This window comes from Bidens hawaiensis, unplaced genomic scaffold, assembly GCF_021521415.1.
Source record: "Bidens hawaiensis isolate Kalapana, Puna unplaced genomic scaffold, B.hawaiensis_p1.1 tig00017348_1, whole genome shotgun sequence".
NCBI lineage: Eukaryota > Viridiplantae > Streptophyta > Magnoliopsida > Asterales > Asteraceae > Bidens > Bidens hawaiensis.
This window is the reverse complement of record NW_027492625.1, coordinates 174751-318929: the sequence shown is the minus strand read 5'-3', so window position 1 is coordinate 318929 and position 144179 is coordinate 174751. Positions and strand designations below refer to the sequence as shown.

The 144179-nt window shown below is 38.9% G+C and overlaps 5 protein-coding genes, 1 long non-coding RNA gene and 1 pseudogene across 6 annotated transcripts in view; all 7 read right to left on the bottom strand.

The window, feature by feature from the left end:
* Positions 1–27146: 27146 nt before the first annotated feature.
* LOC143553644 (aspartyl protease AED3-like) lies at positions 27147–29409 on the bottom strand. Its single transcript, XM_077043594.1, has 2 exons — positions 28727–29409; positions 27147–27971 (listed from the first exon to the last, which is right to left on the bottom strand). The coding sequence occupies exons 1-2, from the start codon at positions 29213–29215 to the stop codon at positions 27147–27149; spliced, it is 1314 nt and encodes a 437-aa protein (XP_076899709.1). The 5' UTR covers positions 29216–29409.
* Positions 29410–35436: 6027 nt separating this feature from the next.
* Positions 35437–36592, bottom strand: LOC143553653 (hydroxyproline O-arabinosyltransferase RDN2 pseudogene; annotated as a pseudogene).
* A 7820-nt stretch (positions 36593–44412) lies between these two features.
* LOC143553643 (hydroxyproline O-arabinosyltransferase RDN2-like) lies at positions 44413–60541 on the bottom strand. The gene is made up of 8 exons (XM_077043593.1): positions 60132–60541; positions 59271–59338; positions 58986–59187; positions 58235–58332; positions 46786–46855; positions 46618–46689; positions 44864–44977; positions 44413–44751 (listed from the first exon to the last, which is right to left on the bottom strand). Exons 1-8 carry the CDS (start codon positions 60516–60518, stop codon positions 44689–44691), a joined length of 1074 nt encoding a protein of 357 aa, XP_076899708.1. The 5' UTR covers positions 60519–60541; the 3' UTR covers positions 44413–44688.
* Positions 60542–66279: 5738 nt separating this feature from the next.
* On the bottom strand, positions 66280–69070 carry LOC143553652 (uncharacterized). Its single transcript, XM_077043598.1, has 3 exons — positions 67191–69070; positions 66548–66662; positions 66280–66424 (listed from the first exon to the last, which is right to left on the bottom strand). The coding sequence occupies exons 1-3, from the start codon at positions 69068–69070 to the stop codon at positions 66302–66304; spliced, it is 2118 nt and encodes a 705-aa protein (XP_076899713.1). The 3' UTR covers positions 66280–66301.
* Positions 69071–72910: 3840 nt separating this feature from the next.
* Positions 72911–74634, bottom strand: LOC143553662 (uncharacterized). The gene is made up of 4 exons (XR_013138868.1): positions 74394–74634; positions 74314–74348; positions 73942–74262; positions 72911–73750 (listed from the first exon to the last, which is right to left on the bottom strand). It is a non-coding gene; the product is annotated as an uncharacterized LOC143553662 (long non-coding RNA).
* A 19090-nt stretch (positions 74635–93724) lies between these two features.
* LOC143553651 (DNA-directed RNA polymerase V subunit 1-like) lies at positions 93725–107129 on the bottom strand. The gene is made up of 19 exons (XM_077043597.1): positions 107092–107129; positions 104547–104637; positions 104307–104433; positions 104093–104208; positions 103719–103772; positions 103416–103589; positions 103045–103203; positions 102455–102607; positions 99632–101356; positions 99138–99313; positions 98567–98642; positions 98277–98401; positions 97902–98044; positions 97542–97816; positions 97129–97302; positions 96883–97023; positions 94594–96428; positions 94392–94506; positions 93725–94299 (listed from the first exon to the last, which is right to left on the bottom strand). The coding sequence occupies exons 2-19, from the start codon at positions 104625–104627 to the stop codon at positions 93787–93789; spliced, it is 6162 nt and encodes a 2053-aa protein (XP_076899712.1). The 5' UTR covers positions 104628–104637; positions 107092–107129; the 3' UTR covers positions 93725–93786.
* Positions 107130–137101: 29972 nt separating this feature from the next.
* LOC143553661 (ABC transporter C family member 2-like) overlaps positions 137102–144179 on the bottom strand; it is a 15069-nt gene continuing 7991 nt past the window's right edge. Inside the window, exons 19-28 of the mRNA XM_077043605.1 lie at positions 143791–143889; positions 143563–143715; positions 143107–143477; positions 142350–142530; positions 141932–142255; positions 140405–141161; positions 139421–139542; positions 138696–138941; positions 138164–138578; positions 137102–137429 (exon numbers count right to left, since the gene is read on the bottom strand). Of these exons, the coding sequence (XP_076899720.1) occupies positions 137332–137429; positions 138164–138578; positions 138696–138941; positions 139421–139542; positions 140405–141161; positions 141932–142255; positions 142350–142530; positions 143107–143477; positions 143563–143715; positions 143791–143889 (2766 nt within the window). The 3' untranslated portion in view covers positions 137102–137331. The remainder of the gene's footprint in view (positions 137430–138163; positions 138579–138695; positions 138942–139420; positions 139543–140404; positions 141162–141931; positions 142256–142349; positions 142531–143106; positions 143478–143562; positions 143716–143790; positions 143890–144179) is intronic.

The following is a 144179-nucleotide window of genomic DNA, read 5'->3' as shown; positions in this document are numbered from 1 at the left end:
GGAAAAAGGATTCATTCGTCCAAGTTCTTCGCCTTGGGGAGCTCCGATATTATTCGTTAAAAGAAAGACGAATCCATGAGAATGTGTATTGATTATAGAGCCTTGAACAAAGTAACTATTAAGAATCGATATCTGCTACCTAGAGTTGACGACCTATTCGATCAATTGCAAGGAGCGAGCTACTTTTCTAAAATAGGCTTACGTTTATCATCAATTGAAAGTTCAAGAAGATTACATTCCGAAAACGGCGTTTCGCACAAGATATGGATATTATGAGTTCACCGTGATGTCGTTTGGACTCAGTAATGCCCCAACCACATTCATGGATATGATGAACATAATTTTTCAAACCCTATTTAGATAAATTTGTAATCGTATTCATAGACGATATAATCATTTATTCTAAATCGAAAGAAGATCACCAAGTGCCTCTTAGGATCTTACTTGAAATACTTCGGAACGAGAAATTGTACGCAAAATTTTCAAAGTGCAAATTCTGGCTTCAAGAAGTATAATTTCTTGGTCATGTGGTTAATGCCAAAGGAATTCAAGTAGACCCTACTAAGATTGAAGCAATAGCTAAGTGGGAAAATCCAAAATCGCCAACCGAAGTTCGAAGTCTCTTATGTTTGGCGGGATAGTATTGAAGATTCATTGAAAATTTCTCACGTATAGCCGTTCCTTTAACTTCATTAACTCGAAAGAACATCAAGTATGAATGGGGAACTAAACAACAAGATGCATTTGACTTACTTAAACAAAATCTAACCAACGCACCTATACTAGCCTTGCCAGAAGGTACGGAAGATTTCGTTGTATTTAGTGACGCATCCCATTCAGGTTTAGGATGTGTACTAATGCAAAGAATAAAAGTAATAGCTTATGCTTCTCATGAATTAAAAGTGAACGAAAAGAATTATACAACTCACGATCTAGAGTTAGGTGCCATAATTTTACAGATGCTGAATCTCCTTCTTTACCATTATCTTTCTTCAACAATGCCAGTTCTCGTTCTAACTCTACTATCCGTTCAGATTCGCTCGATGCTTATTTTACTGATCGGGTAGTCGAGCGTTTTCTTCTTCTTCTGCAGCTGCTTCTAACTTAGAATCTTCACACATAAACTCAAGAAAATCTTCGTCGTCTTCTTTAGGTTGGTTTAATAGTTGACCATTACACGAGGCTTTCAATTGCTTTATGTCTTCATATGTTAACCCGTCAACAAAACACTTCACTAATTCCCACAACTCGATCTGATGGTGCGGGCACTTTCTGATCATCTCTTTGAAACGGGTAAACGTCTCGCAAAATAGCTCGCCCAGTAACTGTGAAAAATGACAAATCTCCAATCGGGTATCGTTTGTCTTCGAGTGTGAATAATACTCGTTAAGGAACACCTGCTGCATCTCGGCCCAATTTCTAATACTATACATCGGTAAAGAGTTAAACCAGTATTTTGTTTTGTCTTTCAGTGAAAACTGGAATAACCGTAATCGAACCTCGTCTTGTTCAAACGTATCATCACTAATCGATCCACATATATCCAAAAAATCGGACAAGTGTGAATTCGGGTCCTCATAAGCCATCCCGTGAAAATGTGGCACGATGTTAATGTAAGACAGTCGGGAGTTAAACGATTGTTTTCCCGGCACTCGCACATGTGGGACAACCAGGGAAGCTCCATCTGAAATAGCCGGTCTGAACCGACTGTTAACAGCCTGAACCGGGGATATATTATTTCTCCTTTGCCCCTCTGGATTAACCGAACCACCTCTGTTAACCAGAATTCCCTGACCCCTTTCAACTTTATCAGCTCTGTTAACTATGTTTCTCCCAATACCGTTTATACCCATGTTTCGATTAACAAATCCATGTCGTCTCTGGTTACCGGTTTCTTCTACCTCTTCATCCCAATCATTATTCCTCTCATTTATCGGCTCAAACCCCTCATTCTGTCTAACTCGCCAGTTTGTCCCATTACTACCATCTTCTCCCTGGTCTGTATCATTTCATTCCCCTTCTTTATCCTCTGTATGAATATTTACATAATTCTAATAAAGGTTAATTTGAACTCTGTGTCTAGAGGTATTATGTGGGGTTGATGGTCCGACCTGATCATTGTTTCGTTTTTGGTTTATGGACACGCGAGCTGAATTATTTGGGTTCGGTTGTTGGTTGGAATTTACTGGTGGATTTGGGTCATTCTTGGGTGGGTCTTGGTTGTGGTTTGGGTGGAGTATGTTGTCTTCATTGAGTGGGTTAGGGTTTGGATCTTGATTTTGGTGTTGGTTTTGACCTTCAATTTCTGATTCTCTCAACTGAGCTCGGTTCTACAGGGCTAATCTCTTAATCTAGGGCTCGAAAATAAGGGGTGATTGTCTGCTCGAGTGGAAGGTGTGAATAAACATGTTACCTACACAAACAACACACTCCGCATAAAATTGGAAAATAAAATTTAAATTAAATACTGAAAATTAAAACTAAACTTAAAACAAAAATAAACAAGAAAATTAAATGACACGAAAACACTAAGCACACTAACTCCCCAGAAATGGCACCATTTTGATGCTATATTGTCGCTATCTAGTAAAAAATAGTTAAATCAAGTTCCTAATCACCTAAGCAAGCTAAGGTAAGTAGGGTGTCGAACCACGAGTAGTGCGTTGTCAGTGTAACGTGTAACCAATTTCTAATGTTATGAAGTAACAACTAATAGTGTTGATCACACAAGCAAACAAGTTTTGGTTCTAATATTAAGCAAACAATTAAACAACTTTCAAACAATTAATAAATACAAATCACACCTAGATTTCAAGTAAGCAAATATATAGTAATCTCATGTTCACTTAAAAAATTAATTGTCAAAGATTAAATCAGATTGACTAAATAGGCAAACACTAGGCATCAACAATCGCTAACACACGGCACTGGTTATCAAATAGTCTCTGCTAGTGTGACTCAACTAAAGGCAATTGTATGCTTCATCATATTCAAACTATTCAAAACAACCCTATAAGCAATTATCATAGCAACTGCCAAACTAATCGTTCTAATCAAAATAAACCTAAACCGACTGAGTGCACAGTAGTACCAAACATCAATACTCATAGATTAATCATAAAAAATTACAAATTATTCATTCTTAAGACATGAGAAAAACTGTAAAATAAAATACTCTACATCTCGGGTATGATTCGAGAAGACTAGCGAGCATCGTCATCGAAAAGTCTTCAGTTATGATAAGGAAGGCCATTAGGATTGATTAAGATATGATTGGTAGCCCTGGAATTCACTCAAAATCGCCTAACAGCTCCTGAAAGTCGTCATAATTGATAAAGGTTCGTAAAATAGAAGATATAGGTCAAACTCGATTTTTCACGTTTTTATGCCCATCGCGTATCGGGATGGGCATAGCCTCATGTCGTCACGTACCGCGACCTAACAAAACCTCATATTTGGACTCCTCTTGTCGAGAACCCTAAAATTCATATATTATGGGTCCCGTAACTCATTTTCTAGCCCAGCATATGCTCGCTTTACTTCTTGGTCGCTTTTTGTCAACCCATCTTGTTCAGTTTTAGCATCGGCTTTTGGTTTCTAATCCAAACTCTTCCTGAATCCTTATAACACTTCCCAAGACTTGAATTTTTTCTCCAATCTTCCCGAGATATCATTTCATGCTCGTACAAGTCTCCAATTTAGCATATTTAACGATCAGCTATATGAAATACAAAAGCACGTATAAAGTTCTAGAAATATACTCAATAAAACTACAGAATTAACACACTAATATATATACAAAATGCTCGACCATCAGGTTCGTGTGGGGTTGAACACGCCAACTTGCACACATGACATGTTTAGCACCCCTACTTACTAGATAATAATATTTTTTTTTGCGTTAAACGAGTCATGTTTGGGTTCGTATGTCTGACATGTTTTTTGGGTTTGTGTTATGTTTGATAAGACAACCCGCAAACACGACCTATTTAGCACCCTTACTCAGGGCAGATGTGTGTGTATAATATAATATAATATAATATAATATAATATAATATAATATAATATAATATAATATAATATAATATAATATAATATAATATAATATAAATATTGTGTAATGTTGTTGTGCACATGTACAACTGGAAACTGAAGGACAACTCGTGTAGTCAGAGAACATGGCATGAAAGTAATCAAGTTTTGGGTTGGCATATCTAACTTGTTTATAATAAAGGTTGTGTTCAGGTTGACTCGTTTAGTTAAACATGTTGACTCGCCAAACAGTTTAATTTAAACATGTCGACCCACGAACCGGCATGTTTATGACCCATTTAAGCCATTTTTTACAACCCACCAACCCGAATATGTTTACATAATTACATTAAAACTATTACCCGACAACTCGTTTGGCACGCTTAAATAAATGGGTTATATACTAATACGGGCCGTGTTCAATTACACGGTTTTAAGTGCGTGTGGGTTATGGTTGATGTTTTTGACACACTTAAAAATACGGGTTAATGTCATGTTCAGCAATTCAACTCATGAACCGACACTATCGACCCCCCTAGGAAACGTCAAATGGGCTCAGTTTTTCATATACATTCGAAATAATATATTTTTGTCACCGTATATCGACACACCAGTTATATATTATTATATATAATAATTAGAAAGTTTGGTGCCGCTACCAACCGACACCACCCTATTGATCCACAATTTATTTTATTTTTATCGTCTTTTTAGCTTTAGTATCGTAACGAAGTAACCTAAACCGACCGAATTCGTGTCAAGTTACCGCCCAAAGGCCCTGGACCAACAAAGCTTGGGTTTTACCACCGCCCGAGTTACCGACCAAATAAACATCGAGTATTTTTGGTGCCGCTAGGTGTAGATTGGACCCCTTGGCGGCACCGTATTGGCCATTGCAATTTTTTTTTGTTTCGGTACCGTAACGAAAATAACGGACCAAATTCGCATAGACAAAACGTTACGTCCGAGACTGACAACATTTGGGTTTTACACTTTTACTAACTTCCAAGTTTGCCAACCGACACCACTCTATTGATCCACAATTTATTTTATTTTTACCGTCTTTTTAGCTTTAGTACCGTAACGAAAGTAACCTAAACCAACCGAATTCGTGTCGAATTACCGCCCCAAGGCCCTGGACCAACAACGATTGGGTTTTACCACTGCCCGGGTTTATCGACCAACGGTGTCTATGTAGGTTCCCGTACGGATCTTACACGGGATATCGCTATCTACGTAGGTGCGGAATCCCTGCGTAGGTAGTTACGAGCGTAGAATACGTAAAACAATCACACGCGATACAAACGAACACGTTATATATTATAACTTGAAACACGTCTATTACAGACTCTCGGCACGTTCACTGAACTCAACAACTGACTCCTCTCTCGTCACCTAAACAATCCGTCGGCTACAGTATATATAGACACGACAACTTCGCCCGATATGTTCAGGCGAAGTTGTCCATAACTTCGCTCGTTCAACAAGTTCGCCTAGGCGAACTTGTCGACAACTTCGCTTGTTCAACAAGTTCGCCTAAGCGAACTTGTTGACAACTTCGCTTACATACATAAACATAAACTTAAACATAATTACATTACAGACTCGGTTACAAACGCTAGACTATGAACTACTGACATTTATGTACCAACAGACTCCCCCTTGGCAGTAGCTTCATATCTTGATCTTCAAAGCTTGTGTCTTGTAATCTCTCGTCTTCTCTCTTCATCTCTTCAAGCATGCACTCCCTGTCTGCAAGTCAGCTTGAGACAGATTGACTAAGTTCATAGGATCATACACTCTCATGATCTCTTGCTCATCTTCATCCTCCATGACCGCTTCAGCAGTTTCACAATCCACGTACCACCACTTCAAGTCTTTCAAGACGTTCTTGGGCATCACCTTCATCGGCACTTCTTTTAAATGACGGACTGGTTTATACTTCATAACCATCCATGGTTTGCCGTCTGCCCTCATCCCTCTATCTTTGTCTTCTACTAACTTCCCTTTCTGAGGCTTCAGAAGTTCAAACTTTTTATCTTTAATGGCCTCCTTCCAAACAATTTTCCCAATTACTCTCGCCATGTTATCATCACTTCTGTTTATCAGCCCCAGTCTTGCTAAGTCTTTCACCTCACACTCCGGTAAGGTATTCAGGGATCTTAACATCTTCTTGAAGTACTGAATGCCGTCGTAACGTTTGATCACAAATAGTTTCAACTCTTCATCGTACAACCAGCATATGATTCCCTTCTTTGATTCTGCATATCCCTTTATATTATACGACTTTTTGAACATCGTCGGTACTGCTGGCTTCTTCGTCTTTACAAACCACTGAGCGCAGCCTTCCTTCCAGTTTGGCTGATCTTCCCACTCAGTGTTGTCAACCACAGCATCTTCACATATAGTCGACTGTTCAACCACAGGGATCTCATGCTCTACATTTTCTTCAACAATCTCTCCTTCTTCTATCACATTCTCAACCACAATTTCTGCACCAATCTTTTCGATCTCATCGATTGGCAGAACATCATCTTCATTTATCAACTCATCATCCTCTAACATATCGTCTATCTCTTTCAGCGCATCAATCATATCATCAACTATCTCAACATCTTCAACCACATCCACATCATCACCAACAGCAACCACATCATCACCAGCGGCAGACTCCCCCTCAGCTGTGGAAGCCCTAAGAGCTATAGTAGTTCTTGGCAACTCACCACCTGCACCTTCCGGTGCATTGGGATCATCGTCTTGATCATTTCTTCTTTTCGTCCTCAGCTCGTCGCCTCTACAGCTCATCTCCCCCTGAGATGCCAAGAACACTTTCAAGGCATCTATAAATTTCCCGTGCTCAACCAGGAGGGATGCCTGCAGTTGATTTGCTAACACGATGTACCGATAAACACATACCGTGAAACGATAACTGAAACTGAGAACAAAGAAAGAAATCGAAATCGAACAGATCAAGTTCGCTGATATATCGGAGCACAAGTTCACTGTATATTGTAAATAATGAAAATTTTACTGTTTGAAATCCTTATATAGGGTTAGAGTTGGTCAGGCGAAGTTACGGATAACTTCGCCTAGGTGAAGTTATCCACAAGTTCGCCTGATTCAACAACTTCGCCTATATTTTCATAACCAAACCTTATAATTTTGAACAATTTGAATTAGCTCTTTAAAACTTCCCTTTAAGAAATAAACGACATGATCAATTCTAAGTAACCAGTTAAAAATTAATACAACTACAAAACTAAGAAAAACTTATAAAAATTTAACGAATAAGGGATCAAATTTCAGTCTAGTCAGGGACCACCATGTTTTAGAAAAGATCCTAACAGGAATCATACTAACTCCGTGACTGTCACATAGATCCGTGTTTAGCTGTATTATGACATAGAGAAACAGGTTGTACACATGTAAATAACTTAAAATGGTTTTCATCGTTTCTGTGATACGAGTTAAGTTCAATTAATCTCAAAAAATAAGTGGGCAATAACTCAGAGATTAAGATGCCTCCTATCTATTCTCAAAGCGTATTTGGCTTTCCCCAAGTCACCCCGAATTGACTTCGACCCATAGTGTCTGATTAACTTGTAAGTATTCTTTGTCTGCTTCCCGTACTCTTTCTTACTCCATGATTGAGAAGTCTCGATATCTTGAACTCTCGAAGGTTACAATAACTCATAAGTACTAATTTTTTTTTTTTTTAGCAAACATACTTATAGACTTCAGAGTAATAAACAACTGCAAGTCCCGAATCTGGATCACTGCAGTGTCTTGAAACGCTTTCTTCACGGGAATCAGAACACTTACGGGCTCGTGTATGACTGGGTAAACGCTTTTCTGCCTATCATTCGGAAAGATATGTATGAAGACATACAAAACTCTTAAGGAGTTTCCACGTAAAATTGAGTAGATTAGGTTAGTATCACATCTACTTTTACGCACCATAAAAAGTTACCATGACATACAATGACTGTTCTAAGGCCTTTTAAGCCTAATAACTTCACTAGTTAAGCACACACAATCAGTATATATATATCATTTTCCAAGGTTGGATCAATTTTCTGTGAACATAGCAAAGGTACTTCATACGAAGTAGTAGACTTGAAAAGTAATTTCATTTCCCCTAAAAAAAATTTTGACTTCAATCGCCCCGATCACGTCAAAGTCTTCAGGTAAACGGCAATCCTAAAGATCCAATGGATCAACTGGACCGACCACATACAAGTATGTGTCCTTCTAACTAAGTATGAACGACTAATTTTCAGCGACCGAAAGAAAACACATCATAACCGCCCCGGTCACTTTCAGTTATCTGGTTAATGGCGACCCTCATTCTCTACAAGTAGAAACGAGGACCAAAACATATCCGAGGATATGTCCATCAAACTGAGGTAACCGACTAATTTTAAGCAATAGTGACGTTTTTTATTTTTTTTTTATTTTTTTTTTTTTAAATAAACACAAAAAAAACAAGGTTACTCGGGATTGATCATCCCGTTCAGCTCAATTAGGTTTTGAAATCTGGATTTATCAAACGCTTTTGTAAATAAATCAGCGAAATTTTCTAGCGTATCGACCTTTTCGACCTTAATCAGTTTCTTCTCAGCACAATCTCGTATGACATGATGACGAATGTCAATATGTTTAGTTTTACTATGTTTCACGGGATTGTTAATTACTGAGAAGGCAGCAGTGTTATCAATAAAAATAGGAGTGAGTAAGAAATTCAGACCATAGTCGCGCAATTGTTGCTGAATCCACAAAACCTGAGAGCAGCAGTTGGATGCTGCCATATATTCAGCTTCGCACGTTGAGATTGCGACTGATGTCTGTTTCTTGCACTGCCAGGAAACTAATCTTCCACCGAGAAACTGACATCCTCCTGTTGCGACACACTCAGCAGATTGTGCTTAAGTTCTTCAACAAAGTTCACATTTTCTAACGTCATCTTCCCGTTAGTTACCGTACCCCTTCCTGTTATTTTGCCTCCACTCTCACCGGCAAAACTGACTCTCGCTCCTTGAACAGGTTTTAAATCTTGTAACAAATCCTTGTTACCAGTCATGTGCCGGGAACAGCCGCTGTCCACAACCCAAAGATTATTGGAAGCCCTGTTCAACTGTTCCTGCACAAACAAAAGAGATTATTAAAATTTGGGGACCCAAGACCTCTTGGTCTTGGGTCGATTAACCTTCTTAACAGAACTCACACACCTTGGCTGACCAAAATTAGCATTAGAAAATTTTCCACGAGTCCTAACAGGATACCTCCTTGGAGACTGATAGTGAGGCCAACCAAACCGAAGAACATTAAGAGAATCAAAAGAATTATAGCATTTGGTTTGGTTATTAGTAGTGTAAAAACGAGATGTGTTTCTTTGAAAACCTGTATTATCTCTCAAATTTGAATGGTTTTCATTTTTAACATTTAAACGATTACCAAAAACATTAGTCTCAGTTTTCGAGGGCCTCACCTCTCTGAAACGCTGCTTCAGAGGGCAATCAGCAACAAGGTGCCCTGTTTGATTACATCTAAAACAACACCTATGTTCAGCTTTCTTTTCAGCAGATGTTTTAGATGTGGAGGCAGTATTACCAACCGTACGTCTCACATAAGGTGGGACATATGGGTTGAGTGGAGTACTCCTTTTAGTTGATTTAACTTTTTCTCCACTAGTGGGTAACACTTCCTTCTCTTTTGTCTTACCCGACTCGGATGACTTATTCGAATCAGATGAGACTGGACTTGAAATAGAAATTTTAACTTTTGAGACAGGCGAACTTGTTTCGCCTTTACTAACTTCCGGTACTTTACCAGTTTCCTTAGCAGGACCTGTCTGATCAGTTACAAAATTAACAGATTCATGAACACTAGGATTGAAAGTATAATTATGGTTATAAGGTGGTGGAACCTCATGGTAACCAATTCCTCCCCTCTTAGGTGAGGAACCTTGATCACTAACGAGGTGATCAAGAATAGCAGAGGAATTCCGGAATTGCTCCAGTTTCCTATTTAGTTCCACCACTTTTACCTGGTGATCAGCAATCTGTTTTTCTTTCTCAGCGATTAACTTGGTTTTCTCTTCTAAAACCTCGTAGCTTAGATCGATCACATCAATTTTTTCAGCTAATTTTGTTTTTAAACTTTTAACGTCTTTTTCACAAGCTTTAATTTTTATTTTATAATTATTTTCTCTTGTCTTTGTGAAGTGATGATCTTCTTTCAAGGTTTTAAATTCGGCATCCAACTTAACATACTGATCAGTAATTGTAGCAAGCTGTTCAGACAAGTTCTCACATTTAGTACAGATAGGTTTAGTACATACCTCGGAGTTCTGGTCATCAGCCATGAAAGCTTTTTCATTTTCAGCAGCTTTCATACATTCTTCAGCTGCAACCTTCGCCATGTGTGCCTGCTCAAAGAGTTCTCCAGAGAACATGTTCCAGTTGTATTCACCAGCATCAGACATCATGGCATTATTCCCATTGTTATTTCCACTTTGCTGTGTAATCCTCCCCTGACTACGTTCTACACGTGCATTAGTGCGCTCCTTTGCAAAGTGTCCATTTTGTTGACAATTGTAACACCTCACCCTTGACTTATCAAATCCTGGCTTTCCACCTACGAACTTTCTGCCAGTCTTCTTCATGAAACGCTTCACTCTTCTGACTATCATCGCCATCTGCCACTGCAGATCCATCTCCTCCAGATCATCAGGATCGATCTGGTCATAGTCTTCTTCCAAAGCAGCAGGGTCCACAATCTTCCCTTGTATGTAGTTCTCGTAAGAAGCAATAAAAGATGCATAGAGTGCAAACTGCTCTTCAGCAGATTTGACACTCATTGGCATCTTAGAGTAGTTATTGCTTGAAGCACTGGGAGAGAAACTACTCTTGGATGCTTGAGGTTTCGAAGCACTTGATCCTCCAGCAACAAAGCAAACATCACCGTTCATGTTTACTGACACATTTCCTTCATGAGAAGAGTTAGAACCTGACTCTCCTTTGGAGTAGTAAGCAGCAGATTGAGACTTCGAACTTGAGCCTGAGTTAACTTTGGCACCATACATACCAGGGTCTTGAACCTGATCCGTTGGTGTCTCTTTACGAACCATATTAAGCTCAAAGGTTCTGAGCTTGTTTACTGCTGTCTCCAAGTCATAATCAGGAAAGTCTTTGTCTTCCCTCATTAGAACAGTGTACATTTCCCACTTCGGTGGGAGAGCATCGAGAAGCTTCTCAACTATTTCCTCCTCTCTGTAAGCAATAGAATAGTTGTTCAGCTCTGTCATTAGATGATAATATCGGGTGATAATATCATCGAGCGATTCGTTCTTCAAATACTTGAAGACAGAGAACTGAGTCTTTAACAGCTTAATCTTCGAGGCACGAATACCCACGTTCCCTTCGAATCTATTCTCAAGAGCATCCCAAAGCTCTCGTGCAGAAGTGTACTTCCTGAATGTATGGAGAATCTCTTGAGGAAGAGCCATAGTAATTGCAGCATGGGCCTTGCTCTCGGCCTCATACATCTTTTTCTCTTCTTCCTCCATCTTGCTGTACTTCTTTACCACATCCCGACCTTCGTATTCCATTGTCGGTGGAATATATCCATCCTGGATGCACACCCACATCTTTGCATCCTGGTATTTAATATACTGAATGAACCTATCCTTCCACGCCACAAAGTCGGTTCCTTTCATCAACCTTGGGGCCTTAGTAGCCGACCCCGCTTCAACTTCCATTTTGACTAACTCTGAGATGTTAATCGGCGACATCTTCTCGAAAACAAGAAAAACCCGAAAAAAAAACAAAAATTCTTCCAAACAGTACTATAGGCGAAGTTAAGGATAACTTCGCTTAAGTGTTAACTTCACTGGAAAATCCTTAAATTCGCGTGACTTGGCGAAGTTGAGAATAACTTCGCTTAAGGTAAGCGAACTTAGGAGGTAAGCGAAGTTGAGGTTAACTTCGCTTAGGCGAACTTATGAGGTAGGCGAAGTTGTGGTTAACTTCGCTCAACCTTATATCTTCGCCGAAACCCTACTTCCAGCGTCGGCAACTTCGCCTGAAGAACAACAACTTCGCCCGAAGAACACTGAAAATATTCAGATCTGTTTTCGACGATTTAGCAGTTTCCGGTCGGTGTGACGGCTTGAATATGACTGTATAAGGTGAGTATAACACAATATCAACGAAAACGCGTCCCGCGAATAGGTCAAACGAGACGTTTTCTACACCCGCGTGAAATCCCGAACCACACAATCGAGCCAAAGCTCTGATACCAATTGTAGGTTCCCGTACGGATCTTACACGGGATATCGCTATCTACGTAGGTGCGGAATCCCTGCGTAGGTAGTTACGAGCGTAGAATACGTAAAACAATCACACGCGATACAAACGAACACGTTATATATTATAACTTGAAACACGTCTATTACAGACTCTCGGCACGTTCACTGAACTCAACAACTGACTCCTCTCTCGTCACCTAAACAATCCGTCGGCTACAGTATATATAGACACGACAACTTCGCCCGATATGTTCAGGCGAAGTTGTCCATAACTTCGCTCGTTCAACAAGTTCGCCTAGGCGAACTTGTCGACAACTTCGCTTGTTCAACAAGTTCGCCTAAGCGAACTTGTTGACAACTTCGCTTACATACATAAACATAAACTTAAACATAATTACATTACAGACTCGGTTACAAACGCTAGACTATGAACTACTGACATTTATGTACCAACAGTCTATACCTTAACGAGCGTACCCGATAATATCTGTATTAAGGTCGACTTACAGTCATATAACACGGGTTTTACAACATTCGAGTTTCATCGCTGGGGTTTATCAGGCGGCGCAACGGTCCGGGTAAACACTAGTTAAAAATAAATTATGGATCTGATTGTTGAGGTATAATTTTGTGGGTAAAGTTAAAATATAAAGGGAGACAAAAATGAGAAGTGTGAGAAGGATTTATAACCACACAAAAAACCCCTTAAAATAAATTTAAATAAAATAATAAAAAATCATAACTCAAAATATAAATAAAAAATTTTAAAAACTAAAATGTTTCGGCTATCATTCCCGTTAAAAAAAATAAAAAATACAAAAAAAATTGACGAAAAGAAACAATGACGAAAGTGAACAAAATACATAATAGATCGCAAAATATAACACAATGCCGAACAAAATATAACACAATATTGAGTAATATAACACAATATAAAAAAAACACAATGTAAAGGAAAAAAGAAACAATCAATGACGAAAATAAACACAAAACACAATGATAAACAAAAAGACATTACGACTTTCTTCACTTACCATTGTGTTGTTTTTTTATGAGAACGAGAAAGACGGTGAAAACATTTTTGTGTTTTTAGTTTTTTCGTTTTTTTATTAAATTTTGAGTTGTGATTTTTTTTATCTATTATTTTAAAAAAATTTTAGGGGTTTCTTTGTGTGGCTACAAAGCCTTCTCATTCTTCTAATTTTTGTTCCCCTTTGTATAATAAGTTGACCCTAATTTCATCGACAGGCGAAACGGACCCTGCTAATGAAACATGAAGCTGAAACCAAATCAAATAATTTTTTAGTTGAACCCGTGAATATGTTTAGCTAAGCGAGTCATTCTTAGGTTGATGTGACGGGTTTGCTGGTTAACCTATTTAGTTTATATTTTGTTTTTTGAAATGTGTTTTATGCAAAACAGATTGGATATATTTTGCTAAAATTGAAAATATTAGTTTTAAATGTAGTTATTGTCTATGCATCTGTTTTTCTTTTTTTTTTTTAATGCAATTTTGGAGCATATATATGCAAAAAAGGAAATTTTTGGGTTAAAAATAAAATGGGTCGTGTTGGTGTTAACTTACGAAATATATGGTCATGTTCGGCTCAAAATTTCCGGTTTATTATTTAAAGGTTTATTATTTATTTTTCACCAAGATTACGAGGTCTCAAAAACATTTCCTTATTTACAACTATTTGTCATGCAAGTTCTTTACTATGTGGGAGGTCTACATGGTGTTCTTCCTACGGGTTGTGGGTCTCACACCATGACTATGCCAACAACGTAATCATTTTAGATTTTTGATATTTAACTGGGGCCGCATGAAGACCGACCACGTGGTATGTTTTTAGGAGCTTGAATGAAGAACTAGTGTGTGCAATATATAAACTAATAATTTTCTCATATTATTTTTTAATTAATGCAATTTAGTTTCAAGATTGATGGTTATGATGACAGACTTGATTAAAGTATTAAAAAAATGTTATGCAGGATTGCAGGTACATAGCGGTGATGATTCAAATGGTCTGTTTAGTTATTTAAAAGCTAGAATACTTGATAAAACATTGAAGATGCTTGTTACATACGTGATCAATACTTATTAACTCGTCTTTTAGAAAATTACTGTCTTGTGTATGCAATGAGTTCTCGACGGTTCATGAATTGAGCAATGTACATGTTACGTACGTGATCAATACTTGTTAACTCGTTTGGCTTATTTTTTTAGGTATTTGAATTATTGGTTGATATTTGATAATGTAGATATTCATTTACGTGATCAATGAAGAAACACTAACCGGACCCCGGGCAGATTACTGGTAACCTGGGGGTTAGATAGATGTTTCCCACGAGGGGTTAGACCCTGAGAAGATGGTTCTTCTGATAACCTGCAAAACAGACACCGTGAGCTTGTCACTGAGAAGGGGGGGTTCCTCCTTGTGACCACCCTCCGGCGTGAGAATCAGACTAGATTGCTCTTTAAATATAAGTGTATATTAAGAGATTGCTAGAGCAGATATCAGGTATAATATGATGATACAAGATAAGATGAGATGGTCATACCATTTGTGGTATTTATAGCCGAAGGTAGGTTTCCAAGGAGGTGTGGCCGGCTGCAACAGTGTTCCTGTTTTACCAACAGTGGCCTACGCACGTGCCCTGCTGGTAGTTGGTGGGTAGGCAGCGGCTGATAGTGACCAGGCCTGCTGTGTACTATTCCTTTTCCACCAACTGCCGGCTACGCACGTGGTATGGCAGTAGTTGGTGAGTAGGCAGCGGCTAATAGTGACACAGTACAGGAGCATGCTGCTCGCCATACTGTTGTCAATAAGCTGTCGTATCTTTAGTCAGATCTTTTTCCCATACCTCGTCAGGTACAGTACAGAAGATCTTCCTGTATCGTACGGACTGGCTTATTTGGGCGGGAGTATTCCCCCTCCCGCCCTTGTGCGGGATTGTTCCCGGCTTTGCTCATTCCTTCAGGTGACACTGAGTGATTGAGAGCTAAGTGCCTTGTGCGTGTAGCCTTGCTGCGCGAGTGGCTTTCCCTGATGGCTTGTATCCGAGGCTGCGGGGACAGGCGGAGTCCTTCACCATTGGGAGGCATTTCCTGCGGGAACAGCTTGCGTACTGCGCGTAAGGACGTCACGTCTCTGAGCATGGTTGGTCCTGCGGATCCAGTTGGTTTCTGCGTAGACGTTCCTCTTCAAGGTGAGTCTTGCGGGTCCAACTGGGCTCTGCTGGGACCTACCTCTTCAAGTCCCCCCAGTCCAATGTTCTTCTCATGAGTGTTTAATAAAGTGAGGTGAACTTTTGGACTTAAGCAAAGGGTTTTTGAAAAGGGTTTTTTAAGGTTTTCCATGGGGATTTTTCCCGCGGAAGTCCTTGTCACTTGCAGAAATTCCCGAGTTTCCTGCTTGGTCTTTGGGTATGATGCGGGTAGGTCTGTAACCTCCTTGCAAGTCAGGAGCGTTGAGTCCCACTTGTGTGTATTCTCCATGAGGTTTTGGTAGTTTTGAACATAGTGATCAATTATGTTAAAACCACAAATTCCATCCTGGAGCTTCAAACAACGTAGTTCTCGACGTTCCCGCTATGCGGGGATGTTATTTCCGTTTCCGCAAGCATTGCCCAGAAGATCCTTCTTGGTTTCAATTCCCAGCGGAGCGCTAGGTATGTGAAGGGTTTTGCCTTAACACTGTACCTGCGCTCGTCTTACGGTTACTTTACTTCCAAGGTATTCCTGGCGTCAATTCCCTGCGGGTGCTAGGTATGTGAAGGGTTTTGCCTTTACACTGTACCCGCACCCGTCTTATAGTAACTTGGTTGCCGAGGTATACTTGGCTTCAATTCCCTGCGGGTGCTAGGTGTGTGAAGGGTTTTGCCTTAACACTGTACCCGCATCCGTCTTACGGTTACTTGTTCGCCAAGGTTTTCTTGGCTTCAATTCCCTGCGGGTGCTAGGTATGTGAAGGGTTTTGCCTTAACACTGTACCCGCATCCGTCTTACGGTTACTTGTTTGCCAAGGTTTACTTGGCTTCAATTCCCTGCGGGTGCTAGGTATGTGAAGGGTTTTGCCTTAACACTGTACCCGCATCCGTCTTACGGTTACTTGTTTGCCAAGGTTTTCTTGGCTTCAATTCCCTGCGGGTGCTAGGTATGTGAAGGGTTTTGCCTTAACACTTTACCCGCCTCCGTCTTACGGTTACTTGTTTGCCAAGGTAAGGGGTATTTTCCCGCTTACTTTTTAATCTTTTTAAATTTTGAATTTTGAAATTCGAAGAGTTGGTGGAAGGATAAGAACAGTCCAAACCTCTGAAACGTCGTGCGACGGTTTCTTCTGACTGTGTCAGATCGTGCAGGAAGTTATGGTGACGTGACAGTACATGGTCATTCCAGACGCTTTTTTAGGCGCGTGGGCGCGTGGCCGCGAAATTAATGGTATGCGTCCTGTCAACAGCTGTTGCCAGCTTGCTTTTTGCCACGTGTCATAGTTTCATTGCACCTTCATTTTCTCTCTCTTCCGCATTAATTTCATCGCATTAATTGCGATTAGTATATAAAGGGGGAGAGGGTTCTTTGTAATCCACACTTTCACTCTTCTCTTCATCTTCTTTGCGATTTCCGGCGAATACTCACCTTTTCAGGCAAGCATTCTCCCGAAATCGTTTTCTTCTTCTTTTACAAGATGTCTCGTGATCTCGAATCTACAGTCGATGACAAGAGTACTGCTGGCGAGTGCCAGTGTGCTCTGCCTGGCGATCTGTATCGGTACGTCGTCAGGAAGTTCATGCTCGAGTCTCTCGAGCCTGAGTTTCCTGAACCCCATCAGACGGTGTACGATGCCCCCAGAGGCAAGATCGGGGTTTATGCCGCATTCTTTGTTTATGGGAATCTTAGGTTCCCATTGACAAAGTTTGTTTACCGTGTCCTTGAGAGGCACGGTGTTCATTTGACCGAGTTGCACCCCATGGCGATCGCCAAGATTCGCCACTTCGAGTGGGTGTGCCGGATTTTGGGCATCGAGCCCTATGTCGACCGCCTGATGACCTTCTATACTTGGAGGTGCATCCAGGGGTGGTACACGTTGACAACCCGGATTAAGGGTTTAAAGATCTGCGCGACCGAGCGCAGTCTTCGCTCGTGGAAGCGGGAGTTCTTCTTCATATCCGCTCGCGCCATCCCCATTGCCATGAAATTCAAGAACGGGCAAGCACTTCCCAGCCTTCACGCCTCCAACTACCAGGAGGCGGAATGGTTTGCGAAGATATCTCGGGTCCAATCTCCGGTTTACCGGTTTGCGGAGTCCGGGATGGTGATGCTGGGGATGAGCCGGGTGTGGAAGGCTGCCGATGCGCAAAAGATCCCAATCGTCCTCGAATACGGTTCGAACTCTGTTCCTTACGGTATGCTTTGTTTCTTTTTGTTGATTTTGAAATTTCTTCTAACTTCTTTCCTGTTTATTTCAGAGGGGAACGACTTGCAGTCGCTCCTGAACCCGCGGGAGGCTGACGGTCCCGCTCGGATGGGTACTCGCGCTCTAGACGAGAACGAGTTGCCCATCCTAGAACAAACGGCGGATCGGTTCGTGGAGGTCTATCCGCTAGGCCATGAGATCCTTAGCGCCCGTCGGCCAGGTAAGGCGCTATTCGACCCTCGACCCCTCAATGTTGAAACCTCTGCTGGAATTCCTTTAATCGTATGTTCTGATGAGGAATCCGCAGATGGTCCTCCGTTGATGCGGAAGAAGAAGGCTGCCGGCGGGAAGGGGAAGGAGAAGGTGGCCTCCACTGCCGATCCAGCGCCTCGGTCTGACTCGGAGACCGAGAGCGAAGAGGTGGCGGGGAATCCCGGTGGTGATAAGATCACCATTCCGGAGGCTGTGACAACTGTCACCGAAGAGCCCAGGATGACAACGGTGACCGGCGTGAAGAGGCCGGCTCCATCGGGTTCATCCCCGCCCGTCCGTACTTTCAGGCTCAAGAAAACCCGTAAGTACAAATTTCCTTTAGCTTTTATCTTCATAGCTTAATATCATTTAACACTTTTCTTCTTTACGCAGGCGTGGATGTTAACGCATTCCAGGGTGGAGTGCAGAGTAGTACCTCCCCGCCAATGACGGTAGGCTTGGTCAGCCTACCTGAGGCGTCGACCCAGGCGCCTGCGCCTGCTTCCGATGGTTCAGTTGCTCACTCCTTTGAGCCGACTGTTCCAGCTGAGATGACGTCACCGCCGGCTGTGAGTGCTATTTTTACAGCATCTTTCACCGAGCCGGCGGTTACTTTTGCTGCGGATTCCGCGGCGGCAACCGCGGCGGCTGCTACCATGCCCCCGCCATCGGCAACGACGGCCGATCCATCAGGTACGCATGGGGCTTCTCGCCAATCTCTGCCACCTTCCCATCTGCCTGACCTCTTGGATGGATTTCCGTTGGGTTCAGGTGATGGGTTCGGCGGCTATCGGCCTGTAATTGACCCTACAGGTGCGTAGGGTTCTTTTGGCCCATTTTATATATATATTTTCTTTATCATCTTTTCGTAACTGCTTTATGTTTTTTGCAGTGTCGGATTCCAATGAAGTGTATGTTCCACGATGGAACATTCGCCGAGGAACAACCCTTCGTACCCCTGTGGAGTGCGTGGAATGGGCTCGCCACGCTGCTCCCAGTGGTGCGTTGGGGGAAGCCATGGCTAGCTACCAGGAGGGTAGGCTAACCAATGAGCTTCGGGTTCTCCTGGCCCGGATGCAGCCGCGTGTCGAGCTACTTTGTCGTGAAAAAGACAAGTTAAAAGCAGCTCGCCTTAAAGAAGTGGCTCAGGCGCGGGCTGTCCGGGAGGAGAACCAAAGGCTTTCCGCCGTAGCTGCGGAAAAGGAGAAGGCCTTCAAGGCCCTCGAGGTTGAAGTTCAGGCACGACTCGAGGCCCGTTCCAAGGCTGCCCAAGCTGTTAATGAACAGCTTCGGCAGGCTAAGGAAACTGCAAGGAACGCAACCGAGAGGGCCACCAAGGCTGAAGCTGTTGCTGAGCCTCTACGCGTGGAGAATGAAGAACTTAAAGCCAAATTAGAGGCTCTCCAGCAGGCTCATGATGCCTTGGCGATGGAAGACGCCAAAAAGCTCCAAGAAATCCTGGACCAGAGGGGGGTGCTTGACCATGCTGAGCGTAAGCTGAAGGGCGTCGAAGATGCTGCGGCTAAAGAAGTGTTGCTTGCCAACCTCAACAAGAGTGAAGCCGATCGCGCCCGTAACGAAGCTCAAGCTGCCCTCCAAGAAGCCCTGGTTGCCAAGGAATGGCTTCTTCGAGAAGCGTTGTCTCAGGTAAGCTTTTCTTGTCTTTACGCTTTTCTTTGTAAATAGAAAAGGTTTTGACACTTGTATATTTTCTTTTGTAGGTTGTGCATCGGGTCTTTGCTGAGACCTCTTACGATGATGCTATGAGCGCAGCCCTCAACGCTTCTCACGAGGATGGGGAAAAGGTCGGCTTCCTGCTTGGTCTAGGGTTCGTTGAGAAAGGCATCCCGCCTTCCAACTTCCCTTTGTACAATGTTGATACTGAAGCTGTTTACGACCAAGCAGTGAATCAGTACGCCGCCTTCCCGCATCCGGTGGTGGAGAAGGTGAATGAAGTTGCTGCTGCTGATGATGGGCTAGCTATCCTTAAGGCTTTCCTTGAACTGCCACGCTCTACTGACGGTGCTGGTCCAAGTGGAAGTGGCCCTGAAGCCTGATCCTGAAGATCCCTTCCCACTGCTAGGATAGATTTAGCTTGTATAGATTTATTTTCTTGTAGGCGGGTAGTTACCCGGCCATTCTTGTAATGAATCATTGTGAAATATAAATCTTTGTGCGGGTAAGACCGCTTCTTTTATTGGATTCCTTGCTTTATAAACGTTATATGACTTGCATACTTTAGTTTAAATTAGCAATTTTCCAAGTGTAGAATAAGTTAACCTTTGAACGTGGTAGATAATAGGTGTGAAGTTTTGCTTCCTCTTTTGTGATTGTGCGGGTAAGACCGTCCCTTGCACTTAGTAGGATGGCTAAACTTTACCTGCGTCTAACCTGCGTGTAGGTTTTCCTCATCTTTTCTGAGGATAAGTTAACCTTTGAACGTGGTAGATAATAGGTGTGAAGTTTTGCTTCCTCTTTCGTGATTGTGCGGGTAGGACCGTCACTTGCACTTAGTAGGATGGCTAAACTTTACCTTTATCTGACCTGCGTGTAGTTTTCCTCATCCTTTCTGAGGATAAGTTAACCTTTGAACGTGGTAGATAATAAGTGTGAAGTTTTGCTTCCTCTTTCGTGATTGTGCGGGTAGGACCGTCACTTGCACTTAGTAGGATGGCTAAACTTTACCTGCGTCTAAACTGCGTGTAGGTTTTCCTCATCCTTTTGTTAGAAATTCTGTTTTGAACCGTTCGACGCGCGGTTGTCAATAGGTTAGTGTTCAGTTCCCTTTTTCATGATTCATGCGGATAGACCGGCACTTTCATTTAATGGGACTGAACTTTTCCCCTTCAACTGACCTGCGTGAAGGTTTGTCGTTTTTTGGGTTTATGCGGGTTTTGCCGCCTTCCCCACGCAACGACTTTCCACGTATTTATGCAGTGAAAACCGGCATATCCGTGTTGAATAAATTAACCGTTCGACGCGCGGTTGTCAATAGGTTAGTGTTCAGTTCCCTTTTTCATGATTCATGCGGATAGACCGGCACTTTCATTTAATGGGAGGACTGAACTTTTCCCCTTCAACTGACCTGCGTGAAGGTTTGTCGTTTTTTGGGTTTATGCGGGTTTTGCCGCCTTCCCCACGCAACGACTTTCACACTTATGTATGCGGTGAAACCGGCATTAGTGTTGATAGTTCATAAGAGTATAAATGTAAAATCATCAGCGTCGATGTTTTAAAGAGAATCATTTCTATTAGAAGTGGCTCTTGGCCTTTTCTTTACAAATTTGGAATTGATTTACATGCAAACTGTGTAATTGAGCTCCCTTCCATGTTGGGATGGGAGTGCCATCGAGCCGATACGCACCTAGTTCGGGATCTCGTTCTTTACGCAGCATGTAGTCTCCACATTGAAGCCGGAATTTTATTCGTGTTTTCCCCAGCTGGGGTTCTACACGCATCAGCCTGCTCAGCGTTCATTGCGCCACGAGGTGCGCGAGCGTCCCATCTCTGACAAATGCTTCGACCATGTCCTTTACGTCTATGCATTCTTCGGTGTTGTGGCCTTTTGTCCTGTGAAAGTCACAGTATTTGCTCCGATCAGCATTGTGACGATGTCGGATTATTTGAGGCTTTGGCCATGGGAGATCCTCGGTGGCGAATATCTCGGTGACGCTTTTGGTGAGCGGCGTCCATCTGGAGTTCTTGTTTGACTCTACGTTATCCCTTCCGCCTAACCGATGCTGCAAGCCGGATGAGGTGTCAAAGTTTACCCTTGACTGCCAAATGCCTAGCTTCCGCTTTTTGTTTAATCGGGCGGTAAGGACGTTGTCTTCCCTTGTTTTCTGGGTGTAGAGGTTTGTGCTCTGTGGGAGATCTCTACCCAGTTGCTTCTCCGTTTCCGCAAAGCGTTTAGCTGCTGTCATGATGGCATCCCATGTGGATGGCATGCCATCTTTACCCGTTAAGGTGCGGATAAGCTCTGGGTCGTTCGCGCCCTGGATAAAGGCAGCGCGAACAAGATCTTCGCTAATGTTACCCAGGCTTAGCTTCTTCGAGTTGAAGCGAGTGATGAAGTCTAGCAAAGATTCATCTTTTTCTCGAATGCACTTGAGGATTGTCCATTGCTCCTCGGTATACTTTCGTTGTTGGCTAAAGTGTTGCTAAACTTCTGTTGGAAGTCAGCCCAGTCGTAGATGTGGTTGACCGGTAGACGATCGAACCACGCTCTAGCAGCCCCCACAAGCGTCATTTGGAACATGTAACACCACGTAGGTTCCGTCCAACTACTGACGGTTGCCTCCGCTATGAACCTGTTCAAATGATCGTCTGGATCAGATATACCATCATATGTGCCTATGCTGGACATTTGTTTGGCACTTTTTGGGGCAATTGCTTCTGCAATGTCCCTTGCAAATTTGGACGTTCCCGCATTTGCAACTTTTGGTCTGAATGTTTAGGAGAAGTCTCGCGGACTTCCACCTGTGCTTTTTGGTTTGAAGGCTTGTCCAAAATGCCTTCTCGGTTGGGAATCCGTTTCCTTACGCTTCCCTTTTGCCCTATGGCGAGGGTTCGCGTCGGAGTCGGATTCCTCCGAGTCATCCAAGTAATCTTCGAATTCGTCAGCCTGTTGGACGGAACGCAAGCGTTCGTCCAACTCAGTTTGGAATTCCCTCTGACGTGCCTCCGCCCATGCCTTAACTTCATCGAGTGTTTGGCGGGGGAGTCTTGTTCGTTTCTCTAACTGGGTATCGGTGAATCCCAGTGAGCGATTATTTACTGCACTTGCCCCAGCTTGGGTAGCTGGGGTAGTGTTCGTAAAATTTACTTCACTTGCCCCGGCTTGGGTAGCCGGGGTAGTGTTTGTAAAAACTGTGTTGCCGGTATTCCCCTCAGTAGCTGGGGTTGTGGTTACCGGAATTTCTTTAACCATCTTAAAAGTTTGAAAAAACTGTTGAAAAATGAAGTTCTAGCTTTTATGCACGGATGGCACCAATGAAGAAACACTAACCGGACCCCGGGCAGATTACTGGTAACCTGGGGGTTAGATAGATGTTTCCCACGAGGGGTTAGACCCTGAGAAGATGGTTCTTCTGATAACCTGCAAAACAGACACCGTGAGCTTGTCACTGAGAAGGGGGGGTTCCTCCTTGTGACCACCCTCCGGCGTGAGAATCAGACTAGATTGCTCTTTAAATATAAGTGTATATTAAGAGATTGCTAGAGCAGATATCAGGTATAATATGATGATACAAGATAAGATGAGATGGTCATACCATTTGTGGTATTTATAGCCGAAGGTAGGTTTCCAAGGAGGTGTGGCCGGCTGCAACAGTGTTCCTGTTCTACCAACAGTGGCCTACGCACGTGCCCTGCTGGTAGTTGGTGGGTAGGCAGCGGCTGATAGTGACCAGGCCTGCTGTGTACTATTCCTTTTCCACCAACTGCCGGCTACGCACGTGGTATGGCAGTAGTTGGTGAGTAGGCAGCGGCTAATAGTGACACAGTACAGGAGCATGCTGCTCGCCATACTGTTGTCAATAAGCTGTCGTATCTTTAGTCAGATCTTTTTCCCATACCTCGTCAGGTACAGTACAGAAGATCTTCCTGTATCGTACGGACTGGCTTATTTGGGCGGGAGTATTCCCCCTCCCGCCCTTGTGCGGGATTGTTCCCGGCTTTGCTCATTCCTTCAGGTGACACTGAGTGATTGAGAGCTAAGTGCCTTGTGCGTGTAGCCTTGCTGCGCGGGTGGCCTTCCCTGATGGCTTGTATCCGAGGCTGCGGGGGACAGGCGGAGTCCTTCACCATTGGGAGGCATTTCCTGCGGGAACAGCTTGCGTACTGCGCGTAAGGACGTCACGTCTCTGAGCATGGTTGGTCCTGCGGATCCAGTTGGTTTCTACGCAGACGTTCCTCTTCAAGGTGAGTCTTGCGGGTCCAACTGGGCTCTGCTGGGACCTACCTCTTCAGCAATGTACATGGTAATTTTAGGGATGATCAAGTACTAACTTTAAGTGTTAGCCTTAACAATAATAACTAGTCAGTCTTTAATCATGTTACGCTTCAATCACAAAAAACCGGTTTGGGACCGATTTTAGGCAAACCGAACCAAACCGGTTTGGGTTTAAAACCGGTTTCACCCAAACCGGTTCCAAACCGACCCAAACCGCCAGTTTCAGGACCGGTTCCCTTTAAGATATACAAAATCGGTTTTAAAAAGCCGAACCAGTTTATAAACCGAACTGACGTGACCAAGCCGGCCTATCTTGCTTCTAAACCGGTTTATAAACCGAATCGGTTTGAGTCAAACCGGTTTTGACCAGCGTTGACCAAAACGGTTCGGTTTGAATTAAAAATCAGTTTTGTAGAGGTACATATGACATACCCACTAAACTAGCACATGCACCCATTCATCAATGAGTTGGGCTTACGGGCCCACTTGATAATAAGCACCAGTGCACCACCATATCATCATGTGACTGAAGTTCAAATGAAATGGGCCCACTTGAACTAGTTAGAAAGTGGCTATCCTTTTCGGTTTTTTTAATTTTTTTATATGCCACTTAATCAAATTCTAGATGTTAACATATTTGTTTTTTTTACATTCTTTCTTTATTTTTCTTAAAAAAGTGTTAAAACTTTAAAAATCTAAAATACATGAAAGAGATAATAACATCACTCAATTTTATAAAGAAAAAGCCTAAAAAAATAGTGTTTTCATGTTTATAACAAATTGTTTTTTAAGAACCGGCATTCTTCAAATTTAAAGAGTCCCGATGCCCCACTCTGGTCAGGCTATGTTGTTTTAATCGGGTCCACGCTGGCTTCAGAGTTTGGGTTGGATGTTCAACCGGGAAACCATACTGCCGAATGCAATTTGATACCCGTTGTGTCACCACAAGAGCAAGACTCTCTAGCGTAGTATACGGTGAGATGAACACCCGGGTGGGCTCAGGGTTCGAACTGACAACCTTTAGACAATGCCTAGCTCAAATCCTTCATTGTCAAACTTGGGTCTCCATTGGAGAACCCAAGCCTCCTACCGCTAGGCCACAAATAGTTATTATTATGTTTTTCTTAATATTTTTCATTAATTGAATAATAAAGCTCCTTTAAACATTTTTTTTTGGAAAATTACCAAAATGGCCTTTTTGAAGACAGAGAAATGGCTAAATAGCCTTAAATTCCTACACATTCCTAAAATAGCCCATCAAATTTGAACTGAGAATACGAGATTTGGAAAAATCTTTAGGCCAATAGAATCCTAACAAGTGTCAAACTTTTTCAAAATCCGATGATTTTTTAAAAATGTTGGGGGACCAGTCCATATTTTTCATTAAATGTTCTAAAAAAAGCAGTTCTTTCTGACAGTTTAACAATGTTACCTAATGGATTCCCTCAACTTCCAAAAATGGGAAATCGTGCCTTCAAAACTCAGTCTCTCTAGACGCATTTCGGATGAATTGTACCAAGAAGACCATAGATTTATAAATATTGATGGACCCGTCCATATTTTTGAACTAAAACTTATTTTCAAAAGCTTACTTATCAGACGGATTATTTAGGTTTCTTATCTAACCCCTACAAAATTTAAACACATGGAGAAAATGTGCCATTTAATTTTGTCTTCCAAGACACTTATTTGGTAAATTTGAACTAAGGGGATCATACTTTTGAGAATATTGAGGGACCGGTCCATATTTATTCACTAAATATTAATATTAAAAGTTGTCTTGCCAGACGGTTTAGTAAATATTTTTTATGAACCCTACAAATTTTGAACTCATGGAAAAATATGTCTTACAAATTTGTCTTTCAAGACACAAATCTTTTTAATTTGTACTAAGGAGACGATTATGTAGTTTAATCTTATGTGGACGTCCATATTTACATTATATGTATCATCTTCCTTAATCCTCAATAATTCATTTACATTATATGTATCATCTTCCTCAATCCTCATTATATGTGAATGAATAGAAACTGTGACTTAAGACTTAGTTGATGAAGAGATGTGAATGAATTATTGATGATTGAGGAAGATGATACGTATAATGTAAATATGGACGGCTATGTAAGATTAAACTACATAATCGTCTCCTTAGTATAAATTAAAAAGATTTGTGTCTTGAAAGACAAATTTGTAAGTCACATTTTTCCATGAGTTCAAAATTTGTAGGGTTCATATAAGAATATTTACTAAACCGTCTGGCAAGACAACTTTTAATATTAAGATTTAGTGAATAAATATGGACGGGTCCCTCAATATTTTAAAAATATGATCCCCTTAGTTCAAATTTACCAAATAAGTGTCTTGAAAGAAAAAATTAAATGGCACATTTTTCCATGTGTTTAAAATTTGTAGAGGTTAGATAAGAAACCTAAATAATCCGTCTGACAAGTAATCATTTGAAAATAAGTTTTAGTTAAAAAATACGGACGGGTCCATCAATATTTATAAATATGTGGCCTTCTTGGTACAAATTCACCCAAAATGCGTATAGAAATACTGATTTTGAAGGCATAATTTCCCATGTTTTTGAAAGTTAAGGGGATCCGTTAGGAAACATTATTAAACCGTTAGAAAAAACTGTTTTTATAGAAGAACATTTAATGGAAACTATAGACTGTTCCCCTATTTTTAAGAAATCCGTCGGATTTTGAAAAAGTTTGACACTTGTCAAATATCTATTAGCCTAAAGATTTTTCCAGATCTCGTCTGCTCAGTCCAAATTTGATGAGCTATTTTGGGAATGTGTAGGGATTTAGGGCTATTTAATCATTTCTCTCTCTTCAAAAAAACCATTTTAAGAATTTTCCTTTTTTTCCTAATTTTTATCGTTTTCTTTATTTTTTTTTTCTAGTTTTTATCTTTTTCTTTATTTTATTTTTTTCTAAAAAACAAATACAAAACTAAAATTTTTTTAAAATTTATGTAATCTTTTACAGTTGATTATACTATTATATCTTATATATTTAACAATCTACATACCAAATACATTATTAATCAGAAATATACCCATGATCGATCACATGCATGAGAAGAAACTACTTAAAATAACCAACAACTTAAGCAAACATATTTTATAAAAACAAAAAACAAAAACAAAAAGACAATAAACCAGCTGTCACGTGCCTCACGAACAGCTCTCACGTGAAATTCCCAGCCTATTATTGAAAGCATCAAACACCACCCGGTGATTCTGCTGCTGAAAGCTAGCAATCACATTCACCGCCGGCGATGCTGACATGGCAAGACACGTGGTGGTACCTCCAGCAGAACTATGGATAAATATATTATCCTGCGGCAGCGTCATATTAATCCCAGGAAACATAAACGTGATCGACGGCACTTGTTTCCCGACAATCACATTGTAACACGTGTCAAACCCACCTAGTGATGACACGGCTGCGGGCCCCATCCGTCGCCGGAACTCGTCTCTCACCGCCGTGTAAGCTCCGGTCACCAACCGCGTGAACACCGTGCCGGAATCCACGATTGTCCCGCCGCCGGTGTTGGGGTTGAAGGCTAATGCGGTGGCCGGAATGTTGACCACGGTGGACCCCACCATGATTCCGATTAGGTTGACGTAGTATAACGATGGACGTTTAGGGTTTGAGAGTAAGGGTGTGTAGTTGATGACGTTGGGTTGACCGATTGGACCGAGTCTAAGCGTGCCGGAGAAATTAGGGGACTTGAAACTTGGAAGGCAGTATGAGAATGTGGACGTGTAAAGAGGTTTGGATTGGGATAGGAATGAGAGTGGTCCCCGGCCGAGGCCGAGGACACCTTGGGGTGGGAACGAGCCTCCGGTTACTTGTTTTATGCAACCGAAGGAGTAACCGACGACTGAGTCGGTTGCTAGGGTTAGGTTGTCTCGGGATAGGGTGGCGGTGACGATCGAGCTTCCGTATGTCGTGTTTAAGGAACATGTTGTACCGGGACAACTTGAAGTTTGGACCTGAAAAAATAGTAATGGTGAACTTGGTTACATTACGGTAATGATAATGGGTATTTGCGTCCGTTGAAATTATGTCGTTAAATTTGCAAAATAATTACAACGGACGAGATCTATTGCAGAATTATCAACATAATTTAAATTAGCAAGTCTGTCTTAAAAAATGTTATTGCAAATATGTATCATATTTAGCGTGAGAACTTATGATCATTAATATTTAAGTACAAACCTTTTATATATTCAAAAAATTATACGGTTTTAAACAGTAGCTAAAAGTTTTATATAAAATTACATAATTTGTTATATCATTTTTGAAAAAGTATACGTTATAAATAGAAAACTTATATTATAAGTTTATAACCCTTATTATATATTGTCGCATCAAAATTATTTTTAAACCAAACATTCTTGAAATGGTGTCCTACAACCATCGGTAGGGTAATAATATGAGCAATTATGAACGGAAATTATGGCATCGGTCATTCGGTTGGGTAGGCCCACCAATCAAAACCGGTTCACGGATTTGCTTTGATTTCTCCAACTTTTGTACAAATATTCCTTTTCATAGATATATAATTTAATTAATTAACTATGAGTTTTAAAATTAAAATATTGAATATACAAACATATACAACTACTAGCTTGATATGGTAGCAAATATGATTTAGTTTTAAAATAGTGGTTAGAGGTTCGATCCCCATTAATGATGGTTTGTAAATATATATTTGATTGTTAAAAAGAAGGAAAAGTACACGTACTTGTTTGCATTGGTCCGCACCACAAGTAAGTGACGAAAAGCTAACCGACTTAGTTGAGTCATAGGTGGAAGACGTGCAACCAACACAACCCGCACAAGGAACCAACGCCATATCGGTGCTAGTATCCAAAGCCATGAGCAAGCTCTGAGCTGGTGTCCCAATGCTAGCCTTCACAACGTAGGTCGGACTTTGTATGATTTGCCTACCTGATCCAATAGGGACGAAAGATCGTCCAGCAACAAGGCTCGTCAGATACATGAGCCTTGTCTTATCATCTGCCTGCATTTGGAGGACGCTCTCCTCCCACGAGAGTGAGGTCTTTGACCTAAATGACGAGCATGGGCTCGATACATGGATGACCTTAAGGGTTGGCCCTTGGCTAGTTAAGTCACATTTTGGGCTTAGTGAGTGAACCATGGTCAAGGAGACAAGGAGGAGGATGGTGAGGTGTAAAGCCTCCACTGGTTTGTGTTGGTTTGTGAGTGACATTTTGATGTGTTGTTTGCTTATTAGTTGGTGTGTATATATATTTGGTGTAATTGTATATGCATACCTTTATCTTTGATCTATTTACATTTATAGTCCTTGGATTTCATTGGTTGTCACTAAATTACTCTTCACGTGACAAGTTGAATTAATCAAATTAAACTTCAACCAAATCTTTGTTGATCCATGTATTATTAGGAATAATAATATTTGTTTATTATCAGTTCATTTAAATATTGTAAATTTTAAATTGCTATTGACCTTTGTTTTTTAGATCTAAGATTGATCACAATCATTGCAATCTTTCATCTAACATCTCAAGATCTAAATTGTTATTTTAATGGGAAATTATTACACCATTTTTAGTACACTACGAGACTTGATCATCATTTGAGAGAGACTCCCTTTTGATAAATTAATGGTCGTGTCTTGAAATTTTAAAAAGTAAGTGTTAGGAGATCAGATTCACAAGCCCGATAACTATACTCCAATGCTAAAGTAATTTGTATATCAATAACCTTTGATTATACACCAATGCCGAAGTTATGCATCATATGGAGGTCAAAGTTTTAAGAGAAAGTGACAAGTGATAATTAAGTACCTTTGAGGGACGAAATGCCAAATTATTTATTGGCGGCATTCCATGCTTTTTGGAAGGAAGGAAATCATACCATGCCATCTAAATTGCATTTGATGAGTAAGATCGTACCCACATCTGACCAATAATAGACGTGTAATGAATTTTAACAGGATGTCTACAATGTGGGTTGCAAATGTTGTTTAGTAAGACGCTTGTAGAGCATGTTGTGGACTTTTGGCTCTTCCCAAATGAAGTGTCTTTGTATCTTTGTGTCCTTGGATTGTTGGGCTACGTTTTCATCTATGTCGAAGTTTGCATATTCATGGATTGATCGAGTTTGCATGTTCGTGGACTGATCACAGTATGATTTGTAGTAAAGTGAGCAAAAGGTGCCCATAGATATTATATACAATATATGAGTTATATATATATATATATATATATATATATATTTTGGTATAAAACTCACTTTTCATTATATAGAAACATAGATATTACATCAACATAGCAGGTAGGCGGGCAACACTTATTATTACTATTATATTTGTTATGTTTTGTCAAGAATGTAAGAAAAAAAAAAGGTTGAGAATGAATGTTATCATTGATTGATATATTTACTAATGAAATATAAAGGGTTATTTATATAAGAAACCTAATCATTCCGTAATCTTCAACAACGATGAAGATAATATGATGATCACTAATTCAAATAAAGTCATCTTTATAGTTTGTTGATAACCATAATAATATTTATAACACTCATTTTTTGTTATCAACTAAATACGTTTAGAGTTACCGACTCATTAAAAACCTTGTTAGGAAAACACAATGGGACAAAACTTTAGGTAAGAGAAAAAGAGTGCAATGAGTATTTTCTCTACCCGACGATGATCAGTTAAGCTCCCTAAGTCGACACATCCTGATCCCATGAACCAATTTCCTAAATATTTAAAGTATGACTGATTTGGTAAACATTTATGCTAAATTCCCATCAAAACGAACTTGTTGGACGATAGCATCTCCACTCTTTTGCAAATCATGTGTGAAAAAAAACTTTGGTGGAATATGCTTAGTTCTGTCACATTTGATATGGCTATCCATAAGTTGACATCTGCGTTATCTTCATGTAAAAATTTCGGTCCCTTATCTTCGGAAGAAATACCACAAGATCCACGAATATGTTGTATTGAACTTCTTAACCAAACACATTCTCGACTAGCTTCATGTATTGTTAATATTTCTACATGATTGGATGAAGCAGCTATGATTGTCTGCTATACTGAATGCTATGAAATTGCAATACCTCATTGTGTGAACAAATATTTAGTTTGAGACCAACAAGTATGAGGATTTGACATATAACCTGCTTTTGCAAAACCCACCAATCTTGTTTCTAGTAAAATATAAACTCATATCCTTAGTATCTCGAAGTGTTGAAGGTATCGAAATATTTGCTATATGCCATTCCAATGCCTCCTTGTTGGACAAGAACTATACATTGCCAAAAAATTTGAAAAAAATAAATTATATAGTTGGTCGTGCATGTCTATTAAGAAACGTTAATGAACCAATCACACTTAAATATGGTACTTTTGGACTAAGAGTTTCTTCTCCATCTCCTAAAGGTCGAAACATGTCATATTCAACATCAAGTGACCTTACAATCCTGGGAATACTTGATGGATGTGACTATTTCATGTAGAATCTCTTGAGTAATTTTTCGATATTTACTTAAACATGAATATTATGGACCAGTGTCATCACCACTCAAGAGTCAAGATGAACACACAATACAATCAAAATCTATAGGCAAATGTAGCCTATGCAAATTGTTTATGTTTGTTCTTTTAATTTAACCAAACAAATAAATAGACACGCACACTTAAACAATATACTTTCTTGTCCTTGTTCATTCGTTAAAACAGTGAATGTGTATGTGATCGTGTACGTATGTTTGTTAATATTCTAAATGAACAATTCACACCCTTAACGGACATTAACAAACAAAAATTAAAAGTAAACGTGAATATCCAAATTATGATCTAAATTATCATCACCAAATACAAAAATTTTCAAAATTAAATAAGCATTCCCTTCTGCTTATGCTTACGCTTATGGATTATTGATTTTGTAATGTCATTGACTCATCTGGGGACACACATTCAATTAATTGTAGGACATACATGATTGAGCATAAACCACACAGTTAAACACATTTTTGTATTAGACAAAATAGAGGAAATGTTTGTATTTGTTCCACCCTCTACGACCTTACTAACAACTTTTGTTATAAGTGAAATTTTAGTATTTTACTATGTATGTATGCTCATTCGTTTATTTTTTTATCTATTTAATTAATCCTTAAGTGTCACCAATGAAATTATTTTGTGGCCAGTGACAAAAAATAAATAATTTTTTTTTGTTACTCATCTAAGATATAAACAACCAAATAAAACCCACTAAAACTGAGTCTATATTACAATTAAATAAATTTACAAACCGGTGCTTCGAGCCACACCCCGTAACGGTTTTTTTTTTCTTCTTATTTTTAATGAGTATGATAAACCGGTTATTTTAATGTTTATTATTATTTTTTTATATATATAAGTCTAAGCAATGCAGAGATGAAACTCAGTGGATTGTGACATCAGTTAACTCTATTAGTTGTGGTAGTTTCGTGGTTTGTGTTGCTTCTCCTAACTCTTTTAGTTGCGCTAGTTTCGTGGGTTGTAATGCTTCTCCGCTCCGTTTGTGATTGGGGGTGGTTGTTGTTTGTTGTTAGTAAACTTTAATTTAAAAAAAGGAAATATCCTAAATAACTTATATTAAATGTATTATTCAAAATTAAGTTCAAAATGCAAGATTTAATTACTTCGACTAAGTTACGTAGTTGGTTGTGGCAATGATGATTAAAATTAGGCTTTCTTAAGAAGGTTATCAGTTTGAATCCGAGTCAAAACGGAGGTTGTATTCTGTCTGTGTTACGTCAAAGGGTTTCGACTCCTGTGAAGGTGCAATTGGTGTCAAGTGGCACCAGTGGAGAAGGTTCCTACAAGGACGCAAGGAGGACCTGAGAACTAAGGGTTATGCCTTTCTGGAAAAACTCTATGGGGTTTCCAAACCGGGGTCGGCCGTAAGCCGATTTGCTACCACCCAGCCATACTGGAGATTGCCGCCGTTCTTAGAAAGAAAATGTTAAACGCGTAGTTTTTAAACTTTTTTTTTGTTGGTTCAGAAACACAAATAATTGGGGGTGATGGGTGCAGTGGTGTGAACTGCTACTTCACATGTGCTCTAACACTGGCTAAGTCCGTATGGATCCAATTTACTTTGTCTCAATGCCACTTCACTCCTTTTGACCTATCAGTGTGAACATTAGTTTATTTAAAAATATTTTCTAATTTTAGCAAACAATTTGCTAGTTTTTCCTAGTCACAATAATTAGTTACTAAATAACACATGAGATTTCGTTAATACCCTGCTAGCCAACGCGATTACTAAATCGTTGCACGTGTATTTCTAAAACCAAACAGTTAACTATTTTTTATTTACATTTTTCTTATTTTTTGGTTCATTCATGCTTACCAACATTGACCATCATCAACCATCCATGTTAATCATAAATTCCAACCAGACACAAATCTGGATCAAATACTACAAACACACAAAGTCAAGATCTGAAAAAACATATGATAATTAGACTAATAGAAATAGAAATTGTTAATAAATTTATAGAAACTATCCATGTAATATGGTATTGTGGTGGCTATAAAATCCACCTATGATGTAACCGTAAACCATTAGCACAATCTTATACACTCACAATTACAAGCAGCTCGTGACATACTCAACTTCCGATCGATAACATCATAAAAGCACGAATTGTGTCGATGTTAGACGAGTTCGAGCCTAAGCTCAAGCCTAAAAATTAGTTCGCTTCATATACGAGCATGAGACTCCGCCTAAGCTTCACTTATTAGGCTCAAGCTAGCCCATGAGCCTAAACAACCCTATTATTTATATATATTTTTATGTAGTATGTTTATATATTATAATTATTATCTAAGTAAAATGTACGTACAAAATAAGAATAAATGTAGATAACTAACTAATAAATATTAAACTAGTTGAGATCGATCTTAAAAAAACTACACACAGGCTTAAGCTCGAGCTTCATAAATGTAGCTTGTAACGAGACAAGCTCGATCTTCCACTCTCATATGTTAACTGAACCGAACTCGAACACGGATTTGCTTGGCTCATTTACGCCCTTACGGAAAACCCTGGGTCGTAACCTTTAAAATTTCAAGAATGAAATTTTTTCTAAGTTTAAACTTAGATATGTTACAACTGACAACACCATGTTATAAAGTTGTCAATTAAATATCACATTTGTTCGTCATCTCTTTTTTTGTTTTTGTTTTAACAGTCAAATATATTATTTGCAAACCATCTAAAATGGGGATCGACCCCCTATAATTTAAAACTAAACCGTCTTTGTCACCACACCAAATGGTATGGGGTATTTTGTTCGTCATCTTAAATCACATTCCTACATTCTTCGCATAAAGTTTAAAAAAAATGATCTTTCTTCAATATCATTCCTACATTCTAAACAACTGAATGTTATAGTCTATCTCATTTCTCATGTTAACTTTTGAATACCCTTATTATTCTGTATCCCAATTTGGAAGATTAGCGGTTGCTTCATTTAGCATCTTTACAAGAGTTACCTGCATATATATCATACATTGATTCAGAGTAACATGTCAAAATATTGTTAGTCAAACAACACAAAACCGATTTATGCAAAGTATATATATACTTACCACAGTTTCGGGAACTCCAGTTGGCGGCATAGGCATATTTCTTGGTATAGGTCCGTCTAGATGTGATCTCTTGTCGAATCGCCATTCTCCAATCTTTCCAACTGTTAACTCACCCTACATAAATTAATACATGTGCTAACTGTGAGAACCAACAGTATTATACTATTATTGAGCCCAAAACTGACACGTGCACCTTCTAAATATATGAATAAAAAGACTTTGGGGTTCCCATTTTACTTGTTCTCTTTATAGCTAAACAATATTCGACTTGTTTGATATAAAAAACGACTAGATCGACCCAAGCAAAAATATAAGAAATCAACTTACCTTCATATTGTAGTCACATCCATAAGTGTAATGAATGATAAACGCTTTGCCAATTTCAGGTGCAAAGGGGGGCTGAAAAATTGAAGTCAAAAGGTTTTTAAAGACATTAAACATTGCTATAGATTTGTTAATTTAGGAATCGACTGCTAAATAAATATAGGAAAAATAGATTCAAACACCTCGACCATAAAATCCTCCAGAAGAATATGCTTAACGCCATGCAAAGCGGATGCCACAGCATATCCATACCTGCCACAAAGGTAAAGTGTGTTGACCAAGTGAGCGATATGTAAACGGGTCAAATGTTCAATCATAAAATTCTATGATCTTTAACTCACATTTCTAGTACCCATCCAAAAGATTTATCAGTCTCTGGATCATACTTCATTCTTAAAGAAACATTCATCCATGTAGGAGCAATTTTTTCAAGTACATCCTGCGTAAAGTCACTCAATTGCGTTACTTCACTTATGTTATACACATAGTTATTAAATCACATAATTCTTTAATATCCATACCTTCCTTATAATAACAGGAGAGTTACCAATCGGGTCAATATTAGTTACTGGCCCATACTCCTGGGGGAAATATTTTCGAATTATTTTTTCGTTTTCTTCGGGCTCTATGTAATTAAACGGAAATGCAACAGGAACTATTCCTTGGGCCAAATTCGGGAGCGGGTTTACAAATAGGTGGTCAGGCTCTGCCATAAATATATATCTGCAAAAGGTTAAAAAAAATTATTAACTTGTTGAGAAGAATGTTACTGAGAATGTAAGATTGGAATAAAGATGCTTGCTTACTCCTCCTCAATAGTAGCCATCTTCAGCCATTGCAAAAAGGCCCAAGGTCTATTTAAAACTACATAACCCTGCATGCCAAATAATAGTATCCATGATGTCGTAAATCGTTATATTTTGAAAGTTGTATTACTGTTGAAAACACACGTTTTATATAAAAGTAAAAAAAATGGAAATAAAGTGGTCGGGTCAACTGACCCGACTCAAACATCATTTGACACATACCCAAATGTTACATGGTTGATTATACCAAAAGTTTGCCCGTGAACCACCTGACTCAGACATCTTTTGACCTATACCAAAAAGTCACTAGTTTGACCCATAACAAAAAAGTACATGTTTGACCCACCTGACTTAGACGTCTTTTGACCCGTACACAAAAGTTACTTGTTTAACCATGCTAAAAAGTTACCCGTTTGACACATGACCGCTCATTTTACCACCTATAGTATTGACTATACTATGATTATGTTGCATGAAATTTCTAACACATATACAAAAATCCAGAAAAATGGAGTGAAAAATAAAGAAAGATTCGGTCTCTTACTTTATCCAAACCATATGGAAGCTCATCAACAACAAAAGTTGGAATCTCATCCATCAGATTATCGGGTTGGTCCGCATGCAGGATCCGGGTAAACTTTCCCATCTCGCATCCCTCCACATTTCTCATTCTCTTATAGTAATAATACATAATTCGGCTTTGCCATTTGCTATAAGGAGTATCTGAAGTTGTCATCGCCACATGGAACGCCTTTGGTCTTTCCAAATTATCGGGCATCATTATATCATTAGGTTCATCCAATAACCCTCCATAATTCAACATTTTGTTGTGAATTACCATTGTTATTAAATTGTATGTTGTGACGAACGAGCCAACGATCATAAGAACAATCAACAGTGTTGATGAATAGCTAATATTATTCCTTGCCATTGTAGCTTCTGTTATGGAATTTGCAAGTAAAGTCAATGGTGTGTAAGTCAGCTAGTTGACTTTGACTTTAACCACATAGATACATCAACAAGCTAAAAACTGAAATGTGATACTTAACATGAGGATAATGTCTACCAAATACAAGACCAGTTTGATACTAGCAACATTTAAAAGCTTGGATCCCAAGTTAAATGCCAAATTATATTTTGCAAAAGATAAATTTCAAAAGTTGGTGTCGTAAGTGACCTGATTGGTCCACTTGGCGGCACGTGGTTGGCTCAATTTATTTTTGTTTTTCTAAATATACTTTTATTTGTTTTTTATTTAAAACAATGTTCTTGGTTAGAGCATTTTGTTTTCTATTTATCGTCGACACAACTGATTCCGGCCAAATTTGTGGCAGGTCACCGCCTTACATACATACACGTACACATACACATACACATACACATACACATACACATACACATACACATACACATACACATACACATACACATACACATACACATACACATACACATACACATACACATACACATACATATACATAACAATCATTTTACTGGTTATTAACCAATAACATAATTAATTGGTTTCGATTTTGGCTGCATACATCATCACCATTCTTCAGTTCAATAATATTGTTTGTTTTCATAATTATCATATCTATAGGTTACGAACTATTTGCTGCCATAGAAACCGAATTACCTTATTTGACACCGAAAAAGCAAGAGAAGACTACGATCAGACGACGAGAAACGAAGCACACAAATGAAACAGTGAAACCACCTTGTAACTATGAAAGCTGTTGCATCTTTATCCTTCTTCTTGGTGAAAATAATATAAACAAGTGTCTTTTAAACACCTTAAATGTTATTATAGGGTGTCCTAATATTAAAAAATGAAATGAAATTAATGAATGCAATCATTATTTAATGAATTAGATTCACATTAATTAATTTTTATACTTATATGTTTAATATTGGCGTATAACATTAAATTAAAATACATAAAAAATAAAGTAAAGCAAACATCCCTAAATGCACATAATTATAAATTCCAATACTTAACTTAAATGTAGTGAAAATATCATATATTATTAACCAAGTTTCAAAAGTGTTTTTATTAGGCCACTTATATAAATATTTTCCAAATTGGGTCACTAAATCTTCAAATCGGGTCGCTAAACATGTTAAAATCTTTAATTTAATAAAATATGAAAATTGAGTGACTTAATTAGAAAACCTTTTAAATTTAAGTGACCTTATTTTAAATACTTTTAAAACTTATTTACTATTCTATAAAATTGTCTCTTAAATGTATTATGTAATATATTTATGAAAATAAAAAATTAATTTGATCTAAATCAAGTTATTATGAAAAAATAAACGTGTGGACTTGGTTTCTATAGTTGATATGCTATAAGGTGTGTTAAAACTTAAAAGTGCATATAAATATATACATATACTTAATGTGGTGAAACAACATTTTATTAATAATCGATATATAAACATATCAAAGAAGGTTGTTGAGTTGATGAACATGAAGACAAAGAGAAACCGAATAATAATAATAATAATAATAATAATAATAATAATAATAATAAATTGAATATAAACCATAATAAATAATATGGGCAAACTTTTAATATTATATTTTCTTTTTTCTTTTATCAACATGCATCGCGATCTTTAATGCATACCAACTCTACTTTAAAACCTTTATTCAAATAACAAAGTTGCAATACCCCTATAATTAGTCACAAAGCTAAGTAGCTAACCCAAGACATTCTAATAAGAGACAACAACTTCAATCAAGGGAAGGGATTACCTTCATATTAAGCTACTTTAAAACTATTAAAAGATTATATTTTTATTATAGTAAAAAATAAATGATGAAAAAAAATTATGATTATATTGCCAACAAAAATATAAAAAACAGTTCATCATTATCCAATCATATTATTATTTATTAGTACAAGTTTTTTATAAATTATTTGGTTGAAGTAAATAGTATTAACATCTTTGAATTTATTGCCGTTTAAATAATCTTTAACTTATTACCTTTAAGATGTAGAGAGACAATAAAACTTTTTTAAAGAGAGAATAAAGTAATTATTAAATGACTTTTAAGAATAAACGCTCAATTTGTTGGACTTTATAGTCAAACAATTAATACTACAAAGTCGTATGTAATTAGAAGTTAGAGTTGTGTACAACTAGAGAAACATGTTATTAAATAAATATTAATATTTATAGAAAAATAATAAAGTTTCAGGTTCATTAAAGTGATGCAAAGGTTTTTTTTTTTCAAGGTAAATTTCATTAAAAACAATCACGAGTGTCCTCAAAGAAAGAACCCCCGGGCCACAAACCAAAAATTACACCACGTCTAACGGATATTATTATCACTTTAACAATTTTTGTTTAGTCAATTTTTTTTTATTATTATCACTTTAACAATCAACAGGAATTTTATTAATCACCAAACGGAATATGTTTTATTCACTATTACCCCGTAATTACAAATATTAATTTTACATACTTTTTTTTATAAATATAATATACTTTAAGTAAGTAATCTAAATAAAACATATATGAAACTTGATTATCTATTATTGAATACTAGCTTTTATCCCTCGTATTACGGGGTTGCTTTACATTATATATTTTCTAATATTTATATAACTTATCGTAAGATATTTTAATAATAGGGTAAAGTTAAAATACAAAGTACAACAAAAATGAGAAGGGTGAGAAGGAATCCAGTCCATTGATCTTATATTTGAATGGCTGAGATTAATTTAATAAATAAAAATTGATGGAAATGGCATGAAAATAATAACCCACATTTGTTGACGTTCTCTCTCCACATGCAAGATGTCCATAACTTTTTCATACGACATTTTTTTTTTAAAAATTCACCATAATAATAAGCGTTTTTTATGTTTAATATGAGTATCATATTGTTATATAAAAATAAAAAAAAAAAACTAATGGGTTTTTTTAATTGTGTTTTTTTTTTGTTCATTGTGTCTTTTAGTTGAGTTTTCATATGAATTGTATTATAGATTTTGATCATTATATTTTTCAATTGGTTGTTTCCATTGTTATATTACGTTCAAGTTATTGTGTAATATGTTGTTTCCATTGTGTTTTATGTTTTATATATATTCACCATTGTGTCTTACGTTTTAGGTTATTGTATTATACGTATTCACCATTGTGTCTTACGTTTTAGGTCATTGTGTTATACGTATTCATCATTGTGTTTTACGTTTCAAGTTATTGTGTAACATGTATTAATCATTGTATTTTATGTATTAGATAATTTTTTGTATTGTATCGAACCCCCCCACATGGTAGCGATCCAACTAAAGATTTTGATTCCAGTGGGGACAGCTATGATCATGGTAGCTGCGGTGAAGTAGGCACGGGTATCAACGTCTAAGCCCACAGTAAACATATGATCAGCCCAAACAAGAGATCCAGGAACACCTATACTGATCATGGCATAAACCATGCCTAGATACCCGAAGACCGGTTTTCCCGAAAAAAGTAGAAACAATATGACTTATGATACCGGATCCAGGCAGAATGGGAATATACACCTCTGGATGACCGAAGAACCGAAAGAGATGCTGGTATAATATGGGGTCTCCCCCTCCAGCGGGATCAGAAAAGGTTGTATTAAAGTTTCGATCGGTTAATAACATGGTAATTGCCCCTGCTAGTACCGGAACAATGTTATCATTATTTTTACATATTATTATTACACAACGGTGTTATTAGTATTTAAAAAAACATAATGATGAGTTGAAAGACACAATGACGAAAAAACACAATGACGAAAAAAACACAATGATAAGCGAAAAGACACAATGGTGTGAGAAAAGATACAATGACGAAAAAAGACACAATGATAAGCGAAAAGACACAATGGTGTGCGAAAAGGCACAATGACGAAAAAAGACACAATGATAAGCGAAAAGACACAATGGTGTGCGAAAAGGCACAATGACGAAAAAAGACACAATGATAAGCGAAAAGACACAATGACGAAAAAAGACACAATGATAAGCGAAAAGACACAATGGTGTGCCAAAAGACACAATGACGAAAAAAGACACAATGATAAGCGAAAAGACACAATAGTGTGCGAAAAGACACAATGACGAAAAAAGACACAATGATAAGCGAAAAAACACAATGGTGTGCGAAAAGACACAATGACGAAAAATGACACAATAATAAGCGAAAAGACACAATGACGAAAAAGACACAATGACGAAAAAAAGACACAATGACGAAAAAAAGACAATGATAAGCGAAAAGACACAATGGTGGGCGAAACGACACAATACGTAATTTCTTGTTTTAAATTTTATATAACAAATATCATACTCATATTAAAGATAAAAAACGCTTGTTATTATGGTGAAATTTTTTTTTAAAAAAATATCATACGAAAAAATTATAGACGTTTTAAAATGATGTGGGTAACATGTGCCTTGCATGTGAAGAGAGAAAATGCGTACAATTACCTCTATACCCTTATTCTTTTGGTCCATATTTGACACATGTCAGTTATTTATAGCTTCTCACACTTCTCATTTTTGTTACCCTTTGTAGAATAACTTGACTCTTTAATATTATACTTTGGATTTGATGATAAAGGGTTTTACAAATAAATGAGATGTTATAACCCGGTTTAAAATACGATAAAATTGTTTCTTAATTATAAATACTATTTTTTTTTAAAACAAATATTAATTTTTGGTATATCACTGTTTTATAGAAATTTCATATCAAATATTTGGTGTTATTAATTTTTAATTTAACGAGATGTTATAACACGTTTAAAAGTTATCTGGGTTTGATGAGACCCATACTTTTGAGTTCAGATCAAATATATGAGAATCCTTCATTTACAAATAAAGCAATTGTGACTTAAGAGAATTCAGGGAGCAGCCATGGAGCTTTTAAAAGTTAAGTTTATATATATTATAGATGTTTTCTTCACTGTTACCCGTACTTAAAAATATTAACTTTACATACAATTTTTTATATATAAATATATAATTGTTTTTTTATTTAAGTAAACTGAATATAACATATATGAACTTTAATTATTATTGAACTAGTTTTAGAGCCCGTGAATTACACGGGATAGGTCAATGTGTGAATTAATCAATAAATAAATCGATACAAATAAATGCAAAAATTTATAGTAAAACATAAGAACATAATTATATAAAAAAATGTATTACAACCAGTGGCGGACCCAGAATTTTTTGACAACGGGGTCCCGTTATTTTCGGCGTTCAAATTTTTGGGTCGGTCCTTGTTTGGGTCGGGTCAGGTCGGGTCGGGTCAAGTGGAGAAACATAATAGAAAACAATATCATTATAATAAAACACACACAATACGATATCATTCGAAACGATAAGAGAAAACATTACAATCATGATATGAACAAGTTACATGCTTCCATCTGCAAAATCAAAGCTTTGCCATTACGAAATAGAAAGTAAACATTTTAGCTAAGTTATACCAAAACAACGCCTTGAGAGCAGCAAAAGTCAAAATGTCAATATATGAAACGGTCCACAGGGCATGCCATTCCACATCAGCTTTTATGTTTTTGATAACTTCTTACCCACAAACCAAATTATGATCCGGGCTTGCATTCTTTCCACCATTGAAGGTTTCGGTATCATCCAAAAGCACAGAACCGTCACAACCCTAAAACCAAAATAGAAAACAATATACTTATAACATTTTTATACAATAATAAGTTGTTTCGAGGATGTTTAAGACAACCCACTGAAATAAACTATTTTCAACAAACAACATAATGGGTTTGTTCCAAAAACGCAGTATCCAAATACACTTTTAATTTTACAAAGTTCATGAATGCAAATAGTGTACCTTTATCAAAAGTCACCTTACTCTAATATGTGATTAAAACATGAATTGGTAGGAGTTCAATTTTATCTCCAAAACTCTCAAATGGTTCAGCTTCTAGAAAACGATTAGGCAATCTTTAATCCTCTATCGACAAATATATTTTATTCTATCTGTTGGCCTGTCTGAAGTCAGGAAGTCAGAAACTTTTATATTCATACATAGTGTGGCATATAACTATGAACCGGGAAAGATACATTAAATATGACCTACATTAATTCAAAAATGTCCAATGATAAACGGCCAAATAAAATGGATTGCATGAAATCACTTCACCTAATACTCCTCGACACACCTCAGCGTATCCAAAGGGAAAAAAATGCCTCACGTGTGGGCATATGGAAATAAAAGCAACATAATGGCAAAATAAACAGTAAAACAAAGCAATACACTTGAATTAACATTTAATCTGGCATATATTTTTATTTAGTGATGAACATGTATTGAGTTAGAAATAGAGTCAAAATAATTGATTGTATAAGTCATGGTAAAACAACAATACAACCTTTGGCTTGCAAAACTTTATTAATCCACACAAATATTATACAATTAAGCTATAGAGTTGCATCAACCATTAAACCTCTTATTCTATTTCGTGACCAATGACAGCAACAAAGAACTCACAAGCTGCCATTTTCTTCTCTAACTTTCCACACTAACTTAAGTTTGTAGTCAATAAACAGAGTTTTAAAGTATTTCGGATGGATTGAGGGGTTAGCTATTTAACCAACAAAGCTAGTGTTGAAAGAGTAATTATTTCACCAATAACAACAATGTGATGGAAATATACAAATCTGACATGTATCGTGTAATAAAATCATGCCAATACTAATTCACTGCTAATAGCTATGCTATTAATGGTATTTTTACCGGGTATGATTGATTGATTGATATATCTATGTCAGAGACGAAGATGAATCTTGAAAACCTAGGATTATAAATTGTAATATAAGATGATGATATTAAGAATCAATCAGCTAAGATATCGATTAATTAGCTCTTATGAATCGTTACCTGAATAAAGGGGAGAATGCACATACGAAGGAGAACGTTAAAAGGCCAGAGATAACCCCTAGAATGCAATGTTTTAATTAATCAGGAACTTTATATATGACCCGAAATAAATGGGTTTGGACCCAAATAGGGCTTTGCATCGCCAGATTATTAGGCTCGAGCGGGATTTTGATGCGACTGTGAGGATGACACGTGTCTCAGATATTTTACTTTATTAGAATAGGTAGGTATGTTTTCTTCATCATTACTACGTACTTAAAAAAATATTAATAATGCAAGTAATAATAAAATTAAGTCAAAGGTTATTTTTACTTTATTTTTCTATAAAGCTCCTTATTGTGTCCATGAGTTATGACACATAGGTTGGTTTTGAAAAAGTAATTTGTGGTAACACGTTATATTCAAGAACAAACACAAATATAAGTTGAGTACAAACTAATTAGATTAATTTGTGTAGTTTTTATATATATACTTTAATCTAAGTAAATTATATTAATAGATTAGAACCATGTCAAGCGCGTGAATGGAAGCAATCAAATCATTTTTAAACAGAGGTTTAAAAAAAAACCTAAAAGTCTCTTGATAAAATATAATTTAATTATAGTCAACTAAAATATATGACATATATTTGTCAAGAAACAATATTTACACTAACAAAAAGGTAAAAGTAAAAAACTTGGAGATAAATCTGCATTAGGATCAATCTTATAATAGGTGTTAATTTAGAACATGTTGAAATAGATTAAAAACACTAACCTATTTTTGGAGGATGGGGTGCAGCCTTAACCCTTTATTTGTTTATTTATTTTAGTATTATTTTAGTATGCAAGTCAAATTTAAGCTATATTATTTATAAAACTATTAAGATTGACTATCAAATGTCACATTGTCACTTAAGCTTAAATTACCATCTCAAACATTCAAGTTACCACGATTAGTATAATAAAAAGTTCCCTATAAATAATTAAAAACATTGAACTTTTAAAAAAAAATGGTCGTTTCACTTTTGTATACCCTTGTTATTTATTCTGTATCCCAATTTGGAATATTAGCTGTTGCTTCATTCACCATCTTTACAAGAGTCACCTGCATCATATATGGATTGAGAACTTAAGTTCGGGTCAGATTGACTAACTGTTAAAAATTGTGTTGATCAAACACACAAGACCGATTCGTCCTAACTCCTAAGTATACTTACCACACTTTCAGGAACCCCGGGTGGGGGCATAGGTAAATTTCTTGGTATGGGTCCGTCTAGATGCGATCTTTTGTCAAATTGCCATTCACCAATCGTTCCATACGTTAACTCACCCTGCAATATCAACGGTTATAACAAAAAAAGGTAACTGATATGATAATTGTGAGAACAAACAATATTGTTGAAATTTTTAAGTAGTAATCTAAAATAGAGGTGTGCACGAGCCGAAATAACCGGATTCAAACACGACAAGTTCAGTTATATGTTTGTTTACAAAATAGTTTTTTTAGTTCGGTTTTAGTTTTGCTATCAACCAACAACCAAACTGATTGGAACCGATTTTATGTATTTTATAAGAAATTAATAAATTTTGTAACTAATGTACACTTAATTATACATAATTTCTACATCATTTGCATTCCATTTTATATTGTTTTTTAACACGTCCGCACCATCATGCCTCTTCAACACGCCCCTCCATGACATGGGTCACGCCCCACCTAGCACGTCCTCGTGCCTAACCATTTTTGCAGTATGTACATGACCAAGTTAGTGGAATAAGACCTTGTCTCAGCATGAGGCTATGCCCCATCAGACACAGGTTGTGCATTTGTGCCTCACCTCACATACACATTATAAATTGGATACTTAGCCTATTTCTTAGGAATTTGGTCATTTTGAGAGAAACCCACTGTTTACTCACATGAACCAGAGACTATAAGCTACTTCAAACTCTTTGGAGGTCCATCCATCATTAAGAAGAAGCTCTAGCATCACCATATTTATCTAGCTTGGACTTTTGGTCAGATCATCTTGTTTCTACCATGAGATCCATGTTTTCTTGTAGTTTACGAATGTTTAATGTCTTGTTATGTTGAAAAGCTTTATACCTTATCATTGATTTATGAAGTTGTATGATGTTTATACAGACTAGTAAAAAATGGTTGAAGGAAATTTTGATTGCTTATGATAATTGCTTGAACATATATATATCCTAATATTTTTATTTGAAAAGATTGGACATTTGTTATGGTTTTGCTTAGCTATGGTGTTCCATTGGATTTATTAACACATATACTTAGGATGTCATGCGTAGCATGAGACCATAATTGAAGGAATGCATGAATATTGTCAGAATTAATCAATCTTAGATGGATTAGATGTTGTTCATGTAATATTTCCAAAAGGTTGTTAGATTTGATGCTCTTGATTGAATTATAATCTATGTTTTATGTTTTTACATGATTCTTCACATGTGCTTATTTGTATGATTTTATGTGATTAATTTGTATCATTCATGCTAGTTTTCCAAAAAGTTATTAGGAAAGTTATAGTTAGTTAAAAATCATTCTACTTGTTGAATAGTGAATTTACCACATGTATATGAATAACATTATTAAGATTCAAGTAAAAATCATTCTACTTGTATTTTACTATTCGTTGCATGATAATTCAGTTTTAAAAACAAACAACTACTTTGCTTGATTGGTTATTTATTTACATAGATTTAATATCGAAAGTCACCGTGTTTATGGATTAATACTTGGTTCTTACCATTATCTATATTACTATTCCAGACGTGGCTTAGCCCTTAGGTGAAAACCCATTTTAAAACTCGATAACATGTGAATATACATACACACACAATTTTCACACATCAGTAACCCAAATATTTTAAGTCCAAAGGTGTAATAATTAATTGAGATAAAATATAACCAGATCGACCCTGTATAAAATACAATGAGTCAAATTACCTTCACGTTGTAGTCACATCCATAAGTGTAATGAATGATAAACTTTTTGCCAACTTCCGTTGCGAATGGGGGCTATAAAATTGAAGTCAAAAGTTATTTTAAAAACACATTTAAGTTTACAATGCATTTGTTAATATCCGTAAATATAAAGAAAATAGATTTAAACACCTCAAGCATAAAATCCTCCCTAAGAATGTGTTTCACTCCATGCAAAGCAGATGCCACAGCATATCCATACCTGCCATAAGGGTAAAATGTTTTTACAAAGTAAGCGATATGCAAACGGGTTATATGGTCAATCGTCTTTATGATTAGGTTTGGGATGTTGAAGAAAACCTAGTTATGGACCTTAGGTTATTTGAATAATAAAAAGACATTTGGTTACTTTCTTTTGGTTGATGTAACGATACATGTTTTGTTCTTTCATATGAATGCTTGTGTACTTTGATTTGAAATTAAATAATTATAGGCGTGCCTCCCACATATTCCGTCGTAAGTTGGGGTGTGACAATGAATAATCATCAATTAGAAAAAATGCACTCATTGACTGCTATTGTTAGAGTGGTAATCAATCCACACAGAACATGGTGCACTAGTTTCAGGGTCCGAGTTACCTTAAACATCATCAATTGAGGAAATGATTGCCTCGTTTGCTTACCGGAAAAATAAAATTCACACAACTTGTTTTCATATGTAATCCTACACATCCTTTCAACCATTTCCCTCCTAGACATTAGCTTTATTGACTTAAAGTTCAAGTGGCCAAGCCTGGCTGACCACGTCCAATTTGTTTATTCAATTCGGCTAAGAAAACTAACTGGTTTACCAATCTTCGATTATATCCAGTATAGATGTGACATCCTAAAAATTTTAAGCCCAAAATAAACAAAACGCCAAAATGTAGAGATTAACCCTGCAAATTGTGCAAGTCGAATCTCGACGGACCACCCCGAAATTAGCGACGGTCTGTCGTGTAATCTCGAAGTTAGCAGCTTACGATCGACCACATGTCTACACGTGGTGCCTAGTTTACAAGCCGGCGGACCGTCGGCTACATTGAAATGGTCCGTCGTTATCGATGACATATCCGTTTCTGACAAATCTCAAAACGTGGCGAGTGATGCGTCAATTGGCGAGCCAACAGACTATTGCGATTTCCCAACGTTCCGCCAACGGTACAATGGTTCAGCTATAAATAGTGACCATCTCCCGACCAGTTCATTCAACGTCACATTCCAACCACACTCCCACAATCCTTGAAGCTTTCCTCGTGCCTCGTAAAGCATGCCACAATCTCGTTGAGCGTGTTTCGACGTTCCAAGCCTTTGTTCCAATCCATTGAAGTTTGTGCCATCCCAAGGCCACTTCGAAGTTCCAACGTTTCATTCCCTTTATATCCGACGTGTAGTAGAAGTGTTGCCCATTTTGTTATTAAGCTTTATCCTCCAGTTACCCGTGTTAAGGTATGGCTTCCGATTAAGTCATTTCAATACATAATTACACCCTAGTGGGAGATATAGCCTAAGCCTTAGAAAAGTTATTTTATATATTTAAGATTTTAATAAATAAAGTTTTACAAATTAAACATTTCTTCACGACTAAGAAATGCAAATGTTTTTATAAAAAGGTTATTGTCAAAGAACTTTACTTCATACATTTCTTCATCGTGAAGAACCGTAGTATATAAAATGGAAAATAAACAGAAAGACTACATGTTTGACTGTTATATCAATACAAAGGTTTGCATAAATGTATAAAACAGACTAAGGTCTGAAGCTAGATCATTTTATCTAGATAAATTTATTAAACTGTTGTTATCGAGTTATAAGTCTGAGATAATCATTCATACAAACGGTTGTTATCTAGAAAAGCTCATCAAAAGGTGAATGTGTTCAACCCTTATAAATATTTAAACAAGTCATTTAAACAAAGTTTACATGGGATTACGGATCCCTAAAACTTTAGTATATGCTGGCTCTCGGGCTGGTAATACGTGTGTCTCGATTCAAACATATGTGGCAGAGGGTAGACATACCATACCACGCTTAGCATCATGTCCTTGCTCATTGAGCCCACCTATAGGGACTTAGGGCTTGGCTATTTGATATAATTGGTACGTTGGTCACCGGGACCGATGATTGTTTCAAGTATGAACTAAAGGTTTACATAAATAGTTTAAAATCAACATGTTCACCAGCATTTGTCGTTGATGTATTTTATAAAAAGCGTTGTACAGGTAATAAGCTAGACACATGTTAGAATATGATTGAATTAGTCATTAGATGATCTGATGGCTCAGATGCATTTTGAATATGTGAAGGATGTAAATTAACGTTTTATTAGTTTAAACGTTTTGTAAGACTATCATGTATTTAATTCCTGTGATTTTTAAGACTTCTGCTACACAACAATACTTTGATATACTTATAAAGTAGGTATGTAACATCACGTAAATTTCGGGCCAAAAATGTCAAGTTTCTAAATTATAGGGATCAAATTTGCCAAAATCCAAACCCCATGGACTAAATTGCAAAATCTGAAATTTCTGATCCATTGCGCTACGCGATGGATCAGAGGAGCACCCCATCGCGTACCGCGATGGGGTTGTCTGACAAATGTGACACGTGGCACACGGTGGCAACGTCTGCCGCCACGTGTCGCCACGTGGCAAGCCTAGTGGGTGACTGGCTAGGCCTACATCGTGGTACGCGATGGGCCAGCCAAGGAACCCATCGCGTACCGCGATGGGGTCCCAAATCAACCCTATAAATAGCGGCCATGGGATCTTCCCCAACTCACACCAAATTTCAATTTACTCTCTCTCACTACTCACTCTCTACACCTCGAAATACGTGCCAACGATCCGTCTCGAAATCTGTGCCCCGAAACCCCGTTTTCCATGCCTAGTACCTCGTTATTCGTGCTACGTCTCGACGACGTTCCAAACTAGAAGAAGGTGTTGCCATACATCCTGACTACTACCTCGAAGTACGTGCCAAGAAGTATTGGTGCCTCGAGAAACGTGCCAAGTGTGGAAGGAAGTGTTGATCAAGTGAAAGTTGAAAAGCGAGTAGCGTCGGAGTGCTGCCTAAGTGTCTAGGGTATTTCTAAGCCGACAAAGGTAGGCATAATGCCCGACCAAAATAATAATAAAATATTATAACGGCTTAATACCCGCGTGTAACGATTCCGACGAAACCAGATATACCCTAACCGGTAGACAATAGTTACGTCATATTTAATGTCGGGTACATGAATTACCATAGTAATTATACGAGAATACATGGTTTACTGTATTGATTGTACGTGAATATATAATTCATCGTATTGAATATGCGATTAATCGATCAATAGTTATTGAAACCCGAACGAATCGAGGGTTCAATTATAGACGATATCAATGATATTTAGTGATGTTTACGAAGTATTAAAGCTTCGGGATAAGTGAATTAAAGCACAGAAAAAGAATTTCGATTTAATGGTACGACGGTACGTTAAACGAAACCTTTAATACCAAACCGAGCAAGAGACGATCGATCAAGCCGAAAAAGATGCACAATAATTAGTAATATGATGTTTTAAGTTAATAAATGTCATGGTTTAAGTTTTTAAAGTTTTTAAATCGGTTTTATATAAATTTCATTTTTTAAGCCGAAAACGACCGTTTTAACCTCGTTTTAAGCCGAATTAAACGTTTAACCGAAAAATGAACTGAACCAGATTATCCAAAATGTTATCCAGATTACAGGAATCCAAATATGTGGCTAGAAATGGAGAGGTGGGTCCCACCCCACCCCCCATGGATTCCGATCGGCATAAGGGGTGTAACCCCATTGCCTTGTTATTTTTTTTAAAACAAACCTCCAAGATCTTACTCTCCTCTCCTCTTCATGATCTAAAAACCGAGAGATTTAGCAAGAAAACCGAGGTAAAAATCGAGTTATGTACGTGTTCATCTTCTTTTCTTGAGTTTATTTGCAAGAAAATGAGGTTTCAAAGATGAAAACCGATTCTTGCATGATCAAGTGATGTATACGGGTTATACAAGGGATCTTGGTCCAAGAAAGGAGTTAAACGAACCAAAAACGAATTTTTACGGTTTAAATCTTTGTTTTTAAATCATAACCGAAACTATAGTGTAAGAGGCTTGATCGTGAGTGTAACTTGCTTGGTATTGTGGTATGTTGGTTGTAGGTTCTGTATTTAGTGGTAGATAAGGCGGAAAGACGAGTTTGTAGCTTGTAGTGGCGGAAAACGAAAGGTATATTTGGTTTATGTTCGGTTATGGATTTTTGGACAGATTGTGTATGGTTTAGAGTTAGGTCATGAAATTTTACAGAGGTGTTAGATATATGAAAATATGAGTTCTGTGAAATTTTGGTAATTTTTGGGCAAAGGATGAATATTTGGTGAATTTAATGCTCGGTTTTGGCTAAAAATGGTGAAAAATAGTTAAATATCATGAAAAATTCTGGAAAATTTCAGATAAGCTTTTTATATCATGTAAAAGTCACACAAAAAATTTTAGGTCAGTTGGAGAAGTCTAAGTAGGCTTTTCGGTTAAACGAGTTCTAGGGTTTTCTAGCTCGGTTTTAGTAAAAATGGCATGTAAAAAGAGATTTTGGTTCTGGAAAAATTACAGGGGACTATGTGAATGGCAGGGGTCATCCAGGAAAAATTTGGGATTTTTCTAAGGTCGTTTGGTATTTACGACATATTTAGTGTTTAAATGATGTTTAAAAATAGATAAATAAATTTTAAATATAAAATTAATTCTGGAAATATTTTTATAAAATTCCCCGCTGTCAAAAAGTGATTTGTGCAAAATTTCAAGATCCGAGATTAAACGGATAATTATTTATGCTAATTATCAAACTTTTAAAGTTTAAAACGCGTAAACCGGTAAAGTTCGCCTAAACGAGCTGACCGATGTATAATAACCCTAAAAAGGGACTATTTTCATATAACTGAGTTAAACAAGTAAAAATAAACCATCCGAAAATAATTCGGATAATTTGTTTAATTTTAAACGATTTAACAGTTTCCGGTGCACTAATGACGGAAACGGATCCCGTGGCCAATCAGGGCGTCTAAACCGAGCTCTAATTTCACAAATTTAATTAAATTATCAGTCAACAACTATTTTCGGGTTGTGTGTGACCAAACTCATTTTGAAACGTAAAAAAACGGATAACCGTGCTAGGCACGCAAAACGGGGAAACGAACTAATAGTAGTTTTGACTACTGAACTCTAAACGATAGCACAATCTGAGTCCGTAGAAGTGTTTCTGGGTTAACATTGCCCCCGGAATGGGTACAGTACTGGGTTAACAGTGTCCCCAGATGTCCCTAGAAGTGTTTCTGGGTTAACATTGCCCCCGGAATGGGTACAGTACTGGGTTAATAGTGTCCCCAGATGCCCCTAGAAGTGTTTCTGGGTTAACATTGCCCCCGAAACGGGTACAGTACTGGGTTAACAGTGTCCCCAGATGTACCGGTTAACACGGTTAAAGTTATATTAATAGTGAGTGTATAGTAACGATCGTAGGGATCATATTACAGATTGGACGTGTTAACTGATAATGACTGTTGTTACCTGCTTGCATGTGCTAAGGTGAGTTTCACGAGCCCCTTTTTCTGAATTGTTTTTAAATATTTTCCCGGGGCGGAAGCATGTTACTCCTGAAATGTTTAAGTACATACTGAACGCATGGATTTACGTGGATTTATATATATTTTATTGTACGGGAATCGTACGGAAATGTACTAAGATGGTAATTGTCTGAGTTGCTAACATTCTAAGGCCCCGGAACAGGAGTGATTAACTGAAAGCCCGTAGAGTGTGGATAGTACTACTGGTCTGACAAACCCAACTGGTCCGGCATGGATTTGCTGATGTTTCCCAGCCAGTTGCACATGTCTATTTTGTTGTTATTTATTTTGCTATGTAATGTTAGACATAGCGGTTCGGGGCAGGTCCGTGGGCGGGGGATATGCCACGGGGGTTGTGTGTGATAGTCAGAGGTTTCACTTGTGGGCTCAGCATAATTACATCGATAATATTATATTATGATATGGATTTATCATGGTTTACTCAAATTGTGAAACTCACCAACTATTCGTAGTTGACCCGTTTTCTCACATGCTTTTCAGGTACAATTAAGATGAAGTGATTGCTTACATGCTAAGTGCTTGATGTGTGTAAGATTTGCGTGCGGGATGTTAGGATACATTATAATAACTAGAATTATGTATCTAATGCATGATGTGTGTATCACCTAGACGGTAATGAAATATGAGATAATGTAATTTGAAGTATATTAATGTATGCAGTTTTCTTTATAAACAATGTGGTTGATATCAGAGGTGTCTGTTGCATCCCGTTTACGTTTCTGCTGCGGTTACGGGGTGTTACACCGAGTCGATATAATTCTCGATAAACAAAGAAATGAATAAAAAAGAAAATATAGAAAGAGAAATAAGAAATATATATGAGTATATATAGATATAAATATTCTTTGTTAGAAATATATTATTTAAGTATAATGAGTGTACTTAAATAATAAAGAAAAGAATACGTTTCTTAATGAAGAAGAAACGTCGGGTTTTATAAACTAAAAGTTTATTAAAAACTTTTCAACTAAAGGTTTTAAAGTAAAATGGGATAATGAACTAAAGGTTCATCGAGATAATTAAGACTAGAGGTCTTAAAGCCGGATCGTGTATCTGACTAATGAATGTTATACTCGTACTATTGGTGCGAGATAACAAGAAGAAATCTACGTACGGTGTTGGAAGCCGATCCTATTGAAAAGGTGAATACGCCTCACTTTTACAAACTTGTTTTCAAACAAACAAACGTGTTATGTGTAAAACTTTACATAAGGCTTCGTGTCTCTAAAAACATTATAAATAAGGGTATAAGCCAGCCCTCAGGCTATGGTATACGTTTTTCTGGATCCTTACATATGTGGAATGCGGTGGGCACATCGCACCACGCTTGGTCACGACCTCCAGCCACGATGGGCCAGACCTAAGTTACGTCTAAGTGGGGAATGGCCATGTGTATATTTATGGTACCTAAGTTATGTCATAAACGCTACGGTGTTTCGCTGAGGTGACCTAGTGCAGAGACTCAAGTTTATGATGATTGTTTTAACTTGATTATTCCTAAGCCAAGATGGGCTGAGACTTACGTGGTCTCAAGGGGTAGTTAAGTAAAGAAAATATTTTTTAGCGTCAGCATATTCACCAACATTCGTTGCTGACATATTTTATTAACATTTTGCAGGTAACCAAGGTTAGAGCTTGCAAGACGAAGAAGCTCAAGAATCCGATGGCTCGGATAATTTTGTGTAAATATTAAAATATGATGGTTTTGTAAAATATATAAACAAGTAAATACTAAACGAGACTTTTGTCTCGTCTTTTGTAATATAAATATTTATAATACCGATCCTTATGTTTTTATAAAGACTTTCGCTATAACCCGCTACTCTGATTTATTTACAAACATGGTAACAACTATGGATCATACCCCTAGGCCTAGAATGGGGGTGTGACAAGGTAACTATGATTACACACCTAGGCCCATGGAGACAGGTGTAACAATAGCCAATTATGGGATTGAGTCAGGTCTATATTTTCAGGCCTGACCTAGACTAACCATGTTGCTTCTAAGACTCAATATGAAATAGACATCTGTAAGCTAGCGATGTTCTCTAGTTTTAGCTTCAAATAAAATCAACCCCTTCTCGCATATATCAATACAGGATCCGTCCATGAACTTAACCTTTCCCATGACCCGTTTGTTAAGTTCATAAACAAAGGACTAGTAACGTGTCATGTGGTTAATCGCGCCATTGTCCATGTACCGCACATCACCATCCTTGGATTTGTGTTTTTCATGTATAACCTTCTTTTCATTCAAGAACACCGTTTATTTAACACACTTCGTCATAAAAAAGAATGATCCTTCATCTTGGATGCTTTCACCAACTTTACTTCGCCTTGAACATTCTGCTTTTTGGTCAGGATACTTGTAAACAAAGTGTCCAAACTTATCACATTAGTAACATTGAAAAATTGAGTGGTCCTAGTCTTTTTTGTTCACGATTTTGGATTCGTGGCGTGTTCTTGATGATTGTGGTTCTGAAACGACCTACGACCACTTTGTCCCTACCCACATCGACGTCCATGACCTCCACGAGTGGAGTCATGATCATTTAAACGACTACATGATGATCCGAAATCGGTGAAACGTAAGCTTACCTTGGGTCACAATATGCATGTCTTATTCCCTGACCGTTATTGTAACATCCCGAAATTTCCAAGAATAATATTTAATGTATTATTCGTTAATGATGGAAAAGTTTACTAGAATTGGTAGAGAAATGATGACGTAATAATAAGATGGTTCAAGTAGGCTAAGTAGATGGAATTAATTATGGACCAAAAAGGAAAGATGGGCCTTAAGCCCATGGGCATAAGGGAGTATAAATACCCCTTAAACCCTAATCCTTTCCATTATTATCTATCACTACATCATAGCTTACACCTTGAGAAACACACACACCATCCTTTAACCCGAGCCTAGATTCAAAGTTGAAAACCCGAGCTTGTTGGTGCTAGATCGTCGTGTCAAACCTAAACAAGATCAGGACCAGCTCGTGTTCGTATAACGACTCGTTTAAGGTACGTTTATATTTATAAATCTTTCATATAGGTTGGGTTTGGTTTGGGAAATCATAGATCTGTGTTAGTATGGTAAAAACGAATCCAACGAAGCTAAACTTACTGAAATTGATTTCAGTTTGATAGGCTAATTGTTAGTATGAAGACCCATAACATATACGCATAAATCGCACCCCGTAAACCGGATGTTTTGAAAGATTGAATGGTTAGGGTTTGTAGGCGCTGCTTAGACAATTCCAATGATACCTAAATCATGATTTTTGGTTAAGAAATGAAGGTTTAATCGCAGATCTAATATAGTTTGATTGTTGGGTGTTCTTGACGATTTTGACTTTGACCCTAAGTCAAAGTCTGGATAAGAACAGTGATGATTCGTTATGATTGACCAGTTCGTTACGCGTTCATAACGAATGAGACCCAATTCGTGAGACTTGATAACGAATGAACTCTTAAGTTCGTTATCTATTCATTCGTTAGATAAGATAACGAATCTGGTAATTCGTTATATGCTCATTCGCTATGCTAAGGTAATGAATCAGATGATGTTCCGACAACGAATTAGCATAACGAATCAAGTAACGAACCAGGTGATTCGTTACTTGCCAATTTGTTATGTGAGGATAACGTACCAGACGGCGAATCAAGTTATGATGAGATAACGAACCAGAATAGCGAATTAGACCACGAATCAGGCTTAATTCGTTATAAAGATTTAGTTAGCAAATTAAATAATAATTTAATTTTCTAATGGAAAATGTGTTAAGATAGCTCGACCCCAGCCAGGGGCTCCGCCCCTTGGACCCTGCTAGGGGCTGCCGCCCCTAGAACCCCGCTGTCAGGGGCGCTGCCCCCGAACCCCCGTTCGTTGAGGGTTATAATTAGACCAGGAACGCGTTATGGGTAGTGATAGTTAATTGATATGTGTAATTGTTATACAGTTAGTCGTGCACAGCTAAAAAAGGGAATAACTATTAACGGAGAACGTAACCGCATCCAGGTGAGTTTCTAGCCCCATTTCCTTGTTATGTTTTCGGGGATGTGTGCGTACTCGATGTGACAGTTAATACACTTACCTTAAATGGTAAGTGTATGCCAGGTATGATATATGTGATAGATACGATTGATTGCTTGTCGATACGTGAACGATCTTCGGATATTGCATGTATTGCCAAGAATAGTGATGATTATCTCCTTATATGGATATTAAATGATAACTTATATATAGAGTTCCCTCTACGGATAATATATAAAGTGTTCCTTTAATGGAAAGCATAGTGTTCCTTTAATAGAGAGCCCAATGTTCCTTTGATGGAAAGCATATTGTTCCTTTAATGGAAAGACCAGTGCTCCTTTGATGGAAAACATAGTGTTCCTTTAATGGAAAACATAGTGTTCCTTCTATGGAAGTATATAGGATGTTCCTTCTATGGAGAATATATATATATATATATATAGAGAGAGAGAGAGTCATTCTATGGAGAATATAAATAGTAGGGGTAATAGTAATAGTTCTTTTAATAGATATTATGTGACGTTCCTCTTATGGACATTTATACAAGGTTAAGATATGTATGTATGTAAGATATGTGTATGTATTGTATGTCGCCTAACTAACTAGAACTCATTCAGCTTAGCTGACTTTTAGTATGCACGCAGGTGATTATGATTAAAGAGCTAGCATGAGGTTGGCACATGGCATGGATCGAACGGATGGCATTTGAAGATGGAAAAAATGATGTTTTAATACGATGATTTATGTTATGGTTTTAAAGGAAAGATTAAATGTTTTGTAATAAACGGCTAAAGTTTTGTATTCCGCGAAAGTTTTAATAAACTCTTATTTGTAGAACTGTGTTTATGAGTAAATCCGACGTTAAAGTGAGGCACCGGGAACGGGGCCTTACAGTTATTCATATGCTTTTAAACGTTCTACCACGTCTTCACACCCAACAGTTATGAGATCCAAAGTTTGTACAAAGGAGACAACAATCTAAATGAACTTACTCTGTGGTAGACTTTTAAGGAACTTCATAACCAACTTAGTTTCCCTAATCACCTCCCCTAAAGTTGCCGACATTGATATCGTACTAGAGAATTTCACCACAAATTAGTCAATGGTCTCAATCTCTTCATCTCTAAACCATCAAACTCAGTCGTGAGGGCTTGCAATCTTGCCTCCTTAACCCGATCAACCCCCATTATGTGTCTTAATCGCGCTGGCCGACGCCATATTACCCACTTACAAGATTGTGACTTTCGAGATTGATTGGAACATCAAAGCAATCGCAATGCTCCAGGATCCATTGCACATCAACCATGTTATATCTACGGTATCCCAAACCTTATGCACGTTCAAGAGTACTTTCCTTCAAATTGTCCATATTATGTAATCGGAAATTGTAAGCATAGGAATTTGGAACGCATCCGAGGTCCAACTACCATCGCTCGTCTTCGGTGTTTCTTTATCAGTCATCGTTCTTAGTTAAACCCTAATCGTGAATACAAGTCAATCTTAGACGATTGTCTTCACCGTTACTACCATCGATCTTATCTCGATACAAATGGATGGGAAGATCTTCGGTTTAGGTCTGATACCAACTACAAACTGATAATCAGAAACACATATTAACACACAATTTTAGGATAAACTCCTGTATTGTTATAATCAAGAAACTAACTCAATACTCGATTATAATATACTACTTACAATAACCAAATCGTGGATATGTATTTATAAAGGGAGACTTGACTTGGCCAACAAGTAATATCAAATATAATGAAACCCTAATTGTAACCCTATAAACTCGTTATATCATTAATGAATCACGCAATCTCAAATAGATCTAACCCAACCACCTATACATTATGGGCTTATGAGATGGAAATTACCAATACCCATACCCAATTATGATATTTAACTCACATTTCTAATACCCATCCAAAAGATTTATCTGTCTCCGGATCATTCTTCATTCTTAAAGAAACATTCATCCATGTGGGAGCAATTTTTTCAAGCACGTCCTGCATAAAGTCACTCAATTGCATTACTTCACTTATTTTACACATGTAAAAAGTTTGGCCCGTTTTATCTCCAAAAGGTCAAGGGTAAAAAATCGCCCAAAGTGTAGTGCATAAACGTCTTAAATTATTTTACTTTTAAAAATTAATACTATTAAAAGGTTAAAAAAATTTGATATGACTTTTTAATATTTTTATGAAAAATTCCCACAACCTGATTTTCGTTTATTCAAATCCCTAAACATCTCAAAACGAATGTTAAATTCTCTAACTTATCTAGGATGCATGTACGTGTGAAATTATATTTAAAATAATAACTTATTAGCCCAAATTAGTCAAATTTGATGAAATGACACTCAATTGCACAAAAATAAATCAATAAAAAAAAAAGTTATACCATCTTACTTTGTCATACCTAGGGGTAACAAAGTATTATTTTAAATAATTTGTCACAATTAAGTAAATTATAAATACGTTCAGATACTTTAATATAGCAAAACTAGGCTGAGTTATTGTTCATGTTTAAGGACCTTAACATACAAAAATTGTGTAGGGTGTTTTTTTATGCCGAATAAGAAAAATATGTTGATTTTTAATGTTATTGACCCTATTCGAAAAACTTAATTTAAAATTATATATATCTGTTATACACGTACCTTTCTTATAATAACAGGAGAATTACCAATTGGGTCAACATTAGTTATTGGCCCATTCTCGTTAGGAAAATATTTTCGAATTATTTTTTCGTTTTCTACAGGAGCCATGTAATCAAACGGAAAGGCAGCCGGAACTATTCCATGGGCCAAATTTAGGAGTGGGTTTACATATATGTGATCAGGTTCTGCCATGAGTATGTATCTGCAAAGGGCAAAAGAGTCATTTATTTGTTGAGAATAATATTACTTATTAAAATGTGTGTTTAGAATTAATAAGATGCTTACTCCTCTTCAATAGTTGCCCTCCTTAGCCATTGCACAAAGGCCCAAGGTCTATTTAAAACTATGTAACCCTGCATGCCAAATAATAATAACAAATAATAATAATAGTAATAATAATATCCATGATGTCATAAATCATTTTTTCTAAAGTTGTATTATTTGACTCATACCCAAACGTTACTTGTATGACACATAGCAAAAGGTTGCCCATTTGACATGTGACCTATCTTATCAAGACATCTTTGTCCCATACCTAAATATTTGTTTGACCATACCAAAAGGTAACTCTTTCGTATTTCAATAAACTCCGTAATAATAAAAAAAATAATGTTTTTTTTATCTATGGCCTAATAAAAGGTTACCTGTAACCCACCCGACTCAAATGTCTTTTGGCCCATAACCAAAAGTTACTTTTTTGACCCATTGCAAAAAATTATATGCTGTACTTGTGACACCCAAATCAGACATCTTTTGACCCATGACCAATACCGAAAGGATACATCATACATGTTTGACCCGTGATCCACCCGACTTAAAGCAACTTTTGGCCCATATCCAATGGTTACTTGTTTGACCCACATCAAAAGGTTATCTATTTACCCATAGTCCCATACCCAAAAGTTACCTGTTTGACCCGTGAGACACCTAAGTCAGGCTTCCTTTGACCCATGCGCAAAAGTTACTTTTTTTGCCCATATGCAAAAGTTACTTATTTGATCCATACAAAAAAGTTGCTTGTTTGATCCATACCAAAAGGTTATCCATTTAACCTATGACACGCCCATTTTACCACCTCAAGTATTGACCGTGTACAAGAATAAAAATAAATGATAAGAAAAAGTAAACAAAGATTCAGTCTCTTACTTTATCCATACCAGGTGGAAGCGGGTCAACAACAAAAGTCGGAATCTCATCCATCAGATTATCGGGTTGGCCCGAATGCAGGATCCGGGTATATTTTCCCATCTCGGATCCTGCCACATTTCTCATTCTTTTATACCAAAAATACATAATTCGGCTTTGCCATTTGCTATACTCACTATCTGTAGCTGTCATTGCCACATGAAATAACGCCTTTGATCTTTCCAAATTATCAGGCATCATATTATTAGCTTCACTCCATAACCCTCCATAATTCAGCATATGGCTGTGAATCACCATTGTTATTAAATTATACGTTGCGAAGAACGAACCACCGATCAAAAGAACAATTAACAGTGTTGATGAAGAGCTACAATTTTTCCTTGCCATTGTAATTTCTGTTCTAGAAATATTAACCTTCAGAGGAGCTTTCAAACCTCACTGTAATAAATACAATCAAAGTCAAAGTTGTGTAAGTCAATGCGTTGACTTTGACTGTGTTAACCACCCAACAAGCTAAATATTGAAATGTGATACTTAGCAACATTAATTAGTAAGTATAAAACATTTAGTCACTATTCTTGATTTTAGCCTTAAAAAAACATTATGGTATCAAAGGAAGAATTATGAAATTATGTCTTTAATGTAAATATGTTTAATGTTTTATTGGTAGAATAGTTATTTTGAGATTAATAAAGCATAGATAATTTGAATTAAAAGGTTGGGTGAGGCCCAATGGGCCAAATCTCATCTGAGCCCAATCCCAAATATGGAAGTAGACATGCATAAATCGGTTAACCGGTTATTCGAAAACCAGTTAATTTAATAACTAGTTATTGGTCAAAGACCAAGTAACTGGTAACCAACCGTTGGTTTTTTCGGGTAGAAACTGGTAAGGGAGGGATCGGTTACTAACCGGTTAGAGAATCAGTTAGAAATCAGTTAGTGACCGGTTAACCGATTTGGATGTGCTCCTCTATATGTAAGCCTATATTGACGTGCAATGATGCAAATACTATTTACCAACGGTGAATAAATGAACCAGTTATTGGTCAATGTGATCAAGAACCGGTTAGGTTAATAACCGGTTTCACCATCTCTAAAAACCTAACCTATATAGTAATATAATTGATTAGGTTCATAACCGGCTTATAACCGGTATTCTTTTATTAACTCAATTAAATACTAAATATATAAAATCAACTCAATAAAGTTTTTTTTTATTGATTTTTGAAATTTTCAAATTTGCAAAAGTTACAAAAAATATTTAAAATCACATATAAACTTTACACATATACGTATATTATACATACATGCACACACACACAAACATTTACCATATGTACACACATATCCTAACCGGTTATTATATAAATCATGATTTCGGTTAGCCGGTTAATAACCGATTCCTCTTTCAAAATGCCAAACCAAATTCTCAAATTACCATCATCATCAGCATCATGTATATACATATTACAAGTATTGCTATTATAGAAACCAAATTACAAGCGATGATATTGGTTGCGTTTACCTTAGTTGACGCCAAAAAGGCAACACGAGACTTTGATCAGATGGCGGAAACGAAACGTAGAGATGAAAAGTAGTGAAACCACCTTTGTAACTATGAAGGTTGTTGCACCTTCATTCTTGTCAGTGAATATAGCATAAACAAGTCTTGTTGCATACACGTATGTTATTAAAGGGTGTCCTAATGAGGAAACAAACAAACAAATACTACAAATCATTCTTTACTTAAATTCATATTAAGTTTTATATTTTATAAGTATTGTATAACATTAGATTAAAACACACTATATTAAATTAAAGCAAACAACCTCAAATGCAAATACATATAGATATGATGACTTATAATCTAACTATCTATATAATTGCCTATCATGAAATCCTACGTGTCGCTCTCAGGTTGCCCCTCCCCCCATCAATTCTCTAGAGCCACCAGATTGCTTGATTTCTAAATGGAGGCTTCTCATGCATTTGACCCGAAATCGTGGGTATGGGTCTTACCAAACCAAGATAGTCTTTAAATGGGTTATAACATCTCATTTATTTGTGAAACTCTTTCATAATCAAACAATAATTTTCGAGGATCATGGGTCTCACCAAACCCGGATAACTCTTAAACGGGTTATAACATCTCATTTATTTGTGAAATAACCCCTTAATCATCAAAGAATAATTTTCGCGGGTAATAGGTCTTACCAAACCCCTATTAGCTCTCAAATGGGTTATAATATCTTATTTATTGGTAAATGCTTTCATCGTCAAACCTTAATTTAATTTATCTTCTTTACATGTTCTCCATTGCTGGTCTATCATCTCCATTGCCGGATAACTTCCAATACTACCCGTCATCGTCAACTACATCAACGTCCCCTTTTTTATTAGAAAAATATTTGTGTTCATGTTTGTTCATTTAAAAAAATCAACATGTTCGTGTTCGTGTATTTTTGTTCGTTAAAAATCTAAAAAACCTACACATCTCAATTGAAAATACCCAAACGTAAAAAATATAATAACTAAGGGGGTGTTTGGTAGAGGGATTTGATTGGGGAGAAATGGAATTAGAAATATTTCTTTTGTTTGTTTTCCACTTTTCATTTCTATTTCTCTTTCTATTTCTCTAAAACTAGAGAATTCCATTTCTCTTTAAAACAAAGAGAAATCCATTTCTCAGCAGCCTCCTCATAGCATGTCACCACCTCGTCTCCGGCCACCACCTCGTCTCCGGCCACCACCCCGTCTCCGGCCGCCACCTCGTCTCCAAGTCTGCAACCGCCACCCTCGTCTCCAAGTCTGCAACCACCACCCCGTCTCCGCCGTTCGCAGTGGTGAACACAGAGATGGTAACCGGTTGTAGGTTGCAGGTGGTACGGGTGAACGGAGATTAGGGTTTCAAGTGGTGGTTCGTGGTAGGTTAGGGTTTTCAGATGGTCGGGTGATTGTGGTCGCAGGTGGGTGACAGTGGTGGTGGAAATCGGCGGTGGTCGCAGGTGGCTTCTGATTATCATCATCATCATCGCCACCACAACCACCACCACAAAATCTCCAAAGAGGCAGTGATGACAGATCTGAGCCTCCTTTTTCTATATCTTATGTTCCAAAAATTTGAATCTTTTTAATTTCTTGTGTACTGTGGTTGAAGAAGGGGATTTGGTGGCGGCAGCCGGTGGTGGTGGGCTGTGGTTGAAGAAAGGGCTGTGGTGGTGGTGCTGGTGGTGTGGGGCTGTGGTGGTGGGGCTGTGGTGGTGGTGCTGTGGTGGTAGGGCTGTGGTGGTGGGGCTGCGGTGGTGAGTGGTGTCAGGTTGGGTGGAGGTGGGGTTGGGTATGGTAGAGTTCTCTGTTTATTTTCTCGTGTACCAAACAAGAGAAATGATTCTCGTTCTCCATACCAATTCTCTTTCTCTACAATTCCATTTCCATTTCTATTTTCTCTCCTTTTCCATTCTCTGTACCAAACACCCCCTAATATATATGTATTAAATTACAACAAACTACGTTAAAAAAGATCATCATAAAATCGCAAGACGATTAAAAATAAAAACTTAAATAAACTCCCGTAACACGAGAGGATCTAACTAGTTACTAATATACAAATAAGATTATTAATAATAGTTAGTTGTTATATTATTATTATATATTTAACCATTTCCGTCCCTCGACAAAATGACTGAAATGCTTTTCAATTTAAAAAATCCAACTTAGTCAGAAGAACACAAATGATTAAACCTCATAAAAATTAAATAGTTAAAAATCGGGTTTGTACTCAACTAGTTACACTGGTGTACCTTAGGGACTAAAAACGAATTTAACTATTTTCTTTATCGAAATTTAATTTTTATTATTTCTATTTGTGTTATTATTGAAAATTAAAGTGTTCTCAAGGATCTATGTCGTGTTCCTAAATGATCTCCTCATATTTGCTTCATGGCTAATGCTATTCGATTCAAGATGTTCTGTTGTCATGAGCACGTAAAACGATTCTATAAAAAACTTTAATTTTATGGTATTCGTGTGCATATTGCTTATTTTAATTTTAATACGATTATTACATATTTGTGATATATCATTGTTTTCATGTGATTGTCAAAACCGGAAAGTAATATGACGAAAATGATGCGTAACAAGAGGCATATGGGTAGTTAGTTGTATATGCTAGCTTGGACGCATTTTTATTTATTTATTTATAGAAGGTCCATATTATGTCCATGAGTTACCTAACGTAATTGTTGGTTTTGCAACTACGTACTATCGATGAAAAAGTAACTTTGTGGTAACAAACTATATTCAAGAACTTAAAACACATATATAAGTTGGGTACAAAATAATTAGACATTTAGATAATCAAAATTTCAAGTTGGGTTTTTATAAGATAAGCAGAGAATAAATATTTTAAGTTTTCTTGTTGGTCTTAATATATTTCAATAATTGTGAACCTTGATCATATATTGATTTTTAGACTTCTATTTAAGTAAATATAATGAAAATACATTTTACTTTTATTTATTTCGAACAAGATTTTATCTTCATAGTCAACCCAATATAATTACGAACATATTACACATTTCTAATTCTATATTCGTGTATAATAAAAAAAAATCTTCAAACCTGTAAACCTGTCCGGCAAGGCAGCCCGAAAGGTTGGGCGTGATGGGTGACCGCCCAATGCCTGCTCTCATCCAGTGGCCCAAATTGTTTCGAAAAGGTTTGTAAATTTATATCAAAACAACAGCTTACAAAAATGGTTTTTTTTAATGAAAAGGCGTTGCTATATAGAAACAGAAGGTTTTTGGTTCAAATCCTAGGATTGACATGATTTGTTAATTTTAGTAACACGTATCATTTTAGTTGCTCAGAAGACTAGAATTTTTTTCTTGAAAAGTTTGTTAGGGAGATTAAAATTAATGTGAATTTTGTTTGCAATATCAAATAAACACCCTTCAATTGGCAATGTGATTGGAGACATAAAGTCGTCTTCCTTCCTTTGGTTTAAGAACTGAGGAAAACAAAAGTCACTCGACTGGGAGAATTGGAGTCGTTTTAATCTTTTGAACTTTCTTTGGTAATTGCAATGTAGTGTTTTTTCTCCTTTTGTCTTACTCTTACATGACCTTAGCTCCTTGCTAGTTTTAATATACAATCGTCTTTCAAAAAATATATATAAATACACTCTTTAACAATAATAATAATAATAATAATAATTTTTATTTTCTGTTAATTCTTCGCCCATAATATTGGGCTTTATTTTTTCTAATTAAATAGTGGTGTTCATTGTATATTAGTTATTCAGGTAGTTATCATCTGTTTGTTCGGATTTTTTTGGCTATCCATTGTCCGAACCGAATCCGAATTCATAATTATCTAACCAAACCGAATTCAACCAAATTTAATTCTATTGGGTGTCGGTTAAAATCGAATTACACCGAATTCAATTTGCTTCTCTCTTTTCAGTAGAACTAGACTTACCCGTGCATACAAATGGAAAGATACTATAACATGCAATCTTAGTAGAAAAATTACAAATGCTTGTAAAAGAAGGTTTATGAAGTGAAAAAGATCTTTAATACATTCTCCGTTGCATACTGTATTTGTAAATGAATTCAAACTTAATCGTATAGAATGGTAAAATTAGGTTAATTCGGTTATACAAACAAACTGAATTCAAAATTTTAAATATCTGTTATCCGATCCGAAAACCAAATTCCCAATTCAGATTCGGTTATTAACCGAAGCGAAACCAAATTTGCTATTCAGATTGGTTATTTAGGTTACGGATACGGTTTGGTTTTTGGTTTTTTGAACACCCCTAGTTCTAATTCATGGAACTTTTGGGTTCGTGTACGGCTATTCGCCTAATACATATATAAATTTATTTTTCGTATTAGTGGACTTAAAATAGTTCACATGTATACACTAGTTACTTTCACTATGTACAGTCGAAGACGTTTACCTTCGTTCGTCACTTTCTTCCAAAGCTAAAATATATTACCGGGCTTAAAAGCAGCTTGACACGATATAACTCTAATACTAAACAATCTAGAAATTTGTTTGACTTATGTAAATCAGTTTTACAAACCCGTATAGTAAATCAGTTTGACTTATGTAAATCAGTTTAACAAACTGGTCATCATATCGAGTTGTATAAAACTAAAAATTCAATCAGTCAAATCTTTTTTATATATAAAATTCTTCAAACATTTAAAGTAGGAAAAGTCTTCTTTACGACCATCGATAGATACAATGTAGAAACACCGACTTCCTTTCATATGCTTGTCGACCTGCATGTTGACAGTTAACTATATGTAAAAATAAACAAAATACATACAACTGTGTTACATAAGCACAGAACCGCATAATCCATTTGCAATTTAGTATATGTACATTGATGAAAAAAAATGTACCGTGATGTAATCGACTCCAGCACCCATTTTCTGAGCTTTTTCTGGATGGTGATTGAAGACGTTTTCAAGAATATAAGTTTGATCATCAGCAGACAAAGGATCACCATCGTTGTACCTTGACAAAGTTAGTTAGAATTCATAAAACCTCTTATGTCATTTTATATCATAAATAGATTACTGTTATTATAATGGGAAACTTCTGTAACCTTATCTGGGGTGTAAGCGAGCCGAGCCGAGCTCGACTCGTTCAGCATATGAGAGCTCGAGCTCGGCTCATTAGTAGTTTTTCAAGCTCGGGATCAACTCGCTTATTATTTTTCAATTATTTAATTTTTAAGCATTTATAGTTAATTTTTATATATTTATATAGTTATGTTAAAGATAACTTGATATATAATTACTTATGAAAATGTATATTTACTATATTAAATAAAAATTACAAATATAAGGCCTTGTTAGGCTCGCAAGCTCCTCAACGAGCAGCTTGACTCGTTTACAGCCCTAGTGTCTAATGCATGCAACAACAAAAAAATCTTTTGGACATGAAGTATCCGGTTCAACCCAACCCGGCCCGTTTTAACCATTACCCAACCCATCTAACAAGCCCACTTTGCCACATTTAGCAATGGGTTATAGATATTACCCTTTCTGATGCATGATTCTGTGGATTGATTGCATAATAGGCTCAATCTCATTAAATTGCTCATCAGTTGTGAATGTATCCGTGCGTCGTTCTGATGCAGTGAACGGCCCGCTTGATATTGGGCCATCGTTTGAGCTCCCAAGTGAGCTATCAGGATGTTTTCTTTTAAGACCCCAAACATGTCGGGAATCAGTTTTTGCTTCCACTAATTTACTCCAATCAAGACCTTTATCACATTCAGCCGAGCCCGATTCGCAATTTGTTTCGGTTTCTATCTCTCTACCAAACAGACCAGAATCTTTCTTAGGCCATGGGTCAGGTTTTGAAGAATCTTTACTCCATTTATTCCATGAACCCATCCTAGATGTCTTTGTACCCCACTGATCAGACTTGAAAGAAGTTTTGAAAATACCATCTTGGCCCGTTTTGACAAATTTTTCATCTGATAAACCCGTCCAAGAATCCTTTGTTCCCAAATGATTAGACATTGTAGAATCTTTAAAAATGACGTCTTGATTGGTTCTTTTGACACCCTTTTCAGTGTAGTTTTCAGATATATTTCCAATGCACCCAGTTACGTCAGCTTTCTTCACCTTCTGTCTACGTCTTCGGGTTTTGGGCCCACATTCATTTGACCCTTCGGGTTTTGAGCCCACCTTCATTTGTTCACCATGTTCCGGATCAGTTTTTGCTTCCACTAATGTACTCCGACCAAGATCTTTATCACATTCAACTGAGCCCGATTCATTATTAGTTTCATCTTGTAAAGCTTTACCCAACAGGCCAGAATCTTTCTCGGCCCACTGGTAGGGTGTAAAAGAATTTTGTAATAAAACTTCAGATCCTTTAAAAATGCCATCTTGACCCCCAAAATTAAATCCCTTTTCTGTTAAATCAGCGTTGGCCATCTTTGACGCAAACCCCTCCAGGCCCGTTTCTATTTGGGTTTTGGGACAACCTTCAACAAAACTATTTACAAACTGATCTTTAAATGTAAACTCGTGAGACCCAAAAGAAGGTCCGTTTTTCTTACCAAAATCTGTTTCCTGCAGACCCGCCCAAGCAGGCCCACAAAAACCTTTTCCAAAACTATAATTAGACCCATGTGGATTATATGTGCGATAGTGTTGAGTATATAGGCCGACCCACCCACACGACCCGCCAGCCTCCCACGGTGGCCCATATCTACCTTGGTGATTAAAACTAGGCCCTCCTGGTGGGCCCCGGATCTGATCACGAGTTTCTTGGTCAACATCATTTGATGAAATCTCGGCCCGCAATGGTTTCTTAGGCCCAAATTCATCACCTCCCCCTATTTCCACCTTCTTTCCATCATTTTTACTGCACTCAGTTCCTTCTTCTCCCGTGTTTTTATCTGTCAAATTAAACCTTTTCTCTGGCAGGTATCCAGTTTGTTGGTCTTCACCAATAGATGAAATCTCGGCCTGCAATGGTTTCTTGGGCCCTGCCTCACATGATCGCCCGTTATCACCTCCCTCTATTTTTACCTTCTTTCTGTCTTGGTTTTTACCGAGCTCATTTCCTTCTTCTCCCATGCTTTTATCTGCCAAATAACACCTTTCCTCGTTCGGGTCTCCAGTTTCTTGGTTTTCACCATCCAATTCAATCTGGGCCTGCAATGGTTTATTGGGCCCAGATGCATGCAATGGCCTGCCATCACCTCCCTCTATTACCACCTTCATTCCTTCGTCTTGGTTTTTACCGAGCTCGGTTCCTCCCGTTTGGTTTTGCAGGTCGATTAGCTTTTTCAGAAGTTGTTCAATGGCGGTCAATTTCTGATCAACCCCAGAAAACCTGTCTAACATCATGTCTGTTACCGTCTGGATTCTGATCTCCATCTTGTTTTCCAACTGTTCCATATTTGTATCCATCGATCTCAAATTCAAGCTACATGTTAGTAAATATTACTTATAAGCATTCGTACGGATGTTAAATACATACATATATCAGATTATCAGTAATGCATAATTAGGGTTTATCCACAGGCCCGCCCGAGTTAGGTTTGTTTCGGATTAGTTTCCATTGTAATTACAGAACTGAATTGAGTTTAAAATTTAGTTCATTACTTATTAAACACAGGGTAAAATGGGAATGCATATAATAATAATAAGTAACATAAACCCTAGCACAATCCATGAAACGTAAATAATTAATTTATGATGCCAATAAACATGTATGCTGATTGATTCAAATGATAAGACAGAACTCACATTTATATATTTATTTATTTATCTCTGAAATCAATCAATCAATCAATCGTTCCATTGAATTGAATCGTCGAAGGTCAAAGGATTTGAGGAGGAGATGGATTACCAACCAATACGCTTGCTTAAACCCTTCCTTGTATATAATATAGTGTGGGTTTAACCATGCCTACACATCTGCTGTATTTGTTGTTTATATATAGAGGGGGACAAATTAACGGGTTAATTGAACTGACCTGAAAACCGAACCAGTTTAAAACTGATTATGTAAAAATTGATTTGGAACCGATTAAAACCGTCGGTTTAGAACTGGTTTGTAATTTTCTTCACAAAACCGGTTAACCGAACCGAAACCGGCCAAAAATCGGTCAAAACCCGAAACCGAAATCGATCAAACCCAAACCGAAACCGATTATAACCTGGTCAAGAAACCGGTTTCAACCTGAACCGAAACCGATCTTAAACCGGTTTTGACTTTTATTGACCAAACCAAACCAAACCGGTTTTCACTTTTGTTAATCAAACCGAACCGGTTTCAAAACAAACCGGTTTTGAGTTTTAAACCGATATGTACACCTCTATCTATATAAACTATACATGTGCTGTACGTTTGATGTTTACAAGGAAAAAACAAGAAGAAAAATAGCCCTAAACAAAGTATCTTACTTTAATCTTGTCTTAAATCTTAAATATATATAAACAAAACATTCAAAAACTATGTTCTCAAGCCACCGTATTGTTTTATTTGTAAACAGAGGTTTCTCATGCATTTGACCCTAATTCACGGGTATGGATTTCATCAAAAACCCAGATATTCCTTAAACGGGTTATAACATCTCATTAAGTTAAAAATTAATCTTGCAAAATATTTTATATGAAAATCGTGATATACAAAAATTAATATCCGACTTTTTAAAATAATGATATTATTTAAAATTAAGAAACAATTTTATAGTAAAAAAATAAGCGGGTCATGAGTATCACCAAACCTAAATAGCTTTTAAACGGGTTATAACATTTATTGGTGAAATCTTCTCATTATCAAACCCTAAGATTATTATTATTCCTTACCATAAATAAAATTAAAAACCAAAGGAATATATAAATATTATAAACTATAAATAAATAATATAAAACAACCCTATAATACGGGGATAAAAACTAGTATAACATATATAATGCAAAAAAGTTTAATGTTATTATTATAATACACTAAAACTATAAAATACTTCTAGTGACCGAATGTAAACCAACAAAGGAAAGTTAATGAATGCAAATGAGCGTACACGTTACTAAATGCTCAAGAACAAAGTTGAACGAACGTGACCTTTCATCATATTCCTTCATTTATTAAACTACGTGAACGAACTTTCTATAGTTGAACACTTGGTTCATTTATACTTCTAGTTTTACCTTATAAACGTTGGTGAATTTCAATTTGATCATTTAAACATCTACAATTGATGCAAATATGAAAGAGCTGGGAAAGATGATGGGGGGGATCGGTTGAAAATTGATATAGAAGGCATTCGGTTAAATACATATATTGGTAGGCAGGCATTCGTTTTGCCTCAAGACCGGCCCTGGTTAGAATATATTATTTACAAGGCATTCGATTAAATAAAGATGGTATTAGATTATTAGTGTTTCATTTATCTTTCTTTAACCCACGGGTTCGATTTAGGTTTCTCAAGAGTTTGCTTCTTATTTATTTCCTACATATATGTCCATTGTAATTTGGGGTGTTCAGCATTCGAATCCGGCCATGAAATTGGAATCAAACTAGGTTGTCCAAAATTCGAATATTATTTGATTTCAGTAATCGAATTTTGAGTCGAATACAAATTTATGATTTTTTATTCTAAAGTCGAATTAAAATAATTTGTTTTACTTCAGATTAGTCTATCATACTGTAGCTTGCATTTTGTATATTGCAGTTGACTGGACCTTTTTTTGTTATGTCACAAGTTATAATTACTTGGTAACATGTCACATTGCATATAGTAGGATTATATTAACTGGTCTGTATACCAACTACAATACAACAAACATATTAGTATCAAAATTTCCTAGAAACCCATTTGAGGGTTAGTTTGTGCTCGGATCAAAATTTTCTAGATACCCGTTGATTCTTGCGGTTTCAAGCTCCGGTTGGCTGGAGTTTATGCCATGTCATAAGTCATATTTACTTGGTAACATGCCACATTGCATAGAGTGGGATCAGATTATAATTGGGCACATTGATGCTTGGATATCATTGATAACGGGTGAAATTGCAGACTGTACTTTCTTCATAACGGACCAAATTAAAACTATATCGTGGTGGTGCGTTTGACTTGGGATATGGACAAGAGACTAGCCGAAAGTAAGTCAGCTTTCGAGTATAAGAGGATATATTTAAAATTGTAATGGGGTAATAATACCATATGAATATACTTAGAAACTTGTTACGTCTTATCTTCTGTTAATTCATTGTCCTAATCGTGTTCGAGTTCATCAATTTCAACCACATGTTATCTGATCATAGTCAGAGCGCAGGCAACACACCATCGTCTGCCGTCACACATCCGCCACAAGAACGAGGGGACCAGCTTCTACAGGACCCGAGCCACAGTCCTTATTCTCGGGCTGACGAGGCTCAGAATGTTTTAAACATTTGGGAATGAATTCCACTTTGTCACGATATTTTCCACTAACGAAATTCTTCAAGCATTCCGGACAGGAAAAGTCTTCTTTATGACCATCGGCGTATACAATGCAGAAACACCAACTTCCTTGGAATTTCATATGCTCGTCGACCTACAATGTTGACAATTAACTACATGTAAAAATAACCAAAATTCATATACCTGTGTAACATAAGTACAGAACCGCATAATCTGTTTGTAATTTAGTAAATTTAACTTGGTAAAAAAACAAAATGTACCATAATGTAATCAACTCTAGCACCCGTTTTCTGAGCCTTTTCTGGATGGTGATTGAAGACAATCTCAAGCATATGAGTTTGATCATCTCCCGACAAAGGATCACCAACGTCGTACCTTCACGAAGTTAGTTAGATTCAGTATCCAAAACTTAAGTTTGACCAAGAAACTTTTATTCAACAAAGTTATGCTAAATGGCAAGGCTGTTGATTATCTCAAAAGTCAACCAAAGTTCATTCTAAATGCACAGAACCTACTACATTTTATATAGAAAAATAAATAAAAAGATTCTTATTATTAAAGCAAGTAGGGGCGTGATCGACCCAAGCCGCTCGTGAGTTGCTGGAGAACGACTCGTTATAACCTCGAATCGAGCTGATCTTAAATGAGCTCGATCCCGAGCTCAAGCCTAAAGATAAGTTTGTTTAATAAATGAGTCCAAACTCAACCTTCACTTATCAAGCTCAAGCGGGCTCGCGGGCCTATTATTTATTTATTTATATAATACTAATATATATTATTTATAATAATAACTATTATGTAAAAAATTACGACAAAGTAACTAAATAATATATACTATGTTATATATAAAAATTATAATTAAAACATATATAATAAATAAGTATAAATGTATATAAATCAATTAATAAAATAATAAAAGGGCCGAGCCTGAGCTTGAAAAATTAGCTACGAGCCGAGCTCGAGCTCGGTTCGTTTGCACCACTAAATTAACTTTAGCAATGGGTTAACAGAAATTACCCTTTCTGATGCATGATTCTTTGCATAATAGGCTTAATCTCCCTCAGAATTTCTTGCTCACCAGTTGTGACCACACCCAAATGTGGATTAAATGTAGTATACGGCCCAATCGCTATCGGGCCGTCATTTGGGCTATCAGGGTGTTTTCGTTTGAGACCCCAACCATGTTTCAAATCAGTTTTTACTTCCACTAATTTACTCCAATCAAGACCTTTATTACATTCAACCGAGCCCGGTTCACAAACTGTTTCAATTTGTACTCCTTTACCCAACGGGCCGGAATTGGTCCATGGGTCGGGTTTTGAAGAATCTTGTAGTAAAACATCCGTTCTATCTGCCTCAGTACTACTCCATCCATTCCAAAAACCCGTCCAAGAATTTTTAAAAATATCATCTTGGCCCGTTTTGACAACCTTTTTACCTGATGAACCTGTCCAAGAATTATATGTTCCCAGACGATTAAACTTTGAAAAATCTATAAAAGAGTAGTCTTGACTGGTTCTTTTGGCACCCTTTTCAGTGTCATTTTCAGATTTCTTCCCAACACATCCAGCTACATCAGCTTTTTTCACCGTCGGGCTACATCTTGGGGCTTTGGGCCCACCTTCAGTTGACCCATTAGTGAGTACTTGTTCTTGAGGTTTATTGTCACCTGTATAACCCCATGGAGCACCCCTAGAGTCAGTTGATGCTTTTACTAATGTAGTCCAATCAAGACCTTTAACAGATTCAACAGACCCACCAGGCCAAAATCTTTCTTAGCCCACTGAACGAGTTTTGAAGAATCTTGTAGTAAAACATCCGTTTTTTCATCATTTTTCTTCCCCCAACAGGCCAATGAACACGCCAACCCCGATTCAGTCACATCAGCATTGACCACATTTGATCCAAAATGAGGCCCGTTTTCTTACTAAAACCTGTTTCCTGCAGACCAACCCAAGTGGGCCCACAAAAACCTTTTCCAAAACTATAATTAGGCCTATGTGGGCTATATGTGCCACAGTGCTTAGTATGTAACTCGGCCCACCCACACGACCTGCCAGCCTCCCGTGGTGGCCCATATCTACTTCTGTCACTAACATTAAGCACTCCTGGTGGACCCTGCATCTGATCATCAGTTTCTTGGTCATCATCATCCGATGAAACCTTGACCCGAAATGGTTTCTTGGGCCCAGATTCATGCGATGGCTCATCATCACCTCCTTCTATTGCCACCTTAGGCCCAGATTCATGCGATGGCCCGTCATCACCTCCCACCTTATTGGACCCACATTCATGTGATGTCCCGCCATCACCTCCCTCTATTGCCACCTTCTTTCCTTCGTCTTGGTATTTACTGCACTCGGTTCCTTTGCCCGTGTTTTGTTCTGTCAAAATACACCTTTTCTCTGGTGAGTTTCCCGTTTTGTTTTGCGGGTTGATTAGCTGTTTCAAAAGTTGTTCAATGGCGGTCAATTTCTGGTCAACCCCAGAAAACCGGTGTAACATCATGTCTCTTACTGCCTCGATTTTGATCCCCATCTTCATTTCCAAATCTTCCATATTTGTATCCTTGATCTTAAATTCAAGCTAAACTCTCTACATGAATGCAAAGGCTGGATTCATCTAACTCTAGAAGAACTAGTTGAGCAGCAATAGTATTAACTAATGCCATGAAGATTCTTAATCAGAATTCATGAATGCAGTCAAAGCACAAATAAACAAGATCCATACATTATGTGTTAAAATATATTACTTAGGTGGCAGTTTATTCAATACAGGTAACATTTGGGTCACAATGAACAGGGGTGTATACGAGCCAAGCCGCTCGTGAGCTAGTCAAGATCAGCTCGCTATAAGCTTGAATCAAGTCGAACTTAAACTATCTCAACGTAAGATTGTTTGATGAACAAGCCCACGGTTCACTGTCACTAACAGAGCTCAAGCTGGCTCACACACCTAAAGGAGCCTAATATTTATATAGTCTTTGTTTAATACAATAGCCATTGGTGTATACAAATTAATGATAAAATAATCAAATAATATATAGTATGTTATATACTTATATATGCAACTTTTAAATATATCAAATAATAAACAAGTTGAGCGCCAGAGCTAGAGCTTTTAAAATAAAGCTCAAAATGAGCCGAACTCGCCACATCAACATACCGATATATTGACTGCATAAACATATAGCAGAAGAGAATGTGTGGTAAATGAATAGCATACACACATTATTATTATTCAATTAATCAAATCCCGTGGTTTATATTATATATACATCCATGGGAGTTGAGCTGTAGTTAAATTGCATAAACCCTAGCTAGTAATTTATGTGCCGTAATCATCGTTCTGTTGATAACATCTAAGCTGACGGAAAACACCGCAAAACGATGAGGGTTTAGGGTTTATTATATATTTTGTTTGATTGCAGATAATAATAAATAAAAGACAACTCACATTTATTTGAAATCGATGCATGGAATCCAAGACCAAATAATTGAGGAGCATGAAATGAAACAGCATATCTTTTATTTAACCACGCTTCTATTCTAACGGTTCGTTTAATAAACCAAGTTCAATAGTATTCGGGGACGGTTGATAACGTGTTTGTTTATATTAGTTATACTAGCTTTTGAACCCGTATATTATACGGGATTTGTCAAATAACAGAAATTTATGTATTTAATCATACATAATTTAGGGGTTTTTTTTTGAATTTATAGATTCGTTTTAATATTATCACACACACTTTAAATATTACATATTTAAATTATACATTTTCTTAATATTGAAATAATGTTTTAAGATGACATAAGATTAACTATTGGTACCTAAATATATTAAAGATGTTTTATATGATCAATACGCATGTAAGTTAAATAGTGTTTTACAAATTGTAAGATTATAAATATTATATTTATTCAACGAAATTTGATGTACACGCATAACTAAATATCTATTATAAACATAGGTCACTAGTTGCTATTCAAGCAGGTACCAAGAACATACAATCAAGAACAAGATTATGAATTGAACAAATCAGAGATGAAAAGAGTTTTATTGATTAAAAGAACTTGAAAAGTGAATGAATACAAATCTGAACGATTAGGACTTTTATAGAACAAGCCCTAACTGTCATTAACAAACAATATGAAATATACACATTAAGTCCCTGAAACTTTGGAATTAACCAAATCAGTCCCTGAACTTCTAACAAACTCCCCCTTAATTCCAAATCTTTCCCTGCAGATTCTCTACACCTAACAAGTACCTCATTTCCAAGAACTTTACTCTAGGCAATGCTTTAGTTAGCACATCAGCCTTCTGCAAATCTCCACATACAAAGTCAACTTTAATTTGACCATTCTCAATGTTCTCTCTAATGAAATGATACCTGGTGTTTATGTGTTTACTTCTGCCATGAAAAACTGGATTTTTCATTAAGGCTATTGCAGACTTGTTATCCACTAACAAAACCACAATTTCTTGTCTCTTGCCACTAATTTCTTCTAGCAGACCCTGTAACCAGATAGCTTGACATGCAGCCGAAGCCGCAGCCATAAATTCAGCCTCACAAGAAGATAAGGCCACTGTTTGTTGCTTTTGTGAATGCCATTAAATGATTGAACCATTGTAGTAAAAAGCATTTCTTGAAGTACTTTTACCATCATCACTATCTGACAAGTGATTACTATCACTATATCCGATCAGACTTCCACCTTCACTTCTGTTGTACCTTATGCCATAATGCAATGTACCTTACCAAATGCTTCACAGCTTTTAAATGAGCTTCTTTAGGAACTTGCATAAATCTGCTAAGATATCCTAGTGCATAGCATATGTTTGGTCTTGTTTGTGTTAGATATCTTAAGGAGCCCACTAATTTTCTATAATCCGTTGGATTAATGTCTTCACCTCCTTCTGTCTTATACAACTTTAATCCGGGCTCCATTGGTACTTTGCACTCATTACATTCTTCTAATCCAGCCATTTGCACTATCTTCTTAGCATAAGCAGATTGTTTAATCAAGATTCCATCTTTACTTTGGGCCACTTCAATTCCCAGATAATAGCATAAGAGACCCAAGTCTGTCATCTCAAACCTAGACTTCATTTGGCTTTTAAAACTTTCAACCTCTAACTGATTAACTGCAGTCACAAGCAAGTTATCCACATACACCCCTATAATCAGAAGTGAATTTTCCTTGGATTTACATATACCGCTTGCTCATGTTGACACCTTTTAAAGCCTAATTCCTTTAATACAGTGTCTAACTTGAGATTCCATGCTCTAGGTGCCTGTCTCAGCCCATAAAGAGCTTTTGACAATTTGTACACCTTGAACTCGGCTCCCTTTTGCTCATATCCCTCAGGCTGCTTTACATAGACATTTTCCCTAACTCCCCATGTAAAAAAGCTTATTTAACATCCATATGAAACACTTTCCAGCCATCTTAGCTGACATAGCCAGAATCAATCTAATTGTTTCTATTCTGGCCACCGGAGCAAAAGCCTCCTCAAAATCAACCCCTACCTGTTGCACATATCCTTTTGCAACAACTCTGGCTTTATGTTTAGTCACTTTACCAGTTGCGTCTCTTTTCAGCTTGTATACCCATTTTAACCCTATGGGATTACACTTGAGTGGAGGATCAGTCAATACCCAGGTCTTGTTTTTAATGATAGCTAGAATCTCCTCATTCATAGCCTCCCTCTAAACCTTTTCTTTAACAGCTTCCTTAAAGGAAATTGGCTCTCCTTCCTGAGCTAGTAACAACTCAATTGTGTTAATTTCTTCAACACTACCAGCCAAGTTCACTCCACCACTCAAAACATAATCATTAAATCTTAATGGCAAAGTGTGAACTCTGTTTGATCTCCTTACCACAGGTTCAGAATTATTGACGATTGAAGATTGACCCTCCCCATTTATATGATCTGGAATCAACTCCAAATTATTCTGGCCTGTTGTTGTATTTGACATGAATCGTCCTGATCATTAGCACCATTTCCTTCTCCCTCCTGATAAGGACTTACTATTTGACCAAAATCAGTAGGCACATAGAACTCTACCCAACATGGATCACTAGTACTAACTACATTTTTCTCCAGTTTTTTCAAACTTCTACAAAGATGGTTAAAGAAATTCCGGTAACCACAACCCCAGCTACTGGGGGGAATACCGGTAACACAGTTTTTACAAACACTACCCCGGTTACCCAAGCCGGGGCAAGTGAAGTAAATTTTACGAACACTACCCCAGTTACTCATGCTGGGGCAAGTGCAGTAAATGATCGCCTACTGGGATCCACTGATACCCAGGTTGAGAAACGAACAACACTCCCCCGCCAAACTCTCGATGAAGTCAAGGCATGGGCGGAGGCACGACAAAAGGAATTCCAGGCCGAGTTGAACGAACGCTTGCGTTCCGTACAACAGGCCGAAGAATTCGAATACTGGGAGGATGACTCGGAGGAATCCGACTCCGACGCGAACCCTCGCCATAGGGCAAAAGGGAAGCGTAAGGAAATGGAATCCCAACCGAAAAGGCATTTTGGACAAGCCTTCAAACCAAAAACCACAGATGGAAGTCCACGAGACTTCTCCAAAACGTTCAGACCAAACGTTGCAAATGCAGGAACGTCCAAGTTTGCAAGGGACATTGCGGAAGCAATCGCCCCAAAGAGTGCCAAACAAATGCCTAACATAGGCACATATGACGGTATATCTGATCCAGACGATCATTTGAACAGGTTCATAGCAGGGGCAACCGTCAGCAATTGGACGGAACCCACGTGGTGCTACATGTTCCAAATGACGCTTGTTGGGGCTGCTAGAGCTTGGTTTGATCGTCTACCGGTCAACCACATCTACGACTGGGCAGACTTCCAGCAGAAGTTTAGTCAACACTTCAGCCAGCAAGGGAAGTATACCGAGGAGCAATGGACAATCCTCAAATGCATACGAGAAGAAGATGAATCTCTGCCAAACTTCATCACTCGCTTCAACTCAAAGAAGCTAAGTTTGGGCAATATCAGCGAAGATCTTGTTCGCGCAGCCTTCATCCAGGGCGCGCATGACCCAGAGCTCATCCGCACCCTAACGGGTAAAGATGGTATGCCATCCACATGGGATGCCATCATGACAGCAGCAAAACGCTATGCGGAAACAGAGAAGCAACTGGGTAGAGATCTCCCACAGAGCACAAACATCTACACTCAGAAGACGAGAGAAGACAATGTCCTCACCGCCCGATTAAACAAAAAGCGGAAGCTAGGCATTTGGCAGTCAAGGGTAAACTTTGACACCTCATCCGGCTTGCAACATCGATTGGGCGGAAGGGATAATGTACAGCCGCACCGAAACTCCAGATGGACGCCACTCACCAAAAGCGTCACTGAGATATTCGCCACTGAAGAGCTCCCGTGGCCAAAGCCTCCAATAATCCGACATCGTCACGATGCTGATCGGAGCAAATACTGTGACTTTCACAAGACAAAAGGCCACAACACTGAAGAATGCATAGACGTAAAAGACATGGTCGAAGCATTTGTCAGAGATGGGACGCTCGCGCACCTCGTGGCGCAATAAAGGCTGAGTAGGCGGGTGCGTGTAGAACCCCAGTTGGGGAAAACACGAATAAAAATTCCAGCTTCAATATCGAGACCACATGCTGCGTAAAGAACGAGATCCCGAACCAGGTGCGTATCGGCTCGATGGCACTCCCATCCCAACATGGAAGGGAGCTCATTTACACAGTTTACATGTAAATCAATTCCAATTTGTAAAGAAGGCCAAGAGCCACTTCTAATGGAAATGATTCTCTTTAGAACATCGAAGCTGATGATTTTACTTTTCTGCACTAATATGACGATATTCACTAAACGTGAAGTCGTTGCGTGGGAAGGCGGTCCTACCCGCACAAACCCAATAATAGGAAAAAAACTTCACGCAGGTCAGTCAAAGGGGAAGAGTTCAATGATCCCATTAAATGAAAGTGCCGGTCTATCCGCATGAGTCATGAAAGGAAACTGAACACTAACCTATTGACAACCGCGCGTCGAACGGTTCAAAACAAATTTCTCAAAAGGATGAGGAAAACCTACACGCAGGTCAGATAAAGGTAAAGTTTCGCCATCCTACTAAGTGCAAGTGACGGTTCTACCCGCACAATCACGAAAGAGGAAGCAAAACTTCACACCTATTATCAACCACGTTCAACAGGTTAACTTATCCTCAAAAGATGAGGAAAACCTACACGCAGGTCAGATAAAGGTAAAGTTTCGCCATCCTACTAAGTGCAAGTGACGGTTCTACCCGCACAATCACGAAAGAGGAAGCAAAACTTCACACCTATTATCAACCACGTTCAACAGGTTAACTTATTCTACACTTGGAAAATTGCTAATTTAAACTAAGTATGCAAGTCATAAGTTTATAAAGCAAGAAACCCAAAGAAGGAAATAACAATCTTATACGCAAAAAGATTAATATTTCACAAATGAATTATTACAAGAATGGCCGGGTAACTACCCGCCTACGAAAAGAAAAAAAAAAATCAATACAAGCTAAAACTATCCTAGCAGTGGGAAGGGATCTTCAGGATCAGGCTTCAGGGCCACTTCCACTTGGACCAGCCCCATCGGTAGAGCGTGGCAGTTCAAGGAAAGCTTTGAGGATAGCTAGCCCATCATCAGCAGCAGCTACTTGGTTCACCTTCTCCACCACTGGATGCGGGAAGGCGGCGTATTGATTTACTGCTTGGTCGTATACGGCTTCAGTATCAACATTGTACAAAGGGAAGTTGGAAGGCGGGAAGCCTTTCTCAACGAACCCTAGACCAAGCAGGAAGCCGGCCCGTTCCCCATCCTCGTGAGAAGCGTTGAGGGTTGCGCTCATGACATCATCATAAGTAGTCTCTGAGAAGACCCGATGCACAACCTACAAAGAAAATATACAAGTGTCAAAACACCTTTTCTATGTACAAAGGAAAGCGTGAAGACGTAAAGCTAAAATACCTGAGGCAACGCTTCTCGAAGAAGCCATTCCTTGGCAACCAGAGCTTGGGTGCAGGCGCGTTCGGCTTCGCTCTTAGCAAGATTGGCAAGAAGCACTTCCTTTGCAGCAGCCTCTTCAACGCCCTTAAGCTTCCGCTCGGTGTGGTCAAGCACACCCCTCTGGTCCAGGATCTCTTGGAGCTTCTTGGCATCTTCCATGGCCAAGGCATCATGAGCACGTTGGAGGGCCTCTAATTGGGCCTTGAGCTCCTCGTTCTCCATGCGTAAAGGCTCAGCAACGGCTTCAGCCTTGGTAGCCCTCTCAGTCGCGTTCCTCGCAGTCTCCTTAGCCAGCCGAAGCTGTTCGTTAACAGCCTGGGCAGCCTTGGAGCGGGCCTCGAGTCGCGCTTGAACGTCAACCTCGAGGGCCTTGAAGGCCTTCTCCTTCTCCGCAGCAGCTGCGGTCAATCGTTGGTTCTCCTCCCGAAGAGCACGCGCCTGAGATACGTCCTTGGTGCGAGCTGCTTTCAACTTGTCGTTTTCACGACAAAGCAGCTCGACGCGCGGCTGCATCCGGGCCTGGAGAACCCGAAGCTCATTGGTTAGCCTACCCTCCTGGTAGCTAGCCATGGCTTCCCCCAACGCACCATGAGGAGCAGCGTGGCGAGCCCAGTCCACGCACTCCACAGGGGTACGAAGGGTTGTTCCTCGGCGTATGTTCCATCGCGGAACATACACTTCATTGGAATCCGACACTGCAAAAAACAAAAAAGCAGTTAGGAAAAAGATGATAAAAATAGTAAAAAAAAAAAAAAAAAGGGGGCCAAAGGAACCCTACGCACCTGTAGGGTCTATAACAGGCCGATAACCACCGAACCCATCACCTGAACCCAAAGGAAACCCATCCAAAAGGTCAGGCAGATGGGAAGGTGGCAAAGACTGGCGAGTACTCCCATGCGTACCTGATGGGCCGGCCATCGGTGCCGGTGGCGGGGGCATGGTGGCAGCCGCCGCAGTCGCTGCCGCAGAATCCGCAGCAATCGTAACCGCCGGCTCGGTGAAGGACGCCGTAAAAATCGCACTCACGGCCGGCGGTGGCATAAACTCGGCTGGAACAGTCGGCTCAGAGTGAGCAACTGAACCAGCGGGACCAGGCGCAGGCGCCTGGGTCGACGCCTCAGGTAGGCTGACCAAGCCTACCGTCATCGGCGGAGAGGTACTACTAGGCACTCCACCCGGGAATGCGTCAACATCCACGCCTGCACAAGAAGATAAGTGTTAAAACAATAAATTTATGAAGTATGTTAAATCTACAAAAACAAGGATGTTTGTACTTACGGGTTTTCTTGAGCCTGAACGTACGGACAGGCGGGGACAAACCCGATGGAGCCGGTCTCTTGATGCCGGTCACCGTCGTCGTCGTTGGTTCTCCGGAGGTAACAGTCGTAGCCTCCGGAGCAGTGGTCTTCTCACCACCGGGGTGCCCCGCCACCTCTTCATTATCTGACTCACTGTCAGATAGGAGCACCGGATCAGCTGTGGAGGCCACCTCCTTCCCTTTCCCACCGGCAGCCTTCCTCTTCCGCACCAGCGGAGGACCATCTGCGGATTCCTCAGAAGAAGACAGGATGTCAGGAATTCCAGCAGCGGGTACAGCATTGAGGGGTTGAGGATAGAGTATCGCCTTACCTGGCCGCCGTTGGCTCAGGATCTCGTGGCCCAGCGGATAGACCTCCACAAACCGATCCGCCGTTTGCTCCAGGATGGGCAACTCGTTCTCGTCAAGAGCACGAGTACCCACCCGCACGGGACCGTCAGCTTCCCGCTGGTACAGGAGCGACTCCAAATTGTTCCCCTCTGAAAGAAAAGCAGTTAGAAGACAAACTCATATCAGCAAAAAAGACAAGACATACCATAAGGAATAGAGTTCAAACCGTATTCGAGAAGGATGGGAAACCGGGACGCATCCTTCCATACCCGGCTCATCCCCAGCATCACCATCCCGGACTCTGCAAACCGGTAAACCGGAGATTGGACCCGGGATATCTTCGCGAACCATTCCGCCTCCTGGTAGCTGGAAGCGTGAAGGCTCGGAAGCGCTTGACCCTTCTTGAACTTCATAGCAATGGGGATGGCGCGGGCAGAGATGTAGAAGAACTCCCGCTTCCACGATCGTAGACTGCGCTCGGTCACGCAGATCTTCAAACCCTTAATACGGGTTGTCAGGGTGTACCACCCCTGGACGCACCTCCAAGTATAGAAGGTCATCAGGCGGTCCACGTAGGGCTCAATACCCAGAATCCGGCACACCCACTCGAAGTGCCGGACCTTGGCAATCGCCATCGGATGCACCTCGGTCAGGTGCACACCGTGCCTCTCCAGGACACGGTACACAAACTTTGTCAATGGGAACCTAAGGTTCCCATAAACAAAAAATGCAGCATATACCCCGATCTTGCCACTGGGGGCATCGTACACAGTCTGGTGGGATTCAGGAAACTCAGGCTCGAGAGACTCAAGCATGAACTTCCTGACGATGTACTGGTACTGATCGACAGGTAGAGCACACTGGCACTCGCCAGCAGTACTCCTATCGTCGGCTACAGCTTCAGCATCATGAGAAGACATTTTGCAGAAAGAAGAAAGTGATTTCGGGAAAATGCTTGCCTGAAAAGGGGAGTATTTGCCGGAAATCACTAAGAAGAAGAGAGGTGAAAGTGTGGATTACAAAGAGGCCTCTCCCCCTTTATATACTAATCGCAATTAATGCGGTGAATTTAATGCGGAGGAGAGAGAAATCGAAGGTGCAATGAAACTATGACACGTGGCAAAAAGCAGGCTGGCAACAGCTGTTGACAGGACGTGTGCCAGTAATTTCGCGGCCACGCGCCCGAAAAATCGCGCCCACGCGCCTTAAAAAGCGTCTGGAATGACCATATAATGTCACGTCACCATAACTTCCTGCACGTCCTGACACAGTCAGAAGAAACTGTCGCACGACGTTTCAGAGGTTTGGACTGTTCCTATCTTTCCACCAACCCTTCGAATTTCAAAATTCAAATTTTGAAAATATTAAAAAGTAAGCGGGAAAATCCCCCTTACCTTGGCAAACAAGTAACCGTAAGACGGATGCGGGTACAGTGTTAAGGAAAAACCCTTCACATACCTAGCACCCGCAGGGAATTGAAGCCAAGAAAACCTTGGCGAACAAGTAACCGTAAGACGGATGCGGGTACAGTGTTAAGGCAAAACCCTTCACATACCTAGCACCCGTAGGGAATTGAAGCCAAGAAAACCTTGGCGAACAAGTAACCGTAAGACGAATGCGGGTACAGTGTTAAGGCAAAACCCTTCACATACCTAGCACCCGCAGGGAATTGAAGCCAAGTACCTCGGCAACCAAGTAACTATAAGACGGGCGCGGGTACAGTGTAAAGGCAAAACCCTTCACATACCTAGCACCCGCAGGAAATTGACGCCAGGAATACCTTGGAAGTAAAGTAACCGTAAGACGAGCGCTGGTACAGTGTTAAGGCAAAACCCTCCACATACCTAGCGCTCCGCTGGGAATTGAAACCAAGAAGGATCTTCTGGGCAATGCTTGCGGAAGCGGAAATAACATCCCCGCATAGCGGGAGCATCGAGAACTACGTTGTTTGAAGCTCCAGGATGGAATTAGTGGTTTTAGCATAATTGATCACTATGTTCAAAACTACCAAAACCTTATGGAAAGTCCACACAAGTGGGACTCAACGCTCCTGACTTGCGAGGAGGTTACAGACCTACCCGCATCATACCCAAAGACCAAGCAGGAAACTCGGGAATTTCTGCAAGTGACAAGGACTTCCGCGGGAAGAATCCCCATGGAAAACCTTAAAAAACCCTTTTCAAAACCCTTTGCTTAAGTCCAAAAGTTCACCTCACTTTATTAAACACGCATGAGAAGAACATTGGACTGGGGGGACTTGAAGAGGTAGGTCCCAGCAGAGCCCAGTTGGACCCGCAAGACTCACCTTAAACAGGGACGTCTGCGCAGAAACCAACTGGATCCGCAGGACCAACCATGCTCAGAGACGTGACGTCCTTACGCGCAGTACGCAAGCTGGTCCCGCAGGAAATGCCTCCCAATGGTGAAGGACTCCGCCTGTCCCCGCAGCCTCGGATACAAGCCATTAGGGAAGGCCACCCGCGCAGCAAGGCTACACGCACAAGGCACTTAGCTCTCAATCGTTCAGTGTCACCTGAAGGAATGAGCGAAGCCGGGAACAATCCCGCACAAGGGCGGGAGGGGGAATACTCCCGCCCAAATAAGCCAGTCCGTACGATACAGGAAGATCTTCTGTACTGTACCTGACGAGGTATGGGAAAAAGATCTGACTAAAGATACGACAGCTTATAGACAACAGTATGGCGAGCAGCATGCTCCTACACTGTATGTCACTATTAGCCGCTGCCTACTCACCAACTCTTGTCATACCACGTGCGTAGCTGACAGTTGGTGGAAAAGGAATAGTATACAGCAGGCCTGGTCGCTGTCAGCCGCTACCTACCCACCAACTACCAGCAGGGCACGTGCGTAGGCTACTGTTGGTGGAACAGTAACACTGTTGCAGCCGGCCATACCTCCTTGGAAACCTACCTTCGGCTATAAATATCACAAATGGTATGACCATCTGATCTTATCTTGTATTATCATATCATATCTTATCGGATTATCATCATATTATACCTGATATCTGCTCTAGCAATCTCTTAATATACTTTTATATTTAAAGAGCAATCTAGTCTGATTCTCACGCCGGAGGGTGGTCACAAGGAGGAACCCCCCCCCCCTCTCAGTGACGAGCTCACGGTGTCTGTTTTGCAGGTTATCAGAAGAACCATCTTCTCAGGGTCTAACCCCTCGTGGGAAACATCTATCTAACCCCCAGGTTACCAGTAATCTGTCCGGGGTCTGGTTAGTGTTTCTTCAGACTTACTATTTGACCAAAATCAGTAGGCACATAGAACTCTACCCAACATGGATCACTAGTACTAACTCCCTGCAAATACTTTGACCAATCCCATTTTCTTGTTTCTTCAAAATAAACATCTCTACTCACCACAATCTTATTCCTTTCAACATCATACATTCTGTTAGCTTTTGAACCAGCCTCTACACCTAGATAAACCATTGGACTACTTCTGTCATCCAATTTGTTTAATCCAGGTTGATTAACTTTTACATGACCAACACAACCAAAAATTCTTATATGTTGCAGATTTGGTTTTCTTCTCTTTAAAGCTTCATAGGGAGTACAAGTTTCCAAAGCTTTAGTTTGCAATCTGTTAAGTACGTAGACTGAATGCCTTACCCCTTCGGCCCAAAAATCTTGTGGCGTATTCATTACCTTTAACATACTTCTGGTCATATTAAGAATCGACCTATTTCTCCTCTTTACAGCTCCATTTTGTTGAGGAGAATAAGGTGCTGTCAACTGCCTTAAAACACCTTCTTTGGCACAAAATTCATTAAACGCATAGGAAGTAAACTCCCCCCCACGATCAGATCTCACTTGTTTGATCTTAAAGCCATATTCATTTTCAACTTGGGCCTTAAACTTTTTAAGAGTATCAAATGCCTGATCCTTTCTCTTAAGAATGTAAACCCACATGAATCTAGTGCAATCATCAAGTAACAATATAAAGTACTTATTACCTGCTTGAGTTGTTGGCATTATGGGACCACACAAATCAACAGATATAAGCTTCATAGGTACCTCTGATCTGTACTGAGACCGAACCGGGAATGCTTTCCTCGCATGCTTTCCAGCCAAACAAGCCTCACACACTTATGCTGGACGTTTGATTAGGGGAACTCCTTTCACCATCTGTTTACTTGTCATTACCCTCAACGATTCAAAATTGACATGGCCCAGTCTCCCATGCCACAACCATGGTGAACTGTCCAGTCTTCCAAGTAAACACCTAGGTGAACCTATTCTCAAGTTTATTTTGTATAATCTGTTTGAGAACCTTGGGACTTTCATAAGCAGTTTACCACTACCCTCATAGATCCATAGAAAATCATTCATTCTAATCTCACAACCCTCTTCAGTTGCTTGCCCAAGACTTAATATATTGCTTCTCAAATGTGGTATACAATACACATCTGTGAGCAATCTTTGGTCACTATCCTTACCATCTAAAACTATTGTGCCTCTCCCTTCTATCTTAACACAAGAACCATCCCCAAACTTTACATTTCCACTCACATTTTTATCAAGATATGAAAACATAGAAATGCTACCTGTCATATGGTTGGAAGCCCCATTATCAAGATACCACTCAGTTTCTGCATCATCTCTTGACTCATATCTTGAAGGTACCACCTGTTTTTCATTCAGGAAGACAATTTCCTTTTTGTCTTCAATCTGAACCAACTTCACCATTAACAAGGCTGGTCCTTCATTCTCTTGTTTTTGAGTCTCTTGAGCCTAAGTTAAATTTGCCTCTTGATTGGTTTGCACACCAGTGCAATCACTTGCATAGTGTCCAAGATTGTCACACTTGAAACACTTTACTTTGGATTTGTCAACTCTTTTTCAACTTCCAAATTTCTGAGTCTTCGATTTCTCTTCCTTCCTTTTTAAATCAAACTTCATACTTTGATCACCCTTCCCCCAGTTCTTGTTCTTACCCTTTAACTCTTTCTTTCTATCTTGCCATTCATAATAGGTCAGCAACAATTGATCTTCCTTCACATTAGAAGAACTTGCAGAAAAACTTGCAGATGATAGTCTCTTCTTTAAATCGGTATGCCATTGATTCCGGCATGGCTTGAAACAGGTATGCAATTGCCGCACTATTCTTCTTGACGTCTAAAACCGCTCATTCAGTCGGTTCAATCACTTCCCAGAGACCATGAACATTGAAGATCGCCTTCAATTTCACAACCCATATCGTGTAGTTTGACGGAGTAAGAATCGTACATTGAAGGGGAATCAATGTGTAATTCTCTCTGGATGGAGGAGCAGGTGTTCCCATCTTCGATCTTCGATTGTATTTCTTCGCGAATCGTGTATCAATATCCAGTCCGTCGGATAAAACTGATTGAGCAATCTCCTATGCTCTGATACCAAATCAAGCAGGTACCAAGAACATACAATCAAGAACAAGATTATGAATTGACCAAATCAGAGATGAAAAGAGTTTTATTGATTAACATAACTTGAAAAGTGAATGAATACAAATCTAAACGATTAGGACTTTTATAGAACAAGCTCTAACTGTCATTAACAAACAATATGAAATATACACATTAAGTCAAATCAGTCCCTGAACTTCTAACAGCTATACGATAATGGTTCGTAAATCATTATTTTACTCATTTAATAATTCACTAATTGATTTTAAACTTATTATATATATTTAATGGTTTATATGTTTTTAATAAATTATGGTAACTTTCTATATCTAGTAGTAAAATTAAATGTAATGGGTTAGGAAAAGTTACTGTGATATAAATTACATTAAATACTTTTTTTCATATGGGTTACAACTAATTACCAAATAAACACATGACCAATGGATAGCTTGGAGTAAGGACTAAGGAGAATGAAGATCAGAAAAGATTAAATGTGGTTATGACACATCATCATCATTATTTTTGTTTATTAGTATAGGTAGATGAATACCTTGGAGTAAGGAGAATGAAGATTAAAAAAGATTAAATGTGGTTAGGACACATCATCATCATTATTTTTGTTTATTAGTATAGGTAGATTAGATGTGGCAATGTGAGTAGATTGGGTTAGATTTGGGTGATGGGTCAGGATTAAGTGTGGTAAACCCAACCAAAATAGATTGTTTTGGGTTAAGATGGATAAACTTTAAAAGTTAAATGGGTTATGATAGATCTTAAAATTTTTTCAAGTGGGTTAGGATGGGTTGGAAATCTGCAAGTGAATTTCATTTATAGGTTAAAATGAGTCAAAACAAAATATCCAAGTTATCCAAAATTTATCTAATTTAAAATACCCAAACTATCACGTGCGAAACAAAACGCACCCGAAACCCAAAAAACGATCAAAACAAAACAAAAATCCCGAGCTGACTAAAACGAAACAGATAAACAAAAACGTAATTGAACCGAAATAGAAAAACGACCAAAACGAAACAAAAAAAACCGGAATGAAACCGAAAAATTGACCAAAGCGAAACAAAAAAAAAAGCGAAATGCAACCGAAAAGCTGACCAAAACTAAACAAAAACACCGAATCGACCAAACCGAAACAAAACTGAATCCAAATAGAAAAACGACCAAAATGAAATAAAAAAACCGATATGAAACCGAAAAGTTAACCAAAACGAAACAAAAAATAAGCGAAATGCAACTGAAAAGCTGACCAAAACAAAACAAAAACACCGAACAGACCAAAACGAAACAAAAAAAGCAAAACGAAATAGAATTGAAATTGAAAAACGACCAAAACGAAACAAAAAACCGATACGAAACCGAAAAGCTGACCAAAGCGAAACAAAAAAAAAGTGAAGTGCAGCAGATTAGCTGATCAATACAAAACAAAAACACCAAATCGGGCTAAACGAAACAAAAAAGCCGAAACGAAACTGAACCGAAATAGAAAAACGACCAAAACGAAACAAAAAAAAACGAAATGCAACTGAAAAGCTGACCACAACAAAACAAAAACACTGAACCGACCAAAACGAAACAAAAAAACCGAAACGAAACGAAACTGAACTGAAATAAATAAACGACCGAAACGAAACAAAAAAACTGAATTGAAACTGAAAAACTAACCAAAATGAAACATAAAATAACTAAATGCAATTTAAAAACCGTACCAAAACGAATCAAAAACACCGAAACGAAATTGAACCGAAATTAATAAACGACCGAAACGAAACAAAAAAAACTGAATTGAAACTGAAAAACTGACCAAAACGAAACATAAAAAAACTAAAAGCAATTTAAAAACCGGACCAAAACGAATCAAAAACACCGAACCGACCAAAACGAAACAAAAAAACTGAAACGAAACTGAACCGAAATAGAAAAACGACCAAAACGATACAAAAAAACCGATATGACACCGAAAACTGACCAAAACCAAACAATAAAACGAAATGTAATCAAAAAGCTTACCAAAACGAAAAAAATGAAATGTAGCCGACCAAAATAAAACAAAACGAATCGAAAACGAAACAAAAAAACTAATTAAAACAAAACAACACTGAAACCTAAAAAACCGAGAAATCGAAACCGAGCAGATACCGAAACCGACCGAAATGAAAATAAAAAACAAAAACGAACCGACAAAAAACACCTGAAAACTCGAATCTGAACCGGTACAAACGGTTTTTTTTTTTTAACGAGGATGACGTGAGAAACTTTTTTAGTTATTTTATATTTAATAGTTTTTTTGAATATTTTTTTGAGGGAAACCCTTTGTATGTCAAGTTTCACTTGAGTCAAGATGAGTTAGCTTTACCCATCTTGACTCATATTCATCCTAACCCTTTATTATAAAAATCCATTCTAACCCCATAACCATCCTGACCATCACCCAAATCCAACTCAACCCACTTGCATTTACACCTCTAAATGTGTTAATTGTGATAATAAAGTGAAATTTATCTTAATTATATACCATATATAATTAAGAAGTTTGGTGCCATAAAGATTTTTTTTAGAATATTTTATTAGTTTTGTTTTGTTTTATTAAAAATCATTTTAACACTTAACCAATTATAATATCTTGGTGTGTTGGTGTTGCAAAGTTTCTTAATGCTTTGGAATTTAGAAAAGCTATGCAAGCCACACATCATGCCAATTTTTTTGGTATTTATTGTTGTTGTTGTGTAGAACTCCATGCTTCATACATATATTTTTGGTTTCTTTTTTGTGTTTTTTGTTATTTTATGTGTTTTTTTTTTAAATTTATTGATATAAGAGTTTTTGGTGCCGTAAATACGTCTTTGAGCATCTTCACGAAACTTTATTGGTGCAACACCTTTTTTTGTTTTAGTTTTGGCAAGTAACAAACGTAAAAAAACCGATCGAATGCCAATTTTGTTTTTGTTTTGTATTTTTTTCTGCTTTGTTTTATTTCCAGTACTTTAAAAAATGTGTCGGAAACTGACCGATTTCGTGTAGTCTCACCGCGTTTGTTTTATTTCCAATATCGTAAAGAAAGTAACGAAAAACCAATTGAATGTTGTTTTGTATTTTTAGTTCCGATATTGTAACGAAAGTGATGGAAACCGGACGAATTTGCGTAGACTGAACGCCTCAACGTTTGGGATCGACAAACTCTTAAGTTTTACTAACGGACGTTACCCCATTGGCCCGCCTCAATTTTTCTAATTTTTTGTTTTATTTTTTATTTTAGTTCCGGTACAATAACGCACGTAACTGAAGCAGACCGAATTCGTGTCAACTTACCGCTTCAATGCTAGGATATAACCACCACCCGGTTTTACTGACCTGCCCGGCGCAACGCGCCGGGTTAAACTCTAGTTACATATATACAATATAGTGTAATTGCATCATAGTGTAATTACACTACGATGTAATTACATAATTACACTATTTGATTCTTACAGTTAGCACGTTAAATTAATTTGTATGTTAATTTTAGGGTAAAGTTAAAATACAAAGGGAGACAAAAACGAGAAGTGTGAGAAAGATTTGTGGTCACACAAAAAATCCTTCAACAAAAAATTCAAAAAAAATAATTAAAAAATTATAACTCAAAAGATGAATAAAAACGAAAAAAAACTAAAAACCCAAAATGTTTTTTTCGTCATTCCCGTTCCAAAAAAAACCGACGAAAGACACAATGTAAAGAAAAAAAAAACACAATGCCGAAAATGAACAAACAAAATGATAAATAAAAAAAGACACAATAGGTCGCAAAATTTAACACAATGTTGAACAAAATATAACACAATGTTGAGTAATATAACACGATATTAAGAAAAAAAAGACACAATGTCATCGAAAAAAACACATTTAATGACGAAAATAAACACATAACATAATAATAAATAAAAAGACACAATGATGTTTTTACCTCAACATTGTGTGTGTGTGTGTGTGTTTTGAGGTCGAGGAAGACGGTGGAAACATTTTTGCGTTTTCACATTTTTCATTTTTTTATTAAATTTTGAGTTATGATTTTATTAATGGAATATTGGATTTTAATAATCCCTATTAAATGGTATTGGCCGATAATAATCCCTATTCGTTTTATCGCCACTGGTGGTCCCAAATTCAAAAAAGTTGCCCCCCAATGGTCCCCCGTTAAATTTGACTTAACGGCGTTATAGTTTTTTCTGAATTTCAAACCAATTTTTTAGGGCTTTTGATCGTTAGGAGGATACGAGTCGATTGGTGTAAAATTTAGTTTGAAATAGTGCTTCAAAATGACAAAACAATACTTCAATTCGGGTGTTTGAACTTATAATTATCCAAAATCAAGTCGTTTGGATCATTGTTTCGAGCTAAGTTTTACATCAATCGACTCGTATCCTCCTAACGATCAAAAGCCCTAAAACATTGGTTTGAAATTCTGGAAAAACTGTAACGCCGTTAAGTCATTTTTAACAGCGGACCATTGGGGGCCAACTTTTTTGAATTTGGGACCGCCAGCGGCGATAAAACGAATAGAGATTATTATCGGTCAATACCATATAATAGGGATTATTAAAATCAAATATTCCTTTTATTAACTAATTTTTCATTATTTTTTGAAAGGTTTTTTTTAGCTAGCAATCTTTCTCATCCTTCTTATTTTTGTCTCCTTTGTAGAATAACTTGACCCACTAAACATATAAACCTTTGCAGAATAACTTGACCCACTAAACATATAAAATACAGTTTTAATGACTGAATGTAAACCAATGGACGGAAATTAACAAACGTAAATGAGTAAATACATTGTCACAACACTAAATGAGTAAATACATTGTCACCACACTGACACAACTAAATGAATTCGGTCTCTGTTCATGTTATGGTTGGCCCATGGGAGGGGCTAATTCTTGTAGGTAAAAGACTATTGACTAATGACAAATTTTTGTAGGTGAAATACTAATGAACAAATTTGTTTTATAAACCAAATATCGAATTAACATTCATTTTAGTTTAGGCCCATTAAAATGCAAGTTCACGTAAACTCAGTCGGCCATTTACACAACCACAATCATTACCGTTAGCTCATACAAATCATAACTTTACCCATACCATTTGCCTAATTACAGCATTATTACTATTGCCTTTAGTCAACAAATTAACTGAGCATAAACATAGACGCTAAAACACACATTCTCCAACTGTGGTTAATGCTGGGTTTTGAAAACATACATATACTCTACAACATAAAATGCTAAAAACATAACTTAGGGATGATTTCATAAAGTTTTATGCACTGTTTTTACGGATCGATTGGCAATCAAATAGGTGGATATGTATCCGAGAATTGGGCCAGCCAACCGGTCCAATTTCAAGAAGAATGCATTCAAGCAAAACAACTTTTATACATAACCATTCCTTGATCATCAACCATTCATCATGCATGCATTGCATACCATACCATGCATGCATCAACATCCACATGTACCTGATCCTACGCAACACTACATTCATCAGTTATATCTACCATATCCCAAAATCATTAACCAACCTACTGTTTCAAACAATTATTCAAGAACCCCAATCCGACTTATTCGCATTACCACCGTCTCCTGCCTGGTCCCACCCGCTTCCAGATGCACCGCCTGACTCTGGTGCTGGGCTGGCCTCCTTTTTCCACCCACTTGCAGCCACCCCACCTTCCTCTGGTCCTGTGTTAGCCTCCTTTTTCCATCCGGTTATTGCAGCAGGCGTCCCACCCTCCTCGGGTGCTGTGCTGGCATCCTTCTTCCACCCGGAGGCAGGTGTTGCTGAGTCATCACCTGCCACGTTAGAGTCACGACCCCATCCTGGCCGAGAACCAGGGGTACGTGGAGTCCGCGGGGTCCCAGCTTCATCTCTGTTCATGGGAGGACGTGGCTGGTTCTTTCTGAAATACTTGGGAATAAACTCATCAACTTTGTCAGGAAACTTACTCCTCACGAAATTCTCGAGACATTTACGGTATGAGAAGTCTTCTTTCTTCCCATCGGTTGATACCACGAAAAAACACCTGCTGTCTTGAAACTGTGTGTGCTTGGTGACCTACAAATTTATTAATAAAATCAAATATATTGAGATAATTCTATGCAATTGATTAAATGAAAAAAAACAAAATGTAGCGGGCTTAAGTTTACCATGATGTAATCAACACCCGCACCCGCCTTTTGAGCTTTATCTGGATGATGAGCGAAGATATTATCAAGAATGTACTTTTGATCATCGGCAGACAAAGGTTCACCATCATTGGACCTTCAAAAAGTCAAAAAGTTAGTAATATCATGTTACATGTTTTTTTGAAAAATGTAAGCATTAAATGAAAAAGAAAATTAATATTACCCGACTGGATTCATGATTCTTCTGATAGATTGCATTATAGGCTCAATCACACTAAGGATCTCTTGTTCATCAGAAGTGAATAAATCAATGCGTTGTCTTGTCACGGTTAACGGTACGTTTGGTCTTGGAGCATCATTTGGTCCGCCAACTGGTCGAGCCGGCCGGTCTCGTTTTGGACCCCAGTTTTCCTTCTTTTTCCAACCCCCACCTTGGTCCGGTTTTTGCTCAGCCTTACGGTTCCAGCCCCACGAACCATGTTTCTGTTCGCCATCTTCTTGACCCTTTTCTGCAGACACTGGGTCCTTTTTCTGACCCCAACCAGACCCTGACTCCTCAGGTTCATTTTGAATTTTCTTTTCACCCCAAGCGGGTGCATCACTGGTCACCACCTTTTGACCCCAAGCACTTGAATCCTTCTCATTTTCAACCTCATTCTTCTTTTTTCCCCAGCCTGGTCCATCATCCGCTTTAACCACCTTTTGACCCCATGCACTTGATCCTGCACCCGTTGCAGTCTCGTCTTGACTTGTCTTTGAACCCCATGCACCAGAATCTTTTTCAGGTTCCGTTTCACTCTTTGCACCCCGTCCAGATGGCTCAACATCTTTCTGGGCCTTAGTTGGCCCCCAGCCACCGGAAGATCCGGTCTGTCGACTTTGATCAGACTTTGGAACTCCCCAACCACCACTGATTTCCGGTGTAGTCTTAGTAGCACCCCATCCACCAGAAGATCCAATCTGTTGACTTTGATCAGACTTTGGAGCTCCCCAACCACCACCGGTTTCCGGCGCAGCAGTCTTGGCTGCACCCCATCCACCAGAAGATTCATTCGGGTGACTTTGCTTATCTTTTGCAGCTCCCCAGGCACCCCCAGTTTCCGGTGCAGCAGTCTTGGCCGCACCCCATCCACCAGAAGATTCATTCGGTTGACCTTGCTTATCTTTTGCAGCTCCCCAGCCACCCGCAGTTTCTGGTGCAGCAGTCTTGGCAGCACCCCAGCCACCAGAAGATTCATTCGGTTGACCTTGCTTATCTTTTGTAGCTCCCCAACTACCACCAGCTGCAGGTGTAGTAGTCTTGACAGCACCCCAGCCACTAGAAGATTCATTCTGTTGACCTTGGTCCGCTTTCGCTGCTCCCCAACTGCCACCAGTTGTTGGTGTGGTAGTCTTGGCAGCACCCCAGCCACCAGAAGATTCACTCGGTTGACCTAGGTCCGCTTTCGCTGCTCCCCAACTACTACCTGCCGCTGGTGTAGTAGTTTTGGCAGCACCCCAGCCACCAGAAGATTCACTCTGTTGACCTTGGTCCGCTTTCCCTGCTCCCCAACTACTACCTGCTGCTGGTGTAGTAGTTTGGGCAGCACCCCATCCACCAGAAGATTCACTCGGTTGACCTAGGTCCGCTTTCGCGGCTCCCCAACTACTACCTGCTGCTGGTGTAGTAGTAGTTTGGGCAGCACCCCATCCACCAGAAGATTCACTCGGTTGACCTAGGTCCGCTTTCGCGGCTCCCCATCCACCATTATCTGCTGGTGTAGTCTTGACAGCGGCTCCCCAGCCGCCACTTGATGTACCATTTTCTGGAGCGGGGCCCGTTCCCCAGCCTGATTGATCAACATCCATTCCTCCAAAACTTAAATCTAAACCATCTTCAAAAGATGGTTTAGCAAGCCCCGAATCAATCTCAGGTGACCCTGCTTCCATAAAGTTATCATCCATGTCAAAGCTGTCAACTTCACCAGCAAGACATCCGCTGTCGGCTTCCTCTGAACCGCCCCCTACCAAATGGAGGAAGTTGTAGACATCAATCCCGTCTGTTTGGTCCAGCTTCATCTAAAAAACAGGATTATATTATTGAAAGTCGTTACATGATAATTCAATAAATCATAATCAAATAATTAGTTGGTGTTAAAGTGTGGCGTTGGAGTGTTTGGATACTTTTGCTACTTGAAGTTGTATCAATTACAATTAAGCAATTATTAATTAAAGTAGTATACATGACTTGGGGTAAGACGTTAAAAACCCATAGGCGATAACTTCAACCCATTTACTACGAACACACGCCAATTCAGATTGTCTACATCTTGAATGGGTTAAAAGTTGGCAAAAACTTTACTATTTTTGTTATAAAAGATAAAGAACAGTTTCAAGTCAACCAGTTTGACTCGTAGCAAATATCCACACATTTTGCCACTGCTACTCAAAATGTGCATCCAAATTTCAAACACCTCATAAACCATGCAATATTCTAAACAAAAACATATAACCCATGAAACCAAATACAAACCTCTCTTGTGTCCCAAAGAATATCAAACCGAGAACCTGTGCCCACCGCTACAGGCTTGCCCCACGAACAGGAACCCACAATACTAGTCAAACTATCAGAATGGCACTTCTCAGCTGCCTTTTCAAAACATCTTTTCGGCGTCTGAAAAAACAAATCAAAAGGAAAATGAATGAAGATTGTCAAGGTTATATACGAAGTCAAACATAAAAGACTTCTTAGAGAGTATGTATAAACTCAACGCCTTACATATACTGTGGCTTCAGAAAAGGGTACTTGGAAGTTGAGTGTTTTATTTAGTGCCTTTATTCCTGATATATTGAAGCCAACTAAAAATCCAGCACAGGTCATGCTACTTGCCAACAGAAGTAGGTGCTCTTTCAACATGCCTTTGGTAACCATCGATACTGAAGTAGATAAACGCTAGAAAATAATAAAAGAAAAGTTATGTTAGATATCAGTGTACGCATAAGAAATGAAATCATACAAAGCCCAAAACAATGTAACAAAACTTTTAGCCTTACAGAGTTACAGGGCAAATTGCATTAAATAGCAAAAATGTGTCTGTTTCTAATTTTATCACAAGAAATTTAGCTGTGTTTCAAACACCGACCCCACCCCAAATTGACATGAAAATTCAAATAAAATAAGTAGATAGAAACCTGAACGGCTTGCTCAAAAGCACAAGCAATTCCAAGAAGATTTTCGACTTCTTTGATTGCATAGGGAATAGAGCGTGTCGTGTCAATCAAATGGATTACTGGAAGACAGGCATCCATAACCGTCCTCCATGCATCGCCACTTTTTTTAACTGATTCTTTCTCAAGAACGACATCCACTGCTAAATCACCTTTCTGATCCTTTGAAGGATTCTTTATCCACACTGTTGTTTCAGAATTTATCCAGGTAATATTGGCTTCTTTAACCCGTGGATCACCTAAACAGTAACAACTTATTCATAAACCAATCCAACTTTTAAATAGAAATGTTTCGAAATAAGCAGGCATCATTAAAATAAATACCTTTAATAACCGAGTTTAAAAGAACGGGGCAAACTTGATTAGCAAACGCGCGTGTGGTTTTCTCTAAAGGGATACCAGGACTTTCTTCCAAAAAAAATTTCAAGCATGGGGTCCACGTAGATGACTGCTGGAACGAACACTCGCTGAAAATAGTAACCATAGCCATTATTACAGTGTGTAATCAAGTATAAGTTTGGTATTAGTTTTATATTTCTAGAAGGCGTACAAATATAAGCAGTTCAATTCTAGTAATCTTAATTTACTAAAGTGTGAGCAGAAATCAAACCACATTAACTTTTTTTCAGTTTTTTTTCTCAAATCCCTTTGTTATTTACAGTTTAAATAAGTTAAATGAAATTATGACATATTACATACCTGCAAAATATAGCAATTTTCTGGAATAGTTGGCCAGCTTTTTTCATCTTACGGAATGAGTTCACGGTGTCTTCACATTTCTTTAGAATTGTTTCCATGCTAAGATTGGATTCCTCCAACAGTACCTGCTCAAATATCATAGACAAGATAATGAGAAAACTAATGCAGACTAAACATGCTCAAAAGTAATTTTTGAAACCAATAAATTAAATTCAGTAACGCCTTTGCAATGTTAATCATTATTATTATTAATATTATTGTTATTATACACACACACACACACAGAGAACCTTGTTTAGATGGATATGACCAACAAGTCCAACTTCAGTTTCAGCATTATCTAATGTTGCTTGCTTTTTTGTATGCCTGTAGTTAGAAATCATCAAGAATAGAAGTGTTATCAACCATAAACAATTTCTAACCTGGTTAAAAATTATAGATTATATAACTACAATGGGAGAGTAAAAAACGAAAGACAAACTATATCTGGAAAACTTTACAAGGTTAGGTAACACATCAAAACAGGTAACGCTTTACTTTTGTCAAAAAGGGTCAGGTTGGCTTTAATTAACCAAAAAAAATACTTTTTATTCATTTACTTTTTTGTAGAGAAATATTGTGTTAAACTTGATTAGAGACTGTATTATTAACAAAATTTCTTCAAATAAAGCAATTTGCAAGGCTGTATGCATTTCAATGCACATTATGCAACCTTGGAGCAGTTAGACCTATTGAGACTGAATTTAGCCCAAACTGAGGTGTATAACTACTGGCTGTTACCTCTAATATATACAGCATTAAGTTCAGAAAGAATCAAGTGCAGAAAAACTAATAGGTAACAGTAGAAAATAAGAGAAATACTCTATCAGGAACTCCTTAGCCACGTCTTTGAGGCTGACTTTTCGCAAATGATTTTTAACCTTCAAAGCTGCATTCTCGAGACAATGCTTCTCTCCGCAATCACAATCATTCAAATACAATACAACCCGACGATCGTTATGAGCGTTCTTAAAATTCACCCCACATTGCAGGATTTCCTAAACAAGAACCAGAGAAAGATTCATTAACATTAGCCGTGCAATTAAGAACTGGAGGCGGCAAGATGGGTTTATGTGCCGAGTTGGATAACATTTGATAAAAAATAATGTAATAATTGTGATTTCAAAAAGGGCACCATATAACGTTTATCGAAATATCTTGATAAAAACTACTTAAAGGGTGTATGCATTAAAAGAAAGTTATGGCGATTCAAACAGTTTGCACAAAAAAAAAAACAAATCAACGCACTCGAAAACAAATGGGTGAAAATCCCCACCTCTAAGAAAACATTAAATTAGTTAGAAGTAAAAAACTACCTTCATCATATTCCATGAATTGTTACTGCTTGGAGAAGAATCAAGAACCGCCTTGTATGCGGGGTTTGACATGGCTGTTGCAGCCAATACTCCCACCGGTTCACCAGCAGCAAACAGATCTTTTGTCAGCGTCCCGTACTCAAATTGTATAATCGAATTGCTGCAGACATTTCTGACAGTTCCATCATAGCAAATCACCACATCCCTGAGTATAGCCATTGAGTTTTTGAAAAGAATACCGGGCTCGGTCAATCCTCTAGATGACCTAATCATCACCTCTCTGCTTGCGATTGAGTGCACAAGCTCTTGGTATGGATCAAGCCCATTAAACAGGCCACTCCTAATTAATCCAAATTCTTCAAACGGGTATTTTTCAGGAAATGGATAGTTTCCAACAAAATGAGATGACAAATCTTCCGTCAAAGTTCTAGAATATAATCTTCCTCTTTCATATATTTGCAAGCCCAAAAATCCTACTTGCTGAACAATTCTTGTAAGAGCTGAGTCACTCTTTGGATCTATCAAATTGCCCATCGACGAATATCTTGTTATAAAATCTGAAATAGGAGCTTTACAGGCCCGAAGATGTTTCTCTAACTGCAAATCAATCACTTCGTTGTAGTTGGATCTCAAATGGAATAACAAAGATGACAACTCTTCAAGTTGTTCTTCAGTACTTTTCAAAACGTCCTTCGGGATAATAAAGTCCTCCAAACTCAAATCAAAGCCTTCATCACATAAGTTTTCCATCAACATGGGCTGTAAAGAGTTAAAAAGCTTCAAGACTTCCTTAGGGCCTTTCGTGAAAAAGATCGAGCTGATTATTTCATTGATAATCGACTGCATCGTGTCCCTACTGTAATCCAACTTCAAAATTTTGCTATCCCGTGTCACGAACTTATCACTCAAACAATCAAACCCACTTGGTAGAGAAGTCTCAAGCAGCTCCAAAACCGTCCATAACGGGCCAGAATCACGCACCTTTAACATTGACGGTTTCGGTAACGGATTTGAAGTAAACAACGCCAGCTGTTGGACTTGAGCCTTCGTAAAAAAATACTTCTTGAACAGTGTTTTAAGTGATAACAAAGAATCACTGCCAAGTTGGAGATTCACATTACCACTGTGAGAGCTAAGAAGTTGTTTATCAACAGCAAACAGCTCTAACACCTCTGCCTTAGCTTCAGTAGATTGTGGGTAAAAGATGTGAATACAATCACCATCAAAGTCAGCACTCAAGGGCCCACAAATAAGAGGGTTGATTTTGAAAGTGTGGTCTTCATGAATATAGACAGACAATGCTTGTAAAGAATGTTTGTGGGTCGTTGGTGGCCTGTTGATAAAGATGACATCACCATCCATGATTTTCCGGTGTACAATTTGGCCTGGTTTCAAAAAGGTATGACCTTTGGACCCTTCTCTGAGTGAGTAAGTGTTTTGGCCATCTATATAAGTTAAGCACAGTTTCTCATCAACTAACTTTTGCAGAAACTTCATGTTGTGCTCAGTAACCCGTTCTTCAAAAGTTATCCTTTGAGCTATCTCAAAGGGTATCCCAATCTCATCCACACCTTTATACGGATCCCCGGTGATGACACTACGTGACGAAAACCCAGACCCTTTACTGATGAAAAGAGTTTTCATCTTCTCAAGCCATGCTTTTGTTGATGACGAATCGCTTGCTGTCCGTGCAATCGCATAACGTGTATTTCTGTCAGGGGAGGCCTGAAAATTACAAGTATCATATAAGAAAACATAATACAAAGAGCTTGAGCATACTGAAATATAAAAGAAAACAGAAAAAAAAATTAAAAAAAGGAAAAAACAATACTAATAGTGGGTATACCTCCTATCTTTAACTACGTAAGTGCATATAGAACTCAACAGAATCAGCAAATGTGAATGTTATCATATCAAGAAATCAATATTTGACAACACAAAAAATAGCTACAAAAGGACAGATCAAAATGGGTCAAACCATTTGATGAATTGGTAAATTCTGGTTATTTTTATTTCTTACAAATTAATCAGTTAAAATAGCTAGAAAGTAACATATCAGGATGGGTCACCAGACATGTACTTTCAATGCCTAAAACCTACCAAATCACTTTCTAAAACATCAGGTTAGTGTTGAGATACTATAATTTCTGCTATCATATGAATATCAAACACACTAGCTGTTTACTAAATAAAAGAACAAAAAATGTTTTGAGCTGCCGAACCATACACATTTTGACACATTACATAATGAGAAAGTATAAATAGTGTGAACAAAATAGCTCATTAACAAGAGACAATAGTAGAAATATATATATACACGCACACGCACACACATAAATATGCACACATATTTATTATATATATACACACATATAACATCAACAGATAGTCATCATCATCATCGTACTCAGTATATCCCACCAATAGCAATGCTATGGTAGGGTCTGAGGAGGGTAAGATGTAGACAACCTTACCTCTACCCCATAGGGATAGAGAGGCTGCTTCCGATGAGACCCCCGGCTCGATAGTAGTTTTGCATCAAGCCTTGGACATAAGGCACATAGCACTCAATCATCGGGACACCGGCTGATTGGTGCATGTGCCCTTGTCTTTCGGCTATCAACGCCACCACATGATGCCTGAATAACCTTCCCCCACTTTTAACGTTATTTTCACGAGATTAGTAAAATAACGTCAAAATTAGTGCAATTTTACTTTTGCCCACCCGAGAGTTCACACATATATACATTATATGCGTGCACCGCCAGCAGGGCAACATCAACAGATAGTAGATTAATAAAAAAACATCTTAAAGAGAAGCACCTTAGCACCGCGCGATAGAAGATATTGCGAGACGGCTAACTGCAAATCATTAACCTCCACCTCAAGTGACTCAAAGTTTGGTGTTCCGGACCTCGAGCTCTTGATGATCTCAACTTGTCTCAGAACTTTCTTAAGCATTGGCATTGAAATATCCTAAAAAAATATTACAAAACAAAGCTGCATATTAGATTGAGTATAAAACTATTATAGTTTTAGCAATTTATACGAAGAACGATGTTTCAGAAACAGATATTCCTCAACTTTTTAGATTTGCGTGTGAACTTCAATTTATATCCAGTACGACTTTTGACAGGATATGAAGAATTTACTTCCTGATTTCATTTAAATAGATGATATTTAGCATTCGTCGAACTAAATTTAAATTAAGTATTAAACTATAAACCTTTTTTGTCTGAAATTAAATGACATGTTACTATGTTAGAAGTGATATTCTGTTACTGATTTAATTTCTTTCCTTGACTCAATGGACAATTTTACCCCTCAGAAAATGATCATATTATAGAAAATGATCCAATTTGGTAAAGAAAACCCTTCAAAACGTTGAGAGATTAAAAAAAAGGTCAACTAACCGAAGATGTAACAGTTATGCCGTCAGAGACATCTGGAGTAGACAAACAATTTGGAGGGACTGGAAGATGTTGCATAATATACCCTTCCTGGAAAAAACACCCTTTTGCAGCTAGCTTCTTTTTGGTCGCCTCGGGAATTTTCTTCAGAATTTTAAGCACCTGACATTAAGTTTTAAAAAGGATATAAGATCTTAAATAAACTACACATCAGCTAATACATATAGAGCAGATGTGCGTTTGAAGTTATTAACTTGATGCGATAATCACTTTTGAGGGTTCACCAAAAACTCTTTTGATTCTTTTATCATGCAAGGTCAAAATGATCAAATAATTTTATTTATTTTTTCAGGTCAACTAGTTTTAATTACTACCTCAGTCGGAAGTAATGGTCGAGTAGTTGCGCCACCACCATAACGGTATCCATACTTATCAAGAAAGCCCCAGGCACGTTCATTTATTCCTATTCTTTTGCGCGGAAGCTTTAGTTCCAAAAAACATGCACCGTCTTTTTTTTGGTTTTCACAGACAGTAACCTCAGCAGTTTCCTATATAAACATGTGACAAAGATAAGCAAAGAAATCAGCATTCACCAAGATCATTACTAATTATTAAGAGAGAATGTAACCAAAAATTTCATATATTAAAACTTTATAAAGTTTGGTATAGGATTTTACATCGCAGCAAACGGAAAAAGCTCTTTCAAGCACGCCAACGTTCTTTGCCTGCAACTGAAAGTACAAAACAAAAATAAGAAAATGGAAATTAAGATATTGATGCATGTCTTTGTATGCAGATTTTCTAATCTTCTTTTAGAAAGACATAGCTAAAACAAGAACAATAATGATTATAATTTGTAAAAGCGTTTCCGTTCATCAGTAGTAGGTCAGTGCTATTACATGTTTATCTTAAAAGAGGCGAAAACATCATGAGAAAACAAGATAACTCACTTATTTTAGAAAATATTGTAATTTATGATTGAATACCCGATTCATGAATATTATTATGCCATCTGAGAACAAAAACACTAAAGAAGATAGATAACAAATACCCTTTTGCTCTTAAACTTCAAGCACTTGAGGCATATTGAACTCAGTATGCGCTTCAACTCACTGATATGAGATGGATGATATATTGGAATGGGCAACTCAATGTACCCAAAATGGCCTGAAATACAGAAGCCAAATAGAACTTGAGAATAAATTATTGGCAAATGACTACTTCACAAAAGTGTCATAAAGAAATTATGATAACACTTTGCACACCTTCACATTTCCCTGTTTCAGCTGTACCACAAGCTTCACATTTTCCAACTTCAAGTGGAAGTCCAAGAAATGGATTGGACAGCTGGCTCGCATGGCTGATGGGGCAGTCACTAATGGAGGCCAAGCACTACTCGAGTTTCATGTGCACGCCATCAAACACAAAAGGTTGTTAGACCGAAAGAAAAAACAGTTTTTAAACAGTATTTGATACATAAAAGTGAAATAAAATGAAAAGCTTACAATTTCTTGACGAGTGGCCAAAGAAAAACTAATTCCAGTAATCTTCCCCTCTAAAGTGGGGGGTGGTGAATTTTCTTCCATCGATCAAAACCTGTCTCATTATAACAAAAAATTGCATCAGTGTCTAAAATTGTAACTACTGATAATTACAAACAAAACAACTAAGAGTGAAGGAACTTTAATCAGCACTTTAATTTATAAATATCCAGGCTATATGTAGTGTTTCTCATGTTAAGATCTTGAACTTATTTAAGGCATACAAGAAGGTTAAAAAAAGGAAAAACAAATGTCAAAAATCCTATAACTACACAAATAACAGCCTTAGCAAGCAAGAATGCTACAGAAACAGTGATAAAAAGCTTTCAGAAGCATCAGAACTAATATCTAAAAACATAATTGAAGTACTCTATGAGTTGATGGTAGTTATTTTTTGGTATAGCAAAATATGATGTTTATCAAATAACAGAAGGCAAAACAGGCACACTTCCGCATATTCACTATTTACTTTCCAACAAAAGAATTCAACATGTTATAACAAAGCCCATTTCATTCCAAATTCTCACACACGATTACATCTGCATGAACCTTCTCATTGGAGATTTAAAAACAAAAACAGAATAAAGCAGAACTATAACACCAAACATTTCATCGTAATAAAGACGCCATCATTTCCAGAAACAACTCTAGTACCCTTATCAAGATACCTCACGTATACTTTCTAATCAAGCACATTATGGTAAACACAAAATAAATATGAAAGAAGTATGATCCCAAGCACGTAGAATAAAATCAAACGAGTGCAGAGTAACAGAAACAAAGCAATCCATAAGATGCACAAAAATTCCACTTGACAACATAAAAATTAGTGCAAACAGCAATTATAGCAACGCACTTTCACTTCATCGCTAATTAGGTCACCAAATCATAGTATCATACTACTAAAACCATCTTAAGTTACAAAATTTCAACATCAAAGAAAAATCAGACTCTAAACAACCATCACCACAGCTTAACAAAGCAAGAATTAAACAACATTTAACTTATTATATGCAAATACGCCCAAAAACCACAAATGCGGCTGTATATTGACCTAGAAAACAATAATAACCACTTAACACTCCATAAACAGCAACATAACCCCAAACAAACCAGAACATGTAAACAATCGTTCCCCACAACGATTCTAACAAGTAGACTAACAAAATCATACGGTTTCAGCTATCAAAATCAACAAAAACTTTAATTGTATGCTTCTAACAAGTAGACTAACAAAATCGTACACACAAATATACTATATACACACGCATACACATATGTATACAAAATTTCAAAAGCTAGATATAGCAAAACTAAAAACAAAGTTAAATCACACACTAAACAACAATTAACACGGCTTAACAAAGCAAGAATTAAACAATATTTCACTTATTATCTGCAGAAACCACAAATGTAGCTGTATTTTGACCTAAAAAAAACAATAATAACCACGTAACACTCCATTAACAACAACAAAACCGCAAAACAAACCACAATATCAAAACAATTGTTCACCGCAACGAAAACAATTGTTCACCGCAACGATTCTAACAAATAGTTTTAACAAAACCGTACACACGCCTATTATATGCACACACACACACACATATATATATACAAAATTTCAAAAGCTAGATATAGCAAAACTAGAAACAAAATAAAAATCACACTCTAAACAAGCATCAAAACATTAACAAAGCAAGAGTTAAACAATATTTTACTTATTATCTGCATACACGCCCAAAAACCACAAATGTAGCTGTATTTTGACCTAAAAACAATAACCACTTAACACTCCATAAACAACAACATAACCGCAAAACAAACAAATATATGTTAACAATCGTTCACCACAACATCTTTCACCAGCTTATCAAAGCAAGCATTAAACAATATTTCACTTATTATCTGCAAAAACCACAAATGCAGCTGTATTTTGACCTAAAAATACAATAATAACCACTTAACACTCCATAAACAACAACACAACCGCTAAACAAACAAGTATACGTAAACGATCGTTCACCACAACATCTTTCACCAGCTTATCAAAGCAAGAATTAAACAATATTTCACTTATTATCTGCTAATACACCCAAAAACCACAAATGCAGCTGTATTTTGACCTACAAAAACAATAATAACCACTTAACACTCAATAAACACCAACACAACGGCATAACAAACCATAACATGTAAACGATCGTTCACCACAACGATTCTAACAAGTAAACTACAAAAACCGTACGGTCTCAGACTGTCAGCTACCAAAATCAACAAATAACTTGAATCGAAAGAGTATTAACAGTCGGCTAACACATTTAGCCTAAAATAATCAACCGATTTCACACATGCATTCATGTAGAAGCAAAAACCTGCAAACCGAACGAACAAATTGAAACGAAATAAAGGAAAAAGAACAGAAAGAGGTTGTTGTGGAAGATAAAAGAGTAATTAGAGTGAAATGCGAGTGAATAGGTGGTTGGATAAACCCTAATTGAGGCTCAACCTGTTACGATCGATGGTGAATTTGATGAGAGAGAATAAGTAAGGGTTTTGCAGAGAGTGTGTGTGTGTGTTAGTGAGAATATGAGAAATGATGTTTTTTTTTTGGAGTTTTTAATTATTTACCAAAATGGTGTACTTACAAACTTAATTATTAAAATGGGTATTTTTAGTGGGACCCACCACCAACCCACCCATTTTATCTTCTTCATCTTCACTCAAAACCCAATTTTCATCTCTCAACCTAGACCACCATCAACTCCGATCAAATAATCCGGCGACCACCAACAATCTTCCACCGATTACCATGCCCCAACATAGTTAGTCGCCGTCAGTCCGTCACCGGAGTTCGCCTAACATGTAACTATCACGATCTACATCAATATCGATCTACGGCAATGTTCTTATACAAATTGAACAAACCTATCTTAAAATTAAAGCTGCAACGATCTGCTTAATCTTGATTCTTGACCATTGAAGGGGTATGCACCCGCCTTAACATCGAGCGGGGCGGGTCAACCCACAAGATATAGACAAGAGGCTTGAAATCAGGATGTCATGAAGACACAAAGCCAAAACCTATGCGCGTGGCGCATATCACATATGCTCACGCATATCACATATGCTCACGCATCACATATGCTCACGCATATCACATATGCTCACGCATCACACATCTGCGTGTGGCACATATCACATATGCTCACGCATATTACATATGCTTACGCATATCACATGCTCACGCATATCACATCTGCGCGTGAGAATAAAGAGAAGACCTTGCGCATCCCCGGGATAGGCGCATAAAGGACAACACAACAAATGAGACAATAGTCTAATCCAAATCAGGATAAGGACAACCATGATTGTACTCATCAGACAACCTTCCAGAATGTATCTTTTAAGGAATAAAGAATGTGCTGATGTTGACAGCTGCCAATGAAGGGTGGACAACTCAGCAAAACCCATGTGCCACCACGTGATGGCACATGGGTCAGGTAAAATACCTTGGTCAGAGAATAATCAATGAAAAAGCACCAGGTGTCCTAAGTACACGTGACGCGAAGAAATATGAGGAGGCCAAAAAGGCCCTAATTGGGTCTGAGCCCAATCATTGGAAACCCTAATACTATAAATACCACACCACCTCCACAGTTGGGGTCAAGCAAGAAATATATTCTGAATCCTTTACTCATTTTCACATTCTTATCTTCTTCTGCGATATCTTATTCTCACACCGGAGGGTTACCCCAAAGAGGACCCCTCTGTCCCTTTCTGAGGGGTAAGCTCACGGTGCTGTTCGTTTTGTAGGTGGAAGAACTCGTATCTCGGAAAACCATCGGTGATATAGCACACTCATACCCGAGGAACGTAAATCGAATACAAGTAAGTCGATACACGTTTCTTCATTGGCGCCATCACCTGTTACAACGGCAACAAAACCACTATTTCATCAGTTTTCTCTCTGAAAATCTTCACCATGGTTTCCGGTGTTCGAAACAATGATCAAGTTCTGGAGGATAATGAGCTTGAGGATGTTAATGAGGGACATCAGGTTCTGAGGGCGCCGCGTGACACTGCGCGCACCACCAGTAACCATCCCTTCAACACAACACCTCATAGCCAGACTGGAACTCCCCCAGACGATCTCATGTTCCAAAATCTGACTGGTACAAAACAAAAAGGACCAACGGGTCCGGAAGTTGAAACCAATGACCCTAAAGAATGGCTCATAAACGAACAACGGCGTTTAATGGACAAATACAATGAGCTGGTAAAACACAAAAAGTTAGCCGACTTAACACAAAGGCTCGCATTTGATAAACAAATCATTCAGGGAACAACAAAAAAGGCGCGCGCGCCGGAAGACGGTCATTCTGTTCACACCGAACACGCTGATATTAGTGATGAGGAAGAGGTGCACAGCATGAGGAAGACGCGAGATACTCATGCAGGAGGTTCACAGCTTCGCGCACACATGAACATAGCACCTGGAGCCAAAGCTGAGATGGATCTATACACACCATACAACCCACAAGCGAAAGAGCAAGTGGACGTAACCACACCGTATAGGCCAGCCATCTTGGTAAAACATTCAAAATTCACTGAGCGCATTGCGAAGGCTCCCATTCAACACAAAACTAAGATGCCAAGTGGTTTAGGAAAGTACGATGGTACAACAGATCCAGATGATTTCTTACAAGGTTTGTACAACACTGGAAACCTAGAAAGCTGGACGATGCCAACATGGTGTCACATGTTTGCTCGCTGCCTCACGGGCGCAGCGCGTGTCTGGTTCGAAAGCTTGCCGACAGGACAAATCGATGGATTCGAAGAGCTATTGGAAAAGTTCCAGGCTCACTTTGTACAGCAGCGCAGACACACGCGCGACCCCGATGACATCATGCACTGCGTGCGCAGGAATGATGAAACCATTGAGGACTACATAACTCGTTTCAATCAGGAATCTCTTGCAATTGGAGGCATCACTGAACAACTCTCGCGCGTTCCCTTTATACAAGGTGCGCGCAGTGATCAACTCCGCAGAGCTCTCGTGAACAGAGAAGGCATGCCAACCACTTGGGCTAAGCTTATGGAAGCATCGCGAGTCTTCGCGCGAAATGAAAAACAAATTGCCCAAGACAGAACAAGAGATAGAGGGCATCAAACAGAAGCACCACGCAACAATGAAAGGAGGGGCAAACAAAACTCCGTATGGTCCAGGTTGCAACAAACCAATTATTCTCCCGTAGAAAAGCAAGCGCAACAAAGTTCAGCCCAGCCCCAAAAAGACATTCTTAATCGCGGAGAGGGTGACAAGAAGGAAGGCGGCAGAGAGCCTAATAGACCTCTACCAAGAATATGGACTCCCCTCACCAAAACGCCTTCGCAAGTGTTAAGCACAGAGAATGTCCAGTTTAAAAGCCCCAGGCCATTACTCCATAAGGGACCACCAAACAGTGGAAAATATTGTGAGTTTCACAAATCCACAGGGCACAACACCGATGCATGCCACCATTTGAAGGATGCGATCGAAAAAGATGTGAAATCAGGCAAGTTGGCTCACCTAGTAAAAAACCCAAGACCAGAGAACGAACAACCAGACGGAGCCTCAGCCAGTAAAAAATTCAAAAGAATCTGTGTAGCTGAAGGAGGAAGGCAAGGGCAAAGATCGAGGAAGAGAAGCGCGCAAATCCAAGGGGATTGGCGCGAGCAACAAGTAATCTTTCCAAGAATCAGAGGAGGTCCGTCTATCAGCAGTCCTCTAGTCATCACTGCACACATCGCTCATTATGAGGTGTCAAGAGTCCTGGCGGACACCGGTAGTGAGTCAGACATCATGTATGAGCAATGTTTCGGGAAGTTGGATCCAGAGGACCAAGCAAGGCTCGAAGTTGTGAATGCACCAATCTCAGGTGTCTCAAACGAAATTATTCACCCCCTAGGTCAGATACAATTCGAACTAACTATGGGGAATGAGAAGCACAAGCGAGCTGAAATTGTCAACTTTCTGGTCTTGCCCACCACTTCATGCCATAGTATGATCTTGGGTAGAGGAACGATTGCCCAATTCAACGCCATACCGTCACCAGCGCATGGCGCGTTGGGGTTCCCAACACCAACAGGAGTAACATTTGTGTATCGAGATCATTTATGCGCAGTAACAAGTATACCTCGAGAAGGGAGAATGAAGCTTCCAGTGGCAAACAACGCGCCAGAGGAATGGATTCTCAACCCAAAATTCCCAGAACAAACAATCACAATCGGAGCTACTATATCAGATGACACAAGGGTGAGAATGAAAAGATTGCTCACAACGTATACGTCAGTCTTCGCGTGGCAACATTCTGATATGACTGGGGTTCCACGAGACCTGGCGCAGCACTCTCTCAACACATTCAAGTCTGTAGAGCCAATTGCTCAAAAGAAAAGAGTCATGGGAGACGAGAAGACAAAGGCCATGAATGAGCAAGTAGAAGATCTACTGCAAGCGAATATCGTTCGCCCAATACGATACCAAACATGGGTAACCAATCCTGTGATGGTAAAGAAGAGCAATGGGTAATAGAGAATGTGCATTGATTTCAAAGACCTCAACAAAGCGTGTCCAAAAGATTGTTACCCCCTCCCAAACATTGACGCGAAGGTGGACTCTGTGGCACCATTTAAGCTCAAATGTTTCCTGGATGCCTATAAGGGCTATCACCAAATTCAAATGGCACCACATGATGAAGACAAGACTGCTTTCAGAACTGACAAGGGTGTTTTCTGTTACACAAAAATGCCCTTTGGTTTGAAGAATGCAGGAGCCACTTACCAAAGACTCATGGATGCAATTTTCAACGAGCAGATTGAAAAAAACTTAGAAGTCTACGTGGATGATTTGGTGATTAAAAGCAGGGAGGAAAAACAAATGCTCAAAGACATCGAAGAAACCCTTCGGCGCCTAAAGGAAGTAAACATGAAGCTCAACCCGAGCAAATGCACATTCGGCGTGGAAGAAGGGAAATTTCTTGGCATAATGGTCACCAAGGATGGTTTCAAGGTGAACCCAGAGAAGGTGGAGGCTATCCTCATCATGCCCTCACCATCCACCATGAAGGAAGTTCAAAAGTTGAATGGTAGATTGGTATCAATTAACAGGTTCCTAGCAAACCATGCAAGCAAATCTACCCCATTCATTAACACATTGAGAAATTGCTTAAAGAAAAGCCAATTCAAGTGGACGCCTGAGGCCGAGCAAGTTTCAGTGAGATAAAAGAATGTCTGATAAATCTGCATGCGCTCACAGCTCCACTACCTGGTGAAACTTTAACGTTATACCTATCAGCAGGAGAACGCGCCATTGGCGCAGTATTGTTGGTGGATCGCAAGGGAATCCAAACACCAATTTATTATGTAAGTCGGGTGCTGACAGATCCGGAGACGCGCTACACCATCATAGAAAAGTTAGTTTTATCACTAACGCATGCGTCGCGCAAGCTTCACAGATATTTCAATGGTCATCCTATTGAAGTCCTGACTGGTTACAACATCCAGCAAGTCTTGCGGCGTCCCGCGCTCTCAGGAAGGCTGACAAAATGGACGCTGGAATTAGGGGAGCACACGATCACCTATAAGCCTCGTCCAGCAATCAAGGGACAAGTCTTAGCTGATTTCATCGCAGAAATCCCTGAAGGAAAAGTCGAAGAGGCTCAGCGCGAAGTAGACCCTCCGCAAGCCAATAATGAAGAAAACGTTTGGAGATTATTCACTGATGGAGCTTCAAACAACGAAGGGTCCGGCGCAGGCCTCAAACTGGTGGATCCAGAAAATCATGAGTATACCTACGCAATCAGGTTGGATTTCAAGAGCACCAACAATGAAGCTGAGAATGAAGCCCTGCTGGCTGGTTTGCGCATCGCGCACAAGTTCGGAGTTAAAAAGCTAGAGGCTCATGTAGATTCATACCTGGTAGCAGCACAAGTCAATGGCCTTTATGATGCCAAGGAGAACACCATGCCTCTGTATCTAGAGCAGGCGAAAAAACTCACCGAACAATTTGACTTTTTCAGAATCATACACATACCGCGCAGTGAAAATAAGTCCACCGACGTACTAAGCAAAATGGCATCAACCAGCTTCGATCATTTTGGCAAAGATGTCAGGGTGGAAGTAATGAGCAACCCGTCAGTGGGAGCGAAGTCTGTTCTTGTAATTCATACAACACCTTCATCATGGATAACTCCAATAATGGAATTCTTGAAGGAGGGAAAGGTACCAGACGATCGCGCACAGGCGAGGAAGATAAGACACAAGTCGCAGAACTACGAACTGCTCGATGGTACGTTATATCGACGCTCTTATCTTGGACCACTCATGAAATGCCTAGATCCTGAGGAAGCAAGCTATGTGATCAGAGAGATACATGAAGGAATCTGCGGAATACATGCTGGCCCGCGCATGGTGGTCGCCAAGGCAATGAACGCAGGTTACTATTGGCCAGGCATGTACTTGGACGCGTTAAAAGAGATCCAAAAATGCAAAGCGTGTCAGAGCTATGCGCCAAATACCATGCGACCAAAGAACAACTTGATTCCGGTGACCTCTGCATGGCCTTTCCACAAGTGGGCAATCGATATTGTGGGTCCCTTGCCGCAAGCGCCAGGGCGAGTAAAGTTTTTGGTAGTGGCAGTAGACTATTTCACAAAATGGGTTGAAGCCAAGCCACTGGCAAAAATCACAGCCGAGGCAATGAAGCAATTTATTTGGAGCCACATCGTATGCCGTTTTGGCCTGCCCATGGAAATCGTGAGCGACAATGGCAAACAATTCACTGACAAGAAGATATCCAGTTGGCTCAAGGAATTGCGCATCAACCAGGTCTTCACTTCAGTATACCACCCTCAAGGGAATGGCCAAGTGGAACGCGCGAACCAGAGCTTGCTGAATGGGCTGAAGAAAAGGTTGGAGGGAGAGTCCCATGCATGGGTCGAGGATTTACCTAATGTCCTGTGGGCGCACAGGACATTAAGCAAAACCAGCAATGGCGAGTCCCCGTTCAGCCTAACCTATGGAACGGAGGCTATGATTCCAGCAGAAATTGGATGCCCATCCTATAGAGTGCTCATGATGAGTAAGACAGATAATGAGCAAGAAAGGAGGTTGGATCTCAATTTACTTGAAGGGCGCAGAGAGGCGGCTATCATCAGTGAAGCCAAATACAAGAAAAAACTAGAAAAATATTACAATCAGTGCGTGAAAGAATGCCACTTCAAGAAGAATGATTTTGTCCTTCGAAACAATGAAGCTAGTCGCGCAATACCCTCGGGAAAGATGTCTCCCAACTGGGAGGGACCTTATCAAGTCACGGAAGAATTGGGAAAAGGCGCATACGCTTTAAAAGATTTAAATGGAAAGAAGATCCCGCGCACATGGAACGCAGCACAACTTAGAAAATGTTTCATGTAAAAGTTGTCAAGTTTGTAATCAAGGCTTTTTAAGCCATTATGAATAATGATACGCGCTATTTTCTCTTAATATGCGTTTTATTACCTTTTGCATACATGTTTCACACTTCCCTTTATTAATTTTGAGCAATATGACAACATTGTATTGACATCAAACTAAAATTAAAACGAAGTAAAACATACATGCGCGAGCTTCAAGCTCAAACGCGTTAACGAGTTTTAACTCTAAAACGTCAGGGCCTTAGCCCAATAATATGAGCCTTAGCTCAGGGCCTTAGCCCGATAATATGAGCCTTAGCTCAAATTACTCATAGCATCCATCCTACGTATTGCGTAGCTGGACCATAAAAATACCTAAGCACAACTAAGGCAAAGCACATGCCAAAGCATAGTTGTTAAGGTCTCAGGTCGGGGCCGCGCATGGGATTATAATGGATATAAGCAGAGTAACACATACTGACACGTAAAGGCTAAAAAACTCATTCATAATTCCCTATAATAAATGCACGATAACGTCGCGCAAAAGAGGAACAATGAAATGCTAAGGCACGTGTCAGCATATTCAGAATATTGCAAAATAACTTGAAATATGACAACTGTTACGGATTAAATAAAATAATTTCCTTACAGCCTTGTCCAAGTTTCAATGTGTAAGCATACCTTATATTCAACGAGCACAAACATGCAATATAAAGAGACGAATTGGGAATGCGCAAGATGCGAATAAGGGAAAAACAAAATTTCATTCCACAAACATAGAAGTTTACAAATTTACAAATGATGAGGTAAAAACTACAAATACAAAAAAAAAAAAAAAAAAAAAAAAAACAAGAAGGGCTTTTCAAGTCTCTATATCAATATCAGCCTCTTCATCGTCCTCATCATTACTTCATCCCTCAGCATCTAGCGCAGCCCGCTCCTCGTTATCTCCAAACTTTCCATAATCAAGCTGTTCGTCTTGAATATAGTCGTCTTCTATTATGATAGCGTCAAGAGTAGGTCCTTTGGCCACGCTAGAGCCGCTGGCAGAGGTAGCGTTGCCCGCGCCATCATCATTGCCACCAGTCCCTTCACATTCATCAAGTAATTTCTTTAAAGCGCCAAGATCGCGGCTATCTGCAAGTCACAAGGAACAGTATGAGTACAAAAGATTATGAAAATAAGTCAAGTAAACTCATTAAGGTTAAAATACCTGCTCAAGGATGGGAATTGGAGTATTCAGGTACTTCTCCCCCACCTCAGCCATGTCAGCGCAGACAACGTCGAGCTGATAAGGGTAGTCGGATGGATTCTTCTTTAGCATGCCATATTCATAACCATCCTTAAACCCTTCATCTCGACCCACCAAGCGCGACGCCGCATTACAATCCATCACAAGGGTCTGAAACTCGTCTGAGTATTTCATCGCATAAGCGCAACGAGTCACACCCTGTGAAATCAGCCATTGACGGTCCTGCGCGAGGGAAGAAACAGACGTCTCAAGAGCAGGGATCTGAGAGTTTAACAACTCAACAGTTTCCTTGGCTTGTTTTAGCCTCATGTTAAGTTCCTTTTGATCAAAGATATGCTGAAGGCTTTTATGGTCAGTGTAGAGGATACACTTAGTACCATAAAGGTAGTGTCTCCAGATCTTCAAGGCAAAAACAACTGCACCAAGTTCGAGGTCGTGAGTTGTATAATTCTTTTCATGAACCTTAAGTTGCCTTGATGCGTAAGCGATAACCTTGCCTCGTTGCATAAGAACACAACCGAGACCTTGGTTGGAGGCATCGCAGTACACGACAAAATCATCATTACCCTCAGGTAGCGCAAGAACAGGAGCTTCACACAACAAACGCTTGAGCGTTAGAAAGGCTTCTTCTTGCTTCGAGCCCCAAATATATGGTTTACCTTTGTGCGTTAGAGCTGTTAAAGGCAAAGCGATCTTTGAGAAGTTCGAAATAAATCGCCGGTAGAAACCAGCTAAGCCCAGAAAGGAACGGATCTCAGAAGGAGTGGATGGCGTAATCCAGTTCTTGATTGCTTCAATCTTGGATGGGTCGACATGAATACCCATCTTGTTAACAACATGACCAAGAAACTGTACTTCATCAGACCAGAATTCACACTTGGAAAGCTTAGCATAGAGTTGCTCAGCTCTAAGCTTTTGCAATACCAATCGGAGATGTTGCTCATGCTCGGCCTTGGTCTTAGAATACACCAGAACATCATCGATAAACACGATCACGAATTTATCCAAGAAAGGCCTACACACCCGATTCATTAGATCCATGAAAACGGCGGGTGCGTTGGTTAAACCGAAGGACATGACCAAGAATTCAAAATGGCCATAACGAGTTCGAAAAGCAGTCTTCGGAACATCTTCATCGCGGATGCGCAACTGGTGATAGCCAGAGCGGAGATCAATCTTGGAGAAACAAGAGGCACCTTGGAGTTGATCAAAGAGGTCGTCAGTACGCGGTAAGGGATACCGGTTCTTAATAGTGAGTTTGTTCAACTCGCGGTAATCAATACACATGCGAAACGATCCATCTTTCTTTTTAACGAACAACACCGGAGCACCCCAGGGCGAAGAGCTAGGGCGAATGAATCCTTTAGCAGTCAACTCTTGAAGTTGGCTTGCCAATTCTTGCATCTCAGCGGGCGCAAGACGGTAAGGAGATTTAGCTACGGGGGAAGCACCAGGGACAAGATCAATACGGAACTCGACTTCACGAGCGGGAGGGATACCAGGAAGATCATCAGGAAAAACTTCAGGGAAATCACGCACAACGGGGATATCGCGAAGCTTCTTCTTTTCTTCAGCAGGTTTAACCACATGGGCTAAGAATGCAATACACCTTTTCCGCATGAGCCTTCGGGCTTCGGCGCAAGACGTAAGTTTAAGACCGCGGGAGGGTTTTTCGCCGTAGATATGAAGATCACCATTTTCTCGAGGTATGCGAATCATCTTCTTGGCGCAAATAACTTCGGCGTGATTCTTCGAGAGCCAGTCCATACCAATGATAACATCAAAGCTTCCAAGAGGCATGGGGATGAGGTCGATCAGAAAATCGTTTTCGTTAAGGTTAAGCGTGCAATCTTTAATCACCGAGTTAATTAAAACAGTTTCACCGTTAGCCAATTCAACTGAAAAATCTTCTTTTAAGTTATCGCGCGGTCGCGCAAGCTTCTGCTCAAACGCGCGAGAAATAAAACTTCGATCGGCGCCAGTATCAAAAAGTACAGAAGCATAAAATCCGTTAAGCAAAAATGTACCATTAACTACGTCATTATTCGCTTGCGCTTGGTGCGCGGTTATGTTAAAAGCTCGTCCGCGTGTCACTTGGTTCGAAATCTGGTTCACCGGATTCGCTTGTGTGATTTGCACTTGTAGTCTCGGGCACGCGTTCCGGAAATGACTGGGATCACCGCAGTTGTAGCACGACCTGGGTCGTGGGTTTTGGTAGGTTGGTTGTGGGTTCTGCGGGTAGACTGGTGGTGTTGGCGCAGTTGTGTTGGCGAGAGGGACTCTACAGTATTCGGCAGAGTGACCAACGCGGCCACATCGGTTACATTGTCGACACGGGGTTTGGGTTGGGTGGTGAAGTCTACAGGTTGGGCAAAAGGGTTGATTTCCTGTGTAAGGTTTCTTAGGTGGCGGGGCAGGGAGTGCGGGATTGGTTAAGGCATAGTTATGGACTACAGGAGGTGTTGGGTAGGCTGACAGAGGGTTAGGCGTGTAAACTGGAGGTTGGTAGATGGGTTGCTGGACAATGGGCGGGTTGGTAAGCGCATAGGCCTTGCGCCTGCGCTTGAGGTTGTTACGGTTTGAGGGTTCTGATTTGGTTTCTGTTGGTTCAGGGGCAGTCTTGGTGAGTTTGGTCTTTTCAGCTCCCCGCAGGAACAGGGTTCCTGCTCTGACATGGTTGTCGCTGAGCACAGCGGCCAACTCAATGGCGTCAGAGAGGGTTACTGGGTTTCTGGCCCATACAGAATCTTGAATTTCCATGGGGAGACCCCCAAGGAATTTCTCTATGGCTCGGCGGGAAGGGGTAACAAGGTGAGGGACCAGCAAACTTAGTTCATGGAAGCGCGTCGCGTACTCGCGCGCTTCGCCACTGTATTGCTTAAGATTCCAAAATTCTTCCTCCAGGCGCTTAACTTCGTTGGGAGGGCAGAATTCTCGTGTCAGAATTTCCTTAAATTCCTCCCAGAGCATGTTGGAAGCAGTTTCTGCGCCACGCGCATGAGCTACTCCATTCCACCATGTAAGCGCTCTAGATTCCAGGACACTGGAAGCATATAGGGTTCGTCTGTCAGGAGGGCATTGGGTGTGGAGGAAAGTGTTTTCTATTTTCTCAAGCCACTGGAGCATCACGGTGGCTCCTTCAAGACCTGTGAACTTTGGAGGGTTACCCGCGTTAAAGGACTTAATGTTGTAACCAGAGGTGTTAGCATTGTTTTGGCTTAAGGCTTGGGCTATTGCGGCGGCCATTTCCTGGGAACGTTGCTGCGAACGTCTGCGCGCGGCTTCTTTCTTCTTAAGATGGCGAGCTGATAGTGGAGGCATTCTAAAAAAATTTTAATTTTAGTTAATATCTTGGTTTTAGCGCAAAGTATGACCTTAAAAAGCTTGGTTTCGCGGAGTCAGTTACTGTCAAAAGTTAAAGTAAAATAAATGACCCTAAATGCAGACTTAATAAAGGTAACAAATTTGAATCAAGAATCGACAATTCATGTATCACCATGACTTTTCGGATTTTCAAATCCAACAAACGAATATGTAAGAAAATCAATAAAAATCGAAATTCAATTAAAAATCGAAATATCGCGAAATAAAACATAAGATCACATACTGCGCAAGCGCGAGCATATTCATAAATAACGAGTAATTAACAATAAGCGTGCAAACATGAGATTTCTCTCATGCGCGAGAGGGGACTCTTAGGTATTCTAGGCCGTTACGTCTAACCACCTATCCTAAAGTCAACGAGCTCTGATACCAATCTGTAACACCCCGACCAAAGGCGGATTATACATCGGGGCGCCACATATTGTTTCATTACTCGTGACACTATTGGGTGTCAATATTTAATAAATACATTCATTCGCGCACGCGCAAAGTAAACAAGATAACATAAAACATCATAAATCAATATATTATAAATCATAATATTCGAACAGCAAAAACTTGTCTTGATACATTTTAATCTAGGTCCAAAATAAAGAAAACTTCCTACGTGTCCACAAGCTCCAAAACAGCTACTGCAAACCTGAACATGTGTTAAAATAAACGTCAAACACTTGCGTGTTGGTGAGAAATCAAGTTTAATACAATACATAGATAACAATAAATCTGCGCGCAACACGTGTATGTCTGGTGTTTAACAAGGGTGCAATCAGATTGTGATCAAGCCTAAATAGATCATAGCTCATAGTTCATAGTTCAATCCGTGCTCCCAATTGAGCACAAAAACGAGAAAACATCTGTGCAAGTGTAAACAAAGAAAACCGTAAACGATAGGTCTCCCGTGTTCATCTAATGGATCCATGAAAACTGCGGAATAGGCCGAACAAAGCGGTTAATGATACACACATACAAATAACAGCCAAGTAAACGTCCTCAACACATGGGATACTGCGCGACTAAAGTTCATAAACAAGTTTAAGACTCTAAGTTTGTACGAACACATGAACATCCCAAAACAGTAAAAATAAAAAGGGATTAGGTACGAGATTACTCACTTGATAAACGATGCGGTGTAAGATAAAGCAAGAACCAACTTTAAACAAGCACAAGTTAACCTAGAATTAAAGATTATCGTTTTAATGATTTGTTTTAAGTCTTGATTATAAGTTAGCATAATTAATAAGTAAATTATTATATATAATATATATTACCGGAAAAGCAGGGTAGAACAGGGAGGAAGACGGAGGCAGAGAGGAGGCGGCAGAGAGAGCAAGGAGCAAGAGAACAGGAGAGATTAAGTGTTTTGTGTGTGTAGTGTTATGAAAATATTATTATTATTATTTATAGAGAAACCCTAGGGAACACAATCCCTAGAAAAGGGGAAAAAGATCTCAAAAAGCAAAAGATTCCAAAAGCAAAAGATATCAAAAGATATGGCAGCAGGGAAGAAGAGAAAAAGGCTGACAGGGAACAGTAAAAAGCATGGGCGGATCAGAAAAAGGTACTGGTCAAGCATGGAAAAAGCAGATCTCAAAAGATAATGTCAGTCACTTTTTCTGCCAGCCAATGGGGTTGGTGCGCATGCTGCGCCGAAAGTAACTTTTCAGACATAAAGCAGATTAGGTCAACAGCACAAAAGATAAGACAACACAAAAGCAAATGGCTAGATTAAACAGAAGAAAACTCAAAGGGTTTAGCGCGAGAAGGCTTGAGCGCGAAGGCAGACACAGAAGGTCAAGAGAGCGCGAGCGCGAAGGCAGACGGAACCAACCTTAACGCGTCGCGGAAAGAACTACATTTCTAAGCGCGCCGCGGGAAGAATCACATTTCTTAGCGCGCCGCGGGAGGAACTAAAATTCCTAGCGCGCCGCGGGAAGAACTATAATTCTTCGCGCGTCGAGGGATGAACTACGATTCTTAGCGCGCTGCGAGAAGAACTACAAATCCTTAGCGCGTCGCGGGAAGAACTACCGTTCTTCGCGCGTTGCGAGAAGAATTACAATCCTTAGCGCGCTGCGAGAAGAGTTCGTCTCGCGTATCGCTGGAACAGATGGTCTTCACGCAGGCTTTCTTGTACGGGGTCTGGCGCGTGGAGCTGCGCAGACAACCTTAGGCGGGAAGGAACAAAGGACAAGCAAAGAGTTAGAAGAAAAAGAGGGAAACAAGGCGTAAGGGCGGGACGGCGACAAGAGGGAAAAGAAGGCGGAAAGAGAGAAGAAGAGGGACGGGACGGCGGAAAGAAAGAGAGAAAGAGGCGGGAAGGAAAATATATTATTATTATTAAAAGTAAAATATAAGTATAAATAAATATTAAATCATAAAAGAAAGAGATCGGGTCAGAGAAACGGGTACCTGGGTCGGGTCGGATCGGGGCAGATGTCACAGTCTCCCCTACTTTAAGAAATTTCGTCCCGAAATTTATCTCGAAGTAGGTTGCGCAGAGAACAGGTGCGGGTACTTGATCTTCATTTGATCTTCCATTTCCCATGTAAACTCGGCTCTGCGCTTGGACTCCCAGCGAACTTTCACGATAGGGATACGACTGCGCTTGGTTTGCTTTACCTCGCGATCCATAATCTCAACAGGCTTCTCCACGAAATGCATAGTTTCATCAACTTGAACTTCATCAAGTGAAATGTGAAGGTTCTCGTCAGCTAAACACTTCTTGAGATTGGATACATGGAACGTTGGATGCACATTACTGAGCGCGGGCGGTAGGTCAAGTCTGTAGGCAACTTTTCCTACACGCGCGAGAATCTTGAATGGACCAACATAACGAGGAGCAAGCTTACCTTTCTTCCCAAAGCGGACAACACCCTTCCAGGGCGACACTTTGAGGAGAACAAGATCACCAACTTGAAATTCGAGAGGCTTCCGCCTACGATCTGCGTAACTCTTCTGTCGGCTTCTGGCAGTCAGCAGATGATCACGGATCTTGGCGATTTTATCGGTTGTCTCTTGAACAAGTTCGGGTCCTGTGATTTGAGTTTCACCCACTTCGCTCCAACAGATCGGGGAGCGGCACTTACGACCGTAAAGTGCTTCAAATGGGGCCATACCAATACTGGAATGATAGCTGTTATTATAAGAAAACTCAATCAAAGGCAGGTGTGAATCCCAATTACCTCCAAAATCAAGAACACAAGATCGGAGCATATCCTCAAGAGTTTGAATAGTTCGCTCAGACTGACCGTCAGTCTGGGGATGATATGCCGTACTCATGTCCAAGCGAGTTCCTAGCGCAGATTGGAGAGATTTCCAAAAGCGAGATATAAAACGGCCATCGCGATCGGATATGATGCTCAAAGGAGTACCATGGCGGCAGACAATTTCCTTGACATAAAGCTGCGCGAGTTGCTCAACACGGTAGTTTTCACGAATGGGCAGAAAGTGAGCAGACTTAGTCAAACGATCCACTATTACCCAAATGCTATCATGCTTGCTTGCTGTCAAAGGTAACTTGGTAATAAAGTCCATCGCTATACCTTCCCATTTCCACGTAGGAATTTCTGGTTGTTCGAGCAAACCAGATGGGCGTTGGTGTTCAGCTTTTACTTAGAACAAGTCAGGCATTTAGCTACGAACACAGCAATATCCTTCTTCATACCGGGCCACCAATAAGTAATGCGCAAATCCTTGTACATCTTATCAGCGCCAGGATGAATAGAATACCGAGATTTGTGCGCTTCACACAGGATATCAGCGCGAAGATTCTCATCACAGGGAATCCAGATGCGATTGAGATAGCAGAGAATTCCACTTAGATTAGGGACAAAATGCGCTTCCGCGCCACACGCTAACTCGGCGCGAAGGTTACCATTACTGATGGATGCGCGCTGCGCGTCACGAATGCGCGATTCAAGGTTGCTTTGGATCGGCGCGAAGTGAAGCTGCGTGCGCGGCAAGATACAGTTAAGATGGCAGGGTTTTCGGCTGAGCGCATCGGCTACCACATTAGCCTTACCAGGATGATACCGGATCTCACAATCGTAATCGCTGATGAGTTCGTTCCATCGGCTTTGCCTCATGTTAAGTTCCTTTTGATCAAAGATATGCTGAAGGCTTTTATGGTCAGTGTAGAGGATACACTTAGTACCATAAAGGTAGTGTCTCCAGATCTTCAAGGCAAAAACAACTGCACCAAGTTCGAGGTCGTGAGTTGTATAATTCTTTTCATGAACCTTAAGTTGCCTTGATGCGTAAGCGATAACCTTGCCTCGTTGCATAAGAACACAACCGAGACCTTGGTTGGAGGCATCGCAGTACACGACAAAATCATCATTACCCTCAGGTAGCGCAAGAACAGGAGCTTCACACAACAAACGCTTGAGCGTTAGAAAGGCTTCTTCTTGCTTCGAGCCCCAAATATATGGTTTACCTTTGTGCGTTAGAGCTGTTAAAGGCAAAGCGATCTTTGAGAAGTTCGAAATAAATCGCCGGTAGAAACCAGCTAAGCCCAGAAAGGAACGGATCTCAGAAGGAGTGGATGGCGTAATCCAGTTCTTGATTGCTTCAATCTTGGATGGGTCGACATGAATACCCATCTTGTTAACAACATGACCAAGAAACTGTACTTCATCAGACCAGAATTCACACTTGGAAAGCTTAGCATAGAGTTACTCAGCTCTAAGCTTTTGCAATACCAATCGGAGATGTTGCTCATGCTCGGCCTTGGTCTTAGAATACACCAGAACATCATCGATAAACACGATCACGAATTTATCCAAGAAAGGCCTACACACCCGATTCATTAGATCCATGAAAACGGCGGGTGCGTTGGTTAAACCGAAGGACATGACCAAGAATTCAAAATGGCCATAACGAGTTCGAAAAGCAGTCTTCGGAACATCTTCATCGCGGATGCGCAACTGGTGATAGCCAGAGCGGAGATCAATCTTGGATAAACAAGAGGCACCTTGGAGTTGATCAAAGAGGTCGTCAGTACGCGGTAAGGGATACCGGTTCTTAATAGTGAGTTTGTTCAACTCGCGGTAATCAATACACATGCGAAACGATCCATCTTTCTTTTTAACGAACAACACCGGAGCACCCCAGGGCGAAGAGCTAGGGCGAATGAATCCTTTAGCAGTCAACTCTTGAAGTTGGCTTGCCAATTCTTGCATCTCAGCGGGCGCAAGACGGTAAGGAGATTTAGCTACGGGGGAAGCACCAGGGACAAGATCAATACGGAACTCGACTTCACGAGCGGGAGGGATACCAGGAAGATCATCAGGAAAAACTTCAGGGAAATCACGCACAACGGGGATATCGCGAAGCTTCTTCTTTTCTTCAGCAGGTTTAACCACATGGGCTAAGAATGCAATACACCTTTTCCGCATGAGCCTTCGGGCTTCGGCGCAAGACGTAAGTTTAAGACCGCGGGAGGGTTTTTCGCCGTAGATATGAAGATCACCATTTTCTCGAGGTATGCGAATCATCTTCTTGGCGCAAATAACTTCGGCGCGATTCTTCGAGAGCCAGTCCATACCAATGATAACATCAAAGCTTCCAAGAGGCATGGGGATGAGGTCGATCAGAAAATCGTTTTCGTTAAGGTTAAGCGTGCAATCTTTAATCACCGAGTTAATTAAAACAGTTTCACCGTTAGCCAATTCAACTGAAAAATCTTCTTTTAAGTTATCGCGCGGTCGCGCAAGCTTCTGCTCAAACGCGCGAGAAATAAAACTTCGATCGGCGCCAGTATCAAAAAGTACAGAAGCATAAAATCCGTTAAGCAAAAATGTACCATTAACTACGTCATTATTCGCTTGCGCTTGGTGCGCGGTTATGTTAAAAGCTCGTCCGCGTGTCACTTGGTTCGAAATCTGGTTCACCGGATTCGCTTGTGTGATTTGCACTTGTAGTCTCGGGCACGCGTTCCGGAAATGACTGGGATCACCGCAGTTGTAGCACGACCTGGGTCGTGGGTTTTGGTAGGTTGGTTGTGGGTTCTGCGGGTAGACTGGTGGTGTTGGCGCAGTTGTGTTGGCGAGAGGGACTCTACAGTATTCGGCAGAGTGACCAACGCGGCCACATCGGTTACATTGTCGACACGGGGTTTGGGTTGGGTGGTGAAGTCTACAGGTTGGGCAAAAGGGTTGATTTCCTGTGTAAGGTTTCTTAGGTGGCGGGGCAGGGAGTGCGGGATTGGTTAAGGCATAGTTATGGACTACAGGAGGTGTTGGGTAGGCTGACAGAGGGTTAGGCGTGTAAACTGGAGGTTGGTAGATGGGTTGCTGGACAATGGGCGGGTTGGTAAGCGCATAGGCCTTGCGCCTGCGCTTGAGGTTGTTACGGTTTGAGGGTTCTGATTTGGTTTCTGTTGGTTCAGGGGCAGTCTTGGTGAGTTTGGTCTTTTCAGCTCCCCGCAGGAACAGGGTTCCTGCTCTGACATGGTTGTCGCTGAGCACAGCGGCCAACTCAATGGCGTCAGAGAGGGTTACTGGGTTTCTGGCCCATACAGAATCTTGAATTTCCATGGGGAGACCCCCAAGGAATTTCTCTATGGCTCGGCGGGAAGGGGTAACAAGGTGAGGGACCAGCAAACTTAGTTCATGGAAGCGCGTCGCGTACTCGCGCGCTTCGCCACTGTATTGCTTAAGATTCCAAAATTCTTCCTCCAGGCGCTTAACTTCGTTGGGAGGGCAGAATTCTCGTGTCAGAATTTCCTTAAATTCCTCCCAGAGCATGTTGGAAGCAGTTTCTGCGCCACGCGCATGAGCTACTCCATTCCACCATGTAAGCGCTCTAGATTCCAGGACACTGGAAGCATATAGGGTTCGTCTGTCAGGAGGGCATTGGGTGTGGAGGAAAGTGTTTTCTATTTTCTCAAGCCACTGGAGCATCACGGTGGCTCCTTCAAGACCTGTGAACTTTGGAGGGTTACCCGCGTTAAAGGACTTAATGTTGTAACCAGAGGTGTTAGCATTGTTTTGGCTTAAGGCTTGGGCTATTGCGGCGGCCATTTCCTGGGAACGTTGCTGCGAACGTCTGCGCGCGGCTTCTTTCTTCTTAAGATGGCGAGCTGATAGTGGAGGCATTCTAAAAAAATTTTAATTTTAGTTAATATCTTGGTTTTAGCGCAAAGTATGACCTTAAAAAGCTTGGTTTCGCGGAGTCAGTTACTGTCAAAAGTTAAAGTAAAATAAATGACCCTAAATGCAGACTTAATAAAGGTAACAAATTTGAATCAAGAATCGACAATTCATGTATCACCATGACTTTTCGGATTTTCAAATCCAACAAACGAATATGTAAGAAAATCAATAAAAATCGAAATTCAATTAAAAATCGAAATATCGCGAAATAAAACATAAGATCACATACTGCGCAAGCGCGAGCATATTCATAAATAACGAGTAATTAACAATAAGCGTGCAAACATGAGATTTCTCTCATGCGCGAGAGGGGACTCTTAGGTATTCTAGGCCGTTACGTCTAACCACCTATCCTAAAGTCAACGAGCTCTGATACCAATCTGTAACACCCCGACCAAAGGCGGATTATACATCGGGGCGCCACATATTGTTTCATTACTCGTGACACTATTGGGTGTCAATATTTAATAAATACATTCATTCGCGCACGCGCAAAGTAAACAAGATAACATAAAACATCATAAATCAATATATTATAAATCATAATATTCGAACAGCAAAAACTTGTCTTGATACATTTTAATCTAGGTCCAAAATAAAGAAAACTTCCTACGTGTCCACAAGCTCCAAAACAGCTACTGCAAACCTGAACATGTGTTAAAATAAACGTCAAACACTTGCGTGTTGGTGAGAAATCAAGTTTAATACAATACATAGATAACAATAAATCTGCGCGCAACACGTGTATGTCTGGTGTTTAACAAGGGTGCAATCAGATTGTGATCAAGCCTAAATAGATCATAGCTCATAGTTCATAGTTCAATCCGTGCTCCCAATTGAGCACAAAAACGAGAAAACATCTGTGCAAGTGTAAACAAAGAAAACCGTAAACGATAGGTCTCCCGTGTTCATCTAATGGATCCATGAAAACTGCGGAATAGGCCGAACAAAGCGGTTAATGATACACACATACAAATAACAGCCAAGTAAACGTCCTCAACACATGGGATACTGCGCGACTAAAGTTCATAAACAAGTTTAAGACTCTAAGTTTGTACGAACACATGAACATCCCAAAACAGTAAAAATAAAAAGGGATTAGGTACGAGATTACTCACTTGATAAACGATGCGGTGTAAGATAAAGCAAGAACCAACTTTAAACAAGCACAAGTTAACCTAGAATTAAAGATTATCGTTTTAATGATTTGTTTTAAGTCTTGATTATAAGTTAGCATAATTAATAAGTAAATTATTATATATAATATATATTACCGGAAAAGCAGGGTAGAACAGGGAGGAAGACGGAGGCAGAGAGGAGGCGGCAGAGAGAGCAAGGAGCAAGAGAACAGGAGAGATTAAGTGTTTTGTGTGTGTAGTGTTATGAAAATATTATTATTATTTATAGAGAAACCCTAGGGAACACAATCCCTAGAAAAGGGGAAAAAGATCTCAAAAAGCAAAAGATTCCAAAAGCAAAAGATATCAAAAGATATGGCAGCAGGGAATAAGAGAAAAAGGCTGACAGGGAACAGTAAAAAGCATGGGCGGATCAGAAAAAGGTACTGGTCAAGCATGGAAAAAGCAGATCTCAAAAGATAATGTCAGTCACTTTTTCTGCCAGCCAATGGGGTTGGTGCGCATGCTGCGCCGAAAGTAACTTTTCAGACATAAAGCAGATTAGGTAACAGCACAAAAGATAAGACAACACAAAAGCAAATGGCTAGATTAAACAGAAGAAAACTCAAAGGGTTTAGCGCGAGAAGGCTTGAGCGCGAAGGCAGACACAGAAGGTCAAGAGAGCGCGAGCGCGAAGGCAGACGGAACCAACCTTAACGCGTCGCGGAAAGAACTACATTTCTAAGCGCGCCGCGGGAAGAATCACATTTCTTAGCGCGCCGCGGGAGGAACTAAAATTCCTAGCGCGCCGCGGGAAGAACTATAATTCTTCGCGCGTCGAGGGATGAACTACGATTCTTAGCGCGCTGCGAGAAGAACTACAAATCCTTAGCGCGTCGCGGGAAGAACTACCGTTCTTCGCGCGTTGCGAGAAGAATTACAATCCTTAGCGCGCTGCGAGAAGAGTTCGTCTCGCGTATCGCTGGAACAGATGGTCTTCACGCAGGCTTTCTTGTAAGGGGTCTGGCGCGTGGAGCTGCGCAGACAACCTTAGGCGGGAAGGAACAAAGGACAAGCAAAGAGTTAGAAGAAAAAGAGGGAAACAAGGCGTAAGGGCGGGACGGCGACAAGAGGGAAAAGAAGGCGGAAAGAGAGAAGAAGAGGGACGGGACGGCGGAAAGAAAGAGAGAAAGAGGCGGGAAGGAAAATATATTATTATTATTAAAAGTAAAATATAAGTATAAATAAATATTAAATCATAAAAGAAAGAGATCGGGTCAGAGAAACGGGTACCTGGGTCGGGTCGGATCGGGGCAGATGTCACAGGAATGAGCTCTCTTCAGTGATATTCCAGCTCGGGCGGTATATGTGATCGGCTCCCTACAAACACAAAGCAACCCAAAGAAAGGTTTTAGTTATCTAAACACTAATTTGGAAGTCTGCACAGCAGAGCAAAATAAACTTATACCTGCGGAGAACCGGCAGAAAGGTTAGCGCCAGCTGGCGAGCTCCTGCCCGCCCCATGAGAAAAAGGCTGAGCCACGAAATCTCGTGGCGCTATAGGGCTTACGCGGCCACCATCAGAATCTTCAAAATTAACCTCCTCATCATCCTCTATAACAGGTCTCTTCTCCTGCGACTTGGAAAAATAAAAAATAGTCTCACGAGGAGGGCTGCGCACAGGAGGAGGTGAGGGAGGTCTTGACGCTGTTAGATCAGTGCGTAAAATAGTCTCCTGCTCCTTAGTGATCCCAATGAGAGGAGATTCAGTACTTGTTGGAGCAGGAGCAGAACTAACGGCGCCAGCGCTAGCAGTGCCACCAGCAGCTTGTGTGCCAGCTATAATTCCTATTAAAAAACCAACAAGGAGAAATGATTCATCACTTGAACTAAAGGAAAAAATCAGACAATTAAAGCGCAATAAATACCTTGGCGCACCGCAGTCCGCGAATTAAACATCGCCATGAAGTCCATTTTCCCCTTTTCGAGGGTAAAACAGGGGACTTCAAAACAACCTTCGGCGTAGCCTCGGCACCTTGCTGCGCCTGAGGTTGAGCCACCAACGTTGCCGGCTCTACAAACATTTGAGTGAACAAAGCTTCATTAATGACTATCAGAATCACGCTCATAAAACCACAAAAAATAAACAAAGTATACCTGTTGGAGAAGACGAAACAGTATGCACAGCACCGCTTCCCTTGTCCGCCGCGCGCAGAGACGAGGTGGCGGCACCATACCTCGTGTGGACGGGAAGACTGCCCACACCTTGAGGTAAAGAAGACGAGGAAAACTTGGAAGTAAAACCCTTGGTTTTCTCAAGTCCCTTCGCCTGAGTAGGAGGAAGATTCTGGGCAACAGAGGCATCATCTTTTTTCTGTTTTTTACTGGCCCCTGCGCCAGTTTTGCCTTTAGCCTTGCGCTTGAGTTTTTGCGCTTCAGCTTCTTCCTCCTTCACTTCCTCTTCCACAAGCTCCAACTCATAATTAGCGAGCGCATCTACAATACGCGCAACAGAAATGTTAAAACCAAATTTGGTACTCTAAAGGCCTAAGCACAAATACAAAGGCTTACCAGGCGCATCGCTGTAAAAACAAAATTCTAAATCAACAGGGATGGACATATCATCGAAGCGATCAGGGAAAGCAACTTCCCCAGCGCTCAGCACGACAGAGCCACCTTCCGTATGCTCGTTATAGGCGGCGTGGATGTATTCCTTGCTTTCTGCATAAAACAAGACAAGTGATATCAGCAAAACGAATTATACTCGCGCAAAATTAATGCAATGAACAAACAACCCACCTGAGCCATCAACATGGATGACAGGCTCAGTCCCGCTTTCAATCCACCTCTTGCTCATACCAACCCCCACCAACGCTTCCTCGCAAATTTTCCTGGCGGGGGATGGTTCAGCAGATAACTTCTTAACCCACGCGCCAGATGGATTCTTAAGAACGTCATCATCCGCGGGCGCGGAAGTAATCGCGCGTATAGTCATGCGGATGGGAATCACACCAGCCTTGATATAAAAGAATTTTTCAGCCCAGTCATGAAGACTTTGAAGGAAACAGTGCAGCACTTAACCTTCTGACTGCTCGGTGTGAATGAGAACCAAGAATCTTGAATTTTCGGCTTATAAAAATATTGAAAGCGCCGAGGGGTGGGCTCCTCGCGCTGAGCTTTGCACATGAACTCAAAATGAGTCATGCGCACTAGTCCACAGGGATGAACCTGAGATATATGAATCCCGTAAAACTGAAGGAGCGCACCTATAAACCTCGTCATTGGAAGATGAAGATTACAGTGGGTGAAAAAATGAGAGTATAAAGAGATATAGCCGGCGGGAGGATCCGCCGCCGTTTGCCCGGTCGCCGGGAGCAGACAGCCATACTCAGGGAGAAAACCCTGAGGGGCGACGAGATTATCAAAGTCAGATTGTTTCAACTTGCAGGGAATCTCATCCCATCTCTTCACCGCCTTGTTCTTCCCTCCCTCCTCCGACGAGGCCTCGGCAACCCGTTTACCCTTGCCGGTCTTCTTCAAAGTAGACATAACCACTGATTTTACACGGCCTTTACTAGGGGAAATTGTGGTGTCTGGGTTATCAGACATACAATTGCGAATCGAACAATATGGTTACTTTAAGCACGGAAATCTGGAAGCAAAAATAATGGCTCTTAATCGGAATGTAAATTGAAGAAGCAAAAGCTCTGAAAATGACAATGGAGATGAAGAAAAAACCGTTCAAAAGGTTTGGTTTTATAGGCCCAGGGGGGAGAAAGAGAAACAAGTAATAATCAGATCTACGCTCACGCGCCCCCACGCGCAGGCGTAGGCCAACATAAGCGCGACACGTGTTCCTGACACTGTATGAGGAGACGTGAAAGGCAACTGTAGCACCTCGAGCACGCGAAAGGTCTGACACATAACGTCTCCATCTCTGATGCATGTCAGCATCAACCAACCACGTGCATTGACGATTCGTTTTAACCAAAGGGATAGAATTTCGCGCAACGTACATATGAGAAATGAAAAAGAAAAGACAAACCCTGTTAAAAGAGCAAACTATTAAGTCTAATATCTATCTTACCTCGCTCGCGTTAGACAAGACACACATTAGACTGGGGGGGCTTGAAGGGTATGCACCCGCCTTAACATCGAGCGGGGCGGGTCAACCCACAAGATATAGACAAGAGGCTTGGAATCAGGATGTCATGAAGACACAAAGCCAAAACCTATGCGCGTGGCGCATATCACATATGCTCACGCATCACATATGCTCACGCATATCACATATGCTCACGCATCACATATGCTCACGCATATCACATGCTCACGCATATCACATCTGCGCGTGAGAATAAAGAGAAGACCTTGCGCATCCCCGGGATAGGCGCATAAAGGACAACACAACAAATGAGACAATAGTCTAATCCAAATCAGGATAAGGACAACCATGATTGTACTCATCAGACAACCTTCCAGAAGGTATCTTTTAAGGAATAAAGAATGTGCTGATGTTGACAGCTGCCAATGAAGGGTGGACAACTCAGCAAAACCCATGTGCCACCACGTGATGGCACATGGGTCAGGTAAAATACCTTGGTCAGAGAATAATCATTGAAAAAGCACCAGGTGTCCTAAGTACACGTGGCGCGAAGCAATAGGAGGAGGCCAAAAAGGCCCTAATTGGGTCTGAGCCCAATCATTGGAAACCCTAATACTATAAATACCACACCACCTCCACAGTTGGGGTCAAGCAAGAAATATATTCTGAATCCTTTACTCATTTTCACATTCTTATCTTCTCCTGCAATATCTTATTCTCACACCGGAGGGTTACTCCAAAGAGGACCCCTCTGTCCCTTTCTGAAGGGTAAACTCACGGTGCTGTTCGTTTTGTAGGTGGAAGAACTCGTATCTCGGAAAACCATCGGTGATATAGCACACTCATACCCGAGGAACGTAGATCGAATACACGTTTCTTCAACCATCGCCAGGAAAGCGGATCTGGTCGTTGGCCACTGACGCCGCCGTCGTAGTACATCTACGGCACCACCAGTCACGCTCGAGATAGCTATCCGTTGGTGTTCTCGATGTGAACATTGCCATAGATCGATATTGATGTAGATTGTGATAGTTACATGTTAGGCGAACTCCGGCGACGGACTGACGGCGACTAACTATGTTGGGGCATGGTAATCGGTGGAAGATTGTTGGTGGTCGCCGGATTATTTGATCGGAGTTGATGGTGGTCTAGGTTGAGAGATGAAAATTAGGTTTTGAGTGAAGATGAAGAAGATGAAATGGGTGAGTTGGTGGTGGGTCCCACTAAAAATACCCATTTTGGTAATTAAGTTTCTAAGTACACCATTTTGGTAAATAATTTACCAACTACACTAGTTTAGTAAAAAACTCGCTTTTTTTGAGTCTTGTATTTGTCGCATATGAAGAATATGTTTTTTGTTACGAGTTGGATGTAAAAATAATGGAAACGAAAATAAAATCAAGATTTTGAATTTGTTTAGTGTTTTAGGGGTGAAAACGTACCGAGTCGAGTTTGAGCTCAGCTTGTTTGTTTCTTACACACAAGGCCGGCCTATAGGGGTGGTTGGGTGGTCGACGGCCACAGGCCTGATAATCTATTAGGCTCGAATTTTTTTTAATATATTATATATATATATATATATATATATATATATATTTATTAAAATCAATATTTATATTTAATGTTTAAACTTAATTACTAACCACTTGCTAGGTTTAGTAGCAAAGAGATATTACTTTCAACTAAAAGGTTATGAGTTCAAGTCTCATTTGAGACATGTTTTATCCTATTTTTATACAAAAACTTTTACATAACCCAAATTATAACCAATTAAACCTATATAAAAATTTAATTGTTTAAACCAACCAAATACTCCTTTTTAATTAAGGCCAAAAAAAATTCCCCGAGCCCGAGCTGGCCCGGCTCGTTTACTATTTATTAATTAATTTTTATATATTTTTAACTGTTTTATTAGGGGTGCAAACGAACCGAGCCGAGCTTTTACTTACACGGAACTCTATTTTCAAAGCTCGAGCTCGGCTCGTGAGTAGATTCTGAAGCTCGAGCTCGACTCATTAACTATTGATCATTTAACTTTTATATAATTATAATTAATTAATTATATATATATATATATATATTCTATTATAACTTTATGTATTAAATAATATATATAATAATTTTCAAAGCTCGAGCTCAACTTTATTATATAAAAATTATATATATATAAATATATATATATATATATATATATATATATATTATTTTCTATTATAACTTTATGTATTAAATAATATATATTGCTTAGTTATTTTTATTAATTTTTAACATATATATATATATATATATTTATATATATATATTAATAGTTATTAAATATATATTAAAAAATAAATGATAGACTCGTTTAGGCTCGCGAGCCGCCTCGAGCTCGATAAGTGAAGCTCGGGCTTGGGCTCGTTATTGAACGAGCTTCTTTTTAGGTTTGAGCTTGGGCTCGGACTTGATTAAGCTCGGCTCGATTGAGCTTTTTAACGATCTGATCTTCAGTAACTTGCGAGCAGCTCAGCTCATTTGCACCCCTAGTTTTTATATTGTTTTCAATTAAAATTTGTTAATGTATTAATTATGACATACATGTAAATATATATGTGTATATATTATAAAAGTTATACAAAGGATAGGCTTGTTTAGGCTCGCGATCCGGCTCGAGCATCATAATTGAAGCTCTGGTTCGTTTATTAAACGAGCTTACTTTTAGGTTCGAGCTAGTTTAAGTTCGGCTCAATCGAGCCTTTTCACGAATCGGTATTGAGTAGCTCGCAAGCAGCTCAGCTCGTTTGCACCCCTATCCATAGTCATGTCAATGGTGTGGGGTTTTACTTTTCATGTGACTGAATTGTCTTCAAATATTTGTTGGTATGTTTTACATACGAATGGTGTGATGGTAAGGGTAGGAGGGTATAATAGGATATTCATATCATGATTCACGGTATAAGGTGTGAGGTGCAAGTAGTGACCAAGACTTGGTCTAAAACAAGCTCCTTATATATAATTATACACAAAACGCGAGTTTTAACATCTAATTGGATCAACCACGACTTCATCTTCTTTGATGCACCACCTAAAAGTCTATATTGTATATCCATATACATATATGAATAAATATAATAGAATTAAAGTTTGAAAATGTTTTTAGAACAAAATTGCTACACTCGGTGTCAAAGGCTTTGATGTATGAGCAACAATTGGTATCGGTTTTGTCAATTATCAAAGCTTATTATGCAACGAAAATTTGTTTGAATAAATTATTCGTTTACATTAAAGAAGGACTTAAACGCTCGTAACATTTACAAAATTTATTTTTTTTAAACAAATTTACATGGGTGTCGTTTTTCTAAATTTAGCCGAATCATTACATATTATTTATGCCTAAGAATCCTCAATCTTCACTCGACATATGTGTCATCTATCATGTCTATCCTTGATTTCATAAAAACAATTTGAAAACACGTCAGCTAATGCGGGTGTATAGCGTTGACCGGCTCAAAAAGGTTTTCATAATTCGTTAAGACCATTGACAATAACTTTGAACAATTTAGTAGGATAGTAATAATCTATGACTCTTATAAATTGGATACAATTATCCATATGTTTATGAAGAGTTGTCAATATCCATTTAGACTACAAATATCAATAATTTTTATCACTCAATAGCACAACAAACACTTTATATGATCGTTAACCACTTAAACATAGAAACAACTCAAACGAGTGCATGACTACAATGTGCTCACTACTTACCATGTATGTAAGGATGCAAGCACATGTATATTATAATATGAGTTTATGTTATTACTTTTTATCTAAGCATTATTAAACATTTTAAACAATCTTCGTAAATACTTTTCAAACTCTTAAAAATGGATAATACACATCCATAAATTTAAAAAAAGTTTTGAAGGTAAAACGTATTCTGGAGGTCTAAAAATGTAAGGATGGTATTATCAACTAAATGATCCGATTAGAATTGTAATATCAGAGAAATTAGATGCAAAACAAATAATGTCGCAAAGATACACACTGACTCTAAATATGCAACATTGTCAGTGGCATTAGCTAGTGCCGCTGAATGCTGATGATATATATGACATTAGACGCGACATTAGCAATATCGCTATTAACTTTTTAATGACGCTAGTACGTGCTCAAGGGTTTGTAAATAGGGGACTAGACTTCATTTTTAAGGGTCGGTCAGTTAATGTATGTGAGCCGCCACCCCCGGTCAAGTTCGCTATGGGAGGAGAATACTTATGTAATCGTTTGATTAATTAAATTTGTTCACCGGAATCACTTATTTTCTGTTCTTTATCATATGTACATTATGCATGTTGTGTTGTATGACCATAAACTGACCCGTCTCGACCAACATCACTGAAACCAGTACTCATTATATTAACATTGTCGATTCTTGATAATCTCGGTCTTTTCTATTTCTTAATTATCTTTAACCTATTAAGGTAGGTTCATATTGACGTGCGGAAGCATATATATTTTTTATAATGATTTTCCACACAATTGGGTTATTAATTTATAGAAATGATTTTCACCTCATAACCAAACCACACACAAGCAAGTGTACCTATTGTATATGTAGTATATAGGAGCTAGGTATCGATCCATATACATGATTGCTTCTAATACTAAATCTTTGCTAATGTCTATCTGGATAAAATCATAAGTTGGTTGGTTTTAACAAAAAAATATCATGCAAAATATAACAGCTTTGCTAACGAATACAAAAGCAAACGATCAAGGAAGAATATCACTTTAATCTCGAATCTGTTTAGTTTACAAATGACAACTATTATGGATAAAATGACAAGATCATAAAATGCAAGTAACTAGATGTTGGAAATTTTTGGACTAATAATAATTATCAGTATGTGTTAGTGATAAACTAACTATTAACGAGTCTAAAGAGTAGAGATGAATGCGATATCAATACTCTAAAGTGTGTAGTTGAGAACTTGAACATTGGTAAAAAGGAAAAAGGGGTTGTCCCATATTGGTAGAACGCTTGAGAGTTGCCTTAGTATTTTTGTGTGGTTCGACCGGGTCATGTAACAAGTGTCGTCGTGTGGCAGCACCATGTGTGTGAGCGTGACAAGTGTCGGTAACGGAGGTGAGTCACCAGCCACATGTCCTCCTCTGGTGATGAGTTACTACGTGCCGCCATATGTCATGTGTAAAGGTGAGTCAACATGTTAAGTGTCATCTCCTGGTGGTCAGCGCACCACATGCCGCCATGTGTCATGGTGACTCATCACAAAACCCAATATATAGAAAGGTCGGGTGAGCAGTTTTGACACGCCGACAAACCAGATCACTCACGACCCGCATGCACACACGACCTAACCAGCTCGTTACCATGCACATGAAACCAAATGGCTCCCTGCCGATGATTTATACGTGTTCTCAAATCCAACTCTCTCTCTCTCTCTCTATGGATCCCGATCTCTCGTTACGAATAGTTTGGGTGCTAGGATAATTTCGACAGTACATACTGCTTCGGCTGTTGCAGACTGGCTCGTGGAGGTAGCCCGAAATATGTTTTAAAAATCTGAACAGAAATCCTCAACTACGACCGGGAATCCAGTTTGTTAAGTCTTGCAGCTAGGATAAGAGGACACGACTTTTGTTTGGCCAGTGTTTTTTAATGTTGTGTTGCATGCTTATCATAATACCATTCTAAGTCAAAATATATTTTAGAAAAGAAAACATTCAAGAATATTTGAAATTTGAAAACAAAGGTCCAAATGTGATCATGTGGGTCCAGTAAACAATTACGACTCTCTCAATGAATAAAGTACCTTACAATTTAATGATTCAATAATTCATCACTCATTGTACACCAAAATACCATTTATTTATGTAATTTAAGAAGACAACTTAATAACTGAAAGGTTATTAATGTAATTTAAATATTGGCAAATAATTTATTCAATTTATTCATTGTTTTGCTAAAAACATTTCACAGTCAAATGTATACATAATTATCAGTACTTTATAAAAAAAAGAAATTAACTTCAGATGCAAATGTACTAGCAAAGTGCCAACATATGCTTTATCTGCCATAAAAGTAATATCCACTTTAAAAAGAAAAATCCATCTATTGGCGTAAATTATTCGAGTCTGGTACGCCGTCTTAAAACTGATTTACAAAAAACATCAATATGATCGGCTATCTAGCTTCAAAGCACGAAAACACGGGTTTTCAAAGGTACAATTATGGTTGAAAAACAGGTTTCAAAATTACAGCCATGGTTAAGTTGGTGAACCATTGTCACTGAACCAGTAACCTACATCTCAACACGGTCCCAATCAATTGGTTCGTCTTTTAAGTCATATTCTGATAGCTGGAGCCTGTTACGACCCAACTTCCCCATCACCGAAAGACCTGAAGACAATGTACACGCGATTATGTGATTTTAAATAATAATTAGATAAGTTAATAAAATATCAAACTGGGGTTACTTTAAACAGAAGGCCTCAGTGGGTAAAACATCTGCCTTTAGTAGGGCTGTAAACGAGTTAACGAGCCGAGCTTGTTTATTTTAATGAGCAGAAAAGCTCTAGCCAGCCTGAGGCTCGTCGAGCGGGATCCTTAAAATCTTTTTACACATTGATTTAATTAAATAATAATTTTTAACGTACACAATGCTTTTTATGTTAATAATTCGATACCGGCATCCGCTAGAGCAACTGAATGAGAAACCTCAAAATAAACAAAGTTGTGATATGCCCAAAAGGTATCGAAACATGTCCGGTTCGTTGTTTTCTTGATTACTAACTTGAAAAAAATATTAATGATTTTTTTCTTTCATAAAGTAACTAAAATTATTATTTAAAAATGTAATCAATTTAAAAAAATAATAATAAAAAAAGAATAAAAAAAAAATAGATAATATATTAACTTGGGTTTTAATTTAAACAAGCTCAACGAGCCATTTAACGAGCTAACCCTGGCTCGGCTCATTTACAAACCGAGCCAGCTTGGCTACGCTCGTTTAAAAACAAGCTTTTTTCGAGCGAGCCACAAGGTTTTTAAATAAACCTTATATGAGTGTAATTTTACTGGGTTCGTTTGCTTGTTACAAATTAATAAAATAAAACATACAATAACCAACATACCTTCGACTACTTTATAAAGAGCAGACCACCATCTATCCTTGGGAACGTGGGCCCGTTCAAGTGACTCTTCAATATCTTTATCATGTTCACCTTTCAAAACACCCTGAAGAGTAAAAACTGCATCTTTTGTTTTCTTCAGGATATTATTATCATCTTCGGTTTCAATCTGCGTGAGGTCGTTTTGAGATGAACTGAGGCTGGAAGCAAGCGCAAACCGAGCAGCAGCTGCCCACCGTGTGGAGGCCAGCCACTTCTTCTGGCCATCTATTGCCACCTTCTCCGCCTTCTCTCCTTCTGCCCCGAATGCTAAGTTTCTCAGATACTGTGCATTTGCAGCCCCTGTACTTTGAACCATTTTAGAGAAAGCAGTTTGTTCGTCTTGCAGAAGTTTGACCGGGGCATCATACTCAACAACCTAGGATAACAAACAAACAAACATGCATACTCAACATTCTAGGCTTTATAGTCACATCTAACATTTTAGTTATATAGATAAAAAGGGAAAATACTGATTTGATGAATGCTTATATACCTGACCAGCATCGAGCAGAAGAATACGGTCACAATCAATAATCGTATTAAGACGGTGAGCAATAATAATCATAGTACACGACTTGAATTCTTCACGGATGGTCTTTTGGATAAGTGCATCTGTTCTAACATCAACAGCAGCAGTTGCTTCATCAAGAACAAGAATCTTTGATCTCCTTAACAACGCACGCGAAAGACTTAACAACTGCCGTTGTCCAACACTGAAATTCTCTCCAGCCTCTGACACCTTTAACACAACAAAAACAAAATTATGATAAAGTTAAATAAAACAGCTTCATCATCATCATCATCATCATCATCATCATCATCATCATCATCATCGTACTCAGTATATCCCACCAATAGCAAAGCTATAGTAGGGTCTGAGGAGGGTAAGATGTAGACAGCCTTACCTCTACCCCATAAGGATAGAGAGGCTGCTTCCGGTGAGACCCCTGGCTCGATAGTAGTTTTGCATCAAGCCTTGGACATAAGGCACATAGCACTCAATCATCGGGACACCGGCTGATCGGTGCATGTACCCTTGTCTTTCGGCTATCAACGCCACTACATGATGCCTGATTAACCGTCCGTCACTTTTAACGTTATTTTCACGAGATTAGTAAAATAACGTCAAAATTAGTGCAATTTCACTTTTGCCCACCCGAGGGTTAAATAAAACAGCTTGCTTAAAGTAAATGCAAGAAATGGGAAATAAACGTGTACCTCAGCATCTAAACCCAACGGATTCCTCCTAATAACCTCCTTAAGATGGGCCCGCTCCAAAGATTCCCAAAGATCCGGATCATTGTGCTCGTTGAACGGATCGAGGTTAAATCTCACAGTCCCTATAATAAACAATTATATTAAGTCAAGAAGAAAAACTAAAAATTCAGGGTACAGGTAAAGATAACCCAAATTAGTTATAACAAGAAATACAATACTTTCTTTTTCGATAAATTATCCTAATTTACTTTTTTTGTCCACTAGAAATCATTACTTGAATGAAATTTCCAATAATCTGGTATCTACTTTCCATTCAGTTCTAATACTATAAATTTTTATAATCATGTTCCACACGCTAAAATTTGTGGAAAGTGTTTCGGGTTAAGTGGTTAACCCGAATTGATACAAAATAACCGTTTTAACCTGGACCACCTTATCCTTCCCAATAGGCGGAAAATGAACCAGACTTTCAATGCTCCGTTTATGTTCGTTTATTTAGTAAACAAACAAACATGAACAATATTTTTAATCAGTTAGTTAAACGAATGGACATAAACACATGCCACACTCGTTCATTCATGTTTTGTTTCGTTCATTTGTTTACGTTCAATCTTGTTTGTTAGTTTTTTGCTTGTTTATACATTCATCAACTATTTTTAGCTTTGTGAAATTAAAGTATCGCTCAATACAACTTAGACTAATTTTTTAGGCCTAGCACATTAATGTTCACATTTACTTTTAATTGGTGTTTGCTGAGTTATGTTCATTTATATTTGCATGTCTGATCGTTTATAATCGTTTGTGTTTGTTTACATTTGTGAACCATTCATCTATACTTTTAGTGAACGGACATGAACAAGAAAACTCGTTCAATTAACCGTTCATGTTCGACTGTTTGTTTGGTTTAAAGTTAAACAAACGAACACAAAAACGCCCCTTTTGTGTTCGTTCAGTTCATTTACTATATTAGCAGATTCGAAGTACCTGAGAAGAGAACAGGTGCTTGAGGTATGATACCAAGAACCTTGCGGAGATCGGTCAACCCAAACTTTGCAATATCACAATTATCAATAATAATCTTTCCTCTTTCCAGTTCCACAATCCTAAACAAAGCATTAAGCATGCTCGACTTCCCGGCTCCGGTTCTTCCCACTATTCCAATCTTATCACTCGGAGGAATAAAAAAAGTCAAGCCATGCAACACAGGAGGAAGTTCGGGCCTATACCGCAAAACAACATCTTCAAACTTTATAGAACCCGATGAAGGCCAGCCAGGTGGCGGTCGGCTATCTTCAATTACAGGTGGAGCCTCTGAAGGCAATTCAATATAAGTCCCGACACGTTCAACCGCATTCAAACTGTTTTCAGCTAAACTTGCCAGTCGAAGGACAGCTGTCAGTAAACTTGTGATGTTTAATGCATAACTTAGAAGTAAACCCATGGTGGATGCAAATGCTTCTTGGTTTCTTGCTTTGCCATTTTGCATAACTGCAAAAGTGGCGGTTAGCCAGATCATGAGACCGCCAACGGTTTCTAATCTGATTGCGAGCCAGCGGTTTGCACTCATGTTGACTAACGTGAACCGGATGTTATTGTCCATGGAGTTTCCGTTAATCTTGGCCATTCTATCGTAGGCTTTATATGCACGGATGGTGGATAGACCATTTAGTGCTTCCCCAAATTGTGCATACACAGGGGATCTTGTGATGGAATCCATTCGTTTTACTTCACGGGCCGTGCTCTGAAGAAACCAAAAGTCGACAAAATACATATTAAAAATATACCGGAAGAAATGGGTCGATTTGGGTTGTATTTTATCTCTTCGATAAAATAAATATTAAAAAGTTATTGGAAGAAATGGCTCGATTTGGGTTGTACTTTATCTCTATAAAGTCAAATATGCCAAATCAAAAAATTTACTTAAAAAGGAAACGGGCCAAATGGGTGGATCTAGGGGTGTTGGTTCTGGACTCAAACCAAAGCAAAAACCAAATTTCAGTTTTTAAGATTTTAAAAAATCGTTCGGTTTGGTTCTACCATTTGGGCTTGAAAGTTTTTGGTCGAATAATAATTAGCCCAAAATAAAGAATTGGAACCTAAACTTTGGGCCTAAACCTTTTGTTAATTAATAATTAATTAATTATAAATATACTTGGGCTGCACTATATATTAAATTCTTGTAAATTACTTAAAAAATAAAAACACAAAATGAAAATCCACAATTCGGTTTTTGTGGTTTTATTTACATGCAAAAAAACCCGAAAGTTTGTTTTATATGAAAACCAAAAACCAAACCGTCGGTTTTTGTCTCGGTTTGGTGTTTTCGGTTTCATGCACCCTTGTGGATCACAACTTACCTAAAGTGTATTTTTAATGCATACAACCTCCTAAGCTAGAGGTGCACGAATCGGGTTTTTGGCCCAAACCGGTTTGGGTTGGGTTTTTGGCCCAAACTGGTTTTAAGCGGTTCGGTCAGTTCAGATCGAGCATATACATGTAAAACTTACATACCTGATAATACAGATAAGCTGCATAGAACAGCAACAGAAGTGGCAAGATAGCCCAAAGAGACATGGTGCTCAATAACCCTATGAGAACAAAGGTTGACAAAAGTTGTGAAACTTGGCCCAAAAACATGTTCACAAACGGGGCAACATTTCGATCTATATCACCAAGATCTTTTGCAAATCTGTTAATAATCCGTCCAAGTGGGTTGGTGTGGAAAAAGACCATAGGTGCCCTCAAAATGGAGTTAAGCATAGCATTGTGCAACTTTCTAGCTGCATAAAGACTTGACATGATTAACCAATAAGAATTCCCCAATGTCACCATAACCTGAAAACCAAATTGTAAATACATAAGCTTTGGATAATGTGAATTAAGTAATAACCATGTTAGAAGCTAATAGTAAAACGGATTAGACACATACTTGACCAAGTGATAGAAGTGCATAGATAATATTATAAAACAAGGGGCTGTGTGTCTTTGGCGTGCTTTCATCTGTCCAAATACTTAACCATGTGCTACTCAATATTCTCAAAGTTTCAGTTGCGGTATAGCACCCGAATAGTATACCCACAACCCACCAACCTCCTAATGCATCTTTATACCTGAAATAAGATAAAAGACAAAAAAAAACAAAATAAGTAATTTCTACTTTTCATCCAAATCTAAAATTAGGCGTGTGTTGTGTACGGATCGATTTTGGGTTAAAACCGAACAAAAAACCAAAAATTTGGTTTTTGAAGACAGTTTGGTTTCAATTTTTTCGGATTTCAGCTTGGATACAGTTCAGTTTCGGTTTACCATTTGGGCTTGAAATTTTTGGAGAAAAACAAATTGGCCCAAAATGATGATTTTAGGCCTAAAATTTTGGGACTTAAGTGTTTTTGTTATTTATTAATTAATAAATTATTATACAATTGGGCTAGAATATTTGGGTGACACCATTTATTAATATCTTATAATGACTTACATATTACTTAGAATTCAAAATTAAACATGAAAATCCGTCAATTCGGTTCGTTTTTTTCGGTCTTTATTACATGAAAAACCGGAAGTTCAGTTACGAATAAATTAAACTAAACCATCGGTTTTTGTTTGAGTTTGGTTATTTTGGTTCGTTTTTTTCAGTTTCATGCACACCAACAAAAAAATAAAAATAGTCGAGATTTACACTATCTTACCTCTTCAAAACATTGAAGCTCACAACACCTGTTTCCCTTTCCTCTTGTTTGATAAGAACTGATTTGGTTTCTTTTTTCTTCTTCTCAGAATCTTTAACTAACTCACCATTAGCAACAGGTTTTGATGTCTTTGAATCAGAATCTCCTACTTCTTGTTCTTCTTCCACATATTCTTCCATTTTGCCCGCATTCTCCATTAACCTCTGAAAAAGTACACCGTTCTGTGAGAGTTCCTCATATGATCCCTCCTCTTTCACCATGCCTTCATGGACCAACATGATCCTATCTACTTGTGAAAGAAAATGTAACTGATTTGTAACTAGAACTCGTGTCTTTCCTTTTAATTCTTCTTTGATACATTTCTCAAAAACCTGGTAGTTACATGTACCATAAGCATAAAGAGAAGTTAATCATATGATCAAGTGATTAAAGGTAGCAGTAATTACATAATTTTACCTGTCTGCCCACGTGAGCATCGAGAGCACTTAAAGGATCATCAAACACATATACATCTGAGTTGGAGTATACAGCTCTAGCCATTGAAACTCTTTGCTTTTGTCCTCCACTAATATTCACCCCTCTTTCACCAATCTCAGTAAGATCACCGCCCTAATAAATATTTAATTTTAGACAAAAGATAAAGTGAAACAAACTTGAACTTTGATGAAACACAGTGATACTTACAGGAAGCACTTCTAAGTCATGGTGCAAGGCTGTTACATCTAGTGTCTTCTCGTACTTATCACGTTCAAATGGGGATCCAAACAATATGTTGTTACGTACCTGGAAAATAAATGTAAGTATCAACCCGTTAAACCTAACTAGCACTTACATATTCATTATTGATGATTATAACCGTAGTATTATACTGGAATATGAACTTATTGATTTGGGTTTTTTTTTCTGTTACTAGCAAGCCATTTTTTAATTTAAAAAAAGTAGCTAAAAGGGAAACGGGTTGAAAGTTGAACAAAGTGTACGCATTTCGAATGCATACAAACTACTACATTGTATTATTTTTTTTTCAAAATATTAGATTACTATTGCAACCATATATAATGCACAAATGTTTT

Coding starts and splice junctions, on each gene's coding strand:
- LOC143553643 (XM_077043593.1), bottom strand. CDS start 60,518: ATGGCAAGGAAAAATTGTAGCTCTTCATCAACACTGTTAATTGTTCTT. Junction 59,188..59,270: donor AGGGCAACTATTGAAGAGGA/GTAAGCATCTTA, acceptor TGCCCTTTGCAG/ATACATACTCATGGCAGAAC. Junction 46,690..46,785: donor GGGAGGATTTTATGCTTGAG/GTGTTTAAATCT, acceptor TCAATTTTATAG/CCCCCATTCGCAACGGAAGT.
- LOC143553652 (XM_077043598.1), bottom strand. CDS start 69,070: ATGGAACAGTTGGAAAACAAGATGGAGATCAGAATCCAGACGGTAACA. Junction 66,663..67,190: donor AGAATCATGCATCAGAAAGG/GTAATATCTATA, acceptor AACTTTGTCAAG/GTACAACGATGGTGATCCTT. Junction 66,425..66,547: donor CTGGAGTCGATTACATCACG/GTACATTTTTTT, acceptor GTCAACATGCAG/GTCGACAAGCATATGAAAGG.
- LOC143553651 (XM_077043597.1), bottom strand. CDS start 104,627: ATGGAAGAAAATTCACCACCCCCCACTTTAGAGGGGAAGATTACTGGA. Junction 98,402..98,566: donor GTCATATCCATCTAAACAAG/GTTCTCTGTGTG, acceptor ATATTTGAGCAG/GTACTGTTGGAGGAATCCAA. Junction 97,303..97,541: donor CTTTTGAGCAAGCCGTTCAG/GTTTCTATCTAC, acceptor ATTATTTTCTAG/CGTTTATCTACTTCAGTATC.
- LOC143553644 (XM_077043594.1), bottom strand. CDS start 29,215: ATGTCACTCACAAACCAACACAAACCAGTGGAGGCTTTACACCTCACC. Junction 27,972..28,726: donor GTGCGGACCAATGCAAACAA/GTACGTGTACTT, acceptor CTATTTTTTCAG/GTCCAAACTTCAAGTTGTCC.